This window comes from Ornithorhynchus anatinus, chromosome 4 (assembly GCF_004115215.2).
Source record: "Ornithorhynchus anatinus isolate Pmale09 chromosome 4, mOrnAna1.pri.v4, whole genome shotgun sequence".
NCBI classification, from domain to species: Eukaryota; Metazoa; Chordata; class Mammalia; order Monotremata; family Ornithorhynchidae; genus Ornithorhynchus; species Ornithorhynchus anatinus.
In genome coordinates, this window is record NC_041731.1 from 63,989,675 (window position 1) to 64,126,924 (window position 137,250).

Below are 137,250 nucleotides of genomic sequence, written 5' to 3' on the forward strand. Positions count from 1 at the left end.
GATTTGCAGAAAGTTCTGCCCACATCTTATTTCTAATTTTCAATATGTTGAAAAGACTGCTATACAGATTACTAAAGAAATTGTTGACCTAGGAGGGCAATTTAATTGAGAAATGAATGATCCAGATGTTGAGTTAATTGTAACTTCATCAATAGTACTGGATGCAGAGCACTGTATGTATTTGGGAAGATGCAGTGGAATTAGTGTACACGATTTCCGCCCTCAAGAATCTCACACCTCATTCTGAGGAATTGTCACCTATGAGGACCTCATTGAAATTCAGCAATCCAGTCTCTCATTTCAAGATGCTGAACCAGTTGAAGAAGTAATTATGGTTTCTTCACTAGATAAAATTCTAGGATTAAAAGCCCTGCATCAGTTTTCAAGAAAGCAGATGAATTTATAGAAATGTTGAGGATGACTGGAGAGGGGATTCAAACATGCAAGAAGATTTTGTGAAGGATTTAGCCTGCTAAAAGGTGCTTTAAGAAGATAAGGAGGTTGCTGTTCAGCATAAATTGGACAAATTCTTCTCTCCAGTTGCAAAACTATTATCACAATCTACAGCTTCTTGCAAAATTTTTTAATCAGATGAGAATCATTATGTATGGACTATTATGTTGTTAGACCTTGAATTAATAAAGATTAAATAATAGTTTAGTGATGTTGATCACTACAGCAAACCATATGGAGAATATTCATTTTTTTTTTCAGATGTTCTGAAACCGATCCTAATTTAAAACATGGAAGTGCATGGGAAAGCACACCCCAGCGTATAGCCATGATGAATTAACTGTATTTTCAAGGAACAAAACCCAGTTACAGTAAGCTTTTTCTGGGTGGGGGTGTGTGTCTTGTTATACTCCCCCAAGTGCTTAGTATCGGGCTCTGCCTGCAGTAAGCGCTTAATAAGTGCAATTAAATAAAAGTCTGAATTATGATTTGCCTGTGACAAACGTAGCTAAATATCTCGTGGACAGGGAACGTGTCTGCCAACTCCGTCGTATTGTACTGTATCAGGTGCTTAGTACAGTGTCCTGCCCAAATAGCAAATACTATTGATTGATAATACTAACTATAGTTGGCAATGAAATGATCTACTTACCCTATCTACTCCAGTGCTGCATACGGTGCTTAAAAATGATAATGATAGCAATTATGGTGTTTAAGTGCTTACTCTGTGCCAAGCACTGTTCTAAGCGCTGGGGTAGATACAAGGTAATCGGGCTGTCCCATGTCGGGCTCACGGCCCTAATCCCCATATTCCAGATTAGGAAACTGAGGCACAGAGAAGTTAAGTGGCTTGCCCAAGTTCACACGACATACAGGTAGAGGAGCCGGGATTAGGACCCACGTCCTCTGACTCCCAAGGCCATGCTCTTTCCACTAAGCCACGTGCTTAACAAATATAATTATTATTAGTATTATTAGCAGTATTGTTAATTAGGCTGTAACATCATCTCTGATTAGTGTTAATGAACCATTAGTTTCCATTCAGAAGCCTTTCTTCACTAGCACTGGAAATAAGCCAAAATGTCAAGATCCTAGAGAAAAATCCTCCTAACTGCAAGATGTCTACGAGAAAATTGATTACATCTCTAATTCTCTATAAAGATTTCAGTCACCTAAACTGAAAGCCTTGCAATAACACGTTCCCAGTCCTTCATATTATCTCTCTCTCCATGTAATCTCCCTCTTCCCCCCTCTCAGGACTTGGACCCACTTCTAAAAAATCTGGTCACCTTACCCCTTTCATTCATTCAATAGTATTTAATGAGTGCTTGCTGTGTGCAGAGCACTGTACTACTCGCTTGGAAAGTACAGTTCAGCGAGGAAGAGAGAATCCCTGCCCGTAATGGTATTACAGTCTAGAAAGGGGGGAGACGGACATCAAAATAAGTAAACAGGCGTTAATATAAATAAATAGAATTATAGGTCTGTACATATATACATAAGTGCTGTGGGGTGGGGGTGGGGGGTAGAGCGAAGGGAGCGAGTCGGGGTGATGAGGGGGGAGCTGAGAAAAAGGGGGGCTTAGTCGGGGAAGGCCTCATGGAGGAGGTGAGCCTTCGGTTGGGCTTTGAAGGGAGGAAGTGTGATTATTTGGAGGATTTGAGGAGGGAGGGCGTTCCAGGCCGGAGGTGGGCTTAGGTGGGCTTAGCTGTCTTCCCCTGTCCTGATTCTCCTCTTTTTCCTCTCTGCTGCCAAGACGGGCACGCTGCAATAATGTTATCTATTATTTATATCCTTACTAGTAATTATAATTACTACTTATAACCTTATTGGAATGTAAGATCCTTGAGGGCAGGGATCATATTTTACTTGTACGTTTCCTCCGAAGCTCGCGGGGTGCCCTGCCAACGTAAAGCTCTCGGGAAGAGCCGTTACCCGAAGGATCACTTGGCGTACACCTCTCCACCCCTCCAACTCTCTACTGGGTCCTTTTGTCGCTACGAAGCGAGCAAAAGCTCCCTATAGTAGGCTTCGAGGCTGTCCAGCTCCCTCCACCAAGCCTCTGCTCTCTTCACTTGCTTCCCCCACTCTTGCTGTCTTCCACCCGTGTTAACCTAACTGTACCGTACTTTCGACTCTCCCACCTTCATCCCCTCTCTCTCGCTGTTGTCCTGGCTTGGGACTCCATCCCTCTCTCCCTCCCCAAATCCAGTGGACCACAGCCTTCCCCATATTCAGAGCCCCCACCCGAGAGCTCACATCCTCTGTCATGCCTTCCCCAATAAAATTCCAGCATCCCATGTCATATAGCCCCATCAGCCATCTCTAACACTTTCATATTTAAACTCCTCAGAACTTTTGTGCATATATATGTGTGTGTGTGTGTGTGTATATATAAATATGTATATATATGTATATATTACATTATATGTTCAATTATTTATCTCGATCACTCTGTACATAATATGCTTGCCCCCCCAAGTTAGAATGTAAGCTCAGTATGGACAGGGAATGTTTCCTTTGCTTCTTTTGTACTTTGTAAGAACTCGATCCAGTGCACTGCATCCAGTGAGTGATCGATACCTGCTATTACTGCGGCTGCCGTTCTTTTTATGCACACATGAATTATACATATGTGCTTACAGAGAGATTTTGGCTCTATTCATTGGTAAGACTGGAAAGACCGAAGTCTGACTGACAGTCCCTGTCACACATTGGATATATTGCTGTACTATTTTGCATCTGACGTTGGATGCACCTGGCACTGTCTGCGATTCTGCCTCTTGGTAACTCGATCTTCTTGTATCCTTTATTCTTAAAGAGCCGTCTTTCTCCTGATTATGGCATACCTCTGCCTCGGTAGCCCACTGAAGAGGCCACATCGGTTAAGGTGGTATTTCAGTGTGTCTTTAAAGAATTTATTCTGCCCTTCTTACTTATGGTTCTCTTTTTCCCTCCCCTCTCCCCATATAACAAGACACTTGAGTGTCCTGCTGTCATTCATGCTCCTCAGAAATCCCTCCTTCACAGATTTCTGTGCGGTAGCTCCACTCTGATAAAAAAAAAAAAAGTGTGGTATTTGTTAAGCGCTTACTATGTGCAAAGCACTGTTCTAAGCGCCGGGGGATACAAGGTGGTCAGGTTGTCCCACGTGGGGCGCACAGTTTTAATCCCCATTTGACAGATGAGGTAACTGAGGCACAGAGAAGTTAAGTAACTCGCCCGAAGTCACACAGCTGACCAACGGTGGAGTCGGGATTAGAACCCGTGACCTCTGACTCCAAGCCCGCACTCTTTCCACTGAGCCACGCTGCTTCTCTGTGCATAGACAGATGCCCATAGAGCCACTTCATTCCCGGACTGTGGTGTTGTATGTGATTTTTGACTTACCGTTTGATATGTTACATGTGTCAATTTTTGATCTTGAGGGTTCTCAAATCAGAGATCTGGGGAGGAGTTGGAGCGAATGGGCCATTTTGTTCCCTTCCTCACTTCCTGCCCCCCGACCCGCACATTACTATCCAAGAAGCGGCTTGTCTTAGTGGTTAGAGCATGGGCCTAGTAGACAGAAAGACCTGGGTTCTAATCCTGGCTCCACCTCTGCTGCGTGACCTTGGGCAAGTCGCTTAGTTTTTCTGTGCCTCAGTCCCCTCATCTGTTAAATGGGTCAAGACTGTGAGCCCTATGTGGGGCGAGGACTGTGACCAACCTGATTATCTCCTGTCTACCCCCCACTTAGTACAGCATCTGGCACGTAGTAAGCGCTTAACGAATACCTGGAAAAACCAAGAATGCGGGGGAAGACCAACACTTGAATCGATGGGCTCGAGGCATACGTTCAAGGATAAAATTCAAAGCCCGGGGACTGGAGCTTGGAGCTTGTGTGATGTCATCAGCTCCCAGTTGATGAACGGCGGCGGACTGTGGCATCAGACCGTTGGAGCCTGATTCTCTCTCAGCTAATCAGTCAATCAATTGTATTTATTAATAATAAATCAGACTGTAAGCCCGTCAGACGGCAGGGACTGTCCCTATCTGTTGCCGACTTGTTCATTCCGAGCGCTCAGTACAGTGCTCTGCACACAGTAAGCGCTCAATGAATACTATTGAATGAATGAATAATAATAATAATGATGGTATTTGTTAAGCGCTTACCATGAGCCAAGCACTGCTTGTAAGCGCCGGGGTAGATACGAGGTAAATCGGGTTGTCCCACGTAGGGCTCACATTCTTAATCCCCATTTTACAGATGAGGTAACTGAGGCACGGAGAGGTGAAGTGGCTCGCCCAAGGTCACACAGCTGACCACCCCGTGGATACAGAGCGCCGCGCTAAGCCCGCGGGAGAGTACAGTATAACAATGCCCCGGAGTTGGTAGACCCGTTCCCTGCCCGCAACGAGCTTACAGTAGAGAGGGCTCGGCTAGATACAGGTGGTCCAACCATTCGGGAAGATAGCCTCTTATCGTCACTCAGCCAAAGGGCAGCGATCGGTTCAGACCGGTCCTGAGGATGTCGAACGACATCGTCTGTATTTTTTCTTCAGAGAAGTCGCGTGTCCTGATGGAAAGATCACAGGTCTGGGAGACAGAGGACCCGGGTTCCAATCCGGGCTCTGCCGCTTGTCTCTTGCGTGGCCTTGGGCAAGCCGCTTCTCTGCGCCCGCTACCTCATCGATAAGATGGGGAGTCAATCCTACTCAAACTGGGAGCCCCGTGAGGGACAGGGATCGTGGGCAACCTAACTAATTTCTGTCTGTCCCAGCGCTTATAACGGGGCTCGGCACGTAGTAGGCACCTTACAAATACCATAATCGTTATTACCGTCATTACTCGACCGGCTCTGCCGCATGCCTGCTGTGTGTGACCTTAGGCGGTCACTTAATCTATCAGTGCCTCAGTCACCTAATCTGTAGAAGCAGCGTGAGAAGCAGCACGGCTCAGTGGAAAGAGCCCGAGCTTGGGGTCAGAAGTCATGGGTTCAAATCCCGGCTCTGCCACTTGTCGGCTGTGTGACTGTGGGCAAGTCACTTCGCTTCTCTGGCCCTCGGTTCCCTCATCTGTAAAATGGGGATTAACTGTGAGCCTCACGTAGAGACAACCTGATTACCCCCGTATCTCCCCCAGCGCTTAGAACAGTGCTCGGCACATAGTGAGCGCTTAACGAATACCAACGTTTTTATGAAAATGGGGCCGAAACACTTGTACTCGTAGACTTTGAGCCCTACGTGGGACAAAGATTGAGTCTGATCCACTTGTTTCACCCTTCAGTGTCTACCACAGTGCTTGACGTCTGCACGCCCAACAGGTGCCACAATTATCATTATTCTGAACGAATAATATTACAGAATATAACTAATAATATTCTGATGCTTTTCACGTTTCCGGTTAGGGTTCAGTTATCTGCCTAAAGCAACTCTTGAATAAGTGTAAAGTAGGCCTTTTACGATGCTCGCAGTTGGAGGGGTTTTCTGGAGGTCATGGAAGGGATTTTAGTGTCCTTCAAGATGATTTTATAGAAGCAGAGAAGAAGCGTGATGTAGCGGATAGAGCACGGGTCTGGGTGTCAGGAGATCATGGGTTCTAATCCCTGCTCCTCCATTTGTCTGCCGCGTGACCTTAGGCGGGTCACTTGAATTCTTTGTTCTTCAGTTACCTCATCTGTAAAATGCGGATTGACAGTGCGAGTCCCCCTGTGTCCTCTCTGATATGCGTGTCTCCACCCCAGCACTTAGTACAGTGCCTGGCACATAGTAAGCACTTAGGAAAGAGCACGGGCTCGGGAGTCAGAAGTCGTGGGTTCTAATCCCGGCTCCGTTCCTTGTCAGCTGTATGACTTTGGGCAGGTCCCTTAACCTCTCTGTGCCTCAGTTACCTCAGCTGTAAAATGGGGATTACGACTGTGAGCCCCACGTGGGACAACCGGATAACCTTGTATCTACCCCAGCACTTAGAACAGTGCTTGGCACCTAGTAAGCGCTTAACAGATATCATCATCATCATTATTATTATAATCATTAATGGAAAATGCCATTATCATTATTACCCTTAGAATAAATTGAGCAGGAACGGATCAGCTCCACAACTCGGATTTACACCATCGGTGATGGGGAAGGGATCTAATTCAGCGGGCGGCGCGGCCTGGTGGGGAACGTACAGGCCTGGGAGTCAGGGGCCTGGGGTTCTAATCCTACCTCGGCCGCAGATGTACCGTGCGATCTTGGGAAAATCACTTAACCTTTCTGGCCCTCAGTTTACTCACCGTAAAATGGGGATAAGATACCTGCTCCCCTGCCTTTTAGACTGTAGACCCATAAGAGATAGAGACTACATGAATCAATCCGTCAGTAGTATTTATTGAGTCCTTACTCGGTGCAGAGCACTGTACTAAGCACTCGGGAGCGTACAATACAGCAGAATTAGCAGACACACTCCCTGCCCGTATCAAGATTACAGTCTAGAGGGAGGAATCTAATTATCTTGACTCTACACGAGCACTTAGCACATTGTTTGGGCAAACAGCAAGGGCTTAACTAATACCATAATTCTCAGGACAACCCAATTTACTAAGCCAGGGGTTTACAACCTTTCATTCAAAAGAGCCAAACAAAAGGAAACATTTGAGCAATCGGTGCTCAGAGAGGCAGTCGTTCAATTTGAATTGACGGGGAGGAGGGGAGAGAGGAGAAAATACAAAGGAGATGGCAGGAGCGACTGGCAGGTTTAGTCCCAGCTCATTTTGGAAAGTAGGATGGTGGGTGCCAGAGTGACAAAGCACTGTGCTTGCGGTTGTTCCCCCAGCTCACCCGGCGGGGCTGACTCCTTTAACGATAATAATAATAATGATAATAATAATAATCCTGGTATCTGTTAAGCGCTTACTATGTGCCGAGCACTGTTCTGAGCGCTGGGGTAGATACAGGGTAATCAGGTTGTCCCACGTGAGGCTCGCACTCTTCACCCCCATTTTACAGATGAGGTAACTGAGGCCCAGAGAAGCGAAGTGACTTGCCCACAGTCACACAGCTGGCAAGTGGCCGAGCCGGGAGTCGAACCCATGACCTCTGACTCCAAAGCCCGGGCTCTTTCCACTGAGCCATGCTGCAGTGTGTGTGGGGAGTGTGTCGCCTGGCATGGAGGCTGGTCTTATCTCCTGTTCCAGGATGCAGTTCACTGCTGCCTTGCCAGCGTGGACTGTGCCTAGCGCTCTTGGGGAGTGAGAATTCCTCTTCCCTACGTCGCTTGGCTGGCACACCTTGGCTCCGCTGCTACGTTCACGGATGCTTGGCTGGCAGCGGGAGCAGCTCCGGTCTGCCTGCCGTCCCGTGAAGCTGGTGGGACCCCAACTGGTCCCCGGATCGCCATCTTGACTCCTCCTCGGCCCTCTTCTGGGCTGGGAAGTTGGGCGGGCCAGCTAACGCTGTGGAGTCAGAACCACCGAGCCAGTCAGGGGAGAGGGTCCCCGTGAAATGAGTGGTGGTATCTGTCAAGCGCTTACTATGTGCAGAGCACTGTTCTAAGCGCTGGTGGATACAAGGGGATCAGGTTGTCCCACGTGGGGCTCGCAGTTTTAATCCCCATTTTACAGATGAGCTACCTGAGGCACGGAGAAGTTAAGTGACTTGCCCAAAGTCACACAGCTGGCAAGCGTGAAGTGAACGCCTATGTTCGAGAGTCCAGTTTGGTACCAAGAAGAACCACAAGTCCTTGCCCCTGTACTATGCAGTCGCCAGAGCCTAGGTCCACGGTGGCGCCTAATGATTTTATAAAGTTTATGACGGTTTTATTGAGGTCCGAGTACGGCTCTGTGCTCCTGTATGTAACGTGGCATAGAGATCACGCCTGCTGTTCTGTGCAGTGCCACGCTGCGAGAGCAGGACGGAGCAGTCAGAGCCGTTTCTCAGGAGTCCTTTGAGACTCAGTCTTGCGTAGCAATAGAAAATAGTGAAAATTCACAATAGTTGTCTCAGAAATTTATTTATATTAATGTCCCTTTCTCCCTCTAGACTGTAAGCTTGTTATGGGCAGGGAATGTGTCTGTTTACTGTTACATTTTACTCTCCCAGGTGTTTACTACGAACTTGTCTTATGCCATCGAGTTGTCTCCGACCCGTAGCAACCCCAAGGATACATCTCTCCCAGAGCACCCCACCTCCTTCTCAGTCATTCTGGTAGCGTATCCATGGAGTTTTCGTGGTAAAAATGCAGAAGTGGTTTACTATTGCCTTCTTCCATGCGGTGAACTTGAGTCTTGGCCCTCAACCCTCTCCCATGCCACTGCTGCCCAGCACAGGCGAGTTTTGACTCGTAGCCGGTTGCCCGCCGCTTGCTAGCCACTGGCCAAGCTAGGAGGGGAATGGTTACGCCTCTGCTCGACTCTCCCTCCCATAGCCGAGACGAGTAGAGTGCTAGAAGAGTGCTTATTACGATTACTCTCCCCCTACTTCAAAGCCCTGTCGAAGGCACATCTCCTCCAAGAGGCCTTCCCTGACTGAGCCCTCCTTTCCTCTGCTCCCACTCCCTTCTGCCGTCTCCCTGACTTGCTCCCTTTATTCATCACCCCTCTCAGGCCCAAAGCGCTTATGCACATATCTATAATTTATTTATTTCTATTACTACCTCTCTCCCCCTCTAGATTGTAAGCTCGTTGTGGGCACGGATTGCGTCTCTTGTTATACTGTAGTGCTTAGTTCAGTGCTCTGGACACAGTAAGCGCTCGTTAAATATGAAGGACTGGCCCACTCAGTTTGATCTTCCAGCTCTTTTGAATGTGTCTATCAACTTTGTTGTACTCTCCCAAGCACTTAGTACAGTGCTCTGCATACAGTAAGTGCTCAATCAATCCGATTGACTGGTGATGGCGTTTTTGAGATCCCGTGGCATCTTCTGAGTGCTTTATTTATCAAATAAGAATTTGAATTCCCACTGTGATTGTGCATCTCGGCAGATATATTATCCGATCCGGGTGTTTTGTCATTTCTGTTTTGTCATTTCATGGCTCTTATCGCAGTCGTGACTTTCTCAGGATTTAGGATGAAAATCAGATTCTCTTGCTCTTTAGGGCCTTGTATTTAATGGTAGAAATTGCATTGATCAAACTGAAGTGTTACTGCCAACTTCTCATGTTTAGCGTGACAGTGTGGTGGAAAAAAATGTCTAAGCCTGAAGGCATCTGGGAGTGTTTTTCTGATAGGGGAAGTGAAAAAATAAATCACAGCCCCTCAAGCAATATCACATCGACAGCATTATGACGTATGTCTCCGTCAGTGGTATTTATTGAGCGTTGTCTGTACGCGGGGCTCTGTAGTAAGCGCTTGGAAGAATACAGTACAACAGAGTTAGTCGACCCATTCCCTGCCCACATCGAGCTTGCAGTCTAGAGGGAATAAAACGGAAAGTTCCACTGTGGTGCAAGAAATGCGGAAATGTGGAGCAAAGCAGCAGGAGAGATTTTAGCCAGTATATAGTTCCAAACATACAGAGTAATGAGTCATTTGTTGTTTAAATAAGATAGGCGGGGGTTAGCTTTATTGCCAGTGAGGTGGCGAAGTAAAACAACAAACAGCAGAAGAGGTGGATGGGCACCATTTCTCTTCTTTTTGTGTGTGGTATTCGTTAAGCGTTTACTAAGTGCTGGGGTAGATACGAGCTAATCAAGCCGGACCCAGTCCGTGTTCCATAGGGGGCTCACAGTCTTAATCTCCTTTTTACAGATGACTCTAGACTGTAAGCTCAGTGCGGGCAGGGAATGTGTTATGTTGTATCACACTCTGCCAAGCGCTTAGTATAGTGCTCTGCACATACTAAGGGCTCAAAAAATACTAAAGACTGATAGATGAGGTAACTGAGGCACAGACAAGTGAAATGACTTTCCATATGTCACGAAACGTGGTCTGGAGGAAAGAGCTCGGGCCTGGGGGTCAGAGAACATGGGTTCTAATCCCACTCTGCCCCACGTCTGCTTTGTGACATTGGGCAAGTCATTTCACTTCTCTAGGCTTCAGGTCCCTCATCTGTAAAATGGGGATTAAGACTTTGAGCCCCATGTGGGACAGTGACTGTGTCCTATCTGATTACCCCGTATCTACTCCAGTGCTTAGAAAAGTACTTGGCTTATAGTAAGTGCTTAACGAATACCACAGCTGTTATTATTATTATTATTATTATTATTATTACACAGCAGACAAGAGGCAGAGCCAGAACCAGAACCCAGGTCATCCGACTTCCAGGCCTGTGCTCTTTCCACTAGGTCACGCTGCTTCTTGTGGCCTTGTGGAAAGAGCTCTTTCTGAGCCCTCTTCCTTGCCCCCGGCTTCCCATCCCGTTCAAGTCCCCCCATGGACTTGTTCCAGAAAGTGTCAGCCCTAGACTCTTTCTTTGGGGGAGGCACACACAAAAAAGCACCACACAGTCCAATTAGGAATGAGAAATAAAATCTAAAAAGTGTGATAGTGTGAGATGTAATGGGAAAAAAACACGAATTGAATAAGGAACATCATATAAAAATGCTCTTGTTACCATCGAATGTTTTATTCTCCGGAGTCTGCCATCTCCGCATCTCAAAATTAAGGCCGCGGGGCCTGAGAATAAAGTTGACCAGGTCAGTGTTCCTATCTTATTTAAGTCTGCATGGTACTCTTTTTAATATTTCTCTATTAATAGTATACATTGAGCACTTCCTATGTAGACAGCACTGTTATAGTAATGATGATATTTGTTAAGCCTTAACTTACTAGATACAAGCCAATGGGGTTGGATACGGTCCCTATCCTACATGGGGCTCACAGTGTCCATCCCCATCTTTACAGATGAGGTATCTGAGGCCCAGAGAAGTGAAATGATTTGCCCGAGGTCACACAGCAGACAGGTGACAGAGCCAGATTAGTAGGTAGGTCCTTCGGATTCCCGGGCCCCTGCTCTATCTACTGGGCCATGCTGCTTCTCACTGTACTAAGAGTACAGTAGACACCTGCCCTGCCCTCAGGGAGCTTTTATTGCTCTCATTATGCTGAAAGTAGGTTAGTTTGTAGCACCCCTTGAAGAAAGCTTTGGGTCCAGGTCACTAGCTCCACCATCTAAACTAGAGAGAGACCAAGAGGATGTCTCAAAAGCTGATCCTTCCAGAATTAGTTAAAATGGGTAAGTTATTGTAGGGCAGTGTCTGAATTTTAAGTTTTTCTAACAGTGGAACTTCTCTCGCCACTCATAAATTTTTGCTCAGTGTACCAGAAAGATTTTTTGTTTTCATTAAGCAAAATGTCAAAGTGCTGTGTACCAGAGAGATGATAATCTCTAAAGGAAAACTAAATCATTATGCACAAAAGAAGGCAGCATAAAAACCTGCTAGGCCTTTAGAGGAGTGGAAGGTAAAGGCTATGTTTTTCCAGGATTTTTTCCACCGGAAAGTTAAAAATCGGTTAGTGTGTTACAGGGGAAATATTTAGAGAAGCGGCGTGGATTAGTGGATAGATCATGGGAGTCAGAAGGACCGGGTCCTAATACTGGCTCTGCCACTTGTCTGCTGTGTGACCTTGGGCAAGTCACTCCACTTGTGGGCCTCAGTTACCTCATCTGGAAATTGAGATTAAGCCTGTGAGCCCCACGTGGGACATAGAGTGTGTCCAACCTGATGAACTTGTATCTACCCAGTGCTTATTACAGTGCGTGGCATGTCTATGTGCTCAACAAACGCCGTCAAAAATATTGATGACTGTCAATATAAAATTACCTTAAATATAGATTTAAGAAGAAGCATGGCCTAGTGGAAAGAACATGGACCTGGGAGTCAGAGGACCTGGGTTCTAATCCTAGTTCCGCCACATGTCAGCTGTGTGACCTTGGCAAGTCATTTCACTTCTCTGTACCTCAAGTACTCCATCTGCACCCCATTCAGTCTTTCTTCCTCCTACTTAGACTGAGCCCTATGTGGGACAGGGATTGTCTCCAGCCTGATTAATTTATACCCCAGTGCTTAGAACAGTGTGTGGCATATACTAAGTGCTTAACAAGTGCCATTATTAGTATTGTTAGTATTACCATTATTACTATTTACCTTCCTTGTAACGATTTGAAAGAGAGGTGAGTAACCCAAAAGGTAATGAAGAAATTTGAAGTGAACCAGGTGACTAGGAAATGAGGGAAGCAGCGTGGCCGAGTGGATGAAGCTTCATTTCTCTTGGCCCCTAGAAGCTGCAGTGGGATAATAATGTTGTCTTTTATGTCCTGAAATCTCAAAGGGATGGGAGAATTAAAGCCGATACCTCTTTTTCAGTACAGCGCTAAGGTTACAGTACACCTTCTCGTTTTCCACTTGTTTTTTGACATTTTTGAGAAGACCAAAAATAGGACTGAAGAAAATAACAAAAAATAGAAGAGGGAAGAATGATAAATAAATGCAACAGAGAACACTAAATTGAGCCAAAAAAATTAAAACTTTTTTTTTTGAAGAATGGAAGAAAGACCTGTTCTCCCTCCCTACATAGACTGTGAACCCCATGTGGAACAGGGACTGTGTGTGACCAGATTATCTTCTGTCCATCTTGTGTGTACCCCAGTGCTGTTCTGAGCTTAGTAAGTACTTTACAAATACCATAAAAGCAAACAATAAACAGGCTCTACTTAACAAAGAAGGCCAGAAAATAGATCAGAGAAGTGGTTATTTGGGATTCAGTCCCCCAAATGGCTGAGCTCAGTTTATTACTGACTGCAAAATCTGGGGAAGGTGGAACGATGACATTATCATTTTCATATTTGTGTTTCTCTCTGAAAACATAGTGCAAAAACAGTTTCAATTTTTATCTTTTTGGGTGAGAGGAAGGAAAAGAAAACATACCCTTCCCCTCGGATGGAACTTTTTCTCCCCCTGCAAATTCATCAACCCGTCCCTTCCCTCTTTCAAAGTCCTCTTTATTTTTTTATGGTATTTGTTAAGTGCTTATCATATGCCCATCTGCCACGCACTGTACTAAGAAGCAGCGTGGCTCAGTTGAAAGAGCCCAGGCTTGGGAGCCAGAGGTCATGGGTTCGAATCCCCGCTCTGCCACCTATCAGCTGTGTGACTGTGGGCAAGTCACTTAACTTCTCTGTGCCTCAGTTACCTCACCTGGAAAAGGAGGATGAAGACTGTGAGCCTCATGTGGGACAACCCGATTATCCGTATCTACCCCAGCGCTTAGAACAGTGCTCTGCGCATAGTAAGTGCTTAACAAATTACCAACATTATTATTATTATTATTAAGTGCTGGGCAATTACAAGCTAATCAGGTTGGACACAGTGGGTGTCCCACGTAGGGCTCACAGTCTTAATCCCCACTTTACGGACAAGGTATCTGAGGCACAGAGAAGTGAAGGGTTTATCCAACGTAACCTAGCGGACAAGTGATGGAGCGGGGATTAGAACCCAGGTCCTCTGACTTCCAGGCCTAATCTTTTTCCACTAGGCCACACTGCTTCTCTTAAAAAGCCACTTCCACCTCTGAACCCTACCTCCCTGCTTGATTAAACTCACTAGCCAACCTTTTAGCACTTGCATGTATTTTGGCTTATTTCTTCCAATTATTCATTTTTCCTTAGTCAGTTATTTTTGGTTTCTGTTATTTCCAGTTAATCATAATTAGTAATAATAGCTGGGGCATTTCTTAAGCACTTACTGTGGGTCAAATACCACGCTTTCCTTTTTATTGCCATCGAATGTTTCCCGATGGTGATAATAGAGTCTTCTATCATTATAATATCTGTTACATAAGTAATATAATTAAATTAGTGCCTGTCTCCCCCTCAAGCCTGTAAGCTTACCGTGGGCAGGGAACTGATCAGCTGTGTGACTTTGGGCAAGTCGCTTGACTTCTCTGTGCCTCAGTTAACTCATCTGTAAAATGGGGATTAAGACCGTGAACCCACGTGAGACCACCTGACTACCTCGTATCTACCCTAGCGCTTAGACCAGCGCTTGGTACATAGTAAGCGCTTGACAAATACCATCATTATTATTAATTATTATTATAATTATTGGGCTGTTATATTGTACTCTTCCAAGCACTTAGGATAGTGCTCTGCACACTGTAAACTCTCACTAAATATAAACGACTGATCGATCGGGGATGATGGGCCAGCCTTGGGCCCCGAGACCACAGAACCGTGAGCCCACATGAAGGTTGATTCTATTTATTGCTCTTGATTCTATTTATTGCTCTTGATTCTATTGATTGCCAATGTTCTTGTCTGTCCGTCTCCCCCGATTAGACCGTAAGCCCGTCAAAGGGCAGGGACTGGCTCTCTCTGTTACCGATTTGTACCTCCCAAGCGCTTAGTACAGTGCTCTGCACATAGTAAGCGCTCAATAAATACGATTGAATGAATGAATGAAAGGTTGTGGTATTATTGTGTGCAGTGCCATTCGCGGTCATGTTCTTGCTGCGGCATTCAGAGCGACGGGTTAGTAGGTGGGCAGAGGTGCCCAAAGGTGGGAGTACCTTTGGGATCTTCATCCATCTTAACATGCCATCCTTGCCTATAATCAATCAGTGGTGTTTATCGAGCGCTTATTGTAAGCCCCCTTTAGACTTTCAGCTCATTATGGGCGGGGAATATGTCCGTTAATTCTGTTGTATTTTACTCTCCCAAGCGCTTAGTACAGTGCTCTGCATGAAGTAAGCGTTCAGTAAATACCATTAATCGACTGTTTCAGAACCCTGTATTAAGTGCTTGGGAGAGTACAATAAATTAAGTAGACATAGTCTCTGCCCACCACTATTTTAAGTAAATTTTATGTGTGCCGCCTCAGTTCTGATTTGTTCGTTCATTCAGTCATATTTATTGAGCGCTTCCTGTGTGCAAAGCACTGTACTGAGCACTTGAGAGAGTACAATTCGTTCAATCGTATTTATTGAATGCTTACATTATAATAATAATGGTATTTGTTAAGTGCTTACTATGTGCACAGCACTGTTCTAAGCACTGTAGACTATCTCTGTAAATCCTCCAAGAGAGGAACTCTGGCCTCTACTTTCACTGTACGCTTCCATTTCTTTTCTAGTGTTTTTAAGGTGTTTACTGTGTGCCAGGAACTATACTAAGAGCTGGAGTGGTCGGAAGATAGTCAATTTAGATATTGTCCCTGCCCCACACAGGGCTCCCTGTCTTAATCCTCATTTTACAGATGAGGGAACTGAGGCCCAGAGAAGCTGTGATTTGACCAAGGTCAGGCAGCAGACAAATGGAGGATTTGGGATTAGAACCCAAGTCCTTCTGACTCCCGGGCCTGTGCTGTAAGCTCTTGGTGGGCAGGGAATGTGTCTCTTTATTGTTGTATTGTGGTCTCATTCATTCAGGCAATAGTATTTGAGCGCTTACTATGTGCAGAGCACTGTACTAAGCGCTCGGAGTGTACAAATCGGTACCAGATAGAGACAGTCCCCGCCCTCTGACGGGCTTACGGTCTAAAGCGGGGAGGCGGACAGACGAGAACGATGGCAATGAATAGAATCGAGGGGAAGAACATCTCATTAAAACAATAGCAAATAAATAGAATCAAGGCGATGTACATCTCATTAACAAAATAAATAGGGTGATGAAAATATATACAGTCGAGCGGACGAGTACAGTGCTGAGGGGGTGGGACGGGAGAGGGGGAGGAGCAGAGGGAAAGGGGGGAAAAGAGGGTTTAGCTGCGGAGAGGTGAAGGGCGGGTAGAGGGAGCTCGGTCTGGCCTCTTAGTCCAGTTCTCTGCACGCAGTAAGTGCTCAGTAAATACGGTTGACTGACTGACTGACTGAGTCACATTACTTCATTACAACGCCATTACAACTCGTGAGTTAGATTTAAATGAATTCTGTTTTGAGATTGCTAATGAAGCTGATTCATGAAATGAGATTGGCTACCAGAATATCTAATATAAACGACCCAAATTTGAGGGCAATCTATAAGCCCAAATCGTCGGCAATAAAGATTTTGTTAGCTCTCTGGGGAAGACAAGAACTGGTTTGAAGAAGAAGTAAATGTGTTAGTGACTGTTTTGAGTTCCTGAAGAGACTAATCTTCTCTGTTGAATGACTGTTGCCTGCCTCTGTTTTAACAGTAATAAACGACTGGTGGCCTTAGTGCCAATGCCAAATGACACTCCGTTCAACACCCGCCGCGCCTACACCAGCGAGGATGAAGCCTGGAAATCCTACTTGGAGAATCCCCTAACAGCCGCCACCAAGGCCATGATGAGCATCAATGGGGATGAGGACAGCGCCGCTGCTCTCGGCCTGCTGTATGATTATTACAAGGTAGGGAAGCCCAGTGTGGAGTTGGTGAAGGTCCTCTACAGCGGGAGGCGAAATAGTCACTGCTTCAATCCACTGATGATGATGATGATGATGATGTTGGTATTTGTTAAGCGCTTACTATGTGCAGAGCGCTGTTCTAAGCGCTGGGGTAGATACAGGGTCATCAGGTTGTCCCACGTGAGGCTCACGGTCTTGAGCCGTGGCCGAGGAAACCACGTGGAAAACGCTCCACGCTCCAGGGAGTGGAATCCGTGGCCTCCGCGGACCATTTCTTTATTGTAAGAACGGGCTGAATAATAGCGTTGTTAAGTGTTGCTATGTGCAAAGCACTGTTCTAAGAGCTGGGGGGATACAAGGTGATGAGGTTGCCCCACGTGGAGTTCGCAGTTTTAATCCCCATTTTACAGATTAGGTAGTGTGGAAAGCAGTCAGTCATATTTATTGAACGCTTGCTGGGTGCAGGACCTGTATTAAGCGCTTGGGAGAGGACAGTGGAACCATACAACGTTCACGTTCCGTGCCCACGAGGAGCTTCAGGCTAGAGGGGCTGATCCACCTTGCCTGGCCTCTGTGTGATCTGTGCTGTCAGTCAAATGATCAGTGGTATTTATTGAGCGCTTACTATGTGCAGAGCAGTATACAGAGTGCTTAGGAGAGAACGATACTACAAAAGCAGTTTGCGTCATGCCGTGCTCCATGTGATAATATCGGATTCATCTCGCCAGTTTTTTCTTGGTCCTGCCCAGTGAAATCATTCCCCTGCCCAGTTCTGTTTTACATCTGTTTTACGAGCCTGTTGAGGAGCCAGTTCCTCCCCGACATTGGCTCCCCCATGTCACTCTCCTGGCAGTTTTCTCTGGGCACCCGCAGAGCAGGAGAAGTGATAGCCAGGTGGATATCGCTACTGGTAATAGTAATGGTAATAATAATAATAATAATAACTATGGCATTTCTCAAGTGCTTGGTGTGTGCCAGGTACTGTTCTAAGCGCTGAAGTAGATACAAGCTAATCAGGTAGGACACGGTCCCTGTCCCACAGCGGACTCCCAGTCTTAATTTTACAGATGAGGGAACTGAGGCCCAGAAAAGTGAAGTGTCTTGCCCAAGGTCACTCAGCAGACAAGTGGTGGAGCCGGGATTAGAACTCAGGTCCTACTGGCTCCCAGACCTGTGGTCTATCCACTTAGGCCACGCTGTGGATCTGACAGACGTCTCCAGGCTCCCTGATCCTACCCCTCTAGCCGAGTCCCGAGCGACTCTGGGCACTGCCCCCTGGGCACCTCCAGGCTGATCTTGCTGGAGTGGAAAGGAAGAGGAGGAGATGGCCATGATTAGCATCCATTAGCGCTCCCTGACATCTCTCCCATCAAACCCAAAGGGGACTCACAGGAGCTGGGGTGGGGAGGAGGAAGGATGGCAGTGGATGTGGTGGGGAGAGGTAGGGGGGTTTAAAACAGCAACCCACCACCCAGTGCCCGGGGATTCAGGCCCTCACAGTCCCTCACGGCTCAAGGCCCTGGCCAGCGGCACCCGACGTGAACCTGTCAGGCCCAAAATGGCGAAGGGGCAGAGGAACCGAGAGGCAGCTGGAGCTGGTCTTGCAGGGAAGTGGCCATTTTGCCGACTCTGCCCAGTCCCAGGGATTTGTATCTACCCCAGCGCTTGGTATAATGCCTGGCACATGGTAAGTGCCTAACAAATACCATAAAATAATGTGTATAATAATGCATAATCTTCAGAAAATTTATCTTTTTTTTTGGTATTTGTTAAGCGCTAACTTTTGTATCAGGCACTGTACTAACCACTGGGGTAGATACAAATCAGTTTGGACACAGTTCGTGGTCATTCATTCATTCAGTAGTATTTATTGAGCGCTTACTATGTGCAGAGCACGGTACTAAGCGCTTGGAATGTACAAATCGGCAACAGGTAGAGACGGTCCCTGCCCTTTGACGGGCTTACGGTCTAATCGGGGGAGACGGGCAGACGAGAACAATGGCAATGAATAATAGAGTCAAGGGGAAGAACCCCACATGGGGCTCACAGTCTTAGTCCCCGTTTTACAGATGAAGTAACTGAGGCACGGAGAAGTTAAGCGACTTGTCCGAGGACACACAGCAGACAAGTGGCAGAGCCAGGATTATCTTGTCCTTGGCGTAGAAAAAATGATAAATTGCAAAATGCTCCATGTTAATGTTATAGTGACAAAAACACTACAGTATTCCTTCCTTAAGGAAATCACAGTATTTCTCTTTAAAACCTTACAAACTGATACATATGTGATGAAAAGTAATGGTTTAAGACGTAGTCCATTTTGAAACTTCAGTGCTGATCTGGTCTGTGCCTGATGTATGTTTTGCGGGGACTGTATATTTAAATTTTGTTCATTTTAAGAAAGACTTGACTAAAAATGAGACTAAGCAACAATTTATTTCCCCTTTGCCACATAGCAAACCAAAGGCCAACCAGAGAACATCCCAGCCCATAGCAGAAGGTGCTGTGGATAATAAGGTTGCCTTTTATGTCCTGAAAGCTCAAAGGAATGGGAGATGAATTAAGGCCGATACCTCTTTCTCAGAACAGCACAAAGATTAGAGTCACCTTTTCCTTTTCAACTTGTTTTTTGACATTTTTGTGAAGACCAAAAAATAGGCCTGAAGAAAATAACAGAAAAAATCGAAAGATGAAGAATGGTAAATAAATGCAGCAAAGAACACTAAATTGAGCCCCCCAAATTTAAAACATTTTTTGAAAAATTTTATGAATTCATGCACAGTATACATAAATCATTATGCTCGAATTGGCTTTCTTTCCACCTAAAACATGCATTTTTGTGGCGCATTTCATCATATAGTCGTTTACTTTTTCTTTTCAGGAGTTCTTCAGAATCAAATAGATATTTCTTAAAACTGAATTTCCAGGTTAACACTTTGAGGAGTCGGTTCTCTTCTGAGATATGAATGGTTTTTACCTCCTAGTGTCAAATTTAGAGGAAGATTAGTTTTGCTCTGGTGATATAGAGACAGTGCCTTATAATACTAAGAAAGTGAAGCAGTATGATTAAGTGGATAGAGTACAGTCCAGGGAGTCAGAAGGACCTGAGTTCTAATCCCGGCTCTGCCACTTTGCTGCTCTGTAGTCTTGGGCAAGTCACTTCACTTCTCTGTGCCTCAGTTACCTCATCTGTGAGCCCCGTGCATGGACCGTGTCCAACTTGATTAGCTTGGCTGTACCCCAGCACTTAGTACTGTGCCTGACACATAGTTAGCACTGAACTAATGCCATTAAAAAGAAGTGAAAAGATAATTAACAGATGTTCTACTTGGTTTGTTTTGTTCTTATTTTGGATGTGGGATTTTAAGTTAGTTTCTTATTATATACTTTGGGTATTTTGATAGCTTTCACGTGTTTTTAGTGTAATATGTTCATCAGATTTTCCTGACTGTAGAATTCGTACAAGACTGTTCATTTAGGATTTGATCAAAGGAGGGCCGTCAAGTTCCTAGACCAGGGCCTTTAACTAGCCTTGTAAGACTTCCTGGATTAGAACTCAGGTCCTTCTGACTCCCAGACCCATGTTCTGTTCACTTAGGTCTTTCCCAGCAATGCTCAAGGGAGCCTGCCTGGGTTCAGGACAGACCAGGTGTCCAGCCCTACTATCTTCCTCTTGGCCAAAGAGAGAGGAGCCCTGAGGGAACGAATGCAAGCTTGGGAGGTGATGACAACTTTTAGGGATTACCTAAAATTTGTACCAAGAAAACTCTGTGGATACGCCACCAGAATGATTGCAGATGGAGGTGGGGTGTTCTGGGAGAGACGTGTCCCTGGAGTCGCTGTGGGTCGGAAAAGACTCGACGGCATGAGACAAGGCAAAGTTGCAGAGCACCTGTGGTTGTTAGGTGGGTTTTTGCTGTGCGGATTGCTGCCGCTCGTGCTCATCTGTTCACCCGCTGTGCGTTGAGTGCCACCCCTTGTTCGTCCCGTGGGTGGGTTGTCAATCAATCAATCATTTAATGGTATGTATTGAATGCTTACTCTGTGCAGGGCACTGTATTAAGCGCTTTGGCAGACGACAATTCAACAGAGTTGATAGACACGATCCCTGATCACAGTGAGCTTATTGTCTATAGGGAGACAGAGACATTCATATAAATAAATTATAATAGCTAATTTAAAGATACGTACACAGATGCTGTGGGGTGAATACCAGATACCCGAAGGGCACAGATCCGAATGCAGAGATGGTGCAGACGGGAGAGGGAGCCGGAGAAAAGAGGATTTAATCAGGGATTGCCTCTTGAAGGAGGCCTGTGAAGGTGAAGAGAGTGGCAGGCTAGCGTGTATGGAGGATGAGGGAATTCCAGGCCAGAAGGAGGGCATGGGAAAGGATTCTTCCTGCTTGCACACTTTCTGCCTCTAGACTGTAAGCTCGTTTGGGCAAGGGAATGTGTCTGTTTATTGTTATATTGTACACCCTAAGCACTCAATACAGTGCTGTGCACACAGTGAGCACTCAATCAATACGATTGAATGAATGAATGAATGAATTCCCCTTGGGGAAACAACAGAGCAAATGGATCATACTTGGTTCCCGGCTCTAAGAAGATTGCCGCCCCCCCCCCCCCCCCCCATCTGAGATCATGCTCTACTGTATTCGGTTAGCTCCTGTTAGCTTTCAGTCATGAACATGAGCTCTGTTACGTTATTCCTGACAAATGCTTGGTGCTGTTTTCAGGTCCCTCGTGACAAGAGGCTACTGTCCGTCAGCAAAGTCAACGACAGTCAGGAGGATCAGGATAAAAGGTATGATAGCACTTGAAAGAATATATCTACGAGAAGCCTATCGGAACTAGAAAGAACATGATGCAACATAGATGCTACGCTCTACAGATTTTATTGCCATCGTTCTCGTCTGTCCGTCTCCCCCGATTAGACCGTAAGCCCGTCGAACGGCAGGGACCGTCTCTATCTGTTGCCGACTTGTTCATTCCAAGCGCTTAGTACAGTGCTCTGCACATAGTAAGCGCTCAATAAATAAATACTATTGAATGAATAGGGTACCATTCTGCAACTGATATTACCACCAGAAGATGCATGAACCAAACAATAAGAAGGAAAGTTAAGGATGTTCGAAGGAATATCCCTAACCAACAGGGATAACTTTCCTTCTAATTATCGATGATGGTTCTTTGTTTCATGAGTTAGTAATGAGTAGCCACTGATCTCCTGCATGGGAAGAAATGCTTTAGAAATAAAATTAAACCTCTCATCTTTAAGTTTAAACTTTTTTTTTCAGTTTAATGGGAAAGAAGAGTTTGGAACCATCATTTTACTTCTTTTCGAACCTGAGAATTTTTTTTTTTTAGCATTGTTATAATTTTGTTCTACATGGGGCAGATTTCTCAGTGGCTGGTGGGAGTCTTATTTGACTAATCGGCTCCCCATTTTACACAGATCTGCAATATTAAAAATCTGCAGATGATTCTGTTGATGATATGAAATCCTTGATTTGAAAGGGACTGAGAAGTTGTGTTATTATTTGTTTTCATTTTCATTCATTGAACTAATAAAATGTTCCCATTAAAAATAGGAATTTTTCCCCATTTGAAATGTAGTGAAATGTTAAATTTTATATGTGAGTAACTTAAAGTAGTCCCATTTTTATTCAAATTGTCTTTATTCTGCTGTCAGATTTAAACCTCTATAAGTTACAAGGGCGAGTTTCATGTTAAGACTGTCAAAATCCCCTTTCATGATTTGAAATTAAATTTATAAGTGTTTACACAATGCCTTTGAACTCCACTTTCAAAAAATAATAGATTGATTTGCAAAGGAAGGAGAAAGGGAGAAAGACACCTTCTTTTTTGACTGGGTTCAGTAATTTTTTTACTTAAAATTTGCCTTGCTTTGAATCTTGGACTCTCACAAACCCCATATCCCCTCCAAAATGAATAATGATAATTGTGGTATATGTCAGGCGCTTACTCTGTGCCAGGCATTGTAATAAGCACTGAACCGAGATAAAGCAGCTACTCTCTTCAGGGTTTCCCATCGGATTTATGAAATCCAGCAGAGGTGACCTAACGCTAACCCTTGGTTTGGTCTGTAGCAAAGATATTGAATTTCTGAGCAGGATTTTTGGCCAAATGAATTTACATTGTGGAGTTTAGATGGCAACTGAATTATTTCCTGTGGCATTGGATTGCCCACTGAGAGCTTCTCTGATAATGATCCAATCAGCTAGTAGCCCCGATCTCAGGAATAGATTTTTGAAATCTGAGAAAACCCCAGGAATTTTTGCTTCTTCTGCTGGTCTGGACTTGGCTGGAGTCACACCCTTCATTCCCAAGCACGCCTTTTAAGCTTCCTTTGAAAAACTGAAGGTGAAAGCCTTAGGTTGGTGTCTTCACCAGTATGACTCTATTTATTACCCTCGTTCTTGTCTGCCCGTCTCCCCCGATTAGACCGTAAGCCCGTCAAAGGGCAGGGACTGTCTCTATCTGTTACCGATTTGTACATTCCAAGTGCTTAGTACGGTGCTCTGCACATAGTAAGCGCTCAATAAATACTATTGAATGAATGAATGAATAAATTGTACCACTGTCACCAGCCACTGAATTGCCTGTGAGGAAGCCGCAGCTTCAAGTAGCATAATGCCTGTTTCCTCATCTCTCTCATCCCTGCCTTTTCACTTTCACAATGGGGAATACAAAGATTTTGGAGGAAGTTTGTCAGAGCCTGCTGAGCCTAGCCCCAGTCTGTAATCATGGCCTAGTGGATAGAGCATGAGCCTGGGAGTCAGAAGGTCACGGGTTCTAATCCTGGCTTTGCCGCTTGCCTGCTGTGTGACCTTGGGCAAATCACTTCACTTTTCTGGGCCTCAGTTCCCTCATCTGTAAAATGGGGATTGAGAGAATGAGCCCCACGTGGCACAGGGACTGACTGTATCCAACCTCATTTGCTGGTATTTACCCCAGCGCTTAGTACAGTGCCTGGCATGTAGTAAGCACTGAACAAATACCACTATTATTATTTTTATTAATTTGCAGTAGAACTAATGACTCGGGACACTTTCTACCCCTGGGCTCAGTCATACGACAGTCCTTAGTGGGGAAAATGGCCCAAATTCAAAATTATAATCGAGAACGGTAACAGGTGTGATCAGCCATGCTTGTGAAGAACCAAAACAGGCTTCACCTATGGTTGACTAGGTCTGAATGGAGTGAGGATGTTATTTGGAGAGGATTTTTTTTCCAGTAGAAAATTTAGCTTCAACCCCAGATCTGAATGGCACAATTCTCATGTTAACGACATGCCTGAGAGTAGCAAGGCTCAAAAAGTGTAAAGTTTCCCTGGTTTTGCAGGGCCCTGCATCACCAACCTCTCCCATAACCCTGTTCCCGGAGTCCTGCCGTTCCACCTCCGCCTCGCTGGGAGAGCGCAGGAGCCCTCAGTTCGGGCCGACCCAGACCGATCCGTAGGCGTGGATGCGAAAACAATCAGTGGCAATTTCTCCTTTTCCGTTCAAGCCCAAAATGATGGGTAACGGGACTGAATTCCAACAGAAATCCCAAGTCCCCCAGCCCCTTTCATTAGCTTGCTTATCAGCCGGGAAAAGTAAACTCCATTTACAAAACGGGCGAAACCCAGGAATGTTTTTAACCCGGTGTCAGGTTGGCCTGATGCAGGCTCATGAAATGAGTTCCACCCAAGGGACTTTGGGCTTCTTTGATTTCAGGTAGAAACCCGGGGAAGTCACCGGACCGTGGTAAAAGAGATTTGGACCTCGATCACCTTCCCGGGGACTTATTTCACTGCCCGTTCATTCCAACGTCCTCTAAACAGAAGCCCGAAGCCTGAGATCCTCAGAGACCCTACCTCTCTCGACCCCTGTATCCTTGTCCCCCAGCATATTCCAAATTTCTCTCAAAGGACTGGACCTACACTCATGGCCAGCTCAAAGAGCGTTGGCGCCGGACCGATTTAATTTGAATCACCCCTGTCCAAATTGTCAGCCCAAAAAGGTTTTCACTTTTAGCTATTGCAAAAGCAGATTCAAATGCAGATTTCGAGTACTAGGTGCTCATCAAAATTCAATAGAAACATAAAGAAATAGTGATTTTACATTGTTGGACTAGATAAATGAAGTTTTGCTAAAGAAATGGCACCCTGGGTTATGCCCAGTTTGCCTGTAGCTTGAGTTTATCCTGTCAACGCTTGCATAATGATAATAATATTGCATAATAATAATAACAACAACGACAAATGTTGATGGTATTTGTTAAGTTCTTATTATTCTAAGCACAGTTCTAAGCAGCTCGGTAGATACAAACTATTCAGTTGGGACATAGCCTCTGTCCCACCTGAGGCTCATAGCCCCTGTCCCACCTGGAGCTCACAGTCTCCTTCCCCATATTACAGATAGGTAACTGAGGCCTAGAGAAGTGACGTGACTTGCCCAAGGACACATAGCAGGCAGTGGCGGAGCCAGGATTAGAACCCAGATCCTTCTGACATTCAAGCCTGTGCTGTATCCATACTGCTTCCCTGTGTATTATCAGGATAATGTCGCTTCCCATGGCAGATTCTCTCAAGCCAGAATGATCTGAGCATCGCAGGCATGAGGGGTTAGTGGAAAGAGCCCGGGCTTGGGAGTCAGAGGTCATGGGTTCGAATCCCGGCTCTGCCACTAGTCAGCTGTGTGACTGTGGGCAAGTCACCTAACTTCTCGGTGCTTCAGTTACCTCATCTGTAAAATGGGGATGAAGACTGTGAGCCTCATGTGGGACAACCCGATTACCCTGTATCTACCCCAGTGCTTAGAACAGTGCTCTGCACATAGTAAGCGCTTAACAAATACCAACATTATTATTATTATTATTATTATATGCCTAGATGGACCTGAAAATATCTGGTCAAAGATGAATTGTCAGGTCATACTAATCACAACGTGCAGGACTAACCAGAGATCTAAAGATGAGTTACAGATTCTAGAAAACAAAATGTCATTTGATGATAATAATGATAGTGGTGACAGTTGTAAAAGACTTACTATGGGCCGGGCACTGTACTAAGCGCTGGCGTGGTTACAAGCAAATTGTGTTGGTCGCGGTCCCTGTAGGGCTCACAGTCGCAACTCCCATTTTCCAGATGAGGGAACTGAGGCCCAGAGAAGTGATGTGACTTGCCCAAGGTCACACAGTAGGCAAATGGAGGAGCCTGATCACCTTGTGTCTAACCCAGTGCCTGGCCCATAGTAAGAGGTTAACAAATACTATTCACAACAACAATGAGTTGCCCCAGCCCCTTCCATTAGTCAAGTAAACTCCATTTACAAAATGGGCAAAACCTAGGAACATTTTTAACTTGGCGTCAGTTGGCCTCACCCCTTCCCCTGAGACCAGGCCCCGGGAAGATTCTCTCATTTTCCCTTTTATTTTCTTGATGGCATTTTTTAAGCACTTACTATGTGCCAGGTCCTGTTCTAATTGCTGGGATAGATACAAGGTAATCCGGTTGAACACAGTGCGTGTCTCACGTGTGGGTCACAGTCTTAATCACCATTTTGCAGATGAGGGAACTGAGGCACAGGGAACCGAAATGATTCGCTCCAGGTCACACGGCAGAAAAGTTCCAGAGCCAGGATTAGAACCCAGGTCCTCCGACTCCCAGGATTAGAACCCGGGATCACCCTCCTCGTAACCACCGGGCTACCCTGCTTCTCTCTGCCTCTCCCACATAGACCCACTGTTTTCCAAAAGCGAGAGATGCCAGTGGCCACCACAGGTGACGAAGATGCTCTTGGGTGGGAAGAAGGGCGGGAGCAACGAAAGAGGAAGATGAATAAAGAACGAAAATAGGACACCAACAACTATGACCATTACCTTTCAATCAGTCACAATGAATTCTGTGAAACAACTCCCGTGACCTGTTTTCTTCCCCCCACTAATAGGTGCGACAGGGAAGTCGGGAAAAGCCCTGGGGTGGGCTATATTTGGTTTTCAGTTATTTTTGGTGCCAACACGGTCCTTCCTGCGTGACTTGAAAATCCAGGGCAAGCCATTTGATTCTTGTGCCAAAGCGTTGCGCATTTCTCATCTCCCCATACGGGGTTTTACCCAGGGCAGAGGGCAAAGTATATTTCCATTTAAGTCACTCACCGTCGTCTTCATCTCTCCCCCCCTCCCTCTGGGTTTTCGCCCACAGCAGAAACTGCCTCGGTACGAGCGAAGTGCAAAGTAATTTGAGTGGAGGAGAGAACCGAGTTCAGGTGTTAAAGACAGTGCCAGTCAACCTTTCCTTAAACCAAGATCACCTGGAGACCTCGAAACGGGAACAGTATGGCACGAGCGTGTCGGAGAGCCCGGCGCCCATGCCCGTGGCCGGGGTGGCCGTGGTGAAAGCGGAAGAGTTCACGCCGGTTTTCATGGCCCCGCCCGTGCACTATCCCAGGGGAGAGAACGAAGAGCACGGCCGGGGGGTCATCTTCGAGCAGACCCAGTACGAGGTGCCTAGCATGGCCCCCCACGCCAACTATCTCAAAGACGATCAGCGCAGTACGCCCGACAGCACTTACGGCGAGAACTTCAAAGATGGCGTCTCGGAGGTGAGTGGCCCGCGGGGCTCCGACCTGGAAAGTGAGACGGCTCAAAGGCAGACGGGGTAAATGAGAGCCTGCGGAGGCCTGGCTGTTTCACCACCACGATAACGAGCACACCCGACGTATGCGGGTTGAGGGATGTTTGCCGTGCGCTGCGAATGCACTTCTCTTTTATTCGGGGGCTTTGTCAATATATACGTGCCGGCTTATTCCTCCGTTGTACTCTGCCAAGTGCCGAGTACAGTGCCCTGCGCACAGTAAGCGCTCAGTGAGCCGGAGGCGGCGTGGTGTGGTGGCTGGAGCTCGGCCCGGGAGGCAGGAGATCGTGGATTCTAATCCCCGCTCCACCACTCGCCTGCTGCGTGATCTTGGGCGAGTCACTTCACTTCTCTGTGCTTCTCTGTAAAACGGGGATTGAAACCGTGAGCCCCAGGTGGGACAGGGACTGGGTCCAACCCGATTTGTTCTATCCACCCCGGTGCTTAGAACTGTGCCTGGCACACAGTAAGCGCTTTACGGATGCCATAATAATATTAATTATCAGTATGAATAAATACCATTGAATGAATGAAACTTTTTTTCGTTTTGAGACTGAGCATATTAATGGGCATACTACAACTCTGATGTTCTGGAGTTCACCCTGACCCTGATCTCAACAATCAGTTGTATTTATTGAGCATATAATGAGTGCAGAGCATTGTATTAAACCTCTTGGGAGAGTACCATGTAGCAGTTGGTAGACGCATTCCCTGGCTATAATGAGCTCGTATTAGAGGATGATCTTAAAGTCTAGAGGACGATTTTATAGTCTAAATGATGAGCTTACAATCTAGAGGATGAACTTACTTCTCGAGGATAATAATAATAATGGTATTTGTTAAGCGCTTACTACGTGCCGAGGACTGTTCAAAGCGCTGGTGGAGATACAAGGTGATGAGTTGTACCACATGGGGCTCACCGCTTTAATCCACATTTTACAGATGAGGTAACTGAGGCACGGAGAAGTTAAGTCACTTGCCCAGGGTCACACAGCAGACAAGTGGATGATCTGGGCTTAGAACCCACGACCTCTGACTCCCAAGACCATGCTCTTTGCACTAAGCCATGCTCCTCCCCCAGTCTGAGTTTACAGCCTAGAGGATGACCCTACAATCCAGAGGACAAGTTTACAGTCTAATCCAGAGCAGACACATTATATCCCGTTATTTCTGCCACTGGGCCAGGGCTTGAAGGGGTGGGATTAAGGTCAATTAACTGATTCAGTGGTATTTACTGAGCACTTACTGTGTGTAGAGCACTGTACTAGACTGTAAGCTCGTTTTGGGCAGGGAATGTGACCGTTACACTGTAACACCATTGTTATATTGTCTCCCGAGTGCTCAGTACCGTGCTCTGCACGCAGTAAGCGCTCAATAAATATGACTGACCGACTACCAAGCGCCCGGGAGAGTACATTATAACAGAGTTGGTCGCCACATTCCCTGACTACCACCAGCTTACAGTCTAGAGGGCGGAGGAAGTGGGAAGCCCGAGGAAGTGGGAGCCCCCCGGATGAGAATGGTTGAGGGGCCCAAACTTGCTTGGACGGGAGGGGCAGCTTTCTCACTCCCTTCTCCTAACTGCGGCCTCCACGTGAGGGTTTCCGCTAGCTCAGGGAGGGTTCCTGCTGAATGGACGTGATCTAATACGCATTCGTTCAGTCGTATTTATTAAGCGCTTACCGTGTGCAGAGCACTGTACTAAGCGCTTGAGATAGAACAATACCCCCGCATATCTTAGTGGTGGGAATATAGACTTGAAGATCAGAGGGTGTGGGTTCTAATCCCGCTTCCTCCACTTATCTGCCGGCTGTCCTCGAGCAAGTCACTTAACTAGTCCGTGCCTCAGTTACTTCATCAGTAAAATGGGGATTAAGAGCATGAGTCCCTTGTGGGACAGGGGCTGTATCCAACCTAAAATTACCTTGTATCCTCCCTCGCGCTTAGAACAGGGCTTGGCACATAGTGAGCACTTAACAAATACCGCAATTATTACTTACTGTCACGTGGGAACTCCCGGGCCCAAGCAAGGGCCTAGCAGCCCCTGGTGAAGGTTTATGATCCAAATGTTCACGTTGATCAGGGAGGGGATTGTAGGATGGGGGGAGGGCTAGGGAGAACTCTGAGGCCTTCCTGTGCTGGTTCCCGTTGCCGCTCCCTTCACAGACCCCGTCACCTGAGCACCTCCGGATCTGGGCTCTTTTCCAGCGTCGTTCCCCGGCAGTGGTTCTAATCTCTCCGTCACCACTGGCCGACTGACATTTTAGACGTGTCTCTTAACCCCTCGGTGTCTCAGGGTCCCCTTTGGAAAGGAGGAAATGAAAATTTTTTACCCCTTCGTCAAACATTCGGCCACTCTGCGATAGTGACCGAGTGCTTACTGTGGGCAGAGCACTGTACTAAGAGGTCTTGGGAGAGCACAGTACAATTGAGGAGGTAATAAGGTTGGTACTTGTTAAGCGCTTACTAGGTGCAGGGCACTGTTCTAAGCGCTGGGGTAGACACAGAGGAATCAGGTTGTCCCAGTCTTCATCCCCATTTTACAGATGAGGGAACTGAGGCACAGAGAAGTGAAGTGACCCGCCCACAGTCACACAGCTGACAGGTGGCAGAGCTGGGATTCGAACTCATGACCTCCGACTCCAAGGCCCGTGCTCTTTCCGCTGAGCCGCGCCCATAGGGAGCTTACAGACATTCAAATCAATTACAGGTGGTTCTATACCACTGAGGTGTTGGGGCGGGATGAATAAAAAAAGTGCTTATGGGGTACAGATTCAAGAAGGGCATAGGAGATGCGGAACGGGGTACAAAGAGGGCAAGTAAGGGCTTAGGGAAGGGCACCTGGAGGAGGTGTGATTTTTAGAAGGGCTTTGAAGATGGAGAGAATGGTGATCTGTCAGCCATGGGAAGGGGGAGAGGTTCCGGACCGGAGGGAGGCCGTGAGCAAAGGGTCAGCGGTGAGATAGATGAGATGGAGGTACGGTGATTAGCGGCGAGGAAAACGGATACCGTGTTTAAGGTGAGGGAGGTCTGTGTATCCCTTAACCGAAGAAATACGGAAGCAGTGGAAATTGAGCTCCCAAGAGACGGCAGAATGTGGAACCGGGCCTCCTTCAAAAGATGGAATGACACGACCAGAGTTTAATTTGTGCTAGGGCTTGCCCAGGCTCAACCCTGACCCCACAGGCTGATCCCGGGCATCTTTTATCCCCTGCGCTGAGAAGTCGCTGACCAGGTCAGTTCATCAGTGGTATTTATTGAGCACCAACTGTGTGCCGAGCACTGGACTAAGCGTCTGAAAGAGAATACAGTACAGAAGAGTTAGCGGACACGATCCCCGCCCGCGGTGAGTTCCATGGGAGCCCAGGGGTCCAGAGCTGGGAAAAATCCCTGGAGGATAATAATACTAATAGTAATCTTGGTATCTGTTAAGCGCTTATTACGTGCCAAGCACTGTTCTAAGCTCTGGGGTAGATACAAGGTAATCAGGTTGTCCCACATAGGGCTCACAGTCTTCATCCCCATTTTACTGATGAGGGAATTGAGGCACGGAGAAGTTAAGTGACTTGCCCAAGGTCACACAGCTGACAAGCAGCAGAGCTGGGATTAGAACCCATGACCTCGGACTCCCAAGCCCGGGCTCTTTTCCCGGGAGCGGAGATGGCCGTGACTCCCACTCCTTAAGCTCCTCCTCGCTCTCCCCACTCCAGATGATCACAATAATAATTGTGGTATTTGGTAAGCATTTATTTTGTAATAAGCACTGTTCTGAACACTAGGAAAGATTCAAAATAATCAGGTCAGACACAGTCCCTATCCCACATAGTCCCCACAATCTAAGTAGGAGGGGGCACAGGTATCGAATCCCCATTTTACAGATGAGGTAACCGAGGCCCAGAGAAGTGAAGCGACTTGCCCTAGGTGACACAGCTGGTGGAGCCCGGATTAGAACCCAGGTCCTCTGACTCCCAGGCCAGTGCTCTTTCCACTAAGTTATTCCACTCCTCTAAGCTCCCTAGGAGGGCATCAATCTACAACCATTCCTACAAGTGCCAGTTTGCTGGTTTCTAACATCTCGTGTCTCCTCCCCAGTAGAAAGTAGGCATTGGCTGGGATGTCTCATCCGATCCCACTTCCAGCCCAGAATGTATTTTCATATGTGCGAAGTGCTGTGGATTCAAGACAGTGCTCTAAGATATGGTTATTCCTGAATTTGCCTTTTCCCCACTTAGAGGGACTTAAGGTCGGGTGGGTTCATCAGAAAAGTGAATAAGGTTGGTATTTGTTAAGCGCTTACTATGCGCAGAGCCCTGTTGTAAGCACTGGGGGGAGATACAGGGGAATGAGGTTGTCCCACGTGAGGCTCACAGTCTTCATCCCCGTTTTCCAGATGAGGTAACTGAGGCACAGAGAAGCTAAGTGACTTGCCCACAGTCACCCAGCTGACAGGTGGCAGATGGGGATTCGAACCCCTGACCTCGGACTCCCCAGCCCGGGCTCTTTCCACTGAGCCACGCTGCTTCTCTCGGCACATTTGGCACATTTGCCTGAGAGGAGGAACTTTTCCATAGTTGGAGCCCCTTGATCTTTCCTGATAGAATTGATAGATGTGCAAGTGGGCCACTTGGGGATAGGAGACTCTGTCCCAGGCAGGCCTAGACCGTAAGCCCGTCGAAGGGCGGGGACTGTCTCTATCTGTTACCGATTTATACATTCGAAGCGCTTAGCACAGTGCTCTGCACATGGTAAGCGCTCAATAAGTACTGTTGAATGAATCTCTGGTCATAAGTCTGTAAAACCTTCTGATCTCCTTGACAGAACCTTCCCTCTAGACTCTAAACTCCCGGTAGTCAGGGAAGGTGTCTGCCGACTATGTTTTATAATAAAAATAAGGGAGGAGAGTTCAGAGACGGTAGAGATACAGTCCCTAGTTGTGGATGGAAATTTGAAGAGGAATCTGTCTTCCCGCTAGAGAGCGGTTCAGTTCACCCCTGCCTCATCTAGGGCTTGGTTAACTAACCCGGTCCTTCAGGCAGCAAGTTAAGGAGAAAGAGCTCTGGCTCATTCTGCATCCCCGGCCGTCCTCCTCTCCTCCCACTGACTGCTTGTAATAATAATAATAATAATAATTATTATAGTAAAATATTTTATTTTTGCCCTCACCGCCCTGTGAGATAGGTAGAAAAGGAGTATTATTGTTCCTCTTTTCCAGATGAGAGGCAGAGGGGTTAAATGACTTGCCAACTGTGTCTTATTGTAGTCTCCCAAGGGCCTAGTGCTGTGCACACGGAAAGCACCCAGTAAATACGATGGATTGATCGACTGATCGATGGCTGATGGTCACCCAGCAGGCTGTTGGTGGAGCTGTTATGTCCACATCCGTAAATTATTTCTTCATGTTAACTTTTGTCTCTCCCTCTAGACTGAAAGCTGATTGTGGACGGGGAATGTTTTGTGAACTCTGTGGTATTGTACTCTCCCAAGTGCTTAGGAAAGTGCTCTCGAGCCCAGGTCCTCCGTCTTTCAGACTGTCACTTCCCTCGTGGCGCGGTGGAAAGAGCCCGGGCTTTGGAGTCAGAGGTCCTGAGTTCAAATCCCGGCTCTGCCACTTGCCGGCTGTGTGACTGTGGGCAAGTCGCTTCACTTCTCTGTGCCTCACTTACCTCATCTGTAAAATGGGGATGAAGACTGTGAGCCCCACGTGGGACAACCTGATTCCCCTGTGTCTACCCCAGCGCTTAGAACAGTGCTCTGCACAGAGTGAGCGCTTAACAGATACCATCATTATTATTATTATTCCCTCCCCCGGCCCGGCAACGGTGCCACCTCTAGAATGCAAGCTCACTGTGGGCAGGGACTGTGTCTGTTTATTGTTGTATTGTACTCTCCCTAACTCTTAGTACAGTGCTCTGCACACAGTAAGTGCTCAATAAATACGGTTGACTGACAGACTGACCTTCGTAACGGGAGGACATTAATAACAATCACTGAGCCCCACAGAAATAGATGCAGTATAAATGGACAGAATGTAGATTAGCTACAGTCTGTGGTCTGGGTTTAAGATTCTTTTCCATTTCACGGTACGACTTTTGAAGATAATGTTAAAAATTCACTAAACCCTCCCATTGGGTTGAGACCATCGAGTGCTGGTAAATCATCCGAGGTGCTTCGGTGGAAAACTTCATTTCAAAGTTAATCTTTATTTTGGATGAATTTTTTGCGTGGTTCTTGAACTTTTCTTTAAGATGTGCCGTTGATGCATTTTAAACCCTGTTAAAAGCCCCTCCGCTGATGGAGAAAAATCTTGGAAAAGGTCACATGTCAGTGGAGCTATTATGATACCTTGGGTATCCTTTATTCACCCCTCCCTCAACCCCCAGCACTTAGGTACGTGTCTGTAATTTATTTGTATTACTGTGTTCCCCCGTCTAGCCTATAAGCCCTCTGTGGTTAGAGAACCTGTTTGACATCTCTGTCTCTGTTGTACTCTTCAAAGCCCTTAGTACAGTGCTCTTCAGACAGAAAGCGCTCAATAAATACAGTTGATCGATTGCTTGATTAGGTAGCAGGTGTTAGTGCTGGATGAGTGTCAGAGCAAGCCACCATGAAAAGGTTGGCTGTCAATTTTATGTTTCCATTTGACAGTGGTTTAGGAAAAGCAGAGTTTACTAGGCTTTACCAGCAGCTCCCTGTGGGTGGTTGTCCCTCTTAATTTTTGATTTTTGTTGAAAGTGAAGATTTAGCTGAAATCGCAGTAAGTCGGACTGTCGTTTGCAAGTCACGTTTCTACCCGTTAAGTTTAAAATAGCATACTTGGACAAAAGCACTGGCAGTCTTGCAGGGATGGAGTCATCCTTTTAAAGAGGGCCGTTGAGGAGTTAACCTGGATAAAGCTGCCGAACTTAAAATTCATCCTGCTAGCCGGGTCTTCGTCGGGAAGAGGTATTCTTCCTAACCCAAGTCTCCCAGGGAAATTTGTTTCGCTCACAGTTCAACAGGGCAGACCTGACCCCAGGTGCACACCCGTGGCCTTTTAATGGTATTAGCTCAGTTGTGTACATAATTACTCTCCCCTGCTTCAGAGCCTTATTGAAGGCACATCTCCTCCGAGAGGCCCTCCAGACTGAGCCCCACTTTTCCTCATCTCCCATTCCCCCTGCGTCGCCCTAACTTGCTCCCTTTGCTCTTCCCCCATCTTAGCCCCTCAGCACTTACGTTGATATCTGTAATTTTATTATGTCTGTCCCCCCTCCTCTAGACTGTGAGTTTGTTGTGGGCAGGGAATGTCACTGTTAATTGTTGCACGGTAATTTCCCAAGTGCTTAGTACAATGCTCTGCACACAGTATGCGCTTAATAAATGCGACTGATCGAACGAATGGATGAATACTGTACCCGCTCTCAGCCCCACCACTGTTACGTGCACATCCGTAAATTATTTCTTCATATTAACGTCCGTCTCCCCGTCTAGACTGAAAGCTGATTGTGGGCAGGGAATGTTTGGTGAACTCTGTGGTATTGTACTCTCCCAAGCGCTTAGGGAAGTGCTCTGCGTATAGTAAGCGATCGGTAGATACGATCGATTGACTGTGTCAGAAAAGCACTTAACAGTACTCAGCTCACTCCAGGAAACCAGAGGCCAGTACCGTCCCCTGATTCACAGGGTAGCGTAGTCGTTTTCAACTTTCTGCCAATGCCCAGTCCCAGCCTACTGTCAGCTTGACTGCATCCCAAGCAGTCTTCCATGTCCATCAAGCCAGCCGAGTGTGGGAGGGAGAGACGGGCCTAGCTCCACCCGCTCAATGAATCAATTGTATTTAGTGAGCACTTACTATATGCAGAGCACTGGACTAAGCACTCTTCGTTATGGTCTTTGGCAAGCGCTTACTAGGTACCGGGCACTGTACTCTGCACTGGGGGGGGGGGGGGGGGAGGTAGAAGCTGATCGAGTTGGATACTGTGGGTCTTTCGGTCGGAATCCCCATTTTACAGGTGAGGGAACTGAGGCGCAGAGAAGCGAAGTGACGTGTCCCAGGTCACGCAGCAGACAGGTGGCAGAGCGGGAATTAGAACCCAAGTCCTTCTGACCCCCGGACCCGGGCGCTATCCATTGGGCTACACTGCTTCTCAAGCACGTGGGCGGAGAATACGGTACAGCAGAGTAGGGAGTCATGATCCGTGACCTCAAGGAGGTTGCAGTTTAGAGGGGGACTTGGACAATAATATAAGCAGCGTGGCTCAGTGGAAAGAGCCCGGGCTTGGGAGTCAGAGGTCATGGGTTCGAATCCCAGCTCCGCCACTCGTCAGCTGTGTGACTGTGGGCAGGTCACTTCGCTGTGCCTCACTTAGCTCATCTGTAAAATGGGGATTAACTGTGAGCCTCCCCTGGGACAACCTGATGACCCTGTATCTCCCCCAGCGCTTAGAACAGTGCCCTGCACATAGTAAGCGCTTAACACATACCAACGTTATTAAATAAATGCATTGTGGATATGTAAATAAATGCCATGGGGCCGAGGGCGGGGGGAACATCAGGTGTTTAAAGGGTACAGATCTAAGTGCCTAGGTGACAGAGAAGGGAGAGGGAATAGAGGAAAAGGAGGGCCCAATCAGCGAAAGCCACTTGGAAGAGATGGGATCTTAATACGGCTTTGAATGTGGGGAGAGTAACATCGGGCCAGTCTGGAGGCAGACACACCCTGAGGTTCACTCGCCTCCCGAGAAGTTTAATAGTGGTAAGTTTGGTTAAAGCAAAGGGCAGAATAATCTTTTCCGCTGTGATTGATATTACATGTCGACTGTTGCCCTCAGGCTGTTTTGCTCCCCTCCCTCCCGCGGCTGCTTCCGTGAAGTCAGCGTGACCACCGGCGAGCCGCCGACACTGATAGCTGGGGTTACTCAATGCGAGCAAATGGGTCTGTGGGCCTGGGTTTTTGTGAACGTGCGTGAAGGGGAGAAATTGAGCGTGACGGAGGGAATGGGGAAGAAGGGAGAAAGAAGAGAGAAATGAAAGGAACAGAAAAAAAAATCAGTGAAAGGGGAGGAATAGGATTAAGGAGGAATCACTGTAAATCAATCAATAGCATTCACTACTACAATGTGCAGAGCGTTGTACTAAGCGCCTGGTAGAGGATAATAAAATTAGTCATCATGAGCCCTGCCCTCTCAAGGAGATTGCAATCTAGTGGGGGAGACAGACGTTTAAACAGATTTCTGAAACGAAATAATAGAAGGTGGAAGGAGCCCAGGCTTGGGAGTCAGAGGTCTAGGGTTCTGATCCCGGCTCCGCCACTTGTCAGCCGTGTGACTTTGGGCAACTCACTGTACTTCTCTGTGCCTCAGTCACCTCATCTGTAAAAAGGGGATTAAGACTATGAGCCCCACCTGGGACAACCCGATTACCTTGTATCTCCCCCAGTGCTTAGAACAGTGCTTGGCGCATAGTAAGTGCTTAACAGATACCATCATCATCATCATTATGATCAATCAACGGTACCTATTGGGCACTTACTGTGTGCAGAGCACTGTAGTAAGCACTTGGGCGAGTACAACAGAGTAGGCAGACATTTTCTCTGCACACAATGATCTCGCAGTGTAGAAGATATAAGATCTATCCGTAAGCTCCTTGAGGGGTGGGGAATACTTAAAGGCTTTGAGGGTGAAGGGTTGAAACGGCGGGTGGGGAGATTGGAGATTACTTGGTTAAGAACTACTGTCCGTCGCCTGTGTAAAGGGGAGGATGTGTCAGGCACGGGTGAGGAGGTGAGTGAGTGGCAGCAAGAGGCACAGTGAGTTGGGTAACTTGGAAGAAAAAAGAGTCAAATAAGAAGACAGAGGCAGTGGAAACCCCCAAATCCCACGAATATATCCCAGGCTTCAGATCTTCTCTCTCTGTAAAATTATAAGCCAGTCGTAAAAGTCCCCATCGATTAGGCGACCGGATGTAAGTTCCTTGTGGACAGGGATTATGTCTACCAACTTGATTGTACTGTATTTTCCCAAGTACGGTGTTCTACGCACTGTAAGCGTTTCATAAATACCACCGTCTGATTGATCTCAGTTAAGCGGGACAGAATCATATTTTAATCTGCAGGATTTCATCACGCTAGGTCTCGGGCAGAAACTGAAGAAGGACGCTGCTTTTGGCTAGCGTAGTTGGAGAGAAAGAACCCGTCATCTGCCACTGCTACAGGCTCCATTTCGGCCAAACTGGCCCTGATAGTAATTATAATGATAGCATTGCTGCATCGCTTACTATCTGTCAAGCACTATTCTAAGCGTTGGGGGAAGAGTGGGACATAGCCCTGTCACACATGGGGCTCCCAAGCTAAGTAGGAGGGAGTAGGATTTAATCGCCGTTTTACAGCCAAGGTACCTGAGGGCCAGAGAAGTAAAGTGAATTGCCCGAGGTCACACAGCGGATAAATGGCAGAGCCGGGATTGGAACCCAGGCCTTCCGAGTCCCAGGCCCGGGCTCTTTCCACGAGGCCACACTGCTTCTTCTAGAGTGGGAATGGGAGTTTGGCGACAGCTGGCCGGTTCTCGCTCAGTTCTGGTGTGGCTGGGCAGGAAGGTGATTATGGCACCTAATATTTGGAAGATGCACTTAAAAGTGCCATGAGAGATAAACGAATTACTTCCTGCTTTTATCCTTAGTGTCCTTTCTTCAAGTTCCAGGACACAGAAATTTATGGATGTAAGATACATGTTTATAATTAAACTAATTTTCTGGCCTCTGTTTTTTTGTCACCAAGCAGAAGTCATGGTATATAGTAAGTAATAGTATAGTAAATAAGTACTATTAAGGACTATTTCAATCAATCAATATCATTGTGATAGTCTGCCATGAATTGTCAGTAGCTGCTGTGGACACCCACTGCTATACTCTGTGCCGCTACAGAGATGATCTTGAAGCCACTCCCAGGCACTTAGCACAGTGCTCTGCGTGCAGTAAATGTTCAGTTAATAAAACGGATTGACTGACTGATTGCTCTTCTCACATTTTTTTTAGGAGTGTGGCTTAGTGGAAAGAGCCCGGGCTTGGGAATCAGAGGACAAGTGTTCTAATCCCGTCTCTACCACTTGTCTGCTGTGTGACCTCGGTCAAACCACCTCTCTCCTTTGGGCTCAGTTACCTCGTCTGAAAAAATGGGGATTAAGACTGTGAGCCCCACGTGGGTCAACCCGATTACCTTGTATCTGCCCCGGTGCTTAAAAAAGTGCTTGGCACGTAGTAAACGCTTAACAAATACCGTAATTATTATTATTATTATTATTATTATTATTATTATTATTGTTCTCTGGGTCTCCGTTCCCTCATCTGCAAAGTGGGGATTCAATACCCGTTCTCTTCCTCCACAGACTGTGAGCCCCCTTTGGGACCTTATTATTCTTGTATCTACCCCAGTGCTAAATACAATGCTTGGAATATGGTAAGCACTTAACAAACACCAAGATTATTATCTACCCTCTACCTAGATCCTTCCAGGGGCTTCCCACTATTCCCCACTTAAGGGTAAAATTCCTTGTGAATAGCTTTGAGGGTCTCCACTTACTTTCTCCATCAAACATGGCACCCCTCTTCACCTACTGACCTCCAGCTCTCTCTCTCTCTCTCTTCGTTCTTTTCCTTTTTTTACGATATCCGTTAAGCAATTACTAGGTGCCAGGCACTGTACTAAGCAAGGGGGTAGGTACAAGATAATCAGGTTGGACACAGTCCTTGTTCCACACGGGGTTCACAGTCATAATCCCCATTTTACAGGTGAGGGCACTGAGGCCCAGAGGAATGAAGGCACTTGCCCAGGATTACATAGCGGACAGGTGGCAGAGCTGGGATTAGAACCCAGGTCCTTCTGACTCCCAGGCCCATGCTTTATCCACTAGGTCACTAGTGCCCTAGGCCATCCACTGCTCCTCTAGAGAAGCAGCACAGCTTAGTAGAAAGAGCACGGGCTTGGGAGTCAGAGAAGGTGGGATGTAATCATAGCTCCGCCACCTGTCTGCTATGTCACCTTGGACAAGTCCCTTCATTTCTCTGGGCCTCAGTGCCCTCATCTGTAAAATGGGGACTAAGACCGTGAGCCTCACGCGGGACAACTTGATAGAGAAGCAGTGTGGCTCAGAAGAAAGAGCCCGGGCTTGGGAGTCGGAGGTCACGGGTTCGAATCCCAGCTCTGCCACTTGTCAGCTGTGGGACTGTGGGCAAGTCACTTCACTTTTCTGTGCCTCAGTTCCCTCATCTGTAAAATGGGGATTAACTGTGAGCCCCACGTGGGACAACCTGATTACCCTGTATCTCCCCGAGCGCTTAGGACAGTGCTCTGCATGTAGTAAGTGCTTAACAAATACCAGTTGTCAGCTGTGTGACTGTGGGCAAGTCACTTCACTTCTCTGTGCCTCAGTTCCCTCATCTGTAAAATGGGGATTAGCTGCGAGCCTCACGTGGGACAACCTGATGACCCTGTATCTCCCCCAGTGCTTAGGACAGTGCTCTGCACATAGTAAGCACTTAACAAATACCAACATTATTATTATTATTATTATTATTACCTTGTATCTGCCTCAGTGCTTAGAACAGTGCTTGGCACATAGTAAGCGCTTAACAAATACCATTATTATTATTATGATTATTGGGCCATGCTGCTCCCTTTAGCCATGTTCCTCCTAAGCCAACCTTGGAGCCGTTCCTCCAGCTGTGTCTCGCGCCTCCCTCTTCTCTCTCACGTTGTTCCGGCAACCCGGATCTCCACTCCCAGTCTTTAATCAGACAGGCCATAGCTCTCCCCAACTTCAAACCCACCTAAAATCCCACCTCTTCTGACAACCCTCCTCTGCCTTATTCCCCAAACTCAGGTCTCATCATCCTTTCTGGGAGTAACCTGTTTATTTATACCTTACCTTCAGCACTCACGGGCATATGTTCAGTCGGTGTATTCATTCTGCTTTCCACGTTCGTAATTATTTTTGTGACTGTTTCCTTCATTAGAGGGTAAATTCCTTTTGGTCAGAACAAAACAATAATTGTGGTACTTGTTAAGTGTTTACCATACGCCAGACACTGTACAGAACGCTGGGGTAGATACAAGCTAATCGGGTTGGATCCGGCCCCTGTCCCACTTAGGGCTCACAGTCTTAATTCCCATTTTGCGGATGAGATAACTGAGGCTCAGAGTGGTAAAGTTCCTTGCCCGAGGTCACAGTGCAGGCAAGTGGTGGAGCAGGGATTAGAACCCATGTCCGCTGACTCCCAGGCCCGGGCTCTTTCCACGAGACTACGCTTCTGTCGTCCTCTCCCGAGAACATAGAACAGTCCACTGCCCTTAGTGGAGCTGCTTAGAGAAGCAGCGTGGCGCAGTGGAAAGAGCACGGGCTTTGGAGTCAGGGCTCATGAGTTCGAATCCTAGCTCTGCCACTTGTCAGCTGTGTGACTGTGGGCAAGTCACTTAACTTCTCCGTGCCTCAGTTCCCTCATCTCTAAAATGGGGATTAAGACTGTGAGCCCCACGTGGGACAACCTGATTCCCCTGTGTCTACCCCAGCGCTTAGAACAGTGCTCAGCACATAGTAAGCGCTTAACAAATACCAACATTATGCTCAGTAACTACCTTTAGTGTTATCAATCAGTCATTCAGTCAATGGTATTTACTGTGTGAAGAGCTCTGAACTAAGCGCCTGAGAGAATACAGGAAAATAGGGTTGGCAGACATCTTCCCTACCCATAAGGACTTCACAGTCTACAGCGGGGGACAGACATTAAAATAAATTAAAGATAGGAGAAATGGCAGAGCACGAGGACAGGTACGTTAAGGACTGTGGAGCTGAGGGTAGGGTGAATATCAAAGAGTTTAAGGGGCACAGACCCAATTGCCTAAGCAGTGCAGAACAGGGGAAGTGAGGGCTTATTCACGGAAGGCCTCTTGGAGGAGATACGATTTCAGTAAGGCTTTGAAGGTAGGGAAAGTGGCGGTCAGTCAGAGATCAATTAATCGATTGAGCCCTTGTTGTGTGCAGACTATTGTACTAAATAAGCCCTTAGGGGAGTCCAATGTAACAGAGTTGGTAGACGCGGTCTAGAGAGGGAGACAGACATTAATATAAATTAATAACTCACGCATATTCTTTCATTCAGTCATATCTATTGAGTGCTTACTGTGTGCAGAGCACTGTGCCAAGAGCTTGGAAAGCACAACTGAGCAACAGATAGAGACAATCCTTACCCAACGACGGGCTCACAGTCTAGAAGAGGGATACAGACCGCAGAACAAAACAAGTAGACAGGCATCAATAGCAAATGCTGTGGGGCCGAGGGAAGGGTGTCTAAAGGGTGCCAATCCAAAGGTGACACAGAAGGGAGTGAGAGAAGAGGAAGTGAGGGCTTAGTCGGGGAAGGCATCCTGGGGGAGATGGGCTTTCAATAGGACTCTGAAGGTGATAGGAAGATATGACAGGGAAGGGAGCTCGGGGTCACAAGGAGGACGTGGGCAAGGTGGCGGCGGCGGGACAGACGAGATGGAGTTCACAGAATAGGTTGGGGCCAGGGGAGCGGAGTGTGTGGAAGATCACTGAGGTAAGGTAGGAGGGGAAGAGTTGATTGATAGAAGTACCGTTATTACTATTACTTTTGTCTCTGTGCACGGAGACTCTTCCTCAGGATAACGGGGCAGCCTGGCCGATTTTTATCAGTGATAAACCTTGCAGGGGACATTTAGACCATGGCCACGCATCTCTACATGGTGCAAATTGCCAGGATTAGCAAATTTTAACAAAGTTACAGGTTATCTCTACCTTTTCCTTAAATTGCCAATGTCACTACTGAACTTTTGACACCGGGCTGTGGTAGTTTTGAAGCTATGTGGGATTCAAATAATGATAACAGTGGTATCTGTGCTATAAGCACTTGCTATGTTCCAGGCACTATAATAAGCATGGGTTAGATACAAGATAATCAAATTGGACCCAATTCCTATCCCACACAGGGCTTCTCACTCTAAGTAGGAGGGAGAGCAAGTAATGAATCCTCGTTTACTAGATTAGAAAAATGAGGCATGGGGAAATTAAGTGACCCGCAAGCGGTCACACAGTAGGCAAGTGCCAAAACTGGAATTAGAACCCAGGTTTTCTGACTCCCAGGCCCTTGTTCTTTCCATCAGGTCACACTTGTTCTGGGAGAACTTTTAAACTATACACCAATGTTTGCAAGTAGATCAGTACATATTGTAAAATTGAATTCCTGATATGAGCAGTCTTTTTTTCTTTTTTTCATATTATGTGCGCCACACCATAGTATACACTAGTTTGGAAGCTCGTCTCATTGTAAAGATTCACCCTTAGGCAGAATACTGCAGTAAAGTCAGTCCTCTAGCCTGTAAATTCGTTGTGGGTAGGGATCATGTCTATCGACTCTGTAATAGTGTACGCTCCCAAGTGCTCAGTACAGTGCTCTGCACACAGTAAGCACTCAATAAATACAACTGATCGATTGATCTCCCAAGCACTTAGTACACTGATCCGCACACAGCAAGTGGTCAAAAAATGCCAATGATGGATTGATTGATTGAAACATTTCTTATTTTTAATTTCGATTGCACCACGAGTTATTTGGCTTAATTTTCTTTTCAATTATCTTTCCACTTTTCAGAAATACCGCAGTGCTTCTGTGGGGGCTGAAGAATACATTTATGAACAGACAGCAAGGTAGGTCTCTAAATGACATTTAACATTGATTAAGTCACATCAAAGAGGACACTTGGGTATCGGCAGAGTAATGCCACACAATCCACCTAAGAAGAATGTAGAAACAAAAGTTTTGTATGGAAACAGAGAGGAGCATGAGTAAGAATTCAGTTGTCAACTCCAGGACCCACAGAGGACTTTTACAGCTGAACTGCCTTGGTGGATGAAATAACGCGGGCTGGTCTCTGTCCTATAATGAGAATGATGTATTTCCTGTCTTTGTGGGTCTCTTAAAAACTTACTCTAAAACTCCTCTGGTCATCAGTTCAGTTCACTTTCTAACAGGCTTAACATTTGAGGATTAGAAATGCTGAGAGCAAAACTTCGAAAGTAGCCGCAGAATCCACTGTTTTGATACTGAAAGTCTGGGGCCCCAAAATCGGGCCCTTAAAGGAATTTGCATGGCTAATTGAGGGAAGAGACTGTTTAGGAACACCTAGTGGTTGTTTAGCTGCCTTGCTTTGAAATTCTGTGCTCCTGACCTCAGGTTGCAGAAGTGAAATTTCAGAACGAAGGCATAACGAAGTATACAAGGAAAAACCGGTTTTGACAAACTACACATAAAGATGAAGATTCCATCGTAGGCACCTAACAATTTACAACTACATTTGTTAGGTTAAAAATGACAAGTATTATCAATTTTCATGCCTTAAGCATAAACTGATTGCTGAAGTCTGGAAGAATATTTCCCTTATGGCAGTAGGATTGCACAATTTACCAGGTGCAATATGTAATGTTTTCTCCACCTAAACCATCTGGTATATAAGCCATTGTTGTAAACCGCATGTGTACCAGCCATGACCTTTGGATTGCTCTGTTCTTTTTAGTCTGACATCTTCTTTGCTTTATGCGGCGTGTGTATCAAAATTCGACATTTCTGACTTTAGGCTTGGTTCTTATTTCCTGCCCCAAGGGGCAGGGGGAGAGGGGGTGTTAAACCTTATCCGTGGTTCCTTGTGTCATAATTTTAATTTGCTTTATAATTACTTGCACTCTTCAGGAAGGGGAAAATGTCTAAATTTGGAAATCGGTTTTAAAAGTATATTTAAAATGAAAGGAGATGGATGATCATTTTGCTCATTTATTTGGAAGTATCATGGGCTGTTGGTTGTTTGAGCGGGAGTATGAAAAGGTACAATATGTGATGGAATACAGCTGTCTCGTAGGGAACAACCTTTACCCCCATGGGATATGGAGTCTTTTCAGAGAGTTGCTGTGGAGACCGCTATGTGGTGTTTTCCCTACTTCCTCAATTCCCCATCTGTAGTTTTATGTTTGTGCAAAGTCTGGTCCCTCTACCTTTCCTGTAAATTCTTCGGCTCCATTCAGCTCAGCTCTTTATAGTCTTTAAGTAGACTGACTCAGAACACTTATAAGAAATCCAAAGAACATGGCGGAGGGAAAATTGACCTGAACTTTAGAGAGGAAGGTCTCTCCTGTACGCGTGGTGATTGCCATATAGTACTAAAGTTTGACCCATAAAAAATCTACATAAAAATGTTTGTAAAATGGATTAGGGTAGAGCAAACTTCTTTTGTTGCTCAATATTCTCTTTTTTGCAGTTTTCTTCTCCAGGGTGATTGTTAAATTCAGATTTGTCAACGTTCATAGAGAAGATTGTGAAATTCACTTGAAAGCAAAAAATTAAAAATAAAAAGAAGAAAAGAAATGATTCTGATTATGGTTTGTTTTTTGCCCACAGTAGCACATTTCAGTATACATTGGAGGCCACGAAATCTCTACGGCAGAAGCAAGGAGAGGGACCGATGACCTATTTAAATAAAGGACAGTTCTATGCTATAACTCTGAGCGAGACTGGAGACAACAAATGCTTCAGACATCCCATCAGCAAAGTCAGGGTATGGACCTCTTTTCGCTAGATAAAACGCTAACTATCGCATTAGATGGCTAAGGCGGGGTGAAAGGGAGGGAACGTTTATTTGTTCTTTCCCTCGGTTAACAGGAACCAGATTCCCAACTGGGCTTTTCTCTCTGTCTTTTCAAATACGCAGTGACCAAAATAAGTCTGAGGAAACGGTGACATCTGTCCGTGTTTGTACTGTTATTTGAGTGATTGTCTAGGTTTTATTCCCTCAACGTGAGTTCCCTAGATAAGCAACGTGGCCTAGTGGATAGAGCGTGGGCCTAGGCATCGGGAGACAGGGTCTAATACTGGCTCTGCCACTTCTGTGTGACTTTGGGCAAGCCACTTTACTTCTCTGTACCTCAGTTTCCTCATCTGTGTCCAACCTGATAAGCTTGTATCTACCCCAGCCCTTAATACAGTGTCTGGCACAGAGCAGGTGCTTAACAAATACCCTAAAAAGAAAAATTATCCATGGTTCTTAAGTTGCTGGATGTGTAGCTACAAAATCAGAACTTTCTGGGGAGCGGGAGGCTGCTCCTGGGGTCCTCGGTCGAGGATACGATTCCAGAAGGGTGAGTGCTGAACCATTTGCCCCCGGCCCTTCGTCTCGAGTCCCGAGCAGCAGGAGTTTCAACCCATAGCTCACTTCCCTTTAAGCCTTCGGGGGTGATCCTACCATCTGAACCGCCTCAGGAGGCCGTTCAGATTCACGGGGGTGGATCTGTTGGTTTGACCTGGGAGTGGAAACTCGTCTCCGTCTTGGAATCGGGCCAGGAAGTGGAATTTGGGCCCCCAGAGTTCCTTTCCACACCAGACTGTGGACTCATCTAGCAGAGCCTTGCAGGTAAGTCCAGAAAGGGCACAGATTTTCAAAAATCTTCATCACCTGCATATTGCCCTCACACCATGTCTTCCCTCATTCCCTTGGGTTGCTCTCCAAAATACCAGAAAATAGATCCTGTAGTGTTTTCTGCAACACAGCCCGTCAGTCATCGCCAACGTCGTCATAATAGTAATTGTGGTATTTGTTAAGCGTTTACTATGTGACAGGTGCTGTACTAAGTGCTGGGGTGGATAACAGTGCAGTCAGATCTGACACAATTCCACGTGGGACTCACAGTCTCAGGGACTGAATCCCCATTTTAAAAAAGAAAGCAGACTCTATTAGGGCTTCTTTAGGCTCTAGGCGCATAGGTAGATGCACTGGGAAGCAGTCTGGGCTAGTAGAAAGAACCCGGGCCTGGAAGTCAGAGAACCTGAGTTCCACTCCCGACCACGCCACTCACCTGCTGTGCGACCTAGGACACGTCACTTAACTAGAGAAGCAGAGTGGCTCAGTGGAAAGAGCCCGGGCTTGGGAGTCAGAGGTCATGGGTTCGAGTCCCAGCTCTGCCACTTGTCAGCTGTGTGACTGTGAGCAAGTCACTTTACTTCTCTGTGCCTCAGTTACCTCATCTGTAAAATGGGCATTAACTGTGAGCCTCCCTTGGGACAACCTGATTGCCCTCTATCTACCCCAGCACTTAAAAGAGTGCTCTGCACATAGTAAGCATTTAACAAATACCAGCATTATTATTATTAACTTCTCTGTGCCTCAGTTCCTTCACATGCAGAATGGAGAGTCAATGCCTTTACTCCCTCCTACTTAAACTGTGAGCTTGAATTTAAACTGTGAGCCCCATGTTGGTCTTGATGATCTTGTACCTATCCCAGTGCTTACTGTAGGGCTCGACTCGGCAGAGAATGTAACAAATACCACAGTTATTGTTATTTGATGTTTCTGCACGTCTGCCAAAACCTTGTGGCCGATCACAGCACCGGAGTTTCAGTCACAACTGGTTTTCTTGCTTTGTTTTGGTGATGTTTGATGTGGTTAAATATTCTCCCCCTTCTTCATGGAGTCAGCCTCTTTTCTGACGATCTCGGGGAGCTTCACAATTCCTAGGCAAGTGTCGTCACCCTCCTGAGAAGGATGGAGGAAGGGAATATTTAGAAATATCCCTTCATTCAATCCTGGGGAAGGAGCAGTCCTAAGAGGAATGAGAGACTAAGGCTCTGAAGACCAGTTTGCAAGGAGAGCAATAACAATAACAGAATTGTGGTATTTGTTAAGCGCTTATTGTGTGCCCGGCAGTAAACGCCGGGGTAGATACAACCTAAGCAGGTTGAACACAGTCCCTGTCTCACACGGGGCTCACGATCTTAGACCCCATTTTACAGATGAGGTAACTGGGAACAGAGAAGTGAAATGACTTGCCCGAGGTCACACAGCAGATAAGTGGCAGAGCCAGAGTCAGAACTCCCAGGCCATGCTGCTTCTGAAACAAAAGCAGAAAGACGGGTGGTTGGTGCGAAGCCGTCACTGAGTGCCCTCTCTCCCCTTCTACCCTTTTCCCGTACTCCCGTATAAAAACTCCAGATGTGGGCCTCAGTGGTCAGAGGGTAAGAAGTGAAATTTCTCCAGGCATTGGCATAGGTGCCCTTGGCTTGGAAACGGCGACCATGAGTTTCCTGTTGAAAAGCCAGCGGAAACCGCAGCCCCATCACCGCTGGCATATACGACGTCAGGACCCAGAACCCACAGGAAGGAATGGACTGTACTGTGGCGGGAGGTGCCAAGCTCACACTCTAGCATTTTCCTGCCGGGGCCTGAGTAGACTGTGAGCTTGTTGTGGACAGGGAACATGTCTATTATATCGTACTCTCTCAAGTGCTTAGTGCAGTGCTCTGAGATCCAATTCAGTTGTATTTACTGAGCCCTTACTGTGTGCGAAACCCTGTACTGAAGCTCTTGAGAGAAGACAATACAACAATAAATGTACACATTCCCTGCCCACAACAAGCAGTATTTCATTCTGAATCCCCGGAGAATGTTCTTAATTTTCTCTCCCTCACAAATTTCCATACCAAGAACATGCTATGATTTTATGTTAACTGCACTTTCATTAGAGAAGCTTTTGTTTGTAGCATTAGAGTACGATTTTTAATATAAAGATAAAGCTCTTGGAAGGGAGAGAAAATGATTTTTAATTTTGAACTATTGTCTGCGAATTCTCATTTTCATTTGATTTCTCAGTTGATTTCCTTTTGCTTGACATGTATTCTAGTGAGCTTAAGAACCTTTTGAAAATGTACTCACTTTAAGAAGCTTTCTTAACTATAGTGTAAACCTATACATGGAAATTAATTTGTTTCCTTGTATGATTTAAGTGAAAAAACAGATTGAAATGGGGCCAGAGTTTGAATGGAGGCTTGGAGAATGAGCTTCAGTGAAACATCCTAGTAGCACTGTAAGAGAATATATCCAAATAAGAATCCTGAATAGGATGAGACCTCTATATTAACGGAAGAAAACATTGAAAACTGTGCTCTCCCCCTCTAGACAGTAAGCTTGTTGTGGGCAGGGAATGTGTCTACCGACTATTATATTGCTATATTATATACTCTCCCAAGTGCTTAGTGCAGTGTTCTGCACACTGTAAGCACTCAATAATGCAATTGATTGATTTTTTTTTTTCCCTTTAGCTTGAGGAAGGTTTTTTTCTTTCGGTGCCACATAAACACCCAGTCATTTTAATTGTGCTTAAGCAAGTAGAAGTTACTCATTTAATCTGAGTTGATTATTATTACAGAAATGAAAGATTATTTTGTGTATGTGTGCGAACGATTTAGCCAGAGGATAATTTTAGACTTTAAGGTCTAGACTGTAAGCTGTTGTGGACAGGGAACATGTAAAATCAACTCTGTTACATTGAACCCTCCCAAGCGCTTAGTACAGTGCCCTGCAAACAGTAAGTGCTCCATAAATACGATTGATTGACTGATTGATTTAGACCCCAATTATCTGTTGTTCGTATAGACTCATGCTTTTTTCATTGTGACCTGTTCCTTGATTCACCTTAGCGATTTTCAAAGTGGGTCTTTTTTTTAAGCAGAAACATGCAACCCAGTTGGATTTGTTTTGTGTAATTCAGACAACAGCAGGGTGCCTTGTGGAGTAATTTTTCACCTGAGAGGCTCTGTTACTGTAGAATCTGCAGATATTTTCAGCTGGGTTGGATTTCCTAAGATCCTAAGCAGCCCCTACTTTTTATAAACGCTCACCCAACTCTATGCAAAGGCTACTTTTTTGAATAGTAGAACTTAACTCCAACAGACTTCTGTAAGTATTATCCCCTTTTGGAATGGAAAAATGCTAATGGCAGAAAAGGCATCTCCAGAACTAAGGGCTTCATCATACCCGCAAAGGCACCGAACGGGAAGTAATCTCCATGATTCTTTTATTTGGCAGAGTGTGGTGATGGTTGTATTCAGTGAGGACAAAAACCGTGACGAGCAGCTGAAATACTGGAAATACTGGCATTCTCGGCAGCACACGGCTAAACAGAGGGTCTTGGACATAGGTAAGTGGTCCTGCAAAGGACCTGCTCATCATAGACCCCCTCCTACCTCACCTCACTAATATCCTACTCCAACCCAGCCTGCACACTCTCCTCTTCTAGTGCCGGCTTACTCACTGTGCCCCAATCTCTTTGGTTCTGTCACTGACCCCTTTCCCACATCCTCCCCTTGGCCTGGAACTCCCTCGCCATCTACGTATGCCAGACCACCACTCTCCCATCTTCAAAGCCCTGTTAAAGGTCACATCGCCTCCAAGATGCCTTCCCCGAATAAGCCCTTTTCTTTCCTGGCTCACTCTCCCTTCCGCTGTGTCTTTGCGCTTGGATTTGAGATCTTTGGACGGTTGATATTTGCCCCGTCCCACGACACTTAAGCGTATATTTTTAAATGGTATATTGTAAATGATTTGTTTATATTAATGTCTCTCTCCTCCTCTGGACTCTAAGTTCATTACAGGTAGGGAACGTGTCCACCGATTCTCTTGTGTTGTACTCTCCCAAGCACGAAGGAAGTGTTCAATAAATACCATTGATCGACTGATTGATATGTACTAAAGCCAGTGGGAATGAAGGATGGCACGTGACCATTTAAGAAACCAAGTTGCTCTGAAGGGCGAGGGTGAGACTTTTCTCTCTCCCAGAAATCCAGGAGCACTGTGTACCTTTACCTTTAATCTTGTAGACGTTCAGTTAGACCGGAAGACTTGTCCTGAAAAAGAGGAGCGGCTTGGCTCAGTGGCTAGACCTCGGGCCCGAGAGGTCAAAGGACCTGGATTTTAATCCCGGTTCCACCACAGGTCTGCTGCTGTGTGATCTTGGGCAAGTCAGTTCACTTCTCTGGACCTCAGTTTCCTTATCTGCAAAATGGGAGTGAAGACTGTGAACCCCTGGACTGCGTCCAACCTGATGAGCTTGTAGCTACCTCAGCATTTCGTCCGGGAACTTACCCATAGTAAGTGCTTAACAAATACCAAAAAGAAAAAAAGAGGCCCCCGGATCTGACCAAAACCCACATCAGGTTCCCATGGCTTGGGTTTGCCAGTGTACTTCAAAGATGCCCCCAGGTCCTTCGGTCCTAGCTGTGGGACATGTAATAATAATAACAAATGTGGTATTTGTTAAGCGCTTACTACCTGCAAGCACTGTACTAAGCCCTGGGTTAAGTACAAGATAATCAGGGCACATATGGGGCTCACAGTCCAAGTAGGAAGTGAGAACCGGGAGACATGTTAGAGTAGAGAAGCGGCATGGCTTAGTGGCCAGGAAGAGGTCTATTTTTTTTAATGGTATTTGTCAAGCGCTTGCTTTGGCCAGACACTGTACTAAGCACTGGGGAAGGTACAAGATAATCAGGCCGGACACAGTCCCTGTCCCACATGGGGGGCTCACGGTATGAATCTCCATTTTATAGAGGAAATGGAGGCACGGAGAAGTTAAGTGCCTTGCCCAAGGTTACATAGCAGGCAGTGGCAGAACTTGGATTACAACCTAGGTCCTTCTGATTCGCAGGCCTAGACTCTATCCGCTGGGCCACGCTGCTTCTCGTCTACATGGCTTATCAGCAGAGTCATCTAGTTTTAACAGTACTGAAACAGCAAAAATTGCTTTTCTCAGAGAGCAGAGTGGTGGTCATCCATTCGCTCTGTAGAATTTACTGAGCACTTCACCGTGAAAAGCATTGTACCGGGGCTTGGAAGACCGCAGTAAAGAAAAAAGATACGGGGCAAGGAGGGGGTTACATTCTAATGGAGAAAGCAGATGGACATGAATTCCTTACAGAAGTCTTTCCCCAATTAATTCCCCCCCCCCCCCCAAGCCTGTGTCATCCCAGCATCATTTACTCTTACCTAGATAACGATATACAGACACCATTCACTTACTTGTTTTCCCGAACTATAGCTATTGCTAGTTGTTTTTATATTTTTCCCTTTGGCTCCTTCTCTGTTTTGTAAACTGTCAGCTCCTTGAGGGCAGGGAATGCAGCTCCCAGTTCCTTTGTGCTTTCCTAAGTGCTTACTGAATACAGTGCTCAAAAATTACCATTGATTGATTGATCGGTTTCCAGAATTCATCTGCAAAGTTCGGGAATAGCGCATTGTGATATTTTTTTTCCAAGCGACGAAATGAGTGCTACATGAGTATTTATGCACAAGTCTATGGGTAAACATGCAGTAAAAATCAATTACCCTCTGGTGGAATCTCCCTGACTCAGTATAAATTCACTGATGTAGTTCTGGTACTCCTCTGCGGTCGAGTGCACAATTCTGGTGAAAATTGGGTTTCTGTCCTTGGTTCAGGGACCAATACCCCGTTAACAACATTATTCCTATAAGGAAATTTGTTCCTATTTGAAGCATATTGATTTAAGAAGGAGTTTTTAAGAACCCACCGTATATACATCCGAGGTCTGTATGTGTGGGTTGTGATACCCTGCAGTGCGGTCAGTTCACAGTCCTTAAAATATTTCTTGAAATGTTTGTCTCTCCATAGATTGAAGTCTAAATACTCAATTTAGATGCTTATTTTAAAAAAAAATACATTTTGTTTGGAAAATATCAACATCAGTGTGTAATTCCTTAGTTTTGCACCTGAACTCTGAAGCATATTGGTTGTGAGAAAAGGATCCTTGAAATAATACCAATTAAAAGCAACTGTGTTGTCAGTGAAATTCATTACTTGATTTCTTGGAACAAATTTATCCTCCCATCTAATTGCTGATCTTATTTTCTTGGGTGGTAATTATAATATTTAATTAAAAAATTGCATCTTTGCTCTGCATCCATTTATTGGTTCTACAGCAGGTTAAGGCAAGAACCAGAGAGAGACTAATGTACAAATTATTTTAATAAGTCGGCACCTACTAACTAGAACTAAAAGCTTTCACAGGAAAGTAGGTGCAGTGCGTTTTTTGATAAAGGGTTCTTCCTTTCCCACTTTTTAAGATTGCATTGTAGTAGACATACACACTCAGACTTGCATTGAGTTGATCGGTAATCGTGTAGTAAAATTTAAAGCCTTGAGTCATTTATTGGTATTTTCAAATGGATCAATCAATCAGTGGGATTTATTGAGCACTTACTATATGTAGAGCAGTGTACTAAGCACTTGGAAGAGTACAATACAACAGAGTTGGCTGTCGTGTTCCCCGCCCACACGAGCTTACGGTCTAGAGCGGGGGGAGACAGACGGTAATATAAATGAACTACACCACACTGATTGCTGTAATTAATGACTTCATACTTATTGCTCCCCCCTCCCCCGGATTTCCATCCTCACTTTTTCTTTGGGACTATTTTACCTACTAATCTCCGTAATTGTGCTATTTTTCAAGTGCTTAATGTGTGCCGGGCATTGTACTAAGCTCTGGGATAGATACAAGCTGATCAGATCGAACACGGTCCCTGTCCCACGGGGGGCTCACGGTCTTAATTCCCATTTTATAGACGAGGGAACTGAGGCACAGTGAAGTGAAGTGGCTTGTCCAAGGTCGCACAGCAGACAGGTGGCAGGGCCGGGACTAGAACCCGGGGCTCCTGACTGCCAGGCCTGTGCTCTAGCCATCCTGCTGTCTAAATGGACGTGTTTTTCTGTCTCGCATTGAGTAAAAGGGTGAAGGATGAGCAAGGGGTAAAAAGTAGGTTAGAGTGAGCTGTGCCTCAGAGCACACCCCCTTGGGAACGTGGGACCCCTCTCAAGAGTACACGCTTGCTGTCCACACCTCGTTAAACAGATTGTTCACCGCGGGGACTGGGAACTCTAGGAGATCTGTCAGGATTGCAAGTTTTGTCTAATGGGGCCTCTGAGAGCTTTGGGTAATTTGGATTTTAATGGGCTCTGAGTCGGCAGCGGAGAGGTAATAGTTGTAACGACGGTGTTCGTTAAGCGCTTCGGGTCAAGCGTTTCTCTAAGCCCTGGGGGTAGTTACGAATTCATCAGGTTGGACCCAATCCCTGACGTATGTGGATCTCACAGTCTTAGTAGGAAGGAGGATAGGTGTTGCAGGCCTATTTTACAGATGAGGAATCTGAGGCCCAGAGAAGGGAAGTGGATTGCCCAAGGTCACACAGCAAACAAGTAGCGAAAGAGCCTGGCACTTGACAGACCCAGGCCCGTAACGAGACTGAAGTCCCTACTCTGTGGGCTGTTAAACCAGAGGGCCTCAAGGCACCCCAGCCCGTCTTTGCCTATATAGACGCTGATCTTGTGGCTTGCAGACCTTAGGGAGGGACGTAGTGATGAAGTGAAAGTCGTCTTTCAGAGGCTCATCCCTTCTCCCCTTCCGTGACTCCTCCTCTCCCCCCACCGGTCATCTTTACAGTCTCCTGAAGAACAGTCGCCCTCCAGGTCTGGGTGGAGAGGACTGGCCACTGAATCACTGAGGAAGTTACAGGCAGCTTGCACTTTTGACCATGTGGCAGAGAAGCAGCGTGGCTCAGCGGAAGGAGCCCGGGCTTGGGGGTCAGAGGTCATGGGTTCGAATCCCGGCTCTGCCACTTGTCAGCCGTGTGACTGTGGGCAAGTCATGTAACTTCTCTGTGCCTCAGTTACCTCATCTGTAAAATGGGGATTACCTGTGAGCCTCACGCGGGACAACCTGATTATCCTGTATCTATCTACCCCAGCGCTTAGGACAGTGCTCTGCACGTAGTAAGCGCTTAACAAATACCAACATTATTATTAAGCCAAGAGGCCTTCCTCCAAATCGAGCCTCTTTACCAAACGGCCACTCGCACTGAATTTGATGGTTTATCAGGTTATCATTATGGTGGCGTTCTATTAAGCCCTTGAAGCAGCATGGCGTAATGGGTAGAAGATGGGCCTAGGAGTCTGAAGGATCCGGGTTCCAATTCTGGCTCTGCCACTTGTCTGATGTGTGACCTTGGACGATCGAATTGAATTTTCTGGGCCTCAGTTATCTCATCTGTAAAATGAGGATTAAGACTGTGAGCTACGTGTAGGACGTAGAGTATGTCCAACGTAATTAGTTTGTGTCTACCCCAGTACTAAGTACGGTGCCTGGTATATAGCAAGTGCTTAACAAATGCCATAAAAATGCCTTTAAAAAGAGAAATAAAAAAGCCCTTGCTCTGTGTTAATCCCTGGGTAGCTGCTGTGTTGTGAGATCACACACAGTCCCTGCCCCACAAAGGCCTGATAACCCACTGTCATTTTAAAGATGAGGAAACCTGAGGCCAAGAGAGATGAAGTGACTCGCTCAGGGTCACTCAGTAGGCCAGTGGTGGAGCTGGGACTCGAACCCAAGTCTTCTGACTCCCAACCCTTAACTTCTACCAAGCCATCTTGCCTCTCAATAACAATCCTTTGTATCATGGAACGGTAGGTTTGCTGCTTTCCGGATAGTCAAATTGGCATTGTTTCGGTAGTTTAGAGTGCCAGTCTTTTTAGCCTTTCCTTTCTTAATTACCAAATTTAGTGCCTTTCAGGATTTAAAAGAAATGCATGAGAAAGGAAAATGGGTGTAATTGCCAACTCCACTGGGGCAGTCTTGCCCCCACACCTTCTTTGAGCTGGTCTCCCACCCCCTTGTTCATCCTAAACCCCTGACAAGGCCTGAGAGTTTCCAGGCAGAGCTGAATAGATGCTGAGAAGCAGCGTGGCCTAATGGATAGAGCCCAGGCCTGGGAGTGAGAAGGAACTAGGTTCCAATCTATGTGTCTGCTCTGTGACGTGGGCGAGTCACTTCACTTCTCTGTGCCTCTGTTACCTCATCTATAAAATGGGGATTGAGACTGTAAACCCCATGTGGGACACAGCTTGGATCTATCCCAGCACTTAGTACATTACCTGGAACACAGTAAGCACTTAACAAGTACCACTGAAAACAAAACAAAAAAAAGACCCAGAAGAGTGACTTCATATTCACTTAGCTCATTGCAGACTCTCTCTCCCAGTCCTCACCTCTCCCACAGTAAGTGCTCAATAAATATGATTGAATGAGTGAATGAATGAAATCCTCACACTCAAAATGTAAAGTTGGCACCTGTGAAGAGGCACATATTAGGTTAATAGCAGTCAGCACCCGTGTTGGTTACATTAACCTATTAGTAGGGGATACATGAGAACTTGTCAATTTTTTACGTTCCTCCTTCGGATGAAATTTCTTCTCGAAATCCGGAAGGACGACATTAATATGATCGCCGCAAGCTTTCCGAGATGGCCGGTGTTACTACAACGCAAGCCACCCATAACAGTGCAGTTTTAATCAACCCTTGGTGTCTTGTCAGGAATTAGTACAATAAGATAGCATTAAGGCGTTAAATGTCCATTCGCAATCCATCTCAAGTTTTGGTTCAGCGTAATCTTATGATATTAGAATGCGTTAGTCCAAGAGTAATAATCCTGTAAATTTTTTTTTCAGTAATTATCAAGTAATTTCTATACATTTATGCTTATCCACCTGTAATTACAGGTTTTTCGCTAGTGGACTATAACAAATCTCTGACTTAGGGACAAATTTTTAAATTGTTCCCTGTTGATAGTTTTAAAGTAATTCTTTTTGTAAAGACTCAAGTTCAAACAAAGCCAAAGCAAAAAAAAAAAAAATAACCACCCTCTAGGACTTCCACCGTTTCTCCTTTCAAGAAGGAAAAACTAGTCTGTGAAAGAGTATGAAATGCTAAACTCTGCTACTGTGAATTGTATTTTTAAAAATCCCTTGGCTGTGTAGAAATTAGATTTTTGAATTTCCCTATCTTCCCAGATCACGTCCAGAGGGATGCCCAAAGTTTAAAGTCACTCATTAAGAGTAATCCACGTAAAATCCTCGAGAATATTCTGTGGGCTTCAGAAAATACCGTAGGATCCCCGGAAGTCATCGTAATGACTCACAGTCAAACTAGCGAAAGAAAGCTATCGTTACTATCTGTACAGGACTGAACCTGATGGAGAATTTGGGACATTGGCCAGATATTATCAGATTTCAGTTCTTGATTCTTTCTCCAATTCCCCCAGATGTATTTTCAGGATCATCACAAGAAGCAGCGTGGCTTAGTGGATAGAACACAGGCCTGGGAGTCAAAGGCAGTGTGTTCTGATGCTGGCTGTGCTGCATATCTGCTGTATGACTTGGACAAGGCACTTCACTTCTCTGGGCCTCAGTTACCTCATCTGTAAAATGTGGATTAAGAGTGTAGGCCCCATGTGGGACAGGGACTGTGTCCAACCTAACTCGAATCTACTCTACTCCGGTGCTTAGAACGGTGCTTGGCGCATAGTAAGTGCTTAACAAGTACCGTAATTGTTATTATTACCGTTGTACATGACGAGTGTTTAGTACGGTGCTGTACATACGGTAGGCGCTCAATAAATACGACTGAATGAATATGAAAGGACACCACTGATGGGGAAATTAACAGGGGTTAGGTCATGAGGCCATCCTGGAGAAACAACATGGCCTAGTGGAAAAAGCACGGGCCAGGGAGTCAGAGGTCTTGGGTTCTAATTCTGGCTCTACCGCTTGCCTGCAGTGTGAATCCCTTGGGCATGTCACTGATCTCCGGGCCTTAGTACCCTCATCTGTAAAAGAGGGATTCAATACCCGTTCTCCTTCCTACTTAGACTATGAGCTCCATTTTGTTCAACTGTATTTATTGAGCACTTACCATGTGCAAAGCACTGTACTAAACGCTTGGGAGAGTATGGTGCCTGCATTTTGTATCTACCCCAGCGCTTAGTATAGTGCTTGATGCCTAGCGAGCCCTTGATAAGTACCACGATTATTATTATTATGAGGTTATGATAATAATGATAATAATGTTGGTATTTGTTAAGCGCTTACTATGTGCAGAGCACTGTTCTAAGCGCTGGGGTAGACACAGGGGAATCAGCTTGTCCCACGTGGGGCTCACAGTCTTCATCCCCATTTTACAGATGAGGGAACTGAGGCACAGAGAAGTTAAGTGACTTGCCCACAGCCACACAGCTGACAAGCGGCAGAGCTGGGATTCGAACTCCTGACCTCTGCCTCCAGAGCCCGTAACCCGTAACATAAGCCACACTGTCTTTTATAGAGAATTTCATAGGTACACCATGGAAAATCCACTTTCATCTCATGTGTTTAGGTGAGAAAACATCTGATAACATTTAGAGCAGGTGTTTTTGTATCTTTTAAAAGCCGTAGAATTCATTTAACCCATACGGCAGGAGAACTGGCTGATCGTGGACCCTGAGGCAGGGTTTTTGATCAGGTCGCCACCTCTCTGGAGGTACACACGTGAGAATAAGGGATGAGAGCGTAGACTCTGGAATGTGGGACTCTGCTCTTTGTGGGCAGGGAACGTGTCCACCGACTCTGTTGCACCGTTCTTTCCCAAGGGCTTAGTACAGTACTGTGCACACAATAAATGCTCAATAAATACCCAGTGATTGATTGAGGGGAAAAGCATTCCCAAGTTCTCCCAGGACATGGAATTCCAGGACTTAGGGTGTTGGCATTGGCTGTCACCAAGATTACAATTTCAAGATTCCGACCTAGAAAGCTGGATGTTATCCCCTCTAGACTGTGAGCTTGTTGTGGGCAGGGAATGGGTCTGTTACACTGTACTCTCCCAAGTGCTTAGTACAGTACCCTGCACACAGTAAGCGCTCAATAAATGTAACTGACTGACCTCCATGCAAGTCCCTCAGTGCCCAGATTTCCAGGAACGGAACACCTGGAGTTAAGCAAAGTTAACCAGGGCCTTGAATGGGCCTCGACTCCCCTGGGTCATTTCATGCTCAAGTTAATTATTTAGCCAAGAGGCTATTTTTAGGCAAGGAAGAAACTATACTAAAAGCAACACATTTTGCCAGATTGCATACATACTGTCAGTACGCACTTGAGAAACTCAGAAGATCAAATTCATGATATTGACTTATTTTTAAATGTCTTCCTTGAAGCAAAAAGAGTGAATCTTCTAAATTTCATCAGTATTAGCTAAAAGCTTTTGCCTCTTCAGTATATGATTTAAAATTAAAAATACCTCGTTTTGTATTTTTACAGAAGCCCATTTTCTGTTGTAAAAGGTTTTTGGAGGTTTTGTTTTGGTTATTTTTGAGACATTGAATCATTTTCTGCAAGCCACCGTCTAAGAGATATGCGTGCAGTATTTATTGTAGTGGTTCAAATTATTTTTCAGTTGATGCATTGACTTCCCTGGTTTGGCCATTTTTCGCCTGGATTTCTTTGTAGAACTTGATGAGGACTTGCAGAACTGTGAAGTCCCGCTATCTAAGTGGAAGCCCAAGTGGAGTTAGGTAAGGTTAAGGGAGAATGGTGAAATATCAGATGTTAACTAGAGAGCTGATTCCTGGAATCTCGTCACCATCATCCACAGCCACATCTACTGAGCATCTACTTCGTTCATTCATTCAATGGTATTTATTGAGCGCTTACTATGTGCAGAGCACTGTACTAAGCGCTTGGAATGTACAAATGGGTAACAGATGGAGACAGTCCCTGCCCTTTGACGGACGTACAGTCTAATCGGGGGAGACGGACAGACGAGAACAATAGCAATAGAATAGAATCTACTGTGTGCAAAGCACTGCGTTTGGCACTTGGAAACGTACAATGCCAGATCGTTCACCAGAAAGGAATTCATTCAGTGGCAACAAACCCAAGTTTGAAATTATGCAAATGATAAAGTTTCACCTCTTTGTTTACAAAACCTGAAACCTGCCAAATTCAGTTTAAACACCTGGAGGTTATAGAGTCCAAAAAGAAATGGGATCAGTCCGAAGGAGGAAACAATTCCAACATTTCCACAAAATGGGGCCCAGTGTTTTTTTCTACATTGAAAAGACAAGCATTCGAATTACCACTTTTAATGCTTTCATCTGTGTGTATACGTGTGTGTGTACGGGTTTGTACTGTATATCTTCTTTTTTCAAAGATGACTTTACAGTCCTGCAGTAGATTCCTAACCATTCATATGGCTAAAAAAAACCCCTACACATGGCTGATAATCCATTCCATATTATTTGCCCCTAAGGTTGTTCTCTGTGTCCCTGAAGTGTTGACCACTTTTAAACTGTCACCGTTTTTGATTCTGTCTCCTGTCATCCCAGTATTCCTTCCTGTTTAGGTATGTTGCAACCAAATAATGAAAGTCTGGTCTAGTGGAAAGAGCACGGTCCTGGGAGTCAGAAGATGTGGGTTCTAATCCCAGATCTGCCACTTGTCTGTTGTGGGACCTTGGGCAAGTCACTTAACTTCTCTCTGCCTCAGTAACCTCACCTGTAAAATGGAGATTGAGACTGTGAGCCCCATGTGGGACAGGGACTGTGTCCCACCTGATTTTGCTGTACCCAGTTCAATGTTTAGTTCAGTGTCTGGCACATGGTAAGTGCTTAACAAAATCTATTCTTCTTCTTCTTCTTCTTATTAGTGTTTTCTTATAATTGCTATCTTATAACTGTCCAGAAGCAGTTAGGAAACCCACCTCTCATCTGGTCTTCTACTCCTGTGTCCCTCTCATATAAACTGCATTGTTTCCTCTGGACTGTAAACTTTTTTTTTTTTAAATGGTGTTTTTTAAGTGTTTACTATTTGCCAGGCACTGTACTAAGCCCTGGGGTACATTCATGGTAATAAAGTTGGACACCTTCTCTGACCCACACAGGGCTCACAATCTTGATCCTCGTTTTGCAGATGAGGTAACCGAGGCCCAGAGAAGTTAAGCGGCTTGTCCAAGGTCACGGAGCAGACGAGGGGCGGAGCCAGGATTAGAACCCAAGTCCTCTTGCTCCCCGGTCACTCTTCTTCTTGTGGGCATTCATGCAGTTGTATTTATTAAGCACTTACTATGTGCCGAACACTGTAGTAAGTGCTTGGGGAAGTACAATACAACATTAAACAGACACATTAATAATAATGTTGGTATTTGTTAAGCGCTTACTATGTGCCGAGCACTGTTCTAGGCGCTGGGGTAGACACAGGGGAAACAGGATGTCCCACGTGGGGCTCACAGTCTTAATCCCCATTTTACAGATGAGGTCGCTGAGGCACAGAGAAGTTAAGTGACTTGCCCACAGTCACCCAGCTGACAAGTGGCAGAGCTGGGATTCAAACTCATGACCTCTGACTCCAAAGCCCGTGCTCTTGCCACTGAGCCACGCTGCTTCTCTATTCCCTTCCCTCAGTGAGTTTACAGTCTAGAGGACTGAAGGAACTATAAAAGCAGTGATCATTTCTGCCAACTCTGTTGTATTGTACTCTCCTAAGTACTTACTACAGAGCTCTGCACACAGTAAGCACTCAATAAATACCATTGGTAGATTGTCTTGAGCAATATGATTGGTGAAATACATTCCAAGACCTCATGGTTGGTGAACCTGTTTGCTTTTCCTGCAGAGTTCCTCTCAGGCGTGACCCAAGAGAACTACTGGGTCTTCTTTTTTTTTTCTTAGTTTAGTTAGTTTCTTAGTTTTATGGAGAAGCTAGGTGTGCCCTTTGAGGTTTTTCTTCTTGCATGTGCGCCTCTGGAAAATGGAGATTCCAATCCTTTCGATGATGCTCAGAGCCTGTAGAGTGGGATATATTTTCCTGGGGGAGGAAAGCATAATCCACTGATCTACCACCAGCTTCCTGGCCTTTTCTAACAGCCTCATGGAAGGCGGCAAGGCCGGATCTCCTTCCCAGCCCCGCTTCCTTTCAGCGATGTGAAAGGGTCAGCGATGACCAACTGTTGTGCAGCTGTTTTAAATCGGATTAGCCAGAATTGCTTAGCGGTGGGTCCAGGTCTTTGGACAGGGTAGCTTGAGGTGGACAGGGAATGTGTCTGTTCGTTGTTGTTTTTGTCTTCTCCCAAGCGCTTAGTACAGTGCTCTGCACACAGTTAGTGCTCAATAAATACGTTTGAATGAATGACAGTGCCAAATGATTTTGTCGTAGCTCTGTGTTTGTCCTGGAACCGTCACGTTGCCAAGATTACGTGTTCCGTGTTGCATTTTCTTCTGAAGCCGTGAAGCTGTTTGGGAACTTAGGGTTTAATTTTTACCGCGTCACTGTCTTGGTAACTGCAACCCTGTAACCAGATGCAGCAGGGCCAAGTCATGTCCTTTTGCCAGGTCCAGAGACTCAGCCTGGGACCATGTTTCCTAGCCCTTTCCAGTCTGATGTAGATAGGTTAGAGGTCCTGGATCAAATAATAATAATAATAATAGTAATTGTGGTATTTGCTAAGCACTTACTCTGTGCCAGGCCCTCTGCTTAAGTGCTGGGTACAGTCAAATTGGATTGGACACAGTCCCTGTTTTAGCACGCCCACTCTCAATCCCCATTTTACAGATGAGGTAACTGAGGCATTGAGAAGTGAAGCGACTTGCCCAAGGTCACACAGCAGAAAAGTGGCGGAGCGGGGATTAGAGCCCGTAACTTTCTGACTCCCAGAAACCCATGCTCTATTCACTACACCATGCTGCTTCTCATAGTGAGCCCGTTGTTGGGCAGGGATTTTCTGTTGCTGAATTGTACATTCCAAGCGCTTAGTACAGTGCTCTGCGCTTAGTTCAGTGCTCTGCACATAGTGAGTACTCAATAAATACAATCGAATGAATCATAGACGTAGCAGTAGTAAAGATAGAATTGATAGAATGCTCATCGGGTGCAGTGCCGGAGACAGGCATAAACCTAAACTCATTTTAGGCAGGGAATGTGTCTGTTACGTCGTTATATTTTACTCTCCCAAGCACTTAGTACAGTGCTATGTACATAAGTGCTCAGTAAATGCCATTGGGGACTAACTGACTTTAGTCCAAATTGACTGACGAGATAGTTGTTTTTAGTTTTTAAAGTTTATGCCATTGTTGGTGAGTGTTACCCAGGGTTGTGGATAGGATGGAACTAGCTAACGTGGGAATGGCAGATGTCACTACAGTGCATCATACCATGAACACACAGAGATTCTGCCCAGTTGTTCTGACACATCTGGCATTTTAAGTGCATCCTTATGCTTCTGGTGTTGCCTCCTACCGTCATCGTTCTTTAGCAGTTTCTGTCCCTAAGGAGTCTCTCCTGTCGTGGCAGAACACAGAATCGGTATTAAACTACATTGCCTGAGCCGTGTGCTTCACCGCATCCTCTCTCCTCCCTTTAACCCTCATTCAGCTGTTAGGGTATCCTAATCATAACTGTGGTATTTGTTAAGATTCATTCAATTCATTCAGACATTCATTGAGCGCTTACTGTATGCAGAGCACTGTTCTAAGCTCTTGGGAGAGTAAAATATAACAATAGACAGACACATTCCCTTCCCGCAATGAGCTTATGATGTAGAGGAGCTCATTTTATTCTTTGTGCTAAACTCTGGGGTAGGTAGAGGATAATCACGTCCTGAATTCTGAGCCCCGAAGAGTCTGAAATTCTGCTCCTCTAGCCACAGCTCCCTACTGAATTGGTTTTTATTTTGTGTTATTTGTCTTGTGTTTTTAGGCAGGAAAGAGAGCAGGGATTTTAGAGAGGGTGGGGATTGGGAGAGGGCAGGGTCCAGAGAGTGTGGGGGCCACCAAGGCACCATTTTGGATCACTTCTGCCATTACGGGGACTTTTTTCAAGAGATCTAGGAGGAGAGAGACTGGAAGTCCAGCTCAAAATTTCAGTCGATAGTATTTATTGAGCGCTTACTCTGGGCAGAGCACTGTACTAAGCACTTGGGGCAGTACAATAATAACAATAAACAGACACATCCCCTGCCCACAACGGGTTTACAATCTAGGGGTCATCCCTCCCACCCATTGGCAGCCTGCGTGTGTGCAGGCAAAAATTCTGTGCTGTATTCCTGGAAGTAGCGTGCTAGTCTCTGGGAACTGTGTAAAGATTTTTGTACTCCAGATGCATGTTCGTAGATGAAGCCTTTGGTTCCTCAGCATGGCCTAGTGGAAAGAGCACTGGGAGTAAGAGGAACTGGATTCTAATCCCAGCTTCACCCCTCGTCTGCTGGGTGACCTTGGGCAAGTCACGTAATGTTTCCGTCCTTCAGTTCCCTCATCTGTAAAATGTGGATTAAGACAGTGAGCCCCACGTGGGACATGGACTGTATCCAACCTGATGATCTTGGATCTGCCCCCCGTGTTCAGCGCGGTGCCTGTCACACAGAAAGCGATGAAAAGTGACCATTGAAAAAGCCCCCCAAAATACAAAGTTGGAGGTGCAAAGTCGTTCCCAGTTGTTGAATCTAATAAGTAGCATCTCTCTGGCCTCTGATCTGCTCTGACTGAATTCCTCCTAGTGCCCTAGGCTATTTCAAGCATTCCAGGTACATTGTTTCACTAGTCCAGACAGCATCTCTGCCTGCCAGAGAGAGTCATTTGATATTAATTATACTCTTTTATCTCTGAAAATATATTTAAATCTAATGCTGACTTTTAATTATTTTTTCTGGTAGGAGCATTTTTACCTGGGGCCCAGTCAAAGAGAAGGCATTATCCCTTTTTCTTCTACTAGGGAAATAACACTACTCTCTCTCTACACACTACATTGAAACACTCTCTAACACTAGTGTTGGTATTTGTTGGTATTTGTTAAGCGCTTACTATGTGCCGAGCACTGTTCTAAGCGCTGGGGTAGACACAGGGGAATCAGGTTGTCCCACGTGGGGCTCACAGTCTTAATCCCCATTTTACAGATGAGGGAACTGAGGCACAGAGAAGTTAAGTGACTTGCCCACAGTCACACAGCCGACAAGTGGCAGAGCTGGGATTCGAACTCATGAGCCCTGACTCCAAAGCCCGTGCTCTTTCCACTGAGCCACACTACACACTCTCTGGACCCTGCCGTCTTCCAATCCCCACCATCTCTAAAATCCCTGCTCTCTTTCCTGCCTTCGGACTCAAGATGAAAAGTTGGCACCTATCAACGCACGTTGAGAGAGAGAGAGAGAGAGAGAGAGAGAGAGAGACAGAAACTCATGGAAACGCAGGCAGCTGCTAAAAGTCCTTGAAAATAGCAAGTGCTGCCTCTGTTAGTGTTTAGACGGGTTTCAGTAATTGACCAGTCAATATGGATGTGGGTGGGGTTCGTAATCAGTGAACGGGGCCTGCCCCTTGGTACGTTTCAGACAAGCTTCTCGTTGGAAGTTATTTTCGCCGTGGTTAGAAGCATCCATCCGGAAAGGTTATAATTAGTGGGTAATCGAGGTAGACAAAAAGAGTGCATTGGCCTGGGCCGTTTCTCCATCATCGAGTTTTGTTTTTCTTTTTTGTTTGGTGAGCGCTGCAAATGAACCTGCCTGACTGACAGGCATCAGGGATATGTCAGAGTGAAATTGCAATCAAGTTGCCAGTGCCCCCAAAGAATGAGGAGTAAAGTTACAGAACTAAAACAGCTCAAAAGCATGAAAAGAATTCCTGCTTCCTTCCATTCCCCCCCCCCCCCCCCCCCCAACGCCCCTGGCTCTGTGTCTTAAGTAGCTGTGTTTTGAGAAGCAGCCTCTGAAAAAATTCCAACACGGTTTGGAGAAACAAGCTCTATGGCTACAGATGACGTTCTTTCGGCTTGGATTTGGACGGGAACTTTTTAATGGAAACCAAAAATTTGCATCTCACGAGAATGACATGATTTTGTTTACAACTCAGGGAGACTTGGGTAATCTCGGCTCATGTTTGGCTTTAGGCAGTTTGGCAGCATCAGGCACTTATAATATCTGTTCAGTTGAAGCTCAGAGGGACTTGGAAAGACATGACTCTACTGAGCCTCCCGAAGTCTTACCTAAGATCTCCTTAATCCCCCCCGGGTCGTGGCTGTCCCCGTTGGGCCGCCTGAAGAGCTCATTTCCTGAATCCCTCAGGTGAGAAGTGGGCGTACGTGAAACCCTGCGTGGCTGAAGCCTCTCAGTCAATCGATCATATTTATTGAATGCTTAATGTATGCAGAGCACTCTACTGAGCGCTCGGAAGAGTGTAATGTAACACAGCTGGTAGACGCATTCCCTAATCACAAGGAGCTGACAGTCGAGAGGCAGAGACAGACATTAATATAAAGACATAAAATTACGGATATATACTCAAGAGGCTGTGAGTTGTAGACTTTAAGCTTATTGTGGGCAGGGGATGTGTCTGCTTATTGTTATATTGTACTCTCTCAAGCCCTTAGTACAGTGCTCACCACAGAGGAAGTGGCCAATAAATACGACTGACTGCCGTGGGGCCGAGTGGAGGGGTGAATAAATGGTGCAAATCCAAATGCAAGGGTGGCGCAGAAGAGTGGGAGAAGAGGAAACACGGCACAGTAGAACGGAGTTAAAGTCACAGCCACTTAACTTCTCTGTGCCTCAGTTACCTCACCTGTAAAATGGGGATTAAGACTGTGAGCCTCACGTGGAATAATATGATTACCTTGTATCCACCCCAGCCCTTAGAACAGTATTTGGCACATAGTAAGTGCTTAACAAATACCGTCGTTATTTCCGAGAGGTCTTTTCCCTGGCTCGCTCTCCTTTCTGTGTGGTCTGTGCACTTGGATCTGTGACCTTTGGGCGTTTCATAGTCACCCCAACCCCACAACACTTAAGTACATATCTTTAAATTATACACTCTGAATTGCAGATTCATATTAATGTCTGTCTCCCCCGTAGACTGTAAGCTCGTTATGGGCAGGGAACGTGTCTGCTAATTCTGTTGTAGTCTCCCAAGTGCTTAATGCACTTAGTAAACGCTCAATAAACACTGTTGATCTATCGATTGATGCAGAAGAGAGTTTGAAATGAGGAAAGAACGGCTCAGCCAGGGAATGTTTCTTGGAAGAGATGTGCCTTTAATAAGACTTTGAAGGTGGGGAGAGTGATGGGTCTGTCAGATATGAAGAGGGAAGGCGTTCCAGGCCAGAAAGAAGCAGGACAAGGTTGAGAGGCGAGTCGTGGATGAGTGTATGAGACTAGGATGAGAGTGATTTTTGCCCTAGCTAGTCTTCCAGTCAATCAGTTGTATTTATTGAGCACTTACTGTGAGGAGAGTACGGTAAGGTAGCGCTTGGGAGAGAACAATACAACAGAATTAGCAGAAACATTCCCTGACCACGATGAGTTTCCGGGGAGGTCCTCCTCAGGGTCCCCATTGAAGGCCCTGAGCCTAAATGATCATGGTCCCGTCCAGGGCGGTAATTGGGGTGTCCTCACGCAGCCATGCATGAGCAATATATCGGCCATTTATAGAAGTTGGTGTACATCCAGAGTGATAATAATAATAATGATTGTTATGATATTTGTTAAACACTCACTGGGTGCTTACAATCTTCTCTGGCCCTCTCCAGGCTGCGAGCTCGCTATGGGCGGGGAGTATGTCTGTTTATTGTTATATTGTACTCTCCCAAGCACTTAGTACAGGGCTTTGCATACAGTAAGTGCTCAGTAAATACGATTTAATCAGTGAATGAATGCCGAGCACCGCCGTAAGCGCTGGGCTAGATACAAGACCATCAGGTCGGACACAGTTTCTGTCCCACCTGGGCCCACAGTCTAAGTAGGAGGGAGAAGAGGTATTGAATTCCCATTTTCCAATGAGATTGAGGGGAAGGAGCCTAAGGACCCGAGACCCTCAGCATTCATGGTGGCTGTTCTTGAGGAAGGAGTGAAAAACCTACCTCACTGCCTCTTCCCGCTCAGCCTCGGCTCCTCCCTTCCTAATGGGGAGCATTCTCTTCTGACTCCCAGCCTGGCTCTCTCTGATCTTTGGTTTTTCCTTTGCAAAGTTTAAAAACCAAGAGGTTAGTAAATGAGATAAGGTTAAATTTAATGGAGAGAGGAATGGGGAAGAAGAGCTGGCTAACATTAAAGATAATACCGACAGAATGAGACTGTTACTCAGCGATGAGAATTATCTTCTGAAAATGATCTAGAAATGAGGCAAAGTCGGGAGGTTGCAGATGGCAAGGGAACTATCCATGAAAAATCTGGGAGCTTCTTTAGTTCAGGATAAATATTATTATTATTATTATCATGGTATTTGTTAAGCGCTTACTTTGTGCCAAGCACTGTTCTGAGCCCTGGGGTAGATACAGGGTAATCAGGTCGTCCCTTGTGGGGCTCACAGTTTTAATCCCCATTTTCCAGATGAGGTAACTGAGGCACGGGGAAGTTAAGTGATTTGCCCAAGGTCACACAGCAGACAAGTGGCGGAGTCAAAGTTAGAACCCATTTCTGCTGAATCCCAAGCCCGTGCTCTTTCCACTAGGCCACACTGCTTCTCTATCGTTGATGTCTGTAGTATCTGGGGATTTCTTCATCTTCCCCTAACCCCTTAACTATGGCTGTAAGGTCGTAGTGGGCAGGGTTTGTGTCTACCAACTCTGTAGTATTGTACTTTCCAAAGCGCATAATACGGTGTTCTGCACACAGTAAGTGCTCAATTAATGCCCCTGATTGATTGATGAGTTGGCTGTTCCCCAGAGCTCTGTCCAGGCTCTCTATTCTTCAACCTCTAAACTTTCTCTCAAAGAACTCTTCCATTTGCATGATTTCAGCTTTTAAGTGGATAGTTATAATAATGACGACGATGATAACAACTGTGGTATTTGCTAAGCGCCTACTACGTGCCAGGTACTGAACTAAGCGCCGGCGTGGATATAAGAAAATTGGCTTGGACACACTCCCTGTCCCACATGGGGCTCACCGTCTCAATTCCCATTTTACAGATGAGGGAACTGAGGCACAGAGAAGTGAAGTGACGTGTCCAAGGTCACAGAGAAGACAAGAGGCAGAGCTGAGATTAGAACCCATGACCTTCTGACTCCTAGTCCCATGCTCTATCCACTATGGCATGCTGCTTCTCAAGCTGCTTCTCGTGCTGCTTGGGCAAAGAATGGTGGGCAGCGATCACATCTTCCAACCCTGTTGCACTGTACTTGCCCAAGCGCTTAGCACAGTGCTCTGCACGCAGTATGCAATCAAGAAATACCATTGGTTGTTTGATGACCTTGAAAAACTGGTCAAAACTAAACTCCGGTACTTGCCTCCTAAATCTATCCTCCGTCCAACTCACTGATCCAGAAGCTTACAAATTTGTTGTCATTTTTAACACTTTCAGCTTTTCTCTATGCAGTCTTCCTTTATAGTGTCTCCCAGATCCACTCCTTCCTCTCCACCCTTACTGGCCAGCATTCTTGGCTCAAGATTTTGCTGGATTACTGCAAAAAGCCTCCTTTCTGGTCTCCAGGAAACCTGGCTTCCTGACCATTTTCAGGATACAATAATAATAATAATGTCGGTATTTGTTAAGCGCTTACTATGTGCAGAGCACTGTTCTAAGCGCTGGGGGAGATACAGGGTCATCAGGTTGTCCCCCGTGAGGCTCACAGTTAATCCCCATTTTACAGATGAGGTGACTGAGGCACAGAGAAGTGAAGTGACTTGCCCACAGGCACACAGCTGATAAGTGGCAGAGGCGGGAGTCGAACCCATGACCCCTGACTCCGAAGCCCAGGCTCTTGCCACTGAGCCATGGAAAGTAGCCAGGCCTGCCTAGGCAGATGTAGACTCTGGGTGGCTGGCAGGGTGAAGTAGGATAGCCTCGTGGAAGGAGCGCAGCCTTGGGATTTAAAGGTTCTGGCTTCTAATCCTGGCTCTGCCACTTGTCTGCTCTGAGACCTTGGCCAAGTCAAGTTAACTTCTCTGTGCCCGTTGATATCGTCTGTAAAATGAGTATAAAATACCAGTTCTGTTTCCCTCTTAGACTGTGAACCCCATGTGGAATAGGGACTGTGCCCAAATCTGCTTATGTTATTGTCCCACAGCCTTTAGCACAGCGCTTGGCCCTGGTTTATGCTTAAATAATGCCATTATTCTTATTATTATTGCCATCTTTATCATTATTATTATTATTGCCATCTCATCCACTATAATGCTGTTTCTATAGGAAGTATTGTGAGCAATACCATATTTTTCAGAACTTGAAGCTCTATAAAATTCTGTTGGTTAGTATTTATCAAGTATCTCTTGGGCAGAGTTCTGAACTAGGTTCTTGAGAGCGGACAATAAGAGTAAAGGATACGGTACCCTTTCGGTATACTAAATTTATTGAGTACGGACTGAGCGCGGCGTACTGTACTAAGCACATGGGAGAGTACGATGTATCCGAGTCGGTAGACGCATTCTCTGGCCACAAAGAGCTTACAGTCCAAAGCATTTTCTTCCTCAAATCGGTGTTTCAGCCACTGACCTTTAATATTTGCTCTAAGATTTTTCTCCTGCTTTTCTAAACTTCTCTCTAGCCTTAGTATCACAGCAGCAAGCTAAGTATCTACCATTTCCCAGTCAGACGGGACAAAACATCCAATTCGGTCACAGTGCCCTGCACACAATAGGTGCTTAATAAATGTGATTGAATGAATGAATGTGGGTGTTGTGTCCCTGACTAACCTTGAGTTATGGGGAAATGATGTTATAATAATCATTGAATTCAATGGGAATTAATGGAGTAGATTGTAGAGTGTCTGAGGATACCATTGTGACTGCCATTTTTAAATTCATATTTCCTTATCATTGCTGAGAAGCAGCGTGGCCTAGGGGTAGAACATGGGCCTGGAAGTCAGAAGGACTTGGGTTCTAATCCCCACTCTGCCACTTGTCTGCTGTGTAACCTTGGGCAGGTGGCTTCACTTCTCTGTGCCTCAGTTCCCTCATCTGTAAAATGGAGATTGGACTGTGAGTCCCGTGTGGGACGTGGACTGTGTCTAACCTGATTAGCTTGGCTCTACCCCAGCGCTTAGTAAAGTGCCTGGTACCCAGTAAGTGCTGAACTAATACCATTTAAAAAAAGTCCATTGCTAATAGAAAGCATTAGGCCTTAGCCATTTGCTGATATCTTTCAATTATGAAATACCATTGACTGATTTAATATTCTAAGGTTGCAAGAACACAGATTACCTTACATACGACAGGGCTAAGACAGAGGCTGGGAGTCTCAATCAGTCAGTGGTATGTAGTGAGTGCTTACCACATGCAGAGCACTGTCCTAAGCGCTTCGGAGAGTACAACAGAAGAGTTGGTAATGATGTTGGTATTTGTTCATTCATTCAGTAGTATTTATTGAGCGCTTACTATGTGCAGAGCACTGTACTAAGCGCTTGGAACGAACAAGTCGGCAACAGATACAGTCCCTGCCCTTTGACGGGCTTACAGTCTAATCGACGGGCTTACTTGTTAAGCGCTTACTATGTGCAGAGCACTGTTCTAAGCGCTGGGGTAGATACGGGGTAATCAGGTCGTCCCACGTGAGGCTCACAGTTAATCCCCGTTTTACAGATGAGGTAACTGAGGCACAGAGAAGTTAAGCGACTTGCCCACAGTCACACAGCTGCCAAGTGGTAGACACGTTCCCTGCCCACAAGGAGCTTACAGTCTAGTGGAAGCACCGCTTCTTCCTACCCCAAATGCTGTTGGACCAACTTTTGGATTGTGTTATCCCCAAATAGACTCATCCTAGGAGAAGAATATTCCCCAGTTATCCCAGTGTGCTATTTCCAAATCGTATAATGAAAACATGTATTACTGGAAAACTGACTGTACTTTCTATCACCTTAACAGTGGAGCGAGAGAGGGAGGTCGTTAGCGGGAAGAATTGCATCTACATTAAAAATTAAACTAATAAAATTCAGTTGAGGCGAGGACGACTCTGGATTTTTTTTCCATTAATAATGGATCATGTTAACGTGCTTCTAAAATGAATATTAGCGATAATGAAATAGAGTGAGTGCGAAATCCTTTATGGTCAACATAGATTTGATTAGAAGAAAAGGAAAAGTTTGCCGTAGCTTTTGGAAAACGTTGTGAAAATAAATGTTATAAAGCACCTTCTGAAAACTTTGATCTTTTCATGTTTTACAGCTGATTACAAAGAGAGCTTTAATACAATTGGAAATATTGAAGAAATCGCCTACAATGCCGTGTCTTTCACTTGGGATGTCAATGAAGAGGCAAAGGTAAGCAGAGGAGTAAACGTTTTAGTTTTTAACCCCCGGGTCCGAGGAGTCATTTTTCAAATTGCGTTTTTTCTCCCGGAAGGCGGGATCTTTCCGGTTCTTTGTGTCTGCGGTCTCTTCAGGGACATGTCAACTCTTCAGGGCCTGGTTCTTGTTTCAAAGGCCTCCCAGGGACAGTGACCGCTCAACTATCCAAATATGTCCAACTATTTAACTCAAATAGTAAGGTAAAATGCGCATGGTCATGATCTGTTTCGTTTCCGCTCAAGTCGAAAGGAAACCAAAACAGAGTAGCGTGGCCTAGTGGCAAGAGCGCAGATCTGCGAGCGAGAGGACCTGGGTTCTAATCCCATCTTGGCCACTTGCCAGCAGTGTGACCTTGGGAAAGGCATTGAAGTTCTCTGTGCCTCAGTTTCCTCATCTGTAAAATGAGGATTAAAAAGCTGTTCTCCCTCCTTCTTAGACTGTGAGCCCTTTTTGGGACAGAAACCGTGTCCAAGCTGATTAACCTGTCTTTACTGCTGCCCTTAGAAGAGTGCTGGATACATAGTAAGGGCTTAACGTGTACCAAAATTAATTTTAAAAAAGCAGCATGGCCTGCTGAAAGAGCTTGGGAGTCAAAGGATCAAGGTTCTAATCTTAGCTCCACCATTTACCTTCTGGTTCACCTCAGACAAGTTACTTCACTTCTGTGTGCTTCAGTTTCCTCCTCTGTAAAATCTAAGTTGTCCCTCCAACTTAGATTGTGAGCCCCATGTGGGAAAAGGACTGTGCCCAGTCTGATTATTTTACATCTATCCCAGTGCTTAGTGCACTGTTTGTCATATAATGTTTTTAACAAATAGGAGAAGTAACTTCTCTGTGCCTCAGTTATCTCATTTGTGAAATGGGAATTCAATGTGAGAGCCCCATGTGGGACAGGGACTTTGTCCAACCTGATTAACTTGTATCTACCCTAGCATTTAGAACAGTGCTTGGCATATAGTAAGCACTTAACAAGTACCGTAATTATTAAGTGCCACCACTATTATCAACATTATTATAGTTATTGTTATTATTATTACGTGTACATGTAGCAGTGGGCAAGCCAAAGAGTGAGGCTTTGTTAGCTCCAGTGTGAACCGGATGGGGATCCCAGGGCTCAGGGCCTCGGCAGCCTCGTCTGGCCGGATCGTGGCCAGGGCCGTGACCCAAGCCTCAATCAATGCATCGACCAATCGGGGGTACTTGTGAATGCCTGCTATGTGCAGAGAGCTTGGGAGAGTGCGCTACATCCGAATTAGCGGACACATTCCCTGCCCATAGAGAGCTTGGAGTCTAGAGGGGGAGATAGACCTGAATAGGAATGCATAATTTATAATGTATAATTTAAAGATATGGACATAAAGTGCCGGGGGGTGGGGTGAATAGTAAATGTCCAAAATTCATAGATCCAAGTGCAAAGACTGGTTCAATCTACTAGATAAAAAGACCTGGACCTAATTCCCGCCCTTCCAGGGCCATGGTAATCTAGCCAGAACTCTGGCCCAATCTAAATTGCAACTGTAAAACGGTATTGTTATCATTATTATTTTTAATGTCTTTAAGTGCGTTCTACGTGCCAGGCACTGTGCTAGATACTGGAGTAGATACAAGCTAATCAGGTTGGAAACAGGTTGGACAGGGACTGTGTCTAACATAGGGCTCCCGGCTTTAATCCCCATTTTACAGATGAGGGAACTGAGATACAGAGATGTGAAGGGACTTGTCCAAGATCGTACAGCAGACAGGTGGCGGAGCCGGGATTAGAACCCAGGTCCTCTGATTTCCGAGCCCGTGCTTTTTCCGCTAGGCCACGCTGCTTCTCTCATGTATTGTTTATTATGGTATAAAGTGCCTGGAAAGCAGTTGTTTCATAAACTGTCCGCCTCTAGATTGTGAACTCACTGTGGTCGCGGAATGGATGCATCAGTTCTCTTGTATTATACGATCCCAAGCGCTTAGTACAGCGTTCTGCATACAGTAAGTGCTCAATAAGTACCAGTGATTGATTTTTATCTCTTCCCTTGACTGCCAGTGTTGTAAAGCCCTGAGACCAGTTACCGAATGAGACTGTGAAATCTTTCCATAATGGTTTGAGGTAGGGAAGAGAAAGACGACTTTGGGTCCTGAATGATTTAAAGTCACTTTCAACAGTCTTCTCTTTTAATTACAGTCAGTCGGCGGCATTTATCCAGGATTCTCAGAACATTCATTCATTTACCACACGAAGATGACCACAGTCGTTCTAAAAGGATTAGAATATCAGATCCGAGCCTTCGAGAAGCTTAGCATCCTCTGGCAGAGGACTGCGCTAGTACAAACAAACCGTTTCCCCGACTAAGCGGAGGTTTCTCTGGGGTTGCTAGTAAGGGGCCACCAAACCGTACAGTCTGTACCTCCATTTCTTCCCTCCCGATCCTTTATTTTGATCGTGCAGACAGCTGAGCCTTGGTCCTTCTAGCCAGCAAGGGGCTCCGGGTAGGAGCTGCTCCTTTCCTACATCGGGACACCCCCAAGATTCCCAGCCCGGGGACCCCACGCCAGCTCAGTCACACTTGGTTACAGTCACAGGGTCCGCACGTCTCCACCTCGTCGGGGCCGATGGAAAGTATTCTCCCTCTGTAGAAGAGTGGCAGGACGGAGTCTTCAGGCTCATCTCTCTCCTGCCTTGTCATAAAGGGCCCCGTGATTGGTGGGGGCAGGAGAGGAAGACCTGCACCCAGGTTGCCCTACTCTGTGGGCAGTGTAACTCTAAGCTACCCGTGCGCATTGATTCTAGGTGTGGCTTGAGGGCTACGTGGAGGAACAGGTAGCCCCTGCGACAGAGGTTGGATTTGGAGGAGAGCGGGGGAGGAGTTGGGAGCTAGTCACTCTAGGAGATGAAAGGGAGTGGGGTCGGATGCTTAGGTAGATGGGGTAGAGATGGAGATCTGTCTGGAAAACCCAATCAGTCCGTCAATCTATGGTATTTATTTAGTGCTTACTCTATGCAGAGCACTATATTAAGCACAGAGACCACCAGGAAAGGACTCCAAAGCTGAGATCAGGGTTCGGGGAGAATACCCAACCTGCATCCTAAGTTGGAGGCGAGAGGCAGTCAAGGGGCTGGAACTTCTGTATGATTTAGAGTCACTGGTCTCCCCATCTTCCAAGCCTTATTGAAGGCAGATCTCCTCCAAGAGACCTTCTCTGACTAAGCTCTGATTTCCTCTTCGCCCAATCTCTTCTGCCACCCTGATTTGCTCCCTTTATTTATGCCTCTCTCAGCCCCACAGTACTCGTGTACATATCCGTAATTTATTTATGTATGTATATCCTCTCCCCCTCTAGGCTGTAAGCTCGTTGTGGGCAGGGAACGTGTCTGCCAACTCTGTTATATTGCACTCTCCCAAGTGCTTAGTACTGTGCTCTGCACACAGTAAGGGCTCATTAGATATGGACTGATTGATTTAATGATTGATTGCTGACCAGTGATGCCGTACAAGGATGTCACGTATCGGATGTAGGGTAGAAAGGAATCTCTAGGCTTTAAGTTAGCCAGTTAATTATTCTGTGGCAATTCTTAGAAGTTCACACTAGAATTTTAAAAATGGGTGCAAACACGGTATCACAGTGGCGTTGGTTGAACCCTTCTCTGGTGCTCCTGCTACTCTTTCCTTATATCGGTAACTGGTGGATGCTCTGTAAGAAGGAGCTGGCCGTTTATCCATCCCCAAGACCGGGAATTCTCACCCCGAGATCCTGCTTTGCTATTTAAGAGCCGTGAGCTCAGATTCCTCTCACTGAAAGCTGCCTTTTCTCCCGGCCATTACATCATCCCAGGGAACAGGAGAACGTCAAACCCTAATTACAGACTCTCCTTTCTTTCAGATTTCTGAGGATATTCTTAAAACCAGACCCATTGTTTCTGCCCAATGTCATTTTCTCCCCTTACAATAATTTCAAGATTAGAACTAACCTCGGCATTACAAAGACCTTTCTCATATGACCCAGACAAAATGCATCAAAGAGGAGCCACTAGCAGAGTCCTAAGATGCTCGTAACGAGTGTTTTGCTGGCTTTAAGAACAAGTACCATCTTTGTGTTCTTTCACAGAATTTCCATATCCTTTTTGCCACATTTGATCCTATGCCACATTTCCAGGATGGAGAGGTTGTGGACATCGAGGAATCCATTTCTAAGCATAGCCTTCCTTCATTTTCCTCCATCTCCTGGGTAGACAACTGCTATGAGAACTGTGTAAGGGGATATTTCATCGATGGAAGCTTTTATAAAGCAAACCCAATCTAAATGCATACTGCTGAATTCCCTCATTCCTCCAATGTTTTTTGTCTTCAGCAAAGGTAGAATGTACCACTATTAAATCCAAAACTCTTTGTCCAGCCAGAAAATAATAATAATAATAATGTTGGTATTTGTTAAGCACTTACGACGTGCAGGGCTCTGTTCTAAGCGTTGGGGTAGATACAGGGGAATGAGGTTGTCCCACGTGAGGCTCACAGTCTTCATCCCCATTTTACAGATGAGGTCACTGAGGCACAGAGAAGTGAAGTGACTTGCCCACAGTCACACAGCTGCCAAGTGGCAGAGCCGGGATTCGAGCCCATGACCTCTGACTCCCAAGCCCGGGCTCTTTCCACCGAGCCACGCTGCTTCAGAAAATCCCACCGCTTTCTAGACTGCCTCTGTGCTTAGGGAGTAGGAAGGTAGGGGGGAAAATAGTATTCCCTTTAGCACAAGATAGCATTTCCCACATTCAGAATTAATTTTGTCATTCTGACAATCTTCAGAGGTCATGGGTTCGAATCCCGGCTCGGCCACTTGTCAGCTGAGTGACTTTGGGCAAGTCACTTAACTTCTCGGTGCCTCAGTTACCTCATCTGTAAAATGGGGATTAAGACTGTGAGCCCCACGTGGGACAACCTGATTCCCCTGTGTCTACCCCAGCGCTTAGAACAGTGCTCGGCACATAGTAAGCGCTTAACAAATACCAACATTATTATTATTATTACTGTTACCTTCATTACAGTGTCCGGCCTGGAAGTTGTCGGATTTGGAGAGATTTATCTAGAATCCATCAGTGGTATTTATTTAGCACTTTCTATGCAGATCACTGCACTGAGCATGGGAGAGGACAATACAATAGATGGGTAGACATGAGCTGTGTCCATCCGGAGTTTACAGACTGCAGGAGGAGACAGGAAGCAAAAATTAGAAATGGACATGTACATATGTGCTCTGGGGGTGGGATAAAATTCAGGGGACTTAAACAGAGAAGCAGAGAGCACAGGGCTAGGTTCTAATCTTGGCTCCGCCACTTGTCTGCTGTGTGACCTTGGGCAAGTCGGTGCCTCAGTTACCTCATCTGCAAAATGGGGATTAAGACCATGAGCCCCATTTGGGACGGGGACTGCGTCCAACCTCATTAGCTTGTATCCACCGTAGCGCCTAGAACAGAGCCTGGCACAATAGTGCTTAACAAATACCGGTAAAAAAAAATTACATAGCCAACTGCATAAGAGACAGTGAGGGGAGAGCAAATAGGGGAAGTGAGGGCTTGGGGAAGGAGATGTGATCTTAAGATGGTTTTGAAGGGTGGGAGAGTGGTGGTCTGTCAGATACGAAGGAGGAGGGAGTTTCAGGCCATAGGGAGGTCGTGGGCACGGGGTCGGTGGCAAGAAAGATGAGATTGAGGTAAATTGAGTTGTGTTAGTGTTAGAAGAGCCAAATGTGTGAATTGGGTGATAGGAAATCAGCCAGGTAAGGTAAGGGGGAGAGCTGATTGAGTGCCTTAAAGCCGACGGTAAGGAGTTTCTGTCTGTGACAGAACTAGATGGACAACTATCGAAGGTGGGGTTTTTTTGCGTAAAGGAGAGATGTGGACTGAGGTTTTGTTTTCTTTGTAAATTATCAGGACAGCAGAGTGAAGTATGGCCTGGAGTGAGGAGAGACAGGAGGCAGGGAGGTCAGCAAGGAATCTGTTGCAGTAGCCGAACTGGGAGAGGATAAATGCTTCAATCAGTGAAGTAGCAGTTTGGATGGAGGGGAAAGGGTAGATTCTAGGGATGTTTGACAGGATTTGATGACAGGTTGAATATGTGGATTGAAGATGAGACAAGGATAATGCCCAAGTTCCAGCCTTGTGAAGCAGGGATGATGGTGATATTGCCCAAAGTGATGAGAAAGTTGGGGAGGACAAGGTTTGGATAATCATAATAGTAACTGTGGGACTTGTTAAACGCTTACTGTGTGCTAGGCACTGTTCTAAGCACTGGGGTAGGTACAAGTTAGTAAGGTTGGACACAGTCCCTGTCTCACATAGGGCTCGCACTCTCAATCACCATTTTACAGATGAGGTAACTGAGACCCAGTGAAGTGATTTGCCCAAGGTCACACAAAGAGACATGAGGTGGAGCTGGGATTAGAACCCATGATCTTCTGGCTCCCAGCCCTGCGTTCTATGGACAGATGAGGTGTTGGGACATCCAAGAAGAGATGTCTTAAAGGCAGGAAGAAATATGAGATTGTAGAGAAGGAGAGGGGTCAGATCTGAGAGGTAGATTTGGGAAGAAGAATAATCATAATTATAATGGTCTTTGTTAAATGCTAACTGTACCAAGCGCTGGGTTAGATCCAAGCAGATCTGAGCAATCCAAGCAGTCCATGTCCCATGTGGAGCTCACAGTCTCAATCCCCATTTTGCAGATGAGGCAACTGAGGCACAGAGAAGTGAAGTCTCTTGCCCAAGGTCGCACAGCAGAGACGGTAGTTGAAGCCGTGGGAGCGAATGAGTTCTCCGAGAGAGGGGGTGCAGGTGGAGAATTGAAGGGGACCCAGAACCGAGCCACGAGGGACTCCCACAGTTAGACCGTCAGAGGCGGAGGAGCCCGTGAAAGAGACTGAGAAGGAGTGGCCAGAGAGATAGCAGGAGAACCAGGGGAGGACAGGATCCCCGAAGCCAAGGCTAGATCATGTTTCCAGGAGAAGGGTGGACCACAGCGGAGAGTTCGAGGAGGATAGGATGACCATTGAATTTAGCAAGAGAACTCAAAAGGAATACCTTCTCTGCTTCCTCGGGGCCTGTGAGTGGTCTATCATCTTGGGAATTAAGTAAACAAACCTTTCCTTCTTTTTTTCATCTTACTGAATAATTTTTACATTCATGGAGTTGTTTCAGAGCAGTAAATATGGCTGAATGTGGCATCATCCTCAGTACACTAAAGGGTGTTGTTAATGTGGAAGATGATTTCTGTTTCCCTGGTTGGGATGACCTGAGGAAAAGTACTTGTTCGCAAAGAGGAAGTGTCGTTCATTTGAAACTTGCCCTTGTTGGTAAGACACTGGATAAACTAATTTCCCAAGACGTCGGTTCGGCTGCAGGCAGGTGCTGTATTCTCTGAATGGGAAGCACTCTTAAGACCGGATCTTCAGTAGTGTAATTGTAGGTGATTTATCGCCGGGAGCAGAGGCGCTTAGTCGGCTATCATTTTTCTGGTTCACCATTAAAGTCAAGTTGATTGCTGGGAAAATTAGGGCTTTCAGGAAAAGTGATTGAATGGTCCTTCCTTGTAAAACACACTTCTGAATAATCTTGACGCAACTTGGATGTGCGTCAAAGAATGATTTAACCAATAGTTAGGCTATTAGAATACTGGCAGTTCTTTATACCCCAAAGTGACTTCACTCCACGTATTATTTTTTGTTTTACTTTAATTTCCATTTGATGTGGCTAGTGCACTAAGAGAGGCCAGGCATTTTGACAGGAGAAATTCTTCTATTCAGGTATTCTTGAAGGAATAAGAATAATTTCATCGGTCCTTAGAAGAATGGTAAATGGGAACCTTTGCTCTGGAAATTGGATATGTCCACCGTATGATAAATTTCTTGACCAAATACTACATGTATAATTTAAATGGTGTTTTCCTCAGATGAGTCTATTCTCTTTTAAAGGCATATTTTAAAAGTGGATTAAAGGCCCTGGGGCCACATGGTGGTAGGGTTTACCCACTTCGGCCAACACACGAGAAGCCACGTCATATAGTGGCTAAAGCACAGGCCTGGGAGTCAGAAGGTCATGGATTCTAATCCCGGCTCTGCCACATGTCTGCTGTGAAGTTGGGCAAGTCACTTCACTTCTCTGTGCCTCAGTTACCTCATCTGTAACTCAATCTGGGGATTGAGACTGTGAGTCCCATGAGAGACAGGGACTGTGTCCAACCCGATTTGCTTGTATTCACCCAAGCTCTTAGTACAGTCCCTGGCTCATAGTAAGCACTTAGCAAATACCGTATTAATATTGTTACCGTAATAATAGAGGAAGTGACAGTATTCATTAAGAAGCAGTGTGGCCTAGTGGATAGAGAATGGCCCCAGGAGTCAGAAGGACCTGGAATCTAATCCTTGCTCTGCCACTTGTCCGCTGTGTGGCCTTGGGCAAGTCACTTAATTTCTCTGTGCCTCAGTTCCCTTATTTGTATAATGGGGGTTGACTGTGAGCCCTAAGTGCGATATGGATTATGTCCAACCTGATTAGCTTGTATATTTACCCCAGTGGTTAGTACGGTGCCTGGTACATAGTAAACTTTTAACTGATACCTTTTTTTAAAAAAATAAATAATAAAAACCCCCCTCCCACTTAATATAGTGCACTGTACTGAAAAATACGAAACAAACTTATCACATCTTTTCTGCCCACAGGGAACTTAAGTTCTTAAGGGGGCAGACAGACAGAGTGATTGCAGAGTAATCAAATACGTAATTGAATACAAATGTATACATATATGTGGAGGATGAGTAAAGCGGGGACATAAGTGATATATAAAGTTTGTATAACTTAGAGAAGCAGTGTGGCTCAGTGGAAAGAGCACGGGCTTTGGAGTCAGAGTTCATGGGTTCGGATCCCGGTTCGGCCACTTGTCAGCTGTGTGACTTTGGGCAGGTCACGTAACTTCTCGGTGCCTGAGTCACCTCATCTGTAAAATGGGGATGAAGACTGTGAGCCCCACGTGGGGCAACCTGATTCCCCTGTGTCTACCCCAGCGCTTAGAACAGTGCTCGGCACATAGTAAGCGCTTAACAGATACCAACATTATTATTATAACTTGGCTTGTTGTGGAGTGTTGAGTTTTCAGGAGGACTTTGAATTTGGCGAGGGCTGTGGTCTAATGGATTTGGAGAGGAAGGGAATTCTTAGCAGGGTGGAGCAGAGTGAATGTGGGAATAGAAGTAGGAGAGTAGACAAAGAGGTGTAGTTAGGAGGTTCATTCACTCAGTCAGTCATATTTATTGAGCTCTTACTCTGTACAGCGCACCGTACTAAGCGCTTGGGAGAGTACGGTATAACAGTGAGCAGACATATTCCCTGCCCACAGTGAGCTTACAGTTGCTTGGCAGGAATGAAGAGAGTGGGTTGGGGATTGGGTCAAAGAAGCAGATAGGTAAGGTGGGCTGGGAAAAGTTCAATAGCAATGGTCTGTTCATCAGCGAGAATGCCAGTTTCTTTCTTTCTTTTTTTTATGGTATCAGTTGAGGGTTTATTATGTGTCAGGCACCGTACTAAGGACCGGGGTAGATACAAGGTAGGACACCCTCCGTGTGCAAACGTGGGTCTCACAATCTTAATCGCCATTTTACAGATGAGGGAACTGAGGCGCAGACAAGTGAAATGACTTACTCAAGGTCACACAACAGACAAGTGGTAGAGCTGGGATTAGAACCCAGGTCCTCCCGACTCCCAGGCCCGGGCTCTGTCCCCTACGACACCATCAGACCTCTAAGGACTAAAAAATTACGGGAAGGAAAATCTTGTAGTCTTGAAGTTTTGATGCCCCCTCGTGGTTTCCAAGTAAGGATCCGCGTGGTAGCCAGGGCACATGGCGTTTTTATGTCGTTGCTAGGGTGTGGTGTGGATTTAGCAAGTTTCGAAAGAGAAATGTCAATATTTGCCAGTCTTTGGTTTTGAACTAAAAAAGTCATACCTTTGTTCCATTTTGAATGCCTGCGGATCATGGAGGAGGTTATGAAGCCGTAGCCAATTCATACGTTATCAATAATCTTAGAAACTGCTGCATTTCACTAAGGAAACCGAACTGTTACCTTGCCTTTTGGGTTAAAATACGGGACCCCGGTGGTTCGAAGCCCAAATTCTGCACAGGGCTTGGTACATGTAGGCAGGCATGCTTACTCTCCCGATTTCAGATGAAAATGGTGAAACGGGTTTAGATTTGGTGATCACGAAATAACAAACCCATTTTTGCTTGGGATAAGAATGCCTGAAAAATATGGGTGAAAGAGAAATGGTATTATTAGAAAGGTGATTGTGCCACTGATTTCCTAATCATAGATGAATGGATCAGATCCCAGCTTCACCAGCAACAGTATCTATCTGGGAACTTATCCGTGTTTTAGCGTGTTTTTAGTTATTTTAGTGATGCTGTGGTTTCAACTTTCCTTAAGTCTCTGCCATCCCCTCTCCTACTTTTATGTTTTGATTGTGAGCCCCTAAGAACCAGGGGCCATGTCTAATTCCCTCACATGGATTCTTTCCTGAAACTTATTATTGTGCTGCACACACTTTAGGTTCACAATAAATGGTATTACCTCTACTACTACTAATAATCATAATAATAGTAATACTGTAATTTTTAATAATAATAATTGTGGTACTTGTTAAGCACTTACTCTGTGCCAGGCACTGTTCTAAGTGCTGGGGTTAATATAGGTTAATCCGGTTGGACACGGTCCCTGTCCCTCGTGGGGTTCACGGTCTCGATCCCCATTTTACAGATGAGGTAATTGAGGCCCAGAGAAGTGAAGTGACTTGCCCAAGGTCACACAGCAGACAAGTGGTGGAGCCAGGATTAGAACGGATGATCTTCTGACTCCCAGGCCGGGGCTCTATACCCTAGGCCTGCTCTTGCTGCTGTTGCTGTTACCTCAGTGCTCAAACAGAAATCCCTTTGGGCAGATTTCTAAGCCGAATTTGGTGATAACAGAGCATCAAGCTTCAGACCAAGTAGGAGGTCTGAAAACACCAGAAGACACCTTCCCACTCCTGGAGCAGTTTCGCCTCCGTCACTTATGGACCACCCCGAGAAGCAGCCTAGCCTGGTGGAAAGACCGCAGGCCTGGGAGCTAGGTGACCTGGGTTCTAATCCTGGAAGCAACATGGCCTAGTGGATAGAAGATGGGCCTGGGAGTCAGAAGGACCTGGGTTCTAATCCTGGAAGCAGTGTGGCCTAGCGGATACACCGTGGGTTCCGTCATTTGTCTGCCATGTGACCTTGGGCAAGTCGCTTCACTTCCCTGGGCCTCAGTTACCTCAACTGTAAAATGGGGGTTAAGACTGTGAGCCCCATGTGGGACGTGGACCGTGTCCAACCCAATTACCTTGTAGCTGCCCCAGCGATTAGTACAGTGCCTGGCACATAGTAAGCACTTAACATATACCACAGCTGTTATTATTATTAGTCTGCTGTTTGGCCTTGAGCAAATCAGTTCACTTCTCTGGGCCTCGGTTACCTCACCGGTAAATAATAATGAGGATTATGACCGTGAGCCTCACATGGGACGTGGACTTTGTTCAACCCGATTAGCTGACGTCTATTCCAGTGTTTAGTACAGTGCCAGGCACCTAGTAAGCACTTAAATGCCATTAAGAAAAAAAGGCAAGATATTTCTGTTAAAATCTCACAATAGTTAGGAATTTAAAATCAAATGATTGAGCCTTTTTTTGTATTTTTAAGGCAAATAACATTTCCAAATCAAAGCTCAGTCCATCTATTTTAATGGCAAGCTAATAGAAGAGTTTGCTGAAGCACGGAGCTAGTTAATGTACCAATTCCCCGACTGGTTGGTCTGTCTGTATTTTAATATATCTCCCTTGAGATGGTGCAGTCGAAGAACATTAAACACAGTACAAGGGCACTTGCCTTTTATATGCACCGTGAAGATCCAGTGACTAGTCACGTGTATCAAGAGATTATTTTACGTCTCCTGCCGTGAAATTTCCATCTCTCCCTGCACAGTTGCTTTCATACATCTATTCTGCAGTCACACTTGAATGTTATCTGAAGTCCCGGCAATGCTAACGTTGACGTTTTTGTTACCTGTCCGTTTGGCAGTTTTGTTGGAATATTCAGGTTAGAGGTTTTTATCCTGTCTAGGTGTCTGATTTATGGTTCGTAGGCGACTGAGACCACGTTTTGGCATCAGTCGTGGATTCCATAGACACTCACTGAAGCCGAACAATGATACTTATTGAGCGCTTACTCTATACGGAGCGCTGTGCTTGTGAAAATGCAATCCCTGCCCACAAGGAACTTACACTCAATAGGAGGAGACAGACGTTATAGTAGATTATGGATAGGGGAAATATCAGAGTATAAAGATGCAGCTTGGCTCAGTGGAAAGAGCCCGGGCTTGGGAGTCAGAGGTTGCGGGTTCTAATCCCAGCTCTGACACTTGCCAGCTGTGTGACTTTGGGCAAGTCACTTAACTTCTCTGTGCCTCAGTTACCTCACCTGTAAAATGGGGATTAAACCTGTGAGCCCCACGTGGGACAACCTGATCACCTTGTATCCCCCAGCGCTTAGAACAGTGCTTGGCACATAGTAAGCGCTTAACAAATAATAATAATAATAATAATGTTGGTATACAAATAATGTTGGTATACAAATAATGTTGGTATACAAATACCACCGTTTAACCTGATTCCCCTATGTCTACCCCAGCGCTTAGAACAGTGCTCGGCACATAGTAAGCGCTTAACAAATACCAACATTATTATTATTATTATTATTTAATTACAAATAATGTCGGTATACAAATACCACCATTTATTTAAAGATAAGGATATAAATGCTGTGGGGCTGGAGTGAGTATCAGAGAACTGAATGGGGCATGTAAGTAAATGCGTAGTCGGCGCGGGGGAGACGAGAGATTAGGCAGGAAAGACTTTAGAAAGATTTCCTAATTCTCCTGGTTTTTAAGGTGACTCTGCCAATAGCGAAATCCTGCCTACGCCTGCCAGGATGACTGAAAAAAAAAAAAGACGTGCAACCGGCACTATTCCACAGTGTTTGTAGGAAAAGATAGTTCCTTGCTGCATAGATGTCTGTAACCCAGAAAGGACCTGCCCCTGCTCTCGTAATAATTACAGTAAGAATAATAATTATAATAACTGCGGTATTTGTTAAGCACTTAGGGTGAGCGGGGTGGTGTATTAAGTGCCGAGGTGGGTACGGACGGATCGGGTCGGACGGTGGTTGCTGTGGTTGCATCTTGGCATTCGTTAAGTCAGTCATATTTATCGAGCGCTTACTGTACGCAGAGCACTGTACTAAGCGCTTGGGAAAGTATACTACACCAATAAAGAGAGACAGTCCCTGCCCACAACGAGCTCGCACGCGCACAAGGCCTTCACTCCAGAAGCAGTGTGGCCTAGTGGATGGAGCACAGGCCTGGGAGTCAGAAGGACCCGGGTTCTAATCCTGACTCGAGCACCTGTCTGCTGTATGACCTTGGACAAGTCACTTCTCTTCCTTTGCGCCTCAGTAACGTCATCGGTAAAATGAGGTTTAAGACCGTGAGCCGCACGTGGGACGTGGACTGTGTCCAACCTGATTAGCTTGTGCTGGTGCATAGTAAACACTAAACAGATATTTAAAAAAATACGGAACCTCGTCCCCCTCTTGTGCTGTCAGTGGAGCTGGCAATCTTGCAGCAGTGGCTCCCAACAGAAGCACTGAGAAGCAGCATGGCCTAGTGGATAGAGCATGGGCCTAGGAGTCAGAAGGACCTGGGTTTTAATCCCAGCCCTGCCACTTGGCTGTTGTGTGACTTACCATTGCTGTGCCTCAGTTACATCATCTGTAAAATGGGGATTATGACTGTGAGCCCCAGGTGGGACATGGGACTGTTCCAGTCTGATTAGCTAGTATCTACTCCAGCACTTATAATGCTCAGCATATAGCGTTCAAGAAATACCATAAAAATAATAATAATGTTGGTATTTGTTAAGCGCTTACTACGTGCCGAGCACTGTTCTAAGCACTGGGGTAGACACAGGGGAATCAGGTTGTCCCACGTGGGGCTCACAGTCTTCATCCCCATTTTCCAGATGAGGTAACTGAGGCACCGAGAAGTGAAGTGACTTGCCCAGAGTCACACAGCCGACAAGTGGCCGAGCTGGGATTTGAACCCATGACCTCTGACTCCCCAGCCCGTGCTCTTTCCACTGAGCCGCGCTGCTTCTCTTCTAAAAAGAATCTGCTCATCCCACTGTTCGCATCTGTGCTTCACTGTCAGCGTGGCTCAGCGGAAGGAGCCCGGGCTGGGGAGTCAGAGGTCATGGGTTCGAATCCCGGCTCCGCCACTTGTCAGCTGTGTGACTTTGGGCAAGTCACTTCACTTCTCGGTGCCTCAGTTCCCTCATCTGTAAAATGGGGATTAAGACTGTGAGCCCCACCTGGGACAACCTGATCACCTTGTATCCCCCCGCAGTGCTTAGAACAGTGCTTTGCACATAGTAAGTGCTTAACAAATGCCCACATTATTATATCCCGAAGCGGTTCCTTCTACCTTCCCTGTTTTCACACACCCCTTTCGGTTCACCGTAACAGCTGCTTTGGTGTCCTGCTTCCATCCATTTTCTTCCAGGTGTTCCTCCCAACAAAGCTCTGTTGCTGTGGGTATTTCCTCCAATCTGGGGAGCTGGTCGTTGTTCTCCAGATAATAACAATAGGAATTGCATCCAACAACTGTGAGACCTGGACTCAATATGGACCACCCATCCAGCCTCTTGAGCTCCGAGAGACTTCCCCGATTAAGCTCTCTTGTCCCCGGCTCACCTTCCCTTCTGCGTCATCTGTGCATTTGGATCTGTGACCTGTCCTTCTGGAGTCAGAAGGACCTGGGTTCTCATGCTGACTCTAGCACTTGTCTGCTGTGTGACCCTGGACAAGTCTTGTCTCTTGTCACAACTGTTGGATACAATTCCGATGTTCTGGACCTCATACGTGAATAATTTGGTTACTTTCCCCACAGCACACTGGCATTTAAAGTTTTGTTTTCTATTTCGTCTAGTATTAGATGGTGTACTTCCTAGGGTGAGAACCTTAAGCTCCGGTTAGGTTAAGGGTGTTATGGTTAGGGTTTTCTGGTTATAGGCACAGCTCACTGGGGACGTGTTATCAGTCTGTAAAGCCGTGATGAATCAACAGAGTTCTCCACGGTCTCATTGCTGTATTCTTTTAAATGTGCACATACTGGTTCCTGGATGATTGTTTCAAAGGTCTCTGTAGAAGCAGCGGGGCCTAGTGGTTAGAGCAGGGGCCTGGGAGTCAGAAGGACCCGGGTTCTAATCCCGGCACTGTCACGTGTCTGCTGTGTGAACCTAAGCAGGTCATTTAACTTTTCTGTGCCTCACTTATCTCAACTGTAAAATGGGAAATCAGACCACGAGCCCCGCGGGTAGGGAATGTGTCTGTTTTATTGTACTCTCCAAAGCCCTTCGTACAGTGCTTTGCACACGGTGAGTGCTCAACGGATGCTGTTGTCTGACAGAGACCGAGTCCAACCTTGTATGTACCCCAGCGCTTAGTACGGTGCCTGGCGCGTAGTAAGCACCCAGCCCAGGATGGACCATTTTAGCTAAAGCTGCTGCCGCGTAGACTGGGAAGGAAGAGAGTGAGGAAGGGGATCTCAGTCTCAAGCAGCCCCATACAAAGTGTGGTGGTCCCTAAGCCCAGACCCCGCCTCGCTCCTGGGCTCACCCAGCAGGCTGCCTGGGCAGGCCTAGCGGGAGAGGGACCTTTGGGTCACCTCCCTGGGCTCTGGGGTCCCAGAGGGTGAGAAACAGCATGGTGTAGGGGATAGAGCATGGGCCTGGGAGTCAGGGGTGTGCTCGTCTGCTGTGTGACCCTGGGCAAGTCACTTCTCTATCCCTCAGTTACCTCATCTGGAAAATGGGGATTAAGACTGTGAGCCCATTGTGGGACATTCATTCATTCAATTCATTCGGTCTTATTTATTGAGCACTTACCGTATGCAGAGCACTGTACTAAGTGCTTGGAAAGTACAGTTCAGTAACAAATAGAGACGATCCCTACCCAACAACGGGCTCACAGTGTAGAAGTGGGAGACAGGCATCAGAACAAATAAACAGGCATGGACCACATCTAACCGGATTAGATTGTATCTACCCTAGTGCTTGGTACAGTGCCTGGGACATAGTAAGTGCTTAACAAATACCATTAAAAAAACACACTTCCGACCCTTCCCCAGAGCCTGAAGGGAGAAAGAGAGGAACCCCTCTGGGTGTGCGGCCGAGTTAGCTAGCTTCAGCTTGCTGAAAGATGGCAAAAATCGAGGTCGACGGCACATTCGACTTGCGGCATCCTAGTGTCTTCAAGGGAAACGGCAGACCAGCTGGGGCTGCCCTCTCTCTCTCTGTGTCCGTGGAGCTGATGTCCCTCGTTGACGGGCCTGGGACCGGGGATGAAGGGTAGAGGCCAGGCCTCAGCGGAGGCAGGAGCCTGACCAGTTCCACTTTGGACAAGTGATCTCAATCAGTGGCGTTTATGGAGTCCTCACTTCTCCTTCCCGCTTAGACGGTGAGCCCCATGTGGGATCCGGTTGGCTTGGGTTTTTTTTTAATGGTATTTTTTAAGCACTTTTGTGCCAGGCACTGCACTAAGCTCTGGGATAGATACAAAGTAATCAGATTGGACACAGTCCATGTCCTAAATGGAGCTCGCGGTTTTCATCCCCGTTTTCTGCGTGTTGTTATACTGTACCCTCCCAAGCTCTTCGTACAGTGCTTTACATACAGTAAGTGCTCGGTAAATACGATTGGATGAATGAATGAATTTTACAGTGAAGTAACTGAGGCGTAGGGCAGTCAAGTGATTTGCCCGAGGTCACACAGCAGACAGGTGACAAAGCCAGAATTAGAGAAGCAGCGTGGCTCAGTGGAAAGAGGCCGGGCTTGGGAGTCAGAGGTCATAGGTTCGAATCCCGACTCTGCCCCTTGTCAGCTGTGTGACTGTGTCACTTCACTTCTCTGTGCCTCAGTTCCCTCATCTGTAAAATGGAGATGAAGACTGTGAGCCACACGTGGGACAACCTCATTCCCCTGTATCTACCCCAGTGCTTAGAACAGTGCTCTGCACGTAGTAAGCACTTAACAAATACCAACATTATTATTATTATTATTATTATTATTAATTAGAACCCAAGACTTGTGCTTTTTCCACTAGGCCACGCTGTTTTCCGAGCATTTAGTACAGTGCTCGGCATACAGTAAGTGCCTAACAAATACCATTATTATTATTATCATTATTATTTCTGTGTTCAGAGTACTATACAAACGCTTGGGAGAATAAGCCGATGTGGGGACAGAGTCCCCGTGTTAGGGAAAAGGTGTGTCCTTTGTTGCGGAGATCCTTTTTATTTCGGCTTTTCCAGGCTCAGATAGGGATTTCTATCCTTTCCCCACCAAAAAGGCCTTTGAGACTGTGAGCCCTTCCTAGATGTACTTTGAAGAGAACTGCCTGCTCCATAAAGAGCACGAAATAGGTTGGGTGTGGAAGATGAAACCGAATAGCTCAAGCAGCCACAAAACCGAGGTATTAGTCTATGACCTTTCCTGCCTCTCCACCCCTTACTCCTTTCTTCAGTTAAAGTTCAACTATTCGGGCTGTTAGTGCAGGAGGGCGAAACTGTGATACCATCGAGCGCTGCAATCCTTCCGTGCTCTTAGTTCAAGAAAGCGAACAAAGGGACACTGCCAACGCCATTATAAAATACCTAATGGTATTATTAGTCTCCGGGATTGCAAACAGGCCCCTGCTCCTTTCCTCCCAACATAGTGTAGCAGAGACAGTAAGCCTGTATATATTTGCTTTCTCTTTCCGAAGGGTGGGATGCTGTGGTGGTTAAATTCGCAGCCTGGAGAAATTTCTGAAGTCCCCTGTTACCTCAGGTAGTTCTTGGTTGGTTCAGTTACTTAGTGTCCCTAGTGGGATTCTAGTTTATGGTCATTTTGTTTAACCTTTAGAGACCACTCCTGAGGGATGCCTGATGTTTTTAGATCCTCTGTCAGGTTCCTATCATAGAGTCATTTTCTAGTCTCCAGGAAAGCATCGATTATTTCTGGGCTGCTCTTCCATCTGTCCTTGTGAACTCAAAAGGCTAATCACCCCAGGCCCTTTAATGCAGGCCACGAGCTGACGAAAGCCTACGGTTATCATCTCCCTCGGCTTCCTGGAGCAGATATCTATCGTGACGGGCAGACACGTCAGGGAATGAGGCCTGAATTTTAATGGTTTAGAAAATGATGCCAATTACTGTTTATTTTCTGGTTTCTGGAATGCTGGTCTGAGGTGAAGGAATGAGAAGAGTAAAGCTCTAAAAATGGCCACATTTGATTAATTGCTCCTGTTTAACATATTTAATTTTAAGATGCATCCTCACCATCATTTTATTATTATCATTATTGTTGGTATTAATGAGGATAACAATAAGATCATCAAAGTGAAATTGCTGTGGAAGTAATGTCAGCTGCCAATTCTAAGTATTAATATGATCATTTATTAATCACTTAAGGGGGGCAAAGTATTATACAAAGCACTGGGATACTAACCTGAAAATGAACAGCCGCTTATAAGGCACTCACAGGTTAAATAGGGAAAGAGACCCACGTTGAACAGAAAGAACGCGATCCAGGGGAAAACAGGGTCAAAATCAGCAGTCAGAAATATCAACGGGGGACAGTCTTTGATCACCTTACCTCTCCCATCAAGCAGTCCTCGGCGGGAAACGGACGCAGTCTTCCTAATGCTCTAAATGCCGGAAAGATTGGCTTCCAGCCACCATCTGCTCTTGTGTGAGTTGGTTGGTGTTCATTCATTCAATAGTATTTATTGAGCACTTTCTATGTGCAGAGCACTGTACTAAGCGCTTGGAATGTACAAATCAGCAACAGATAGAGACAGTCCCTGCCCATTGACGGGCTTACAGACTAATCGGGGAAGACAGACAAAAACAATAGCAATAAATAGAATCAAGGGGATGTACATCTCATTAAAACAATAGCAATAAATAGAATCAAGGTGGTGTGGGGGAAAAGGTAGGTTTGGGGGCAGCTGCATTCATCAGGCTGACTCTTCCAGGCCCAAGTATAGCACACCATTCTTGGCACTAGGGAATAAGTGAAGACACTTGACAGAAGCAGACCCTTGCAGCCAGAGAGCTCGATAAAAAATCAGCTCCATTAAGCTTCCGACTCCACTGTACTCTCCCGAGTGCGGAGTACAATACTCTGCATACAGTAAGCCCTTGATCGGTGTCATTGATTTATTGGCTGATTGAGCATCTGCCATGGGTACAGTTGGACGGGGTGACTTATTTACAGAGTGAAAACTATTCCTCTCTCAGTGAAGTCTTGTCTGTTGTCATACTGCTGTCCCTTGTGGATTGCAGTTCCGTGACTCTTTTGAGAACAGCAGGGTGACCATTTAGATGGAGAAGAAGGGGAGAGTTTGGCGAGTACCAAGGATACTGTCAAGGTCGTAGGCTTGAGAGATGGGGAGGTTGGTGGGGGTGTCGACAATGATGGGAAAGTATGGGGAAATCAATCGACGGTATTTATCGAGTGCCTACTGTGTGCAGAGGACTGTACTATGCATTTGGGAGAGTACGAACAACAGAATTAGCACTCACGTTCCCTGCCCAAAATGATCCTATAGTCTAGAAGGGGAGATGGACATTAATATGAATGAATAAGTAATTTATAATGTACAATTTAAAGATATGTACATAAGTGCTTTGGGGTTGGGGCAAAGATCAAATGTTCAGAGATCACAAATCCGAGATCTTAGACAATATAGAAGGGAGAACAAGTTGGGAGGAGAGGATTTGGAAAGGAAGATGAGGGTCTCGGTTTTGAACAAAGTCGGGGTCACATAGTTAGCCTGCCAGAGTCTTATTTGATTACCTTCCTCTATATTCTCTACAGTGGTGCCGTTAATATTTTAACAACGTGTTATCATATAACATTAATCATAGTAGTTATTCGGCGACTTCTTTAAGCCCTTGTCCCTGTGGTGCTTAATTTTCCTTACATGGTTCATTGGGTTGACTGTAAGTCCCCTCTTCTGGGATGTGTGGCTTTGGGGGTTTTGACTATATCTGCAATTTAACAGTTGAATGTGATTGAAGGTGACTTCCAGTGTGATATAGGATACCTTCCTGCAAGGCAAAGTTACGCAAATATGGATCCCGGCCAGTCACCCGATCTCTTCTCCTCTTCCCGCTCAGTGAGGCAATCAGTCATATTTATTGAGCGCTTACTGGGTGCAGAGCACTTAGACATATTCCCTGCCAACAACGAGCTTCCCGTCTAAAGGGGGAGACAGACATTAATATAAATAAACTATAGCTATGTACAGTAGTGCTGGGGGGCTGGAAGGAGGGATGAATCAAGAGAGCAAGTCAGGGAGACGCAGGAGGGAGTGGGAGATGAGGAAAAGAGGACTTAGGGAAGGCCTCATGGAGGAGATGTACCTTCAATAAACCTTTGAAGGAGGGGAGGGTGTTCCAGGCCAAGAGGCAGGACAAAATGAAACGACTTGCCCAAGCTCACACAGCATATAAGTGGCGGAGTCGGGATTAGAGCCCAGATCCTTCCATCTTCCAGGCCTGAGCTCTATCCACTAGGCCAGCTGCTTCCCTGAGCTAGTATCGGGTATGCAAATTTCATATGGCTTAGGCTGGTTCCACATGCGCAAGAGAGTGTAAAAATACTGAATGCTGAACTTTCAGTAACACTATATAGAGAGTGGTTCATGTCTTCCCTTTAGGAGACATAATACTCCTAGCAGTGCACGGTAAGGCATAGCAAACTCAGTTTATTTAGGGGTACATGATTTAATAGATAAAATAATAATCCTGAAGCCTGAAATCTGGATCTGAAACCTTCTGAAATTTCAAGCTAAAGTCAAAGGACTGTGCTTTCCAACATTCTACCTGCTGAAATAATTAAAACTGGATTTTGTTATTGCATTTGCAGTTATTTAGGCAACCAGCTTCTTTCAGAAGAGTCTTTGGGTATTCTCCAAAGTTTGGGCTGAGTTCAGCTCTTGAATTTCATGTAGGTATGCATGCCTTTTTTTTCAGATAACTTCTGATTTTTTTCTCTCTTAGATTTTCATCACTGTGAATTGCCTAAGTACAGATTTTTCCTCTCAAAAAGGGGTGAAAGGGCTGCCTTTGATGATTCAGATCGACACATACAGTTATAACAATCGCAGCAATAAACCGATCCACAGGGCTTATTGCCAGATCAAAGTCTTCTGTGACAAGGTGAGTCAAGATGATAGGGTGACACAAGAAACCATTGTTCACGTGTATTGTCTTACTATCCTTTTCCCAAACTAATTATTCAGCTGATCAGTGTGCTAGGGAATGTTGTAGGAAAAGCATTTGTTTAGACTTCTAATTATTGTTATTCACCTCTTTTTGGAAAAGTGCTGCTGCTGAGTAGATTTTTTTTTTTTATCATTTTACTTAAGGCGACCCACCGGAGAGAGTTGTTGGAGTCATTTGGGTTTGCATCAGTGCCTATTTTAAAAGAAGGAATAGAAATTTGATTGCACTGGGTACAAAAAAAAAAAAAGACATCAATTTTGGTCTCGGGATTTGGTGGCTTCCTAACCCTCTATTGGATTCTGACCAGTAGAACTGACCGAGACACACCCGCTATGGTTAATATAGGAAAAATCAAGCAGTCATTGGTATTTATTGAGCATGTGCGATGTGCAAAGCACTGTAGTAAACACTTGGGAGAGAACAAAACAGCAAGGTTGGGTGGCACATTCCCTGTCCACGAGAAGCTTACAGTCTAGAGAAGGAGGCAGATATTAATAGAAATACATAACTATGGATCTGTGCATAATTGTTGTGGGGCTGGGAGGGGGAGATGAATAAAAAGTTCCCTAAGGGCACAGATCCGAATGAAAACAATCCAATAATCATTCAATTCAATTCAATCATATTTATTGAGTGCGTACTGTGGGCAGAACACTTGATAATGTTGGTATCTGGTAAGCGCTTACTATGTGCCGAGCACTGTTCTAAGCGCTGGGGGAGATACAGGGGAATCAGGTTGTCCCACGTGAGGCTCACAGTTAATCCCCATTTTACAGATGAGGGAACTGAGGCACAGAGAAGTGAAGTGACTTGCCCACAGTCACACACACCTCTGACTCCGAAGCCACTTGGGAAATACCATTCAGCAACAAAGGCAATCCGTGCCCACAACAGGCTCACAGTCTAGAATACTAACCCTAGGGTTAAATGACAACACTGCGTAGTTTAGAACTCAAGAATAAGGTAATGACCTCTCCATCTGAGTTACTTTAGGACAGAATTTTTCCAACTCATCACTGGGGGATTCCATGGGGCCACTGAGAGACAGAGTAGGGAATCAGAGAAGCAGCGTGGCTTAGTGGAAGGAGCCTGGGTATGGGAGTCAGAGGTTGTGGGTTCCAATCCCCACTCCGCCACTTGTCTGCTGTGTGACTTTGGGCAAGTCACTTTACTTCTCTGGGCCTCAGTTCCCTCATCTGTAAAATGGGGATTAAAACTGTGAGCCCCACATGGGACAGCCGGATCACCTTGTATCCCCCTAGCGCTTAGAACAGTGCTTTGCACATAGTAAGCGCTTAACAAATGCCATCGTTATTAAATAGAAAGACCGGCAAGCAGATACCAGTGCACACTGAAACACAAACTTGTGAGCGGTGAGAGGCAGCAAATGTACTGCAAAACACCCTAAATGTTTTACAGGATTCTGCTGTTTATCAGGACCCTAAATACAGAAAGTCGTGGCCACCAAAATGTCAGGGTCATGTTTACAGCCACAGAAAAATGTCAGAGAACATTTGACTTCTGTTCAGACATTACTGGAAATAAGAGCTAGATTATGGGCTGCACCACTGTTTGGAATGTAAGCTCCTTGTGGGCAGGGAACCTATCTATAAAATCTGTTGTACTGTAATCTTCCAAGCACCGAGTGCAGTGTTCTTCACACATACTCAATAAGTGTGATCGAATGATGGATCGAAGCTCATTGACAGGAAGCTCTAGACTGTAAGCTCACTGTGGGCAGGGAATGTGTCTGCCAATTCTGCTATATTGTACTCTCCCAATCGCTTAGTTCAGTGATCTGTAAATATGATTGATTATAACTCACGGGTAGGACATTTGGCGCTGTAGTGAACCTGGAGTGGGATAACGGACTATTTCTAATCTGATTATTTTAATCATTCAATCATATTTATTGAGCACTTCCTGTGTAGACACATGGGAGAGTACAGTAAAACAGAGTCATCTGTTGTGTCTACACTAGCACTTAGCACAGTGCTTGGAAAATAGCAAACACTTAATAAATGTCATCATTATTGACACTATTTTGTCTTTACACTATATATATGTATATCACTTAAGGTGAGAAATTCCTTAGTTCTGATAGGGTAGATATGAACGATAATTGACTACGTTCCGGGTGAAAGCCCTCCCGTTACAATCTCCCTTAAACACTGAATTATTTTTGCAGGGGCAATAGCTACAATTTAAAGGGAATTTTAATGGTGAAAATCATAACTGCCACCGGGGATCGTAGTCAGCGCACAATTTCGTCTTCATTAAAATCTCTTGACCCAGAAACGTGCATCTGAATAAATACTTTGACATATGCCCCAAAAGAGGAGGATATGAGGCCATGGGGTTTATTTGTGAATCTATGTGATTGTTCTAAATAGTCATAGTTTTTGCTTGAACTTATAAATCTAAAGTCAAAATCGAAGGGAAAAAAAAAGGATTGGAGGAAATCAACTGTTTCAAAAGCTGGTGGTCTGGAAGCTCGAAAAGAGCCTTCTTCATCCTTCGCTTTCTCAGATAGCAGAGCACGAGCCCTTCGTTTTAGAGCAACAGATTTTCCACTTCCAGAACAGACTTCCAAGCACACCTGCTAATTATTAAACCTCGGTTTGACCTCCAGTTAACACTCCAATCAAATGAAAGTGAAAATGGCCTTTTAAATGCTTCTTCCACTTCCCTTATAGCAAGCGTATTTATAATGTTTAATAGCGCTCTTTCAAGCAAATCACCCTTCAGGAAACTTTAGTATTCATAAAAGCATACATTTTATTAAATGAAAGCGCACCAGTTATTTAAAGATTCATGCGATTCTCAGAATAAACCGAGGCCACATTCAATGCCTACTTAACAGGAAACTAAGACCGTTACCTCTGATTGAGTGATAAAAGAAATCTCAGCATGACCAAAAAAAACCTACGGGTAGATTTTGGCAAGTGTTCCAATTTGTAGAATCAGACGGCCATTACGGACTGATAAGTCTGAAGAAAATCAACGTCATGTAATAGCCTGTGCTGTAGAAAAATCCCACCGGCGTTTAAACAGAGACCTCCATTGGCAGCACAGATCTAAATAGTCTCGCAGAATCCTATTAACTAGGCAGCACAGTGCCTAAAGTCCCAACAGTAGACAAGCAAATAGCAACTCCAATCGGGACAGCGCACACCCTCATTTAGGAGACTGTCAGACAAGGGCAGACAAGTTCAAGGGCAGCCTACCCCTTCAGACCAAATCGAACACGTAGAGTGTTGCCGTACTCTCCAATCTTCCCAGAGGCTCCTGTCCCCACTGCCGGTGCTTCCTAGTCTGCTGTGTGACCTTGGACAAGTCACTTCACTTCCTCTGGGCCTCAGTTATCCCATCTGTAAAATGGTGATCAAGACTGTGAGCCCCGTGTGCGTCAGGGACTCGTGTCCTACCTGATTTGCTGTGTCCACCCCAGCGCTTAGTGTCTGGCACATGGGAAGTGTTTGAAGAATAACGTGAAGCAGCACAGCCTGGTGGGTAGAGCACAGGCCTATCAGAAGGACCTGGGTTCTAATCCCGGCTCCGCCACTTGTTTTCTGTGCGACCTTGGGCAAGTCACTTCACTTCTCTGTGCCTCAGTTACCTCATCTGTAAAATGGGGACGAAGACTGCGAGCCCCGTGCGGGACAGGGACCGTGTCCAATCCGATGGGCTTGGATTCCCCCCAGCGCTCAGCACGGTGCCTGGCACATAGTTTGCACCGCACAGATACCACAATTAGATGAAACGCTACAATCGTTAAGTGCTTAGTGTATGTCAAGCAGTGTTCTAAGCTCTAGTGTAGATGCAAGTTAATCAGGTCAAATACAGTCCCTGTCCCACGTGGGGACTCGCAGCCTAAGTAGGGGAGAGAACAGGTATTGAATCCCCATTATGCAGTTAAGGAAACTGAGGCAAAGTGAAGTCAAGTGACTTGTCAAGTTCACACAGCAAAAAAGTGGCAGAGCTGGTATTAGAACCCAGGTCCTCTGGCTCCCGGGCCCGTGCTTTCTGTTGACCGAGGAGCCCCACATCTACAGCGGGAAGGGAGGAGGATGGGTTTACAGCCAGAGGACAGATGAGTGTCAAAATAGGGTAGAGATGTAGGGGATGCCGCTCACTTCAAGATGTTTGGCGGTCGAATGGCGTTGTTACTCAGAATTTAGCAAATATGCGTGTACGTATAGAAGTCTAGCAGGAAGGAGATTCTACGTGGCCTAGGGGATAGGGCCTGAAAGTCAGAAAGACCTGGGTTATAATCCCGGCTCTATCGCTTGCCTGCCGTGTGGCCTTGGGCAAGGCAAGTCACTACGCTTCTCTGTGCCTGGAGTTCACTCATCTGTAAAATGGGGATTAAAACTGTGAACCCCATGTGGGATGGGGATGATGCCCATTAGCTTCTATATACTCCAGTCCTTAGTACAGTGCCTGGCACACAGTAAGCTTGGGAGTCAGAGGTCATGGGTTTGAATCCCGACTCTGCCCCTTGCCAGCTGTGTGACTGTGGGCAAGTCACTTCACTTCTCTGGGCCTCAGTTCCCTCATCTGGAAAATGGGGATGAAGACTGTGAGCCTCACGTGGGACAACCTCATTCCCCTGTATCTACCCCAGCGCTTAGAACAGTGCTCTGCACGTAGTAAGCGCTTAACAAACACCAACGTTATTAACGTTATTATTAACGAATACCACTAAAAAAAGGCATACGGACTCCTTTGCTGAACACCTAGTTTCCACTCACGAGCATAGGGCCAGAAGTATTGAAGGAAGGAAACCGGGAGGAATAGGGAGTTTAAGTGCTGTGAAAATCAAGGTCAAGAGTCGGGTTTCTTGGTCGTGCTGGGCTTCGGTTGCCCGACCTGAGGGACGTAGGCAGAAGCCGGCATTTAGGCTTGTGAATACGAGAAGTGAGAAAATGGGAAAAAGTCAGGGGAAATTGAAAAGGGCTAGAATTGGCAGATCTTCAATCCGTGGGTGTGGGTATGTGCTTCTTGTGCTTAGCTTTTATTTGGGGGAAGGAAGTGTGACTTTCTAGTATTTGGAACTTGGGAAACAAGCTGCGCCTCTATATAAAAACCCAGCCCCAAGCTTAGGGTGATTTGTTTATTATGCCATTTTTTTCGGAAGCCCACATGAAAAAAGATGTCCAAGCTTGTCTGATTGTTTATCTTAGCAAAGAGGCTACGTGCTGAAGCTGGGTTTCGACGAGGATTCGTAATCTCTTGTAGTGCTCCCACAGTTGAGACCCTGACCCTGCCTGAGGGATAGAGATGGTGCCATTCTGTCTCCTGCTTCTCCCTGGCTTATTTCATCCTCAACATGGCACGCACAGGCGGTAGCTCTTTTGTGCTTTGTTAACACGCCGCTTGTATTTGTCTTGCCGTCAGGGAGCTGAGAGAAAAATCCGGGATGAAGAGAGGAAGCAGAACAGAAAGAAGGGGAAGGGTCAAGCATCCCAAACCCAGGGCAACAACGGTGAGTTTGTCTTCAAGCCTCTTGATGTCCCGCCTCAGAGCGGTGATATCCGGCAGGGTGTCGGGCTGCCGCACAGGTGCCTCCTAGCATCCCTTGTTTTCACTCCGCCGATTTCCTCGACGTGAGGAGTCTTGGAAACCAACGGTGGTTTTGGGAGTCCCTCTGGGGCCCGGAGCCTGGATGGATTTTAGGAGGGAGCTCTGGGTAGGTGGACTGGGATGGCTAGACTGGAGAAGCAGTGTGGTTTAGTGGATAGAGGATGGGCCTGGGAGTCAGAAGGACCTGAGCTCTAATACCGGCTCTGCCACGTGTCTGCCGTGTGACCTGGGGCATGTCACTTATCCTAGAACAGGGCCGGAATACAGTAGCGCTTCTCTGCACACAGTAAGCGCTCAGTAAATACGACTGAATGGATGAAAAAAATACCGTTGTTATTATTATTCTCTGGGTCTCAGTTACCTCATCTGTAAAGTAGGGATAAGAGCGTGAGCCCCATTTGTGACGCGGATGGTGTCCGACAGGATTAACTCGTATCTACCCCAGCACTTAGAACGGTGCCGGGCACTTAGTGAGTTTTTAACAAGTTGACGATTATTATTATTCCAGGGTTCCCCTGGTTTCAGCTGCTTTCCCAGGGCACCTTGGAGGGCCTCGTTTCATGCCTCTGAGTCCCATCACAAATACGGGCCCACCTGAGCCTTCTGGGAAGAGTAGGCAAACAGGGAGCTGCGCTCGGCAAGCCGGGATCCTCCGGGAGTGCCTGCAGCCCGGAGGAGGTGCTTGAAGCCCCCTCGAATGCCTTTGGAGGGGCTGGGGTCTCTCCAAGCCTCCATAACGTTGATTGGTGGGGTCTTCCTCTGATAATGCAACTTGATGACCGGTCACTTTGCCATTTTTTCATCGCAATAGTTATGTATTCGTGTAGCTTTTGCTACGTATTGGGGAAGTACAAGATAACCATCCATTCATTCATCCAGTCAATCGTATTTATTGAGCACTTACCGAGTGCAGAGCACTGTACTAAGCGCCTGGGAGAGTACAATATAACAAATAAACACATTCCCTGCCCACGTCCCCTGTTTAGGGCAGACACAGTCCCTGTCCCCGAGAAGGTGGGGAAGGAGGCAAGCCCAGAGCAACCCAGGAGTGCCTTACTGTGGGCAGGCAGATATGGTTCTCTACTTGTTCGAAGTCACCATTATTCAGGGAAACCCCTGCTTCCTTATCGAGAAGTTGCATGGCCTAGTGGATAGAACATGGGCCTGGGAGTCGGAAGGACCTAGGTTCTAGTCTTGGCTCTGTCACTTGTCTGCTGTGTGACGTTGAGCAAGTCACTTCACTTCTCTGTGCCTCAGTTACCTCATCTGTAAAATGGGGATTGAAACTGTGAGGCCCACATGCGACAGGGACTGTGTTCAACTCGATTTGCGCATATCCACCCTAGTGATTAGTACAGTACCTGGCACCTATTAAGCACTTAAATGCTATCATTATTATTATTACTATCTGTGTTCCTTGGCCGGGGTGGCTGAAGCCAGAGCAGAGCTGAGGTTGGGTCTTGGACAAGGAGATAGGGATGCAGGCCAATGAACTCCAAAATAAGCTTGCGAATGGGGATTTTAAATCCCATCAGATCACCTCTTTATAATGATTTCCCGTGATCTTGTCCAGCTGCCGACGGGAAGTTGTCAGCAATCCCCTTACAGAAGAAGAGCGACATCACCTTCTTCAAAACAATGACCGATCTGGATTCTCAGCCCGTTCTCTTTATCCCCGATGTTCATTTTGGAAACCTGCAGAGAACTGGACAGGTGAGATCCCAAGTCCCGATTGGTAGAGTCAGCTTCGGGAAAGTTTTTACTTTGCAAAGAGCTCCTTTACGTGATACACGTTATTGTCCCTGTTTACCGGAGGAGGTGAAGAGAAAAAAATATATCTGACACTTCTGAAGTTCAGAGAAAAGGAATAAGAAAATGTGTGCCGTCAAGGAAAGTTTGGTGCGTGATCAAGAGAAAGGTTTACCCAGGGATGAGGGTTGGGCCTTGAGTAACGGAGTGCCACCTAATGGAAGAAAAAGTGAAAATGATGACTGGGTTCTTGGAAAATAGCTCTTGCGGAATCTTACTTCTTATCTTTTAGAGCAGCGTGGCACAGTGGAAAGAGCGTGGGCTTGGGAGTCAGAGGTCATGGGTTCGAATGCCGGGCTCCGCCACGTCTCAGCTGTGTGACTGTGGGCAAGTCACTTCTCTGGGCCTCAGTTACCTCATCTGTAAAATGGGGATCAACTGTGAGCCTCACGCGGGGCAACCTGATTACCCTGTATCTACCCCAGCGTTTAGAACAGTGCTCGGCACATCGTAGGCGCTTAACAAATACCAACATTATTATTATCTTTTGGATTTGCCCTAAATTGTGAGTAAGGAAAGGTAGGCACATGGGATGGGGGAAGGAGGGAGGCTAGAGAAGCCTGCTTTTAATGGCTGTGCTGTCCTTTTCTTACCTTAAAATTATGGAGTTAGTGGAGGTGCACTTTCATTTGAAACTTTAATGTGCTCTCTCATCAGTCCACCCCTAAACCAGCTAAGCTAAACCCGTTTAGCAAAACACCCCAAAGCCAGCTTAGCACCTATCCAGGGGTCTTTCAGAAGTCACCAGCTCTAAGAAACTTGTAGGAAGACTTCCCCGAAGATGTACAAGGAGACTGACGTTTTTAAATAATTCACAACTTCTCTCAAGAAATATTTCATCTTTCCTGGAAAATTGGTCCTGCCACACGATTACCCAAATAGTTCCCTTGAATTGCCCTTCTAGCCGCCTACCCGTCCCTCCAAGCTAAGAGAAACCATGTTGCTGGCTGCGTAGGAAACATATAACTTAAATAACATGATTCCGTCAGTAAGAGATCAGGTGGGACAGGGAGGGCCGAGAGCTCACCTCCTCCAGCAGGCCTTCCCAGACTGAGCCCCCCTTTACCTCTGCTTCTCCTCCCCTCTCCATCGCCGAGTCCCTCCCTCTGCTTTACCCCCCCCCACACACAGCATTTGTGTATATATGTACATATTTATTAGTCTGTTTTATTAATGATGTGTATATATCTACAATCTACTTATTTATATTGATGCTATTGATGCCTGTCTACTTGTTTTGTTGTCTGTCTCCCCCCTTCTAGACTGTGAAACCATTGTTGGGTAGGGATTGTCTCTATCTGTTGCCGAATTGTACTTTCTAGGCGCTTAGTACAGTGCTCTGCACAAAGTAAGCGCTCAAATACGATTGAATGAACGAATGAATGCTACCGACGTGCCCAAGGGAACAAGCCAAAGGGAATAGAAATGAGGGGCAGCACCAACCGAATTTATCTTAGAGAATCGTCTGGTTTGGCATGAATAAAATATTACTTTATGAGGCCAAGTGCCCCAAATAGAGATATTTTCTTTGCTGCTTTTGGAATGACAGTCCTGTAAGGGCCAGTGAGAGGGCTGGGACAGTGAACTTCTCGTTTTGTTTTGCAGGTGTACTACAACACAGATGATGAGCGAGAAGGGTAAGACACTGGGGTCTTTCATTTCAAAGGGGGGAACAATAAGGGACAGTCAGTTCGTGCTGGTGGAGGTGGTTCTTGCAAATTCTTGTTTCTTCCTCTGGCCGAAGACAGCAGAAGGGGGCGTGGACTGGATCCGGGGTCCTGGGCCACATTCAGGTTCACGAACTGGATCCGGAGTAACGTAAGGGCGGGAGACTCCGTGAGGGAGTCCGTTACTGCTTTCGACTCTCCTTGTTTCTCTCTGAGGTGGGCCGGAGATACCTCTAGTTCTCTATGTCCTTCTCTCGAGAAGCAGCGTGGAATAGTGGAAAGAGCCCAGGCTTAGGAGTTAGAAGATGTGGGTTGTAATCTCGGCTCCACCACTTGGCTGTGTGACCTTGGGCAAGTCACTTAACTTCTCGGGGTCTCAGTTACCTCATCTGTAAAATGTGGATCAAGACTATGAGCCCCATGTGGGACAACCTGTTTACCTTGTATCTACCCCAGTGCTTAGTACAGAGCTTGGCACATAGCAAGCCCTTAACAAATAACCATAATTGTTATTATTATTCTCTCCCCTTCCTCTTGTCCTTTTCCTGGGCAGGTGGGCAGATATAAACCCACGCTAGCTAAGACAGGCAACAGCAGTTGGAGGAGGTAAATTAGAGCGGCAGCTAAAGGCAGCATGGCCTACTGGATAGAGAGCATGGTCTTGGGAGTCAGGAGGACCCGAGTTCTAATCCCCACTCCTCCACTTGTCTGCTGTTTGACCTTGGGAAAGATACTTAACTTCTCTGGACCTCAACGACCTCATCCGTAAAATGGGGATTCTTTGAGCCCCTCGTCGGACGTGGACCGTGTCCAACCTGATTAGCTTGGATCTACCCCGGTGCTTAGTGTGGTGCCTAGCTCTCAATAAGTACTTAGAAAATCCTTGAAAAAACGAGAAAAAAAGACCGTCATTGTTGCTACAGCCCAGCCTCCCAGAATTCCCTCTGTGGAACCTAAAGCCAAGATTTCTCCAGAGCCGGCAGATGTGCGGATTTCAGGGAGTTGGAGCTAAGGGCGGCTCCGGCTGGCCTCCACAGTAATCTCCCACCTCTTTCTTCTCCTCCTCCTGCTGTGCTCTGTGCGGGGAACTTAAGCGCCCACCAACACCACCCAAAGAAGGACTTTTTCCACGCCCACCAGCCATCTTGTCGTTTGGCAGCATAAAGGGTCAATCCATCAGTGGTATTTATTGAGCGCTTACTGTGCTCAGAACAATATGCTAAGCACTGGGGAGAGTGCAGTATAACAGAGTTGGTTGTCAGTTCCCTGCCCACAGGAAGCTTACAGTCTAGAGGGAAAAGCTGTGATGGCCACATAGAGATTTTTGTGATTTGCTCTTCAGCAGCATCCCCCTTGGAGCTTCTAATTCAGAAGTGATTGCTAGCCAAGTTAGGTAAATGCTGTTTCACAGTTGGAAAGCCCTGCCGAAGGATGTTCCAGGTGAAATGAAGGCAATTTAAAAAGAAATCCACGATGGAGTGAGAGCTGAGTCAGACTATCAGCAAACTCATCCATTTTGGAAAAAGGCCTGGACATTTTTTGGTCATCCAGAGTCGGTTCACAGTTTTGGAGGGATAACAGCAGTTTTCTTTGCCTTAGGCGACATAATGAGTTTAATTATTTCCAGAGTCAAAGTCTGTTCTTGGCAGTTAGGCCTTTGAGAAAGAACAGTCATCCTTTCAGGCCGGCCGGACCTGCTGCGGGAAGTAAATGGTGCTGATTGTTGCCACTCACTGTGGCGGTAGGGCCGTGAAAGACGGGGAGGAGAGAAGGAGAAGGAGGAATGAGAGAAGGAGATGGGAGAGGATGAAAGAAAAGTGATGAATGAGCGTGGGAGGGAGAGAGAAAAGGAAAAAGGAAAAAATGGCAAAATCTAGAAGAGCACTGAGGCCTTGTCAGGATATCTGCTTGGGTGGAGCCAAGAGAAGAGTGTAAGAGGGAAAATGAATCAGCGCCTCTTGCCTGCCAGGGGCATTGGTGCAGGGTTGGTTGTGGCCTAGTGGATAGACCACCGGCCTGTGAGTTAGAGGACGTGGGTTCTGATTCCGGCTCTGCCACGTGTCTGCTGTCTGACCTTGGGCAAGTCGCTTCACTTCTCTGTAAGATAGGGATTAAGACTGTAAGTCCCATGTGGGACAAAGATTGTGTCCAACCTGATTACCTTGCATCTACCCCCATGCTTAGAACGGTACTTGGCACATAGTAAGTACTTTAAAAATACTCACTGTTATTATTATTATTATCATCAGTTTTAACTTTGAGGGCAGGAGCAGTTTGCGGTTGTGCCGTAGATGTGCTTGCCAGCTATCAGCTCCCCACATGACCGGGCTGCCTGGGTTTTGTTTTTTTTGAAATGGCATTTGTTAACCACTTACCATGTGCCAGCCACTGTACTAAGCGCTGGGGTAGAGAGATACAAGCTCATCATCCCAGCCCCAAGTCCTCAAGTCCAGCTCCAAGTCTGGATCGGTGACCTCCAAAGTTTCTGACCACATGGTCCAGTTGGCAGCAGGGCCTCTCCAATCCCCCTGGCAGCTTTGAAGTTTGCCCATTAGAGGTGAGAATTATGGGAATTATTCTTTGTTCAATTAACACATCCCCATCCAAGTGCAGGAGGAAGGTAGTGAGCTGGGGGGCCGGGGGGAATCTTAATGCTGTCAATTAAGCACTTAGTGTGTGCTGAGCACTGGGAGAGAATGCACAAGTGGGAATTAGGTTCCCTGTCCCAGGAGTAGTGGAGTTTGGAAGATAGAGCTTTCAGCTTGGGTTGACAGCCCTCCATCCCCAGACTAACCTGTCAGGTCTGAAAGTCCCTCCGTGGACTCTTTACGCGTTTCTGCTATTTTCAAATGCAGTCACCTCCTCTGTCACCTCACCCCTTTGCCCCCCCCTCCCCAAGCCGAAACAGTGGGTGGATCTTTGAGAGAATCCTTGAAATGGAGAATTTCTAGGCCAAGGTTGAGAGGGCAATGAAGAAGATGGAATCAGTGGATGTTCGTCAGTCATTGCCTAGACAAGACTCCCATGAGAAGCAGTGTGGCTCAGTGCATAGAACAGGAGCCTGGGAGTCGGAAGGACCTGGATTCCAATCCCCGCTCCGCCACATACCTGCTCTGTTACCAAGGGCAAGTCACTTCGCTTCTCTTTGCCTCAGTTACCTCATGTGTAAAAATGGGGATTAAGAATGCGAACCCTTTGTGGGACAGGGACTGTGTCCAACCTGGTTAACTTGTACCTACCCCAGCACTTAAAATAGTGCTTGGCATATAGTAAGTGCTTAACAAGTAGCATTATTATTATTATTGGTATCATTGATATTATCCTGTCCTCCTGGAATTCTTCCCCAGCCCTGAAGTTTGTTTGACTGAAGTAGAGAAGGAATGTTGATTTAAAGATGTATTATTTTCAAAAGGCATTTAATCGTCATCGCTGTTTTACTTCTTGGGATTTACAAACAAAATTTCCCCGGGTTCTTTTGCAGGAGCAGCGTCCTGGTTAAAAGGATGTTCAGGCCAGTGGAAGAAGAGTTTGGCCCAACGCCCTCTAAGCAGATGAAAGAAGAAGGAATGAAACGAGGTACCGGCCAGCTGGGGGCAAAATTATCCTACTGTCCCTCTCGTGGTGGGCGCAGCAACCCTTCAGAGAGGATCAGCCTAGGCCGTGAAATCGGTCCCACTTAGGAAAAGTTCCCAGTGTAGCTTAGGGACACCGGCTGACAAGACTGTCAGGGCAGACAAGACTCCTCGACGTTTGAGCGATGTTCAAGGAGACAGCATCCCTCAGATGGAGAACCAGCAAGGCCTAATGAAAGAAGCACAGGTCTGAAAGCTAGGGGACCTGCCGGTTCTGCCACCGGCCTGCTGTGTGACCTTGGGCAAGTGACTTTACATCTCCGTGCCTCAGTTTCTTCATCCGTAAAATGCGGATTCAATCCCCGTTCTTCCTCTCAGATTTTGTGGGACAGGATCTCTGGCCAAATTAATAATAATCATAATGATGGTATTTGTTAAGTGCTTACTATGTGTCAAGCACTGTTCTAAGTGCTGGGGTAGGTATGAGCTAACAATAATGATGGCATTTGTTAAGCGCTTACTATGTGCCAGGCACCGTTCTAAACGCTGAAGCACTGTTCTAAGCGCTTGGATACAGTGCCTGGCCCACACGGGGCTCACAGTCTTAATCCCCATTTTACAGATGAGGCCCAGAGAAGTGAAGTGACTATACAGCAGACAAGTGGTGGAGCAGGGATTAAAACCCAGGTCCTTCTGACTCCCAAGCCCGTGCGCAATTCACTGGGACATGCTGGGCTCTTGTATCTAAGTGCTTAGCGTACAGTGCTTGGCACATAGTAGGTGGTATGGGAAGAGTCTAGATGATGGCTCCAGGTCACAGACCATTTCTCGGCCTCTGTGATTTCAGTGTTCAGTGGTTAGCAAATTGTTTCGAATAAATTCCACCTTCTGGTGGTTGGAAAAAATGCTCCCTGCTTCTAAATACTTTTCAGTTTCGTTCACGTCTGCCCTTCGTAGTTGCCAGAGGTCAGCAGCGAAAGCAGAAAAATTGTCCCAGCAGAGCCTCATCTCCCTACATCTCTAACCCAGATTCAGACAGTTGTAGAAAAAATTGGGCAATTGCCGAACTCGAGCTCTCGTTCTCGGGATTTCTCCTATCGCTATTTTTAAACCAAAATCCTTTTGATTCCGAGTTGTAAAAATATACCCGTGGTTCTTTGGAAAAATCTAAACCCTTGACTAGGAGTGATGCTTGGTGCCCATCTCAGGGGACCTGATCCTTCACCCCCTCTACCCTCCCCTCACCCTGCCCCCAGCCTGGTGGGTCAAAGAGCAGCTCCATCTCCTTTAATAGCATGATAAATTTGTAATGAAATATTTGGCTATAATCACAGAGGCACATCCCCATGTGGAGCCTGCAATGGGAAAGGTCAGACAACCTACTCTTCACGGCACGTGGCTGTTAAGAATTCAGTTCTGTTCTGGTTTCTTGGAAATAGGACGCACAGTCGACTTGAGCTATTTAAAACCAAGTTGAGGGAGGAGAGACGAGAGCAAAAAATGGAGTGGCGGAATTCTGTAAAAAGTTCAGATCTTCAGGGAAGAACAGCCTCTGGTTGCTGTCGTCGGTCAGGGCCATACTAACTGAAGAATCATTCCCCGCCCTGCCCTCCCAAATTCATTCATTCGATCGTATCTATTGAGCACTTAACTGTGTGCAGAGAAAATGCCCCTTGGCCTCAATCGGCCAATCAGTCGGTGGAATTTATTGAGTGCTTCTTTGAGCAGAGCACTGTGCTGTGCTTGACAGGAGATAATAAAGTTAGGAGACATGGTCCCTGCCCTCAGTGAGCTTACAATTTAACCTGTTTTTCAAATAATTCTAGATTAAATCATCGTGTGATTGGAAGCTTAATTAAAACCAAATTGTATTTTGGTGATCTGAGGTGTCTCAGTTTGCCAGCACAGATACACCCAGTGGCATAAAATGACATTCGCACACATCTCTCAGCAGTTATCAAATCTTGGTCATAGTGCCAACTTCGAGAAGAGTCCTGCAGAATTGAAAATCTGGCTTTCAATTTCCCCCAAAATGAGGGAAATTGGCATGTTGATCTGTAAGTTAGATCCTCATAGTAACGTCATCTTCTGCTCTGTCATGCCACTCTCTAACTGGGTATGTCTTTTTACATGTTGGTGGCTTGGATTGTAAGTCACTAGCCAGCAATGATCTTACGTGTTTTACTCGCTAGCCTAGCACCCATAGGTTGGTGTATGATAATGATGTGAATCGGGGGCTACCATCAATGTTGGAAAGAGAGGGGTGAGTTGCTTCTTGGCTTTGTCTCACATATAAACCTCCCCATTTGACTTCATAGATATGTAGGCTCTGCTATCTACAAAGCCAACAAGTCAGGCCAGTGGCCGGAAAGGGATTGCCCACCTCTTATAGAGACCTCTCCACAGGCAGATACCCGACTGCCCAGCTCCATTCTGAGATCTGTCCTCTCCTCCCCTACCCTTTCCTCCCCCCATCTCCCCTCCTCTCTCTTCTCCTCTTCTCTTCCATTTCTCCCCTTCTCTTTTCCCCTCCCCTCCCCCCCTTCCCACTCCCCTTCCCCTCCTCTCTCTTCTCTTCCATTTCTTCCCTTCTCCTCCCCTCCCATCCTTCCCATCCCCCTTCCCCTTCCTTTCCCCTCTCCTTCCCCTCCCATTCCTTTCCCCTTCTCCTCCCTTTCTCCCTTCCTCTCTCCTCTTCTCTTCCTTTTCTCCCCTTCTCTTCTGCTCCCCTCTCCTCCCCCTCCTTTTACACTCACTCCTATGACTCCTCTCCTGTGGCTTCAACTGTCACTTCTATGCAGATGACTCCCAAATCTACATCTTTAACATTTCCTCTTGTCTCCAGGACTTAGCTACCTAGATATCTGCTGGTACTGCAAGTCCCTGTCCCGTTTTATGACTCACAGGCTCAATCCCCATTTTACAGAGGAGGTAACTGAGGCCCAGAAAAGTGAAGTAGCTTGCCCAAGATCACACACCAGACAAGTGATGGAGTCAGGATTAGAACCCGTGACCTTCTGACTCCCAGACCTATGCCCTATCCACCGTGCCATGTCCCCTCCTTTATTTTAAAACACCCCTTCCTGATACGATTAGACTGTAGCCCTTCAAAGGGCAGGGACTGTCTCTATCTGTTTCCGATTTGTACATCCCAAGCGCTTAGTACAGTGCTCTGCACATAGTAAGTGTTCAATAAATACTATTGAATGAATACACAAAAACAAGGATTTATGTCCTTTAGGGCATTTGTTCCTTTTTCTTTTGTCCTTGAAAATTGCAGGCCTGCATTTTTAAGTCAGTTTTAACTAATGTATGCCTACATATTGACTCATCCAACATTGTACAGAAGCTGAAGCTGATCTCCAAAAATGTATGCCATACATTAATATTATCTAAACACTTGTTACCAATACAATCTGAAAACACCTAAACATACAATGACTGTAAATTTAAATCTTGAATGAGTGAAGGCTCCTTTTCACTGAGACTCTCAAAAAAGCATGAGAATGTGAAGCACAATAATAACTGTGGTATTTGTTAAGTGCTTACTATGTGCCGAGCCCTCTAATAAGTGCTGGGGTAGGGCTTAGTAGATAGAGCACAGGCCTGGGGGTCAGAAGGTCATGGGTTTTAAACCCAGTTCTGCCATGTTTCTGCTGTGTGACCTTGGGCAAGCCACTTGAATTCTCTGGGCCTCAGTTACCTCATCTGTAAAATGGAGATTAACAGTGTGAGCCCTGTGTGGGACTAAGACTGTGTCCAACCTTTCTAACTTGTACCTACTCCAGCGCTAAAAATAGTGCTTGGCACTTAGTAAGTGCTTACCAAGTACCATAATTAATCAATTAATATAAAATAATCAGGCCCCACATGGGGCTTAAGGTGTAAGTAGGAGGGAGGACAAATATTGGATCCACAGTGTGCAGATGAGAGAAGTAAGGCACAGAGAATTTACATGACTTACTCAAGCTCACCCAGCAGACAAGTGATGGAGTGGGTTTCGAACTCAGCTTCTGTGACTCCCAAGCCCGTGCTCTTTCCCCTAGACCGCTCTGCTTCATCTGCAAGCACAAGAGTGCAAGTGACTTGTTTAAAGCCCCCTTTTCTCTTAGGGAGTAGAAGGGGGAATGACTTGCGATTCCTTGTTGGAACCTATATTATTTAATGGATGTGGCCTGTTCTGTATCATTTAGACAAATTGTCAGAATCAGAGATTTTTTTCCCCCTGGTAAAAATCCCCCAGAATCTCTGATAATACATTCAGGTAATGCATACTGTTATAGCAGGAGAGCAACTACTTTGGCTAGGAAAAACTAAATGGAGGGAAGAAATGTTCACCCATTTCTGGTACTAACATTATTGAAAAATGTTGAGCATTTGTTTAGTGTCCTGCACCATCTCATAGCCAAACCTGGACGTAGAAATTGACAGCTGAGGCATTTTTCTTTAGCGATAAAAGCAAGAGTTATAATCATGGTAGCAATTAGTATAGTATAGCAAAAGTGACAAAGCAAAAAAGACTTGGCCGTCGATTTTGAACTTGCGGATGCTGGTTTTTTTACAGCCTTATTTTTTCATCTCTAAGGTCATACAGATACTTAGCGTTTGCCTCTATACAGAAGAACCTAAGTATCGCCATTACTGGATCAGACTAATGTTTTTCTTATATTTTTATGGTATTTGTTAAGCACTTATTATGCATCAAATACTGTTCTAAGCACTGGGGTAGATACAAGTTAATTGAGCCAGACCCAATCCCTGTTCTTCTTGTGGCTTGGGGCCACTTAGCAGAGAGCAGATATTTAATCCCCATTTTCCAGTTGAGGTAAATGAGGCACAGAGAAGTGAAGTCAATTGCCCAAAGACACACAGCAGACAAGTGGCGGAGCAGGGATTAGAACCCAGGTCCTTCTGACTCCCAGGCACGTGCTTTTTTCATTAGGCCACGCTGCTTCTTGGATGACCCGTACCCATTCCAGGTGGGGTCACTCAGGATCCATGTTTAGCCAGCTGGATGATGTGATTGCTGTTGGTGTTTTGACTATTAATGATGTTATTATTTTTCTGACACTGAGGCACAGTAAATCAAGCCTAACTCCTGAAGTAAACAATAGGGAGTGAACTGTAAATCCAGTTTTAGATGTCAACAAATGCAGCAGGATAACCTTTGTGGTACCTTGCCTGGTATTTCTTGGAGCATCCAATGAACAACCCTGAAGCTAACTAACTTTTTACAGTATTAATCACAGCTTTACAATGGGTCATTAAAAAAAATCCAGTCCAGTGCACATAGGAAAGCAAAATGAGTACCAATTTTCAGCCTAAATTTAGATAACTTCATCTGCTCAATGAACCTCAATCTGCAGTGCGTATGTATATGGATACTGCTGACTGTGAAATTCATCTTTAAGAGTGAGTGAGAGAGATGAACCGACAGAAAAGGCAAATGGACCCATTGGAGCTTGGCACAGTGGATAGAGCAGAGGCAAGGGGAGGTCTGCAGGTCCTGGGTTCTAATTCCAGCTCCACCACTTGTGTGCCATGTGGCCTTAGGCAAGTCACTTCACATCTCTGGGCCGCAGTTACCTCAACTGTAAAGTGGGGATTGGGACTGTGAGCTCCCCGTGGGACAGGGACTGTGTCCAACCTGATTTGCCTTTATCCACCCCAGCGCTTAGTATAGTGCTTGGCACATAGCACTTAACAAATACCATTATCATTATTAACAGTAATACAAAAAGCAGTCCCTCATTGTGGTGCCATGTTTAATGTTTGCAGACCCCTTTGGCCATTTTCTTTCTCACCTTCAATGCCTCTCATCCCTTATGATGTTTTTGCTCAAAAAGAGCAGCACCTTTCTGGATAGCAATGCACTCTGCTGATTTATTTTCAGCCATTGACTCCCAGTTTTCATTTGGGATGAAGCATTGTCCAAGCCTCGGTTTTACTGTGTTTTTAAAACACTTCCTCTGTGCCCTGTACTTTAGATTTCTTAGATCTCTCAACTGCCTTCAAAACCATGGATCACGCCCTTTTTTTTTTTTTAATGGTATTTGTTAAGATCTTACTATATGCCGGATACGGGGAAACCGTGGATCACGCCCATTTTTTTTTTAATGATATTTGTTAAGAGCTTACTATATGCCAGACACGGGGATAAGCACTAAACACTAAGCTCTACGCCCTGGGGTCGCTACAAGCTAATCAGGTTGGACACAGTACCTGCCCCTCATGTGGCTCACAGTTTTAGTCCATGTTTTCCAAATGAGGTAACTGAGGCCCAGAGAAGTGAAGTGACTTCCCCAAGGTCACACAGAAGACTGTAGTAGAGCTGGGATTAGTACTTAAATCCTTCTGACTCCCAGGCCTGTGCTCTACCCACTAGGCCATGCTGCTTCTCCTTCTCCCTTCAAATGCTTTAGTATAATACTCTTCGTACAGTAAGTTCTCAATAGGTAAGAATGATTGGGTAAAACACTAGAGCTAACCTTGGTTTTAGTGATAGTTCTTACTTGGTCGTACTCATACCTTTTTGACTGCTCCTTCTCAGCATCCTTCACTGGCTCCATTTCCTCTTCTCAGCCCTAACATAGAGTATTCCTCCGCGCTCCGTTCTAGGTCCTCTCCTCACTTTACACTCACTCCCTTGGGGAACTGATCCTCTCCTATGGCTTCAGCTGTCACTATTATGCAGATGACTCCCAAATCTACCTCTTTAGCATTTCCTCCTGTCTCCAGGACTTTGCTACCTGTGTCCACTGACACCTCAAGCTCGGTATGTTCCAAACTGAACTCCTCATCCTCTCCTCCATATCCTGTCCTCCACTTAATTCTCTTGGAGATTTATGACCTTTGCATTACCTTTGATGCCTTCGCTTTCAACCCCCGTATTCTGTCTGAGCCACAAACCCCGTCAGTTCTTCCTCAGTCGGTGGTATGCATTGAGTGCTTCCTGTGTGCAGATAACTGTACTAAGCACTTGTGAGAATACAGTATAACAGACACGTTCCCTGCCCACAAGGAGCTTACAGTCTAGAGATCCCCAGCACTGGAAGATGTGCCCTTACTTCTCTATCCAGACGGCCACTGCCCTGGCGCCGGACACGTAGGACGGGAGGCTTAGTATGTACCGTTTACTTAAGTCAGCATTGAAACATGCCTCAGCGGTAGCTTATTGGATTTTTACTACCCGCTTAGAAATCTGATGACCTTTCCCTCCCTTATCTTTCAGTACTTTTGTATGTGAGGAAAGAGACCGACGAAGTGTTTGATGCTCTGATGTTGAAATCCCCCACTGTAAAAGGACTCATGGAAGCGGTAAGTTGATTAATTCATACATCGACCCCGATCTTGCTCTGCAGATTCGAGTACCAGTCCGTGTATTTAATATTGAATATGGAACATTGGAAATCAAACCAGCATATATGGCTCATGAAGTGATGAAATTTTAGTGGGTTGTTTTTGTTTTGTTTTTTGCTTTCTGCTATCGTGGCTGGAAACAGGGCAATCTAGTTCTCAGGTATTTGCAAGTGAATCTCCAAAGGACAAAGCTAGCCCTCAATTTTTTAAGGAAACCTCTGTTTGAGGTTTTATAGAAACTATTGTTTCCGGGGAAATTAGGGGTTTAGGGAGGCCCGGGAGTATGCTGGACCGATGCTGCTACTTGTATATTATCCTCTGTGAATACCGAGCTCTTAGAACGGTGCCCAGCGCTTAGAACAGTGCTGTGCCCATAGCGCTTAACAAATGCCAACATTATTATCTGGGGGAAAAGCTTTTTTTTCCCCAGACCCAGTATAGTTAGTCTCTTTGTGATGATCATTCAGTGTCATCATAATAATAGCAAGACTTGTGGTATTTATTTATTGCTTTTTATGTCCCAGGTACTGTGCTAAGCACTGGGGTGGAGACAGTCCTGTTGGGTTGGACACAGTCCCTGTCCCACCTGGGGCTCACAGTCTCAATCCCCATTTTCCAGATGAGGTAACTGAGGCCTAGAGGAAGTGAAATGACTTGCCCAAGGTCACACAGCAGGCAAATAGCAGAACCGGGATTAGAACCCATGACCTTCTGATTCCCAGACCCATGCTTTATCCACCGTGCCATGCTGCTTCTCCCAGCGTCCTCTCACAAACACATAATTGTGCAGGACTCTTGATAATAAGGTTGTAAACCAGCGGCTCTTCTTGTAACTCCTCTAGCATTAGCCGTTTGATGAGACTTGTTTTCTCAGCTCCTTTCAGGGTGGGAACTGAGAGAACCAGAGAGACACGGAAGCAGGTAAACTGACCTGTAGTCTCTATCTGTCAGACAGATGTGAGAATAATACTGTTAATGATAACAGAGTAGCTGCAAGGTAATCAGGTCCCATATGGGGCTCACAGTCTAAGTAGGAGGGAGAACAGGTATCGAAGCCCCATTTTGCAGAGGAGGAAACCGAGGCACAGAGAAGTAAAGTGAGGAAGCATGTGCTTCATCTGAGTCTTTTTAAAAAATTTCTATTTATGGTATTTGTTAAGCGCTTACTGTGTGCCAGGCACTGTTCTAAGTGCTGGCACAGGTACAAAATAATCAGGTTGGACACAGTCCCAGGCCCAAATGGGACTCACAATCTTAATCACCATTTTATAGATGAGGTCACTGAGGCACAGGGAAGTGCCAAGGTCAGAGAGTAGGTATACGGTGGAGCCGGGATTAGAACCCAGGTCCTCTGACTCTCATGCTGCTTCTTATGTTGTTGATGTCAGAAGGAAAGGAAAGTAATGCTATGCATCCCCAGCGGTCTTAACCTTATCTTCCTGGGGTAGTCTCTGTTAATGTCATGTTCACTTATAACCCTGGGGTGGTCCTTGAAGGTTCTCGTCAGAAATGTTCTCCAATTTCAATTTTCCCTCATTCTCTCAGCTTAGTGGGAAGAGCTGGGAGAAAGAAGGACCTGGGTTCTATTCCAGGCTTGTCTGCTATGTGACCTTGGGCAAATCACTTCACTTCTTTGTGCCTCAGTTACCTCATCTATAAAATGGGGAGTAAGATTGTGAGTCCCATGTGGGCCAGGGACTGTATCCAACCTGATTATCTACTCCAGCACTTAGAACATAGTAAGCACATAGTAAGCACTTAACAAATACCATTTTTAGAAAAAGAATACTCAGGGGCACATGCATCATGAGTTTGGTGGGCCCATCTGGCTGAATTATGCAGAGCAAGTTTAAAAAATAATAGTACAACAGACCCTCCTGCATTCAGGGCACTCCAGTGGCAAAGAGGGGACGGGCAGTGAGCAAAGATCAGTTTGTTAGCTCACTGGGGCCGGAGGAAGGTGGCGGCCATGTGCCGTGGGTTGAAGAAGATGCAGGAAGGTCTTCTGGCTTAGCCCTAAAGCAGAGTTAGAGTAAAGAGGCACCTACATTTTGCTCCCGTGGAGCTGCCATCACTCCTGGGTGAACAAGACACTTCTCCAGGGGGTGAGGGAAGGGCAAGCGAGGCCAGGCTGTCCAGCGCTTCCCCCATATCACACCCTAGACATCTCTCGAGATGCTGTAGCTTTCTGGGAGGGGTGGGCGGGACCGGGAATGGGTTGATGTGGGGAAGAACCTCCCAGAACCCTGCGGGATCCAGATTTCCCAGGCCCAGGACTGGCCCTAAAATACACAGCTGGACCCATCCCAAATTGTATACAGAGTTGTCCTTTGCCTTCAACAAAGCCTCCACAGATGGTAAAATTCAACTGTCCCAAATGTACGGCTGAAAAGGGCAAGGCGAGGCAGGACAGTGGTTACACACAAAAGCTGGGCCTTCTTGTCTTCTGTTGAGCGTTTGCCACATCAAGCACTGTGTCTACTTTTGCCTCCTTGTCTTCCTTATGAAGCATTTGCTCAAAAAGGGCCACCCTTTTCTTGGTAGAACTATGCCATGCTGATCTTTGTGCTCTTCAAGTAGCTGAGGAAAATCTTAGTGACTGCATCTCCCATGGTTCCCTGGTTCCAAGGGAGGAAGCATAGAGGACCCAGAGAAAGGAAATGGGCTCAAATGAAAGACTTTGCCTGGGGATGAGGAAGGACCTTTCTCCTCACGGAGTTTAAAGCGCTGGATGGTCTTCCAAGGAAAGTTGAGGAGTTTAAACCCAGGTGTTCTTTAAGGGAAGATTATACAGATCGATCGGTCCCAATGATTTAGTAGTCCCTCACCTGCCTGGAAGTGAATACTCTCTTGAGGTCCCCTTGCGGTTCTGTGATGAGGAAAGTGGAACTTTTTAGGATATTTGTTAAGCACTTCCTGTCTGCCAGACATTGTATGAAGCGCTGGGGTAGAGGGACAGTCCCTATCCCACCTGGGCCTCTAAATCCTAATCCCCATTTTGCAGATGAGGTAACTGAGGCACAGTGAATAATAATAAAAATTATGGTATTTGTTAAGCGCTTACTATGTGCCAGACAATGTACTAAGAGCTGGGGTAGATACAAGCAAATTGTATTGAACACAATCCCTGTCCCCCATGGGGCTCACAGTCTTAATCCCCATTTTACAGGTGAGGGAACTGAGGCCTGGAAAAGTCAAGTGACTTGCCCAAAGTCACACAGCACACATACAGCAGTCCACACAGCACACGCTTGACCCTCTGACTCCCAGGCCTGTGTTTTAACCACTAGGCCAAGCTGCTGCTTGTAATTTGGTTTTAAGATTCAACAATCTTAAAGCTTTTTGCAGGGTTAAGTCATCTAGACCCTGTGAGGTTTGGGATTAACCGGGGATTTTACCGATGTCTGCTCCCCCCTTCCTTCCCTCCCTCTTCCCCCGCCCCACTTCCACTCCCAATCCCTTCTGTCCCACACTTTGGGCAGCCGAGTGCCAGCTGTATGTGTAATTCAACAAGGGCTATTTTCCCTATTTTGTATTGGTCCTCTGGGCCCTGTGGGAATGTTCAGTCAGAGCCTCAGCAGAGAGGCCGCCAGGAAGGCGGACTTCCTTCAATACAGGGGCCATTTGGAGAGGAGGGTTGTTTCCGGCCTCCTCAGATGAGGCTCATCTTCAGCACTGGAAGGGAGGGGAGGGGAGGTTGCTTCAGCAATGCTAGGAGGGGTCTGGGATCTGTCTGACCCATGGCTTGATTGGCATCCAGCTAGGGTAAGGTGTGTGAGGAGCACTTACTATCCTCCCCATCTTTGCCGAGGGAGAGAGTTGTAACCCCAGCGCTTAGTAGTCAGTCGTATATAGTGAATGCTTACTGTGAGAGGAGCACTGCGCTAATAAACACTTGGGAGAGTACAGTATAGCAGACACATTCCTTGCCCACAAGGAGCTAGTGCTCAGCACACAGTAAGTGCTCAGTAAATACAATTGGTTGATTGGGGACAGAGCCAGAGCCAAATTATAAATTTACTCATAATTGATTTATATGAATGTCTGTCTATAAGCTCTTTGTGGGCAAGGAATGTGTCTACCAACTCTGTGGTATTGTCCTCTCTCCTAGTGCTTAGTACACTGCTCTGTACACAGTAAGCACTCAATAAATACAGTGGATTGATTGATAGTGGGTAAGTGGTCCCAGGACTCGTTCCCCGGACCCTCAGTTGAATGGTCATCTTTTCTAGCCCTGGAGAGTGTATGGTAGCTCAGAACTTTTTAGCAAACGTCCTGCATTATCCAGGCCTGAAAGGGCATCACTCACATAGAAAGTTCCTCTCCTTTGCAGGGTGATACTTTTGAAACTAGTGGAGACCAGGGATAACTATCGGCTGTTAGGGTCAAATGTGTGAAAGAGTTTCCCTAGTTTTCTGCCGCAAATTGTTCATCCCGAGGAAGAGACTAGTGGAATTCCGTAGAATGGGCTAAGGATTCGGAGATGAATGCCCAAGAGGAATGTCACAGTTTTAAAGTGCCTCAGAGGCTCAAGTGCTCCCTTATTCTGGAGGCAGGAGCTGCACGAGCTGAGCTCTCGAGGTGTCTTCTGGGATTCCAGGAAATCTTGCCTTGAAGCAAATGGATGATTTCTCCAGTTCCAGGGAGTGCTTGAGTCGCCGAAAGTCCACTGCCTAATTTTGGGCTGGTGAGCATTCTGGATTCTAAACTACTCTATCTTCCCTTCGTGGATGTTTACAGATATCCGAGAAATATGGTCTGCCGGTGGAAAAGATTGCAAAACTTTACAAGAAAAGCAAAAAGGGGTAAGAAAAATGAATTACCATTATTACCAGATCCAGGTGAAAGAAATGAATCACTTTTCACTCTTGTCTTTCATTGGTCAACCTTTGCTGGAAATTTCATTGTCTCCATTTCCTAATGTCTTGATTACTTGGTCAGCCTCCTTGCTGACCTCCCTGATTCTACTGTTTCTCCTCTCCAGTCCGTACTTCATTTTGCTGCCCAAATCATTTTTCTATGATTCTGTATCTCCCCATTTCTCAAAACCTTCAAGCACCAAGTCCTCCCCATAAGCTCTGAGGGATTTAATCAAATCTCTTCCTTCTATTTATCCTTGCTCCTCTCCCACTTGTAAGCCAGCCCACACACTTCACTCCTCTGACATCAGTTTACTTGTTGTGCCTCTATCTCTTCTCTTTCACCGTTGACTCCTTGCTCTCCTTCTCCCTGCTGCCAGGAATTCCCTCCTGCTTCATATCCAACTATCCACTACTCTTCCAATCTGCAAGGCCCTCTTAAAATCACACCTCCTCCAGGAGGCCTTCTCCGGCAAACCTTTCATCTCCCCACCCTCATTCTCCCTCCCTTGTGTGTCACCTGAATGTCCATCTTCATATCTGACAGTCTCCATCTTCAAAGCCCACCTGAAATAACATCTCCTTCAACAAGCCTTCTTTGATGAATCTTTCATCTCCCCTCCCTGTTCTCTCTCCCTTCTGTGTCAACTTATAGCATCATAAGCCCCTTGATCCCTCTGCCACCCACCTCCACAGCACTTATGTACATATCCTTAAACTCTGTTGCTTCCCTTACGTGTCTTTTAATTTAATGTCTGTCATCCTCCCCCTGTAGATTGTATGCTCATTTAGGGCAGAGATCATGCTTACCCTACTCTATTGTACTCTCTCAAGCGGTTGGTCCAGTGCCCTGCCGACAGTAAGCACTCCATAAGTAACAGTTGGTTGTGGCAGAATATGGTAAGCTCGACATACGGGGCAAATGCCTAAAGAGAAGGTCCAGTTTCCTCATGGCTGTAGAGGGTGAATTGAGAGGGAGCTGGAGGTGTGGATCTCATTTCCTGGATGTTTAGGGGTCCCTGGCATACAAGCAATAACATATTTCAAAAAATATCATCATCATCATTATTATTCTCCACATGGCTTTGGAGGGTTTTTTGTTTTAAATGATATTTAAAACAAGTGCTTACTATGTGCCAGGCACTGTACTAAGTGCTGGAGTAGATATAAGCTTGTCGGGGTTAGACACTGTCGCTGTCCCGCAAGGGGCTCACAGTCTTAATCCCCATTTTACAGATGGGGTCACTGAATCACGGAGAAGTGAATTGAATTGCCCATGGTCACACAGGGGAGAAGTGGCGGAGCTGGGTTTAGAACCCAGGCCTTCTGACTCCCAGGCCCGTCGTGCTCCATCCACTAGGCTGGGTTGAGATGCAAGCCAGAGAAGACATAGCCTCTAGTATGAGATGGTGGTAGGGCCCTCTCACTCAGGCCAGGGGATGGAGCTAGAGGAGTGAGCATTTGAACATCATCTGAGAGAGTGCTGGGCCTCTCAGTACACCTCCTAGGCATTATTAATAATAATAATGATGATGATGATGATGTTGGTATTTAAGCACTTACTATGTGCAGAGCACTGTTGTAAGCGCTGGGGTAGATACAGGGTAATCAGGTTGTCCCGCGTGAGGCTCACAGTCAATCCCCATTTTCCAGATGAGGGAACTGAGGCACAGAGAAGTGAAGTGACTTGCCCATAGTCCCACAGCTGACAAGTGGCAGAACTGGGATTTGAACCCATGACCTCTGACTCCCTAGCCCAGGCTCTTTCCACTGAGCCACGCTGCTTCTCAATGATAATAATAATGATATTCATAATAATAATGTTGGTATTTGTTAAGCGCTTACTATGTGCAGAGCACTGTTCTAAGCGCTGGGGTATACAGGGTAATCAGGTTGTCCCACGTGAGGCTCACAGTCTTAATCCCCATTTTACAGATGAGATAACTGAGGCACAGAGAAGTTAAGTGACTTGCCCACAGTCCCACAGCTGACAAGTGGCAGAGCGGGGATTCATTAAGTGCTTATAATGCATCAAGCACTCTTTTAAGCATTAGTAGATACAGGTTAAGTCAGTCGCAGCTCCTGTCCCTCAGGGTGCTCACAGCCTGTCAGGGGACTGTGAAACCCCAGTCAGGAGTCATAGCGGGACTCTGCTGAGATTGGGTTCTGGTGCTGCCTGCCTGCAGAAAATAGAAAGTCGGGCTTCGGGCCCCGCTCCTTATCCAGTCACCAGCACGGTGGCTCTGGGGGGGCTCGGAGCAGAATCCGACCCTGCGGGACAAAGAAAGAAGCTTGTGGGTCAGTCGTGGAATCAACATCTCTCTCTTACCCCAACAACCGCATCTCTTCTGACTTGTCCTTCTCCCCGCTCCTCCAGCATCTTGGTGAACATGGATGACAACATCATTGAGCACTACTCGAACGAAGACACCTTCATCCTAAACATGGAGAGCATGGTGGAAGGCTTCAAGATCACACTGATGGAGATCTAGGGTGCTGCCACCAGCCTCTCCTTCCAGCTGGAGCGGTCGCTGCATTTCATCCCTGGGAGAAACAGGCCCATCCCCCATCCCAGGCAGACCTACCCTCCCACCCCCCCTCCACCACTTCCGAGGAGCTGTTACAGACCACGTTGAGGGCGGTGGGATGGGAGGGAAGGGTACAGCCCTCCCCCGCTTTACCGTCTGTGTCTTAACCTAACCACCACTGACAGGGCTGAGACCCAACCTCCCTGGCCACGAAGATGCCACAGAAGCTTCTTAGATTCTTATTTATTGCCAACCACTGTCTCAGCGCCAGGGGTTGAGGGAGACAGCTGTGTTCTGGCCAAGACAGGATAGGAACCTCCCCTTGGCCCGCGGTGGTGGGGGCGGTCCCCGCATTTCCCCTTCCCCTGAAGGACTGACCCCCCAGGAGACTACTGATGTGTGTCGTGACAGCAGTGAGGAAAGGAAGGCAGCTGATCTCACGCTCACCTGCCGGCAATCCGTGGTAGTGGGCAAGACAGCCCTGCTCCATCCCTCCCTCCACTTCTCCTCGGGAAGTGGCGGAAGGACTCGATCTGCAACGCAATGTGTAAGTAACCCAGAGAAGTCTCACCTGTGTACATAATGTTTATAATATGCAATAATATATTTTACCTACTCGACATGGGCATGTTTACTGCCCCTGGGTTGGGGGAGGCTCGGCCCCCGGGATGCCCGTGGTGTCCAGCGGTTTCCATTTCTGCATCTGCTCAGCCTTGGTGTCTTCGTGGGGGCCGAGCTGAGCCCAAGGAGGAAGTGCTGAGGTTGCCTCTCCCAGCTTCACGGCGCAGTCTTCCCCGGATCTGGGGCGTGCCCTTTGGCTCCCCCCCTCCCACCCGACCCTTCACGGGGTCTGCTGGGGGCGCCCGTGCAAGGCCTTGGGGTGGGGCACAGCGTTTCTGTTCCTTCTGTTCAGTTCTGCGGCTCTTCCCGGAGCAAGTTGGGAGTGGAATGAGGACAGTGAGTCGTTTCTATCAGATTGCTGTTTCTGGGCCGTCTCTTGGGGGCCAGAGCGGCCAGGAAGGGGGTGTTCCCCTCTTGCCGCTAACCTGTAGATTTCCCTTCAGGGCTGGCCTCCACCTGTCAACAATCCTAAACCGTTAGTCCCTCGAATATCCCGACGAGGACTCCTCCACCTTTTCACACTTCGCGCACCCCACTCCTTTATTCGGGCTTGAGAGAAATCAGTTGAATGTTTGTGATTCCCAGGGGACCAGAGTGCCTGGGCACCGGTCACTAACCACCGTGCCTGCAGGCTTGAGTAGGGATGAAACTTGTTGGGGGATTTACCTTTAAGTCTCCCTGCCAGCAAGCCTACCTTTTCAGGCTAAATTTGGACACCACAGGGCTTGGCTTTCAACCTATGGTCGTTCTCGTGGCTACCGGATCCTCTAAATCAAGGTCTCAAAAGGAGAAGGGGTCAGCCTCTGGGCCAGGCCAGGCTGGAGAGAACCACCGTACCTCTGAGAAAGAAATGCTATGGCAAAAATCGCCTGAAAAGGAAAATCTCAAATCTATTGCAACGGTCCTTCTCCCTGGCCCCCATTTTAGAGAACCTTCACCAAGGGATGGACGACCCCTTGAAAGTCCGGTGAGATGGGGAATGGCCGCCCCGCCCCCTCCTCTAGAATGACCCCCCCAGTGGCCTGGATAAAGCACTTTGGGATGTGAGGAGAAAGAAACCCTGCGTTACTCCCTGGTCACTGTTACCATGAGCTGCAATGTCCTTCCCCTCACCTGGTATCGGGTGGGGCCACGATCCCTCCTGCCGCTCCAGATTCCAACAGAGAAGGGGTTTGGGGAGTAAGGAGTGACATTTTCTTTCTGCGTGTGTTTTCTTTAGAAGCTCATTACCCTTTCTCTAGGGCTCCAACGGGCAACACGTTTCAGGGGTAGAGATGGTTTTTTTTTACGGACTGAGTGCTGCAAACACAGACATGGTTTACGTTGTACCGGTGTCCTGCATGGAAAAGAGGTAAAACAATTCCAACCTGTTCCTCACGGGGCACAGGTGCAGATGCTCAATGAAATTGCTTATCGCTTTGCCCCCTCAGGTGGATGTGGCCTGTCTTTGGGACAGTCGTTTTCACTATGGTATTTTTTAAGTGCTTACTATTTGTCAAGCACTATTCAAAGCGCTGGGGGAGATGTGAGATCCTCAGCTTGGACACATTCTCTGCCCCACCTGAGGCTCACAGTCTAAGTAGGGAGAACAGAGATCGAATCCCCATTTTACCGATGAGGAAACTGAGACAGAGAAGTTAAGTGACTTGCCCAAGGTCACACAGGAGGCAAGTGGTGGAGCCGGGATTAGAACCCAGGTCCTCTGACCCCCCCCCCCGACGTCCATGCTCTTTCCATCAGGCCACACTGCGCCTTTTTGTTTCCTAAAAGAAATAAATCTTACTTTTCACCTCTCCTTTTTCCTCCATGCCCACCCCCGCTTTAGTGGAAAAGTTGTTTGCACTCAAATGCCCAGAAAGAATTAGTGACCTCACATCTGAGCGATCTTTTCTTTCGAAAGGAAAAGAGTGCAAAACGGAACCGGCCTCACACCCGCTGAGGGGTTGGTGCCGTCACCGTGACTCATCCTTCAAACTGCTGCCCCTAACTCCGGGTCGGAGAGTCCGAGGGAGAAGGCGTCTCCCTCAGCGCTAGCGTTAGTCCTGTCCAGTCGAGCCCCGCAGCTTGGACCTGAGGGCAGACCGGCGCAGGAAGCAAGCCTTCCCCCTCGTGCTCACCTCTTCCGGCCCGGTGTGGTGAGCGCGTGGCCATGGGAGGCTCAAGGGGCAAGGACTGGGCCGGGCTGGGTCCACTGGGCTTGCTGCGTCGGGGCGGTGTCCCCAAGACGGCCGTGGGGCCGCGGTGGAAGTGAAGCCCGTGCAACATTTCCCGTCCCCCTTGTGTACAGCACCGGACAGCAAATCAGCACCGGGTGGGGGTGTGGAGGAGGTTCGTGCCAAATTCTGTGAAAATCCCTTTGTCTGTGGCCAGCAAGGAAGCGTTATGTACAGACCGTATGCTTTCATATTAAAAAAAATAGCGCATGTAACTTAATAGTTTTGTAAATGGGAGAGGGGGAATCTATAAACTATAAATACAGTTATTTTATTTTTTGTACATTTTTAAGAAGAAAAATAAATATTCATAATGTAAGAGTGAACTGTGTTTGACTTTTTCAGTGAGCCCACTGGTCTGTTAAACTGCCCCCGGGGTCCTGCTGGATTGAGCCAAGAGAACTATGCTCTCACCTTCCTTCCCAAAATACCCTGGGCAGATCCTGCTTCAGGCTTGAGTGGTTACTCCTAGCAAAACCAGGCACCATCCGGTTAACCCTAAGCTGAAGTGGGGAGGAAGAGGAACAAGGAGCCATCAGGGTCCTGAGACTGCACTGATCCTAATAACTGCCTCACCTTTGCCGTAGTGACAGGAGCTAAGTGAGCACTTTCCCTAAGTGAGCAGAAGCCACTTCTTCAGGAAAGAACACAGCAAGACTGGCACAGGACTGTTCTCTTCAAAATTCCTCTCCCTTCCGGTTTTGGTAAGACCCTTGGGATAAGGAGTGATCAGACTTCAAGGTGAGGACAGTTGAGAATTCCAGTTTTGGAAAAGAAAATCATATCCAAGGATGTTTTACCGAAACAAAAATCTTTCCCACTGACTACCTAGAAGGTAGGGAAGCAGCGTGGCTCAGTGGAAAGAGCCTGGGCTTCGGAGTCAGAAGTCATGGGTTCGAATCCCTGCTCTGCCACTTGTCAGCTGTGTGACTGTGGGCAAGTCACTTAACTTCTCTGTGTCTCAGTTACCTCATCCGTAAAATGGGGATTAACTGTGAGCCTCACGTGGGACAACCTGATTACCCTGTATCTCCCCCGCACATAGTAAGCGCTTAACAAATACCAACATCATTATTAGAAAGAAACAGTCTGGCACCAAATGGAAATTCAATAAACATGTCTCTTTCCTTTTCCAGCATGCCCTCCGCTGCCTCTTTCCTTCCAGTCCTCTGCTCTCCACCTTAGGCCACTGTACCGTGCTGCCTCTAGTCACCAGATTCGAAACCAAACCCTTTCACACTTTTCCTTTAGGTGCTTCTTTCACTTTCCCATCTTTCAAGCAGCCAATCCAGAAGCTCTCTCTCCTCCCACTCTCCATCTGTTCAAGAGGGTTGGGGCCAACTCATTTCTTAATGTCCTCCACCTCTTCCTCCACAGTGCCTCTTTTCCTGACAAGGCCGAATCTACTGGGTTTACCATGGGAGCTCAGAGGGTTTTGCCACCACCGTAAGTCATGTCCAATCTTATTACCTCTGTTAACTAACAGTGGAAGCTGGAATACAGTGGGAGACTGTAAATTCGTTACTGGCAGTATCTGCCCATTCTGTTGTACTCTCCCAAGTGCTTAGTCCAGTGCTGTGCACATAGCAAGTGCTCAATAAATACCAATAACTGATTGAGAAGAGAGTGAAGAAATAGGAGGGAGAGAGCTGATTATATGCTTTCAAGCTAATATTCAGGGGGTTTGCTTGGTGAGGAGAGGAAAGGGTAGTCATTGAGGGGTGGGGAGGTGATGTGCAGAATGATGTTTTAGAAAAATGACCCAGTTACCAGAGTGAAGTGTGAACAAGAAAAGGGAGTGAATAGAGGGGAGGGAGAGGCAGCACAGCAGCTGCTAGTCAAAGTGGAAAATTATAAGGTCCTGGCCTGGCCTGGTGGAGAAGAAGGGTTGGGGTGTGGGGAGGGAATCCTAGAGTTATTGTAGAGGAAAGACTGACGGAATTTGTTGACAGACTGAATATGGAGGTTGAAAGAGGGAGGAGTCAAGCATAATGTACAAGTTGTGGACTTGAGAGATGGCCGTGGGGGGATGTTGGGGGTGTCAACTTTGATGGGAAAGTTAGGCGGAGGAAAGATTGGGAGAAAATTGAGGAGCTCAATTTTGGACATCATAACGAGGTGCTGATGGGACATCCTCGCCGCCTGGACTGTAAGCTTCTTGAGGGCAGGGATTGTATCTACCAACCCTAGTGTTTAGTACAAAGGTCTGTACAAAGTAATATATCACTGCTTAACTGATTGATATTCTGGAGGCAGGAAGAGATGTGAGACTGCAGAGAAGGAGGGAGGAACAGGGGAAGAGAAATATAGTTGGGAATTATCCACATATAGAAGTCATGGAGGGAATGTAACTCTAGAAGAGGAGGGTAACCAAAACAGGGTCTTGATAGACACCCACAATTAGGAGGGGCTGAGCTGAAGAGGGGTGGGGGAAAAGCCAAGGAGGAGCTGTGGCGAAAGAGAATGAGGTGGATCAGCCAGAAAGGTAAAACAAAGAGAAAACTGTGTCAGAAGAAACAAGGCTAAGTAGTGTTTCCAGGAGAAGGAGGTGGTAAATAACATCAAAGCTAACTCAAGAGGTCAAGGAGAGTCAGGATGACTGACTTGTTAGACCTGGCAGGTAGGATGTCACTGTCATCTTCTGGTTCTCCTCCTACCTCTCTGCTCTGCTCACTCATTCTCAGTCTCTTCCACAGGCTCCTCCTCTGTCTCCCACCCTCTAACTGTGGAATCCCTCTAGGTTCAGTTCTGTGACCTCTTCTATTCTCCATCTACACCCACTCCCTTGGAGAACCTTCTTGCTACCATGGCTCCCCTGTGATTTCCAAGTCTTCATCCCCAGCCCTGATCTCTCCCCTCTGCAGTCTCACATCTCTTCCTGGCTTCAGGACATCCCTACTTGGATGTCCTGCCAACGCCTCAAACTTAACCTGTCCAAAACAGAATTCCTCATCTTCCCACCCCCCCGCCCTCCCCTTGATATTTCCCATCACTGTAGACAACACCATCATCCTCCCTGTCTCATAAGCCCATAACCGTGGTGTCACCCTCAACTCATATCTTTCTTTCAACCCACATATTCAATCTGTCACCAAATCCTGACAACCTGCACAATGAGAAGATGAGAGAGCCGACAGACTGCCTCCAGGCTGAGGCTCCCAACATTCTGTGGGGTGGATTAAGAGCACGCCATTTCCTTGAGCAGCCCTTACATGACAGGGGTAAGAAGGGATGCAGCAAATCCCTACAAATAACTGAAAATTCCACTGATGAAGGAACTGGAACAGGACAGCAGGGTGGTCTGAGATAACCCCAAGTAACTCCATTAGCTGGCCCCATTAGGGAAAAACAGTTGTTCAAAGCCCCAGTAGGCATCGAGGCTTACCTTGTGGACTGGACAAAAATTCCCTTGCACAAGCTCAAGCGTGGGTGGCTGGGCTCCTTCAACACCTCTGAAGGAAGGAGGCTCCAGTGAGAAATGTCCAGTCACTGCTTAGTCAACCTTTCCACCAGGAAGTTCTTCCTAATCTACATCCCTTCTCCTGAAATAAAACATCTACAAAACAGATGACCACGATCCTTTATATAAAATCTCTGCCCCCAAAATGCCACCTCAGTCCTTTTTTTTAATAAAAGGGTATTTGTTAAGCACTTACTATGTGTCAGGCACTGTATTAATCACCGGGGTAGATCGAAGCTAATCAGGTTGGACACAGTCCATTCCCCACATGGGGTTCACAGTCTTGATCTCCCTTTTACAAATGAGGGAACTGAGGGCCAGAGAAGCAAAGTGACTTTCCCAAGGCCACCCAGCAGATAAATGGGAGAGCTGGATTTAGAACCCAGGTCCTTCTGACTCCCCGGCCCGGGCTTTCTCCTCTGGGCCAGGCTGCTTTATACATCTTTATGGTAGTAAAGAGTACCTGCTGGAGGGTTGGGGATGGAAAGAAGGCTTGGGATAGTGGAGGAGGAGGAGCAGACGAGGATGACAGCTCAGGGAACCAGGGGAGAAGCCCGATGGGATTGGAGATGCAGAGAGTTTCTTCTCATTACCAATCAATCAATACTATTTATTGAGTGCTTACTAAGCAGGGAATGTGTCTACCAACTCTGTTGTACTCTCCCAAGCATTTACACAGTGCTCTGCACACAGTAAGTGCTCTGCCTACCATTGATTGATGGACTACTTGCAGAGCACCCTATTAAGCACTTGGGAGGGTACAACACAGCCTACACATTCCCTGCCCAAACGGAGGGGGAGGCAGATGTTACAATAAATTACAGGTGCATAATTTACCAAGTTCTTGTAGTTCACTGGCTGCACAAGCCGTCTCCACGCCACTACTGTTCATCCTGTTCTCATTCAGTCTCTCCACCAGGGGTATGGCTGTGGATTTCAGGGGCTGAAAGAGGGGTTTCTGATAGACAGGGGTCTAACCAACAAGGCCTACAGAGACTGGGTCCTCCAACACAGCAGATGACCACAATCTTTTCTATAAAATCTCTGCCCCCCCAAATGATGCCACATCAGTCCTTTTTTTAATAAAGTGGTATTTGTTAAGCACTTACTATGTGTCAGGCACTGTATTCATCATTGGGGTAGAGCCAAGCTAATCAAGTCCTCCTAGTCTACAGGGATCTCATCTGCTAATGTCCCGGCCCAGGAGTCAGCGTCAAGTTCAGTCTGCCTCCCCAGCTCAGTCACCGAGCCATGGCTGCATCTGCTGCTGGCAGCTATATCCCCAGCAGCTACGATAGGGCAGAAAAGCAGCTCTCATCACAGGTTCGACTTTCCCCTTTACCAACCATAATAAGCCACTGCCTCAAAGTCATGGGGCAGGAAGGAAGAGAGCAACTTCCAAATAACAACAACGATAATAATAACTGTGGCATTTGTGAAGCACTTACTATGTTCCAGACCCTGTACTAAGTGCTGGTACAAGGTAACTGGGTTGATCACAGTCTTAGTCTTACACTGAGCTCACGGTCTTAATCCCCATTTTACAGATGAAGGAACCGAGGCCCAGAGAAGTGAAGTGACTTGCCCAAGGATACCCAGCAGATAAGTGGCAGAGCTGGGATTAGAACCCAGATTCTTCTGACTCCCAGGCCCGTGCTCTATCCACTAGGCCACGCTGCTGTAACCATCACCCCCACAAATGCGACTTCCAAGCCCGCCCTCCAAACGGGGGCCAAACCAGAGTTGCTGGGTGTCCTTGCCTGCTCCCTTGCCCCCGCCCACCTCTGCCACATGCTTTTGGCAGAAGGGATCTGGTCCCTGTGGCGGGTGGCTGAGGAGGAAATGAGAAGAGGAAAAATCAAGCAGTGACAACCTCCAAGGGAATCAAAATACCATTTTAACTTGAAAATTGCCTGAGGAGAAAGTAATCGCTCTGCCAACAAGCAATTATTGAGTGATACAGTTTAAGTGAGTAGTTGGGAGGGCATGCAAATAAGTCACAAATTTCATCAGGTTACACACAAGGCTCTCTTTTACACACCCATCCCCTCAACCCCCCTTCTCCTCTCCACACGCACAGATTTGGGGGACCGCTGCCGCTCTGTGACTACCAGGCAAACGAGCCCCATTTTAATGGCCTGGGTCTCCTGACCCTTATAATTAATCATCCTGGCTGATCTACCTTCCGTTTAACCTTACCCTCTAACATTTCCCCTTTCTGTAATTTCTTTTAATGTCTGTCTGCCCCTTCAGACCGTAAGCCCTTCATAGGCAGAGACTGTGTTTACCAACTCTGTTATACTGTACTCTTCAAAGCGCTCAGTACAGTGTTTTGCACATGGTAAGCGCTCAATAAATACGAATGATTGATTGGTTTGGGGCAATTCTCTCAGTTGGCATCCCACCAGTTTGGGAGCTGGCAGGAAAGTGTCATCTCAAGGGGCAGTCTGGGATGGGGAGGCCGTTACTCTCCCTGCTTCTGACCACCCCCTCTTTCCCAACCTCCGAACCCTTCAGTGCTTGCCCCACCTGCCCTGCTGGCTCAATGGCTGTCTTGAGGCCGAGGGAGTCAGATCTGCTTCCATCGAGCCCCTCAATCATGTTCTGCCTCGACAAATGTACAGGGCCTAGACAAACGGTAACATTATTGGGCAAGGAAGCCCCTAACAATTCCTTTCTGCGGTTAGGAGCCAGAGTTGTTGGGATGCTAATAACGACTCAAAGACTGTCCCGGCTTGAGCAGAAAACCGGACCCTGGGATTTGGCACTGGGACTCCCCTTTTGGGAGATGGCTGCTGTTAGGCCCGGTGACACCAGGGATAATCTAGAAGTTTGGGGAACAAATGCTCCCTGACTCTCCAAACTCCTTGAGTTTACACTCACCGTCTCCACTTTCTCTCCTCCGCTTCTCTCCTTGACCCCTTACAATCCACCCCCTTCACTCTATGGAAACTGCCCTCTCTAAGGTCACCAATGACCGCCTTCTTGTCAAATACAATATCCTTTACTCCATCCTAATCCTCCTCGACCTCTCAGCTGCCTTCAACACGGCGGGTACAAATCCCTTTCTCTGGAAACACTATCAAACCTTCGTTTCACTAACACTGTTCTCTTCTGGTTCTCCTCCTAACTCTCCGAACGCTCTCTGTCAAGTCTCTTTCAAGGGCTCTTCCTCTGCCTCCCTTCCTCTCACAGTGGGGGGCGATCCCTGAAGACTCAGTTCTGGATCCCTTTATTCTCCATCTAAACCTACTCCTTCAGAGAAGTCATTTGCTCCCATAGCTTCAACTACCATCTCTATGCTGATGATTCCCAAATCTCCATCTGCAGCCCTGTCTTCTCTCTCCTTTCTTGAATTTCCTCCTGCCTTCAGGATATCTCCACTTGGATGTCCTGCTGAGACAGACTTAACATGTCCAAAACAGAACTCCTTACCTTCTCCTACCCCAACTCTGCTCTCCTCTGAGTTTCCCATCGCTTTAGATGACACCACCATCCTCCCTATCTCACAAGCCTGTAACCTTGGCATTAAACTCCACTCATCTCTCTCAAACAACTTTTACAAACTGTCACCACATCCTGGTGATTTTACCTACACAACACCCAGAATCCACCCTTCACTCTCCAACCAAATTGCCATTACGCTGATCCAAGCACTTATCCTATTCATCCTTGATCACTGCATCAGCCTCCTAACTGACCTCCCTGTTTTCCTGTCTCTCCCCGCTCCAATTCATACTTCACTCTGCTGCCCAGGTCATTTTTCTAAATAAAGATCAGTCCATTTTTCACCATTCCTCAAGAACTTCCAATGATTGGCCACCTACCCCCACATCAAGCAGAAATTCTTTACCACTGGTACTAAAGCACTCAGTCAGCTTCCCCCCTCCTATCTTACCTTGTTTATTTCCTACTACAAGCACCTTCATTTTACTGCTCTATCAGCAACCTTCTCGTTGTTCCTCAATCTCACCTATCTCACCATCGATCCTTGCCTATGTTCTCCCTCAGGCCTGGAACACTCTTCCCCTTCATATGTGACAGACTACCACTCTCCCCCTATTCAAAGCCTAATTAAAATCATATTTTCTACAAGAGGCCCTCATTTCCCCTACTCCTTCTCCCATCTGATATGCCTATGAACTTAGATCTGTACGCTTTAAGCACTCGATATTTACCCCTTCATCGACCCCACAAACACTTATATACAGAATAATAAAGATGGTATTTGTTAAGAGTTTACTATGTGTCAAGCACTGTATTGAGCACTGGGGCATAAACAAGCTAATCAGGTTGGACACAGTCCCTGTCCCACATGAGGCTCACAGCCTTAATCCCCGTTTTACAGTTGGGATAACTGAGGTACAGAGAAGTGAAGTGACTGGCCCAAGGTCACACAGCAGACAAGTGGCGAAGCTGGGGATTAGAATCCCAGGCCCACACTTTATCCACTAAGCCATGCTGCTTCTATATCTATCAGTAATTTATTTTAAAGTCTATCTCCCACTCTGGACCGTGAGCTTCTAATGTGCAGGGCTCGTGTCTACCTACTCTATTATACTGTACTCCCCCTAACACTTAGTACAGTGCTCTCCAAGTGGTAAGCGCTCAATAAACACCATTGATTGATTGAGTCTCAAACACTTAAGAAGCTGGCTTCTCATCCCAAACTGGCTTTGAAAATGGGGGTTTCGGCTCAGACCGCAAGACCCCTTCCCTCAGATCCAGGAACATCAGGTCATTATCCCAATCGTCTGGGTGGAGACAGCAGTTGGAAGACGTTTCCTTGCCAAAATACTCCTGTCTGGGTCTCTTCACTCTTTCTCCCTCCCCATTCCCCCCACTCTAATTGATTAACAGCAAGGCCACTGCAAGGCTCTGAACAAAGACTAAGAGGGAGGTGCCCACACCTCTCAAAGCTAATCCCTTCACCACCAGTGCAACATAACTGGGAAGAGGGCAGATAATAATAATTGTGGCATTTAAGTGCTTACTATGTGCCAAGCGTTGTTTGAAGCACTTGGGTAGATACAAGGTAATGAGGTTTGATGCAGTCCCTGTCCCACATGAGACTCATTGTCTTAATCTCCATTTTACAGAAGAGGTAACTAAGGCACAGAAACTTTAAGTGTCTTGGCCGAAGTGACACAGCAGACACGTGTGGAGGTGGGATTAGAACCCACATCCTCTGACTCCCAGGCACGTGACTCTTTTGCTGCTTCCCCTCATGATAGGGGAGAGGGTGGGGGTGAGGGAGTGCAGTGATGGCAGAATGCATGTTCCTTCTCTTGATTCTGAAATTCAGATTTGGTAGGTAGAGAGAGGGTGCAGCTCAAGGAGTAGTAATATGCTGCATACTCTATAAACTCGGATAAGTGCCACTTGGGATTCACTCCACCCTCAGTCCCACAGCATTTAAACATATACAGCCTTATGCTCTGCCATTTCCCCTTTCTGAAAACCGGAGCATGTAGAGGAGGAGCAGAGTAGACAGACTACAGGCCTGGGAGTCAGAAGGTCATGAGTTCTAATCCCGGCTCCACTTGTCTGCTTTGTGGCCTTGGGCAAGTCGCTTCTCTTCTCCGTCCCTCAGTTACCTCATCTGTAAAATGGGGATTGAGACTGTGAGCCCCACATGGGACAGGGATTGTGTCCAACCCGATTTGTTTGTATCCACCCCGGCACTTACTACAGGGCCTGGTGCACATGGTAAGTGCTTCACAAGTACCCACGTTATTATTATGATTATTATTAATTTCCTTTCCCATCTGCCTTCCCCGCCAAACTGTAAACTCTTCATGGGCAGGGTCCTTGTTTATTAATGCTATTGTATTGTACTTTCCCAAGCACTTAGCACTTAGTACAGTGATCTGCCCACAGCAGGCACTCAATAATAACCACTAATTGATTGATGGTTAGTAATTATTTAGCATCTACTCCATCCAGGGCTTAGAACACAGTAAGCACTTAAACACCCAAATTATTATTATAATTATTATTATGTACTGAATTAAGTGCTTGGGGAGAGCAATACAAAGTAGTGTCCTGTTCCTTGCCACGTGAGGATCTTATACTCTAAATGGATCACGGGGGTGAAGGGGGAAGTGACCAAGAAACCTGGTGCTTGGCATGTCCTCTCTCCCCATCCATCTGTGAGTCTCTGACGATGGGTTGGGGATGGGTCCAGAGTTACTGCCCCTTTCTCCCAGTGGACAAGTGGCCCTGGACCAGCCAGATGTCTTCGCCTCTGCAGCAATAGCCCTGGGAGAGGAAAGGAAACAATGAGGAAAAGCAAAGCATTAAAGCCGGAGAGGAATATTAGATGGGCAAGGGGTGGGGGAAGTACAGGCCAAGGATGGCTTTTTAAAAGATCTCTTCAGAGCCCATCCTTACGGGTTGGGTCGGGGGAGGAAAGGGGGGGATGGCAGGGGAAAAGAAGCAGTGAAGTTTAATGGAAAGAGCATGGGATTGGGGAGTCAGAGGGCCTGGGTCCTAATCCCAGCTGTGTCACTCGTCTGCTGTGACACCTTGGGCAACTCACTTAACTTCCCTGTGCCGTTAACTCACTATTAAATGGGGATTAAGACTGCGAGGCCCATGTGGGACACAGACTGTGTCCAATCCAATTAGCTTGTATCTACCCCCACGCTTAGTACAGTGCCTGGCAAATAGTAAGTGCTTAACAAATACCATTAAAAAAAGAGGGAGAAGCCATATGGTCTAGTAGAAAGACCTTGGCCCAGGGAGTCAGAGAATCTAGGTTCTCTGGGCAAGTCACTTAACTTCTCTGTGTCTCGGCTTCCTCATTTATAAAATGGGGATTAAATCCAACTCCTTCCTACTTAGACCGTGAGCTCCATGGGGGACCGGGACTGCGTCCAACCTCATTATCTTGTGGCTTCCCCGGTGTTAAGTACAATGCTTGGCATAAAGTAAGCGCTTACCAAATGCCCCCCAGAACAAACTTGGGCTGCGAACCCCATGAGGGACGGGGACTGTGTCCAACCTAAATAACTTGTACCTACCCCAGCGCTTAGAAGAGTTTGACACATAGAGCTTAACAAATATCAATAAAAAGATACCATAAACAAAACAAAGAGGGAGGAGTCTGGCTGGGGGAGTGGCTACAAAACACACCCATATCACGGACCCCTTCTGCTGGGATGGGCTACGAGGGGCCGGGCTGGCTCGGGGGTTTCCATTTCTGCCCCGGGCTTGTTGGTGACATCTGTGCAGGCAGGGAGCTAAAACCCAGGGGACACCTGAAGCAGCAGCTCCTCCAATGGCCACGGCTTTCACACGGAGATAATACTACTACTACTAATAACTAATAATAACGTTGGCATTTGTTAAGCGCTTACTATGTGCAGAACAGTGTTCTAAGCGCTGGGGTAGATACAGGGTCATCAGGTTGTCCCACTTGAGGCTCACAGTCAATCCCCATTTTCCAGATGAGGGAACTGAGGCACAGAGAAGTGAAGTGACTTGCCCACAGTCACACAGCTGATAAGGAGCAGAGCCGGAATTCAAACCCATGACGTCTGACTCCCAAGCCCGTGCTCTTTCCACTGAACCACGCTGCTTCTAATAACAATAATGGTAGTTGCTAATAATAATAATAATTATGGTACTTATAAAGCGCTTACTATATGCCAAGAATTGTTCTAAGTGCTGTGGTAGATACAAGTTAATCAGGTTGGACACAGTTCCTGTCCCACATAGGCTCACGATCTTAATCCCCTCTTTAAGAAAGAGGTCTCTGAGGCCCAGAGAAGTGAAGTGACTTGCCCAAGGTCACACAGCAGACATATGACCGAGCCCGGGACTAGAACCCAGGTCCTTCTGATTCCCAGGCTCGTGCTCTATCCACTAAGCTACGCTGCTATGTGTCAAGCACTGTTCTAAGCACTGGGATAGATACAAGCTAATCGGGTGGGACACAGTCCCTGTCCGAGATCACGAAACAGACAGAAAACTGCCCGAGACTTAAATCCCAGCACACTATTTACAAACGCTGTGCAAATAATAGCAATGATAATAATAACGATTGTGGTATTTGTTAAGCACTTACTCTGTGCCAGGCACTGTACTAAGTGCTGGGATAGATACAAGGTAATTGGGTTGGACACTGTCCCTGGCCCACGAGGGGCTCCCAGACCTAATTCCCATTTTACAGATGAAGAGCCTGAGGCCCAGAGAAGCAAAGTGACTTTACCAAGGTCCCACAGCAAACAATCTGCAGAGCTAAGATTATAACCCAGGTCCTTCTAATTCCCAGGCCTGTGCTCTATCCACTAGGGCACGCTGCTTCCCTGTCAGAAATGAAGTTGCAATTTTCTAAGAGAGTATGCCTAAGTAAATGTTTGTGCAATGAAACCTGGTCAGCCTCACAAGACAGGACGGAGCCTGGGGGGGTCTTGAAAATATCTGGAATAAACAGCACCAAACAACCTTTCCACGCTTTGTATTCCTTCGAGTTGTGAGGCAATTTATTTTGGTCCTTCACAGGTCGGCTTGAATTTGGATGGGGTGTTCTCTTTTGCCAGAGGTCCCTGAACACAATAACGACAATTAGCAGAACAGCGCAGAAGTGACACAAAACTTTATATGTTTCAGTATTCTGGGTGCTGCTGATGCCCATTTAACAAATTCGGTTAGGGTGCATTTGATTAAAAGTACAGACAAAGTGCTTACTGGCAGCTTCTGGGAAGGATAGAAGAGGACGGTAATCCAGAGAAATAAGAGAAAAGGTCAGAGGCAGGCAAGTCAAAGAATCATTTCAATACATTCCGTTAAACGTGTATACGATAACCGTGTCTCCAGTCATTTCTGTCCCGGGTGGCTGTGGATCTCATCCGCGTCCCCCGGGCCTAGGATCCGGAGGAAAGAATTATTACATCGGTACAAACCTCTGGCCAAGTGTCATTTTGCGGGCTTGCAATGTTAAGCCCAAGTTTTAGCGAATTCATAAATTAAGTGATTCTGACCAGCGCAAAACGGAAAAAGCCCAACACTAGAAATGAGCTTCTGGGTGGCAAGTTTCTGAAGCTGAGGTGAGGGAGCGATGCCATCCAGTTACTGGAAATAGGGGTGCCATGGTAACAGCATCAGGCTCTAAAGCTGCCTTCTCTGCTTAGCTCTCTTGGCTCTTTTTTCTGAAGATGATTTTAACTTCCACCACCCTGGCCACTACCTTATCTGGCTTGCTTTTGGCCTCAAGGCTCATCCAGGGACTTGAGAGGAGATGCTGAGTCTTCCTTCTCACTGAGGTTTACTCCCCATTGTGGTCACTTGGGATTTTCTCTAAAATAACCACCTCCCTTCTTCCTCTGCCTCTACTCCCATAGACTCCTCCTGCCCAAAAAGTCATGGAAGGAGGGTCACTGTCTCGGATCCCGATCGAACAGACGTGATCCTTTCTAGCGATTCTCTATTCCCAAGGAGATGAGGAAGAGAAAACATTTGCAATCAAGGAACTTGGAGCCCAGAGGAATCGCTCAAGATTTCTTCTGGTCAGAGACAGGCCAGAGTCTCCCCAGAGTCCATCGGGGGGAGTCCAGAAAAGGCCAGCAGTTGGCTCAAGTTGGGCCTTAGTCTCCCGTGGGGGATGGGATGGACGAAAGGAAGAACGACCCCGAACTCGATTCACCAGAATGGGTTATTCGAGCAACTTCCTATGGACGGCAGATTATCTGGGGAAGTTTCCTCTGGGACCCTCTGTCTCTTCAGCTTCAAAATGCCTTTGAGTCATTCCCGAAGAGGTTTCTGGGATCTGTCGATTGTTTTTTATGTTATTTGTTAAGTGCTTCCTATGTGCCAGGCACTGTACTAAGCGCTGGGGTGGATCCAGGCAAATCAGGTTATACATGGTCTCTCTCCCATGTGGGGCTTACAGTCTCAATCCCCATTTTATAGATGAGGTTAATTGAGGCACAGAGAAGTCAAGCGACTTGCCCAAGGTCACGCAGCAGACGAGTGGAGGAGCCGAGATTAGAACCCAGGTCCTTCTGACTCCTAGGCCCATGCTCTATCCACCATATCATTTGGCTTATTCCAGGCCCCTCTGCAACACTGCTTGACCACTGAACTACTGCTGCAGAGAAAGATGTTGGGAATAAGCTGGTTGTGGGTAGGGACTATGTCTGCTGCTGTATTGGACTCTCCCAGGTGCTTAGTACAGTGCTCTGCACATAGTAGCTCTCAATAAATACCATCGCTCTGCACTTAGTAAGCGCTCAATAAATACTATTGAATGAATGATTAAATTAACCAAACTGGGTCTGCTGTATCTGCTTATTGGGAAATGCTCTATTGTTTCCTTCCGCGTTTCAGAGATCAATCACTGGGTAAACTGCTTTTCATCACCTCGGACTTGTATTCGGAACTTAACCTAGGGTGGTTTTCATTTTGTCTTCTCAGAACGAAATGTCACTGGCCAGAAACTTCCACTGGCCTAGCGGAAAGAGCGCAGGACCTGGAGTTCTAGCTCTGACTCTGCCATACAGCTGCTGTGTGACGTTGGGCAAATCATTTCACTTTTCTGGGTCTCCTTCACCTCATCTGTAAAATGGGGATTAAATTACTGTTCCTTACCCTCTTTAGGCCGTGATCCCCACATGGGGCAAGGACTGCATCTGTTCTGATGACATGTACCCCAGCATTTAGCACAGAATTTGGCACATAGTAAGCACTTTAATTGCACAGTAATAACTATCATCATTATTACATGCTCACCAGATTGAAAGGCAGAGCTTCACCTGCAATACAACATCCATTTCTAAATCAGCGAGCCCACCCCTACAGGGGCGAAAATTCACCCTCAATCAAGCAAGATGATCTTAGCTAGACCCTGCCA

The 137,250-nt window shown here is 46.4% G+C and overlaps 1 protein-coding gene across 2 annotated transcripts; it reads left to right on the top strand.

The window, feature by feature from the left end:
* The first annotated feature begins 16,528 nt into the window (after window positions 1-16,528).
* On the top strand, window positions 16,529-120,954 carry GRHL2 (grainyhead like transcription factor 2). 2 transcript variants are annotated; one of them, XM_029063259.2, is made up of 15 exons: window positions 16,529-16,722; window positions 21,458-21,525; window positions 26,929-27,328; window positions 43,000-43,055; window positions 44,797-44,953; window positions 49,253-49,364; window positions 71,177-71,271; window positions 92,497-92,655; window positions 98,122-98,209; window positions 99,881-100,020; window positions 101,722-101,753; window positions 105,265-105,359; window positions 112,587-112,672; window positions 117,455-117,519; window positions 119,951-120,954. In XM_029063259.2, the coding sequence occupies exons 1-15, from the start codon at window positions 16,555-16,557 to the stop codon at window positions 120,063-120,065; spliced, it is 1,836 nt and encodes a 611-aa protein (XP_028919092.1). In that variant the 5' UTR covers window positions 16,529-16,554; the 3' UTR covers window positions 120,066-120,954. The 2 variants fall into 2 exon arrangements, with proteins under 2 accessions (XP_028919092.1, XP_028919091.2); XM_029063258.2 differs by having other exon boundaries at window positions 26,932-27,328.
* The last annotated feature ends 16,296 nt before the right edge of the window (window positions 120,955-137,250 follow it).

Coding starts and splice junctions, on each gene's coding strand:
- GRHL2 (XM_029063259.2), top strand. CDS start 16,555: ATGCCAAATGACACTCCGTTCAACACCCGCCGCGCCTACACCAGCGAG. Junction 100,021..101,721: donor ACCTGCAGAGAACTGGACAG/GTGAGATCCCAA, acceptor TTTGTTTTGCAG/GTGTACTACAACACAGATGA. Junction 101,754..105,264: donor ACAGATGATGAGCGAGAAGG/GTAAGACACTGG, acceptor GTTCTTTTGCAG/GAGCAGCGTCCTGGTTAAAA.